A 144,179-nucleotide genomic window follows, 5' to 3' on the forward strand; every position below is an offset into this window, starting at 1 on the left:
AAGCTACTGTGACCTCCACCACTTTTCCAAGGGGCATTAAAACCGTCTTGTTAAGCTACTGGGTCCTCCACGTCTCTTCCGAGGAGCATTAAAAACGTCTTGTTAAGCTACTATGACCTCCACCACTTTTCCAAGGGGCATTAAAACCGCCTTGTTATGCTACTGGGACCTCCACCACTTTTTCAAGGGGCATTAAAACCGTCTTGTTAAGCCACTGCGACCTCCGCCACTTTTCCAAGGGCATTAAAACCGTCTTGTTAAGCTGCTGGGATCTCGACGTCTCTTGCGAGGGGCATTAAAACCGTCTTGTTAAGCTGCTTTGACCTCTACGTATCTTCCAAGAGGCATTGAAACTATCTTGTTAAGCAACTGCGACCTACACGTCTCTTCCGAGGGGCATTAAAACCGTCTTGTTAAGCTACTACGACTTCCACGTCTCTTCCGAGGGGCATTAAAACCATCTTGTTACGCTACTGTGACCTCCATGTCTCTTAGGAGGTGCATGAAAACCGTCTTGTTAAGCTACTGGGACCGCCACGTCTCTTCCGAGGGGCATTAATACCGTCTTGTTAAGCTACTGTGACCTCCACCACGTTTCCAAGGGGTATTTAAACCGTCTTGTTAAGCTACTGTGACCTCCACGTCTCTTCCGAGGGGCATTAAAACCGTCTTGTTAAGCTACTGCGACTTCCACGTATCTTCCGAGGGGCATTAAAACTGTCTTGTTAAGCTACTGTGACCTCCACGTCTGTTCCGAGGGGCATTAAAACCGTATTGTTAAGCTACTTGGACCTCGACGTCTCTTCCGAGGGGACATTAAAACCGTCTTGTTAAGCTACTGTGACCTCCACCACTTTTCCAAGGGGCATTAAACTGTCTTGTTAAGCTACTGTGACCTCCACCACTTTTCCAAGGGGCATTAAAACCGTCTTGTTAAGCTACTGAGTCCTCCACGTCTCTTCCGAGGAGCATTAAAAACGTCTTGTTAAGCTACTATGACCTCCACCACTTTTCCAAGGGGCATTAAAACCGCCTTGTTATGCTACTGGGACCTCCACCACTTTTCCAAGGGGCATTAAAACCGTCTTGTTAAGCTGCTGGGATCTCGACGTCTCTTCCGAGGGGCATTAAAACCGTCTTGTTAAGCTGCTTTGACCTCTACGTCTCTTCCAAGGGGCATTGAAACCATCTTGTTAAGCTACTGCGACCTACACGTCTCTTCCGAGGGGCATTAAAACCGTCTTGTTAAGCTACTACGACTTCCACGTCTCTTCCGAGGGGCATTAAAACCATCTTGTTACGCTACTGTGACCTCCATGTCTCTTGGGAGGTGCATTAAAACCGTCTTCTTAAGCTACTGGGACCTCCACGTCTCTTCCGATGGGCATTAAAACCATCTTGTCAAGCTACTGCAACCTCCACGTCTCTTCCGAGGGGCATTAAAACCGTCTTGTGAAGCTACTGTGACATCCACGTCTCTTCCGAGGGGCATTAAAACTGTCTTGCTAAGCTACAGGGACCTCCACGTCTCTTCTGAGGGGCATTAAAACCGTCTTGTTAAGCAACTGGGAACTGCACGTCTCTTCCGAGGTTCATTAAAACCGTCTTGTTCAGCTACTGGGACCTCCATCACTTTTTCAAGGGGCATTAAAACCGTCTTGTTAAGCTACTGGGACCGCTACCACTTTTCCAAAGGGCATTAAAACCGTCTTGTTAAGCTACTGTGACCTCCACGTCTCTTCCGAGGAGCATTAAAACCGTCTTGTTAAGCTACTGGGACATCCACGTCTCATCCAAGGCGCATTATAACCGTCTTGTTAAGCTCCTGGGACCTCCACGTCTCTACCGAGGGGCATTAGATCCGTCTTATTAAGCTACTGTGACTTCCACCACTTTTCCAAGGGACATTAAAGTCGTCTTGTTAAGCTACTGTGACCTCCACGTCTTTTCCGAGGGGCATTAAAACCGTCTTGTTAAGCTACTGTGACCTCCATCACTTTTCCAAGGGGTATTAAAACCGTCTTGTTAAGCTACTGTGACCTCCATCACTTTTTCAAGGGGCATTAAAAACGTCTTGTTAAGCTGCTGCGACTTCCACGTCTCTTCCGAGGGGCATTAAAACCATCTTGTTAAGCTACTGTGACCTCCAAGTCTCTTCCGAGGTGCATTAAAACCGTCTTGTTAAGCTACTGTGACCTCCACCACTTTTCCAAGGGGCATTAAACCGTCTTGTTAAGCTACTGTGACCTCCACCACTTTTCCAAGGGGCATTAAAACCGTCTTGTTAAGCTACTGGGTCCTCCACGTCTCTTCCGAGGAGCATTAAAAACGTCTTGTTAAGCTACTATGACCTCCACCACTTTTCCAAGGGGCATTAAAACCGCCTTGTTATGCTACTGGGACCTCCACCACTTTTCCAAGGGGCATTAAAACCGTCTTGTTAAGCCACTGCGACCTCCGCCACTTTTCCAAGGGCATTAAAACCGTCTTGTTAAGCTGCTGGGATCTCGACGTCTTTTGCGAGGGGCATTAAAACCGTCTTGTTAAGCTGCTTTGACCTCTACGTATCTTCCAAGGGGCATTGAAACTATCTTGTTAAGCAACTGCGACCTACACGTCTCTTCCGAGGGGCATTAAAACCGTCTTGTTAAGCTACTACGACTTCCACGTCTATTCCGAGGGGCATTAAAACCATCTTGTTACGCTACTGTGACCTCCATGTCTCTTAGGAGGTGCATTAAAACCGTCTTGTTAAGCTACTGGGACCGCCACGTCTCTTCCGAGGGGCATTAATACCGTCTTGTTAAGCTACTGTGACCTCCACCACGTTTCCAAGGGGTATTTAAACCGTCTTGTTAAGCTACTGTGACCTCCACGTCTCTTCCGAGGGGCATTAAAACCGTCTTGTTAAGCTACTGCGACTTCCACGTATCTTCCGAGGGGCATTAAAACTGTCTTATTAAGCTACTGTGACCTCCACGTCTCTTCCGAGGGGCATTAAAACCGTCTTGTTAAGCTACTGCGACTTCCACGTATCTTCCGAGGGGCATTAAAACTGTCTTGTTAAGCTACTGTGACCTCCACATCTGTTCCGAGGGGCATTAAAACCGTATTGTTAAGCTACTTGGACCTCGACGTCTCTTCCGAGGGGACATTAAAACCGTCTTGTTAAGCTACTGTGACCTCCACCACTTTTCCAAGGGGCATTAAAACCGTCTTGTTAAGCTACTGTGAACTCCACCACTTTTCCAAGGGGCATTAAAACAGTCTTGTTAACCTACTGTGACCTCCACCACTTCTTTAAGGGGTATTAAAACCATCTTATTAAGCTACTGTGACCTCCACGTCTTTTCCGAGGGGCATTAAAACCGTCTTGTTAAGCTACTGCGACCTCCACGTCTCTTTCGAGGGGCATTAAAACCATCTTGTTAAGCTACTGCGACCTCCACGTCTCTTACGAGGTGCATTAAAACCATCTTGTTAAGCTACTGTGACCTCCAAGTCTCTTCCGAGGGGCATTAAAACCGTCTTGTTAAGCATCTGTGACCTCCACCACTTTACCAAGGGGCATTAAAACCATCTTGTTAAGCTACTGTGACCTCCACCACTTTTCCAAGGGGCATTAAAACCGTCTTGTTAAGCTCCTGCGACCTCCACGTCTCTTCCGAGGGGCATTGAAACCGTATTGCTAAGCTACTGTGACCTCCACGTCTCTTCCGAGGAGCATTAAAACCGTCTTGTTAAGCTACTGGAACCCCCACGTCTCTTCCCAGGGGCATTAAAACTGTCTTATTAAGCTCCTGCGGCCTCCACGTCTCTTCCGAGGGGCATTAAAACCGTCTTCTTAAGCTACTGTGACCTCCACCACTTTTCCATGGGACATTAAAGCTGTCTTGTTAAGCTGCTGTGACCTCCACGTCTCTTTCGAGGGGCATTAAAACCGTCTTGTTAAGCTACTGTGACCTCAACCACTTTTCCAAGGGGCACTAAAACCGTCTTGTTAAGCTACTGTGACCTCCACCACTTTTTCAAGGGGCAATAAAACCGTCTTGTTCAGCTACTGCGACTTCCACGTCTCTTCCGAGGGGCATTAAAACTGTCTTATTAAGCAACTGTGACCTCCAAGTCTCTTCCGAGGGGCATTAAAACCGTCATGTTAAGCCACTTGGACCTCCACGTCTCTTCCGAGGGGCAATAAAACCGTCTTGTTAAGCTACTGTGACCTCCACCACTTTTCCAAGGGGCATTAAACCGTCTTGTTAAGCTACTGTGACCTCCACCACTTTTCCAAGGGGCATTAAAACCATCTTGGTAAGCTACTGGGTCTTCCACGTCTCTTCCGAGGAGCATTAAAACCGTCTTGTTATGCTACTATGACCTCCACCACTTTTCCAAGGGGCATTAAAACCGCCTTGTAATGCTACTGAGACCTCCACCACTTTTCCAAGGGGCAATAAAACCGTCTTGTTAAGCCACTGCGACCTCCACCACTTTTCCAAGGTGCATTAAAACCGTCTTGTTAAGCAGCTGGGATCTCGACGTCTCTTCCGAGGGGCATTAAAACCGTCTTGTTAAGCTGCTTTGACCTCTACGTCTCTTCCGAGGGCAATTGAAACCACCTTGTTAAGCTACTGTGACCTCCACGTCTCTTCCGAGGGGCATTCAAACCGTCTTGTTAAGCTACTGTGACCTCCACCACTTTTCCAAGGGGCATTAAAACCGTCTTGTTCAGCTACTGTGGCCTCCACCACTTTTCCAAGGTGCATTAAAACTGTCTTCTTAAGCTACTGCGACCTCCACGTCTCTTCCGATGGGCATTAAAACCATCTTCTCAAGCTACTGCGACCTCCACGTCTCTATCGAGGGGCATTGAAACCGTCTTGTTATGCTATTTTGACCTCCACGTCTCTTCCGAGGGGCATTAAAACCGTCTTGTTAAGCTACTTTGACCTCCATGTCTCTTCCGAGGGGCATTGAAACCGTCTTGGTAAGCTACTGTGACCTCCACGTCTCTTCCAAGGGGCATTAAAACCGTCTTGTTAAGCTACTGCGACCTCCACGTCTCTTCCGAGGTCTCTTCCGAGGGGCATTAAAACTGTCTTGTTAAGCTACTGTGACCTCCACGTCTCTTCCGAGGGGCATTAAAACCGTCTTGTTAAGCTACTTGGACCTCCAAGTCTCTTCCGAGGGGCACTAAAACCGTCTTGTTAAGCTACAGTGACCTCCACCACTTTTCCAAGGGGCATTAAAACCATCTTGTTAAGCTACTGGGTCCTCCACATCTCTTCCGAGGAGCATTAAAACCATCTTGTTAAGCTACTATGCTCTCCACCACTTTTCCAAGGGGCATTAAAACCATCTTGTTAAGCTACTGCGACCTCCACCACTTTTCCAAGGGGCATTAAAACCGTCTTGTTAAGCTGCTGGGATCTCCACGTCTCTTCCGAGGGGCATTAAAACCGTGTTATTAAGCTACTTTGACCTCCACGTCTCTTCTAAGGGGAATTGAAACCGTCTTGTTAAGCTACTGCGACCTCCATGTCTCTTCCGAGGGGCATTAAAACCGTCCTGTTAAGCTACTGCGACCTCCACGTCTCTTCCGAGGGGCATTAAAACCGTCTTGTTAAGCTACTGTGACCTCAATGTCTCTTCCTAGGGGCATTAAAACCGTCTTGTTAAGCTACTGAGACCTCCACGTCTCATCCGAGGGGCATTAAAACCGTCTTGTTTAGCTACTGTGACCTCCACCACTTTTCCAAGGGGCATTAAAACTGTCTTGTTAAGCTACTGCGACCTCCCCGTCTCTTCCGAGGGGCATTAAAACCATCTTGTTAAGCTACTGTGACCTCCACCACTTTTCCAAGGGGCATTAAAATCGTCTTGTTAAGCTACTGTGACTTCCAAGTCTCTTCCGAGGGGCATTAAAACTGTCTTGTTAAGCTACTGTGACCTCCACTACTTTTCCAAGGGGCATTAAAACCGTCTTCTTAAGCTACTTTGACCTCCATGTCTCTTCCAAGGGGCATTAAAACCGTCTTGTTAAGCTACTTGGACCTTCAAGTCTCTTCCGAGGGGCATTAAAACCGTCTTGTTAAGCTACTGTGACCTCCACCACTTTTCCAAGGGGCATTAAACCGTCTTGTTAAGATACTGTGACCTCCACCACATTTCCAAGGGGCATTAAAACCGTCTTGTTAAGCTACTGGGTCCTCCACATCTCTTCCGAGGAGCATTAAAACCGTCTTGTTAAGCTACTATGCTCTCCACCACTTTTCCAAGGGGCATTAAAACCATCTTGTTAAGCTACTGCGACCTCCACCACTTTTCCAAGGGGCATTAAAACCATCTTGTTAAGCTGCTGGGATCTCCACGTATCTTCCGAGGGGCATTGAAACCGTGCTCTTAAGCTACTTTGACCTCCTAGTCTCTTCTAAGTGGCATTAAAACCGTCTTGTTAAGCTAATGCGACCTCCACGTCTCTTCCGAGGGGCATTAAAACCGTTTTGTTAAGCTACTGTGACCTCAATGTCTCTTCCGAGGGGCATTAAAACCGTCTTGTTAAGCTACTGAGACCTCCACGTCTCTTCCGAGGGGCAATAAAACCATCTTGTTAAGCTACTGCGACCTCCCCGTCTCTTCCGAGGGGCATTAAAACCGTGTTCTTAAGCTACTTTGACCTCCACGTCTCTTCTAAGTGGCACTGAAACCGTCTTGTTAAGCAACTGCGACCTCCCCGTCTCTTCCGAGGGGCATTAAAACCGTCTTGTTATGCAACTGGGACCTCCACCACTTTTTCAAGGGGCATTAAAACCGTCTTGTTAAGCTACTGTGACCTCCCCGTCTCTTCCGAGGGGCATTAAAACCGTGTTGTTAAGCTACTGCGACTTCCACGTCTCTTCCGAGGGGCATTAAAACCATCTTGTTAAGCTACTGTGACCTCCACCACTTTTCCAAGGGGCATTAAAACCGTCTTGTTAAGCTACTGGTTCCTCCACGTCTCTTCCGAGGGGCATTAAAACCGTCTTGTTAAGCTACTGTGACCTCCACCACTTTTCCAAGGGGCATTAAAACTGTCTTGTTAAGCTACTGGGACCTCCACCACTTTTCCAAGAGGCATTAAAACCGTCTTGTTAAGCTACTGCGACCTCCACCACTTTTCCAAGGGGCATTAAAACCATTTTCTTAAGCTGCTGGGATCTCCACGTCTCTTCCGAGGGGCATTAAAACCGTCTTGTTAAGCTACTTTGACCTCCACGTCTCTTCCGAGGGGCATTAAAACCGTCTTGTTAAGCTACTGATACCTCCATGTCTCTTCCGAGGGGCATTAAACCGTCTTGTTAAGCTACTGTGACCTCCATGTCTCTTCCGAGGGGCATTAAAACCATTTTGTTAAGCTACTGGGACCTCCACGTCTCTTCCGAGGGGCATTAAAACCGTCTTGTTAAGCTACAGTGACCTCCACCACTTTTCCAAGGGGCATTAAAACCGTCTTGTTAAGCTACTGTGACCTCCACGTCTCTTCCGAGGGGCATTAAAACCGTCTTGGTAAGCTACTGTGACCTCCACCACTTTTCCAAGGGGCATTAAAACCATCTTGTTAAGCTACTGGGACCTCCACCACTTTTTCAAGGTGCATTAAAACCGTCTTGTTAAGCTACTGTGACCTCCATGTCTCTTCTGAGGGGCATTAAAACCGTCTTGCTAAGCTACTTGGACCTCCACGTCTCTTCCGAGGGGCATTTAAACCGTCTTGTAAAGCTACTGTGACCTCCATCACTTTTCCAAGGGGCATTAAAACCGTCTTGTTAAGCTATTGGGTCCTCCACGTCTCTTCCGAGGGGCATTAAAACTGTTTATTAAGCTACTGTGACCTCCACCACTTTTCCAAGGGGCATTAAAACCGTCTTGTTAAGCTACTGGGACCTCCACCACTTTTCCAAGGGGCTTTAAAACCGTCTTGTTAAGCTACTGCGACCTCCACCACTTTTCGAAGTAGCATTAAAACCGTCTTCTTAAGCTGCTGGGATCTCCATGTCTGTTCCGAGGGGCATTAAAACCGTCTTGTTAAGCTACTGATATCTCCATGTCTCTTCCGTGGGCCATTAAAACCGTCTTGTTAAGCTACTGTGACCTCCATGTCTCTTCCGAGGGGCATTAAAACCATCTTGTTAAGCTACTGGGACCTCCACCACTTTTCCAAGGGGCATTAAAACCGTCTTGTTAAGCTACTGTGACCTCCACCACTTTTCCAAGGGGCATTAAAACCGTCTTGTTAAGCTACTGGGACCTCCACGTCTCTTCCGAGGGGCATTAAAACCATCTTGTTAAGCTACTGGGTCCTCCACGTCTCTTCCAAGGGGCATTAAAACCGTCTTGTTAAGCTACTGCGACCTCCACGACTCTTTCAACGGGCATTGCATTTCCTCCTAATTTTAGTCAGCTTTTGCTTTTCAATGTATAGGCGAACACTAAGGGAGACCCAGTCCCCAATAATGGGTAGAAGGTTTTTTGTACGCTGTGATCCACCTCTGTTTCAAGGGGCATTACAGTTCCTCATAATTTTTGGAAAGCCTTCCATTCACTGCTTAGGCCAACAGTGCACAGGAGACCCAGTTGCTATAAATGGAAAAAATGGTTTAGTTATGGCCCTCTGACCTCCATGTCACTTCCAAGGGGCATTGGAGTGCCTCTAAATTTTTGGTAGGCATTGCACTCACTGTATGCCCTATAACTGTGTAGCCGAACCGCTCCTTTTGGTACAGAAACATATCCTACAAGACATGTGTGGTTGACTGGCCTGATATTGATGTGAATGGTCCTCCACCACTTTTCCAAGTGACTTTAAAACCGTCTTGTTAAGCTACTGGGATCTCCACGTCTCTTCTGAGGGGCATTAAAACCGTCTTGTTAAGCTACTTTGACCTCCACGTCTCTTCAGAGGGGCATTAAAACCATCTTGTTAAGGTACTGCGACCTCCACGTCTCTTCTGAGCGGCATTAAAACCATCTTGTTATGCTACTGTGACCTCCATGTCTCTTCTGATGTGCATTAAAACCATCTTGTTAAGCTACTGTGACTTCCACGTATCTTCCGAGGGGCAGTAAAACTGTCTTGTTAAGCTACTGTGACCTCCACGTCTGTTCCGAGGGGCATTAAAACCGTATTGTTAAGCTACTTGGACCTCGACGTCTCTTCCGAGGGGACATTAAAACCGTCTTGTTAAGCTACTGTGACCTCCACCACATTTCCAAGGGGCATTAAAACCGTCTTGTTAAGCTACTGTGACCTCCACCACTTTTCCAAGGGGCATTAAAACCATCTTGTTAAGCTACTGCGACCTCCACGTCTCTTCCGAGGGGCATTAAAACAGTCTTGTTAACCTACTGTGACATCCACCACTTCTTTAAGGGGTATTAAAACCATCTTATTAAGCTGCTGTGACCTCCACGTCTTTTCCGAGGGGCATTAAAACCGTCTTGTTAAGCTACTGCGACCTCCACGTCTCTTCCGAGGGACATTAAAACCATCTTTTTAAGCTACTGCGACCTCCACGTCTCTTACGAGGTGCATTAAAACCATCTTGTTAAGCTACTGTGACCTACAATTCTCTTCCGAGGGGCATTAAAACCGTCTTGTTAAGCATCTGTGACCTCCACCACTTTACCAAGGGGCATTAAAACCATCTTGTTAAGCTACTGTGACCTCCACCACTTTTCCAAGGGGCATTAAAACCGTCTTGTTAAGCTCCTGCGACCTCCACGTCTCTTCCGAGGGGCATTGAAACCGTATTGCTAAGCTACTGTGACCTCCACGTCTCTTCCGAGGAGCATTAAAACCGTCTTGTTAAGCTACTGGAACCCCCACGTCTCTTCCCAGGGGCATTAAAACTGTCTTATTAAGCTCCTGCGACCTCCACGTCTCTTCCGAGGGGCATTAAAACTGTCTTGTTAAGCTACTGTGACCTCCACCACTTTTCCATGGGACATTAAAGCTGTCTTGTTAAGCTGCTGTGACCTCCACGTCTCTTCCGAGGGGCATTAAAACCGTCTTGTTAAGCTACTGTGACCTCAACCACTTTTCCAAGGGGCACTAAAACAGTCTTGTTAAGCTACTGTGACCTCCACCACTTTTTCAAGGGGCAATAAAACCGTCTTGTTCAGCTACTGCGACTTCCACGTCTCTTCCGAGGGGCATTAAAACTGTCTTGTTAAGCTACTGTGACCTCCAAGTCTCTTCCGAGGGGCATTAAAACCGTCATGTTAAGCTACTTGGACCTCCACGTCTCTTCCGAAGGGCAATAAAACCGTCTTGTTAAGCTACTGTGACCTCCACCACTTTTCCAAGGGGCATTAAACCGTCTTGTTAAGCTACTGTGACCTCCACCACTTTTCCAAGGGGCATTAAAACCGTCTTGGTAAGCTACTGGGTCTTCCACGTCTCTTCCGAGGAGCATTAAAACCGTCTTGTTATGCTACTATGACCTCCACCACTTTTCCAAGGGGCATTAAAACCGCCTTGTTATGCTATTGAGACCTCCACCACTTTTCCAAGGGGCAATAAAACCGTCTTGTTAAGCCACTGCGACCTCCACCACTTTTCCAAGGTGCATTACAACCGTCTTGTTAAGCAGCTGGGATCTCGACGTCTCTTCCGAGGGGCATTAAAACCGTCTTGTTAAGCTGCTTTGACCTCTACGTCTCTTCCGAGGGCAATTGAAACCACCTTGTTAAGCTACTGTGACCTCCACGTCTCTTCCGAGGGGCATTCAAACCGTCTTGTTAAGCTACTGTGACCTCCACCACTTTTCCAAGGGGCATTAAAACCGTCTTGTTCAACTACTGTGGCCTCCACCACTTTTCCAAGGTGCATTAAAACTGTCTTCTTAAGCTACTGCGACCTCCACGTCTCTTCCGATGGGCATTAAAACCATCTTGTCAAGCTACTGCGACCTCCACGTCTCTATCGAGGGGCATTGAAACCGTCTTGTTATGCTATTTTGACCTCTACGTCTCTTCCGAGGGGCATTAAAACCGTCTTGTTAAGCTACTTTGACCTCCATGTCTCTTCCGAGGGGCATTGAAACCGTCTTGGTAAGCTACTGTGACCTCCACGTCTCTTCCAAGGGGCATTAAAACCGTCTTGTTAAGCTACTGCGACCTCCACGTCTCTTCCGAGGTCTCTTCCGAGGGGCATTAAAACTGTCTTGTTAAGCTACTGTGACCTCCACGTCTCTTCCGAGGGGCATTAAAACCGTCTTGTTAAGCTACTTGGACCTCCAAGTCTCTTCCGAGGGGCACTAAAACCGTCTTGTTAAGCTACTGTGACCTCCACCAGTTTTCCAAGGGGCATTAAACCGTCTTGTTAAGCTCCTGTGACCTCCACCACTTTTCCAAGGGGCATTAAAACCATCTTGTTAAGCTACTGGGTCCTCCACATCTCTTCCGAGGAGCATTAAAACCATCTTGTTAAGCTACTATGCTCTCCACCACTTTTCCAAGGGGCATTAAAACCATCTTGTTAAGCTACTGCGACCTCCACCACTTTTCCAAGGGGCATTAAAACCGTCTTGTTAAGCTGCTGGGATCTCCACGTCTCTTCCGAGGGGCATTAAAACCGTGTTCTTAAGCTACTTTGACCTCCACGTCTCTTCTAAGGGGCATTGAAACCGTCTTGTTAAGCTACTGCGACCTCCATGTCTCTTCCGAGGGGCATTAAAACCGTCCTGTTAAGCTACTGCGACCTCCACGTCTCTTCCGAGGGGCATTAAAACCGTCTTGTTAAGCTACTGTGACCTCAATGTCTCTTCCTAGGGGCATTAAAACCGTCTTGTTAAGCTACTGAGACCTCCACGTCTCATCCGAGGGGCATTAGAACCGTCTTGTTTAGCTACTGTGACCTCCACCACTTTTCCAAGGGGCATTAAAACCGTCTTGTTAAGCTACTGCGACCTCCCCGTCTCTTCCGAGGGGCATTAAAACCATCTTGTTAAGCTACTGTGACCAACACCACTTTTCCAAGGGGCATTAAAATCATCTTGTTAAGCTACTGTGACTTCCAAGTCTCTTCCGAGGGGCATTAAAACTGTCTTGTTAAGCTACTGTGACCTCCACTACTTTTCCAAGGGGCATTAAAACCGTCTTGTTAAGCTACTTTGACCTCCATGTCTCTTCCAAGGGGCATTAAAACCGTCTTGTTAAGCTACTTGGACCTTCAAGTCTCTTCCGAGGGGCATTAAAACCGTATTGTTAAGCTACTGTGACCTCCACCACTTTTCCAAGGGGCATTAAACCGTCTTGTTAAGATACTGTGACCTCCACCACTTTTCCAAGGGGCATTAAAACCGTCTTGTTAAGCTACTGGGTCCTCCACATCTCTTCCGAGGAGCATTAAAACAGTCTTGTTAAGCTACTATGCTCTCCACCACTTTTCCAAGGGGCATTAAAACCATCTTGTTAAGCTACTGCGACCTCCACCACTTTTCCAAGGGGCATTAAAACCGTCTTGTTAAGCTGCTGGAACCCCCACGTCTCTTCCCAGGGGCATTAAAACTGTCTTATTAAGCTCCTGCGACCTCCACGTCTCTTCCGAGGGGCATTAAAACTGTCTTGTTAAGCTACTGTGACCTCCACCACTTTTCCATGGGACATTAAAGCTGTCTTGTTAAGCTGCTGTGACCTCCACGTCTCTTCCGAGGGGCATTAAAACCGTCTTGTTAAGCTACTGTGACCTCAACCACTTTTCCCAGGGGCACTAAAACAGTCTTGTTAAGCTACTGTGACCTCCACCACTTTTTCAAGGGGCAATAAAACCGTCTTGTTCAGCTACTGCGACTTCCACGTCTCTTCCGAAGGGCATTAAAACTGTCTTGTTAAGCTACTGTGACCTCCAAGTCTCTTCCGAGGGGCATTAAAACCGTCATGTTAAGCTACTTGGACCTCCACGTCTCTTCCGAAGGGCAATAAAACCGTCTTGTTAAGCTACTGTGACCTCCACCACTTTTCCAAGGGGCATTAAACCGTCTTGTTAAGCTACTGTGACCTCCACCACTTTTCCAAGGGGCATTAAAACCGTCTTGTTAAGCTACTGGGTCTTCCACGTCTCTTCCGAGGAGCATTAAAACCGTCTTGTTATGCTACTATGACCTCCACCACTTTTCCAAGGGGCATTAAAACCGCCTTGTTATACTATTGAGACCTCCACCACTTTTCCAAGGGGCAATAAAACCGTCTTGTTAAGCCACTGCGACCTCCACCACTTTTCCAAGGTGCATTACAACCGTCTTGTTAAGCAGCTGGGATCTCGACGTCTCTTCCGAGGGGCATTAAAACCGTCTTGTTAAGCTGCTTTGACCTCTACGTCTCTTCCGAGGGCAATTGAAACCACCTTGTTAAGCTACTGTGACCTCCACGTCTCTTCCGAGGGGCATTCAAACCGTCTTGTTAAGCTACTGTGACCTCCACCACTTTTCCAAGGGGCATTAAAACCGTCTTGTTCAACTACTGTGGCCTCCACCACTTTTCCAAGGTGCATTAAAACTGTCTTCTTATGCTACTGCGACCTCCACGTCTCTTCCGATGGGCATTAAAACCATCTTGTCAAGCTACTGCGACCTTCACGTCTCTATCGAGGGGCATTGAAACCGTCTTGTTATGCTATTTTGACCTCTACGTCTCTTCCGAGGGGCATTAAAACCGTCTTGTTAAGCTACTTTGACCTCCATGTCTCTTCCGAGGGGCATTGAAACCGTCTTGGTAAGCTACTGTGACCTCCACGTCTCTTCCAAGGGGCATTAAAACCGTCTTGTTAAGCTACTGCGACCTCCACGTCTCTTCCGAGGTCTCTTCCGAGGGGCATTAAAACTGTCTTGTTAAGCTACTGTGACCTCCACGTCTCTTCCGAGGGGCATTAAAACCGTCTTGTTAAGCTACTTGGACCTCCAAGTCTCTTCCGAGGGGCACTAAAACCGTCTTGTTAAGCTACTGTGACCTCCACCAGTTTTCCAAGGGGCATTAAACCGTCTTGTTAAGCTCCTGTGACCTCCACCACTTTTCCAAGGGGCATTAAAACCATCTTGTTAAGCTACTGGGTCCTCCACATCTCTTCCGAGGAGCATTAAAACCATCTTGTTAAGCTACTATGCTCTCCACCACTTTTCCAAGGGGCATTAAAACCATCTTGTTAAGCTACTGCGACCTCCACCACTTTTCCAAGGGGCATTAAAACCGTCTTGTTAAGCTGCTGGGATCTCCACGTCTCTTCCGAGGGGCATTAAAACCGTGTTCTTAAGCTACTTTGACCTCCACGTCTCTTCTAAGGGGCATTGAAACCGTCTTGTTAAGCTACTGCGACCTCCATGTCTCTTCCGAGGGGCATTAAAACCGTCCTGTTAAGCTACTGCGACCTCCACGTCTCTTCCGAGGGGCATTAAAACCGTCTTGTTAAGCTACTGTGACCTCAATGTCTCTTCCTAGGGGCATTAAAACCGTCTTGTTAAGCTACTGAGACCTCCACGTCTCATCCGAGGGGCATTAGAACCGTCTTGTTTAGCTACTGTGACCTCCACCACTTTTCCAAGGGGCATTAAAACCGTCTTGTTAAGCTACTGCGACCTCCCAGTCTCTTCCGAGGGGCATTAAAACCATCTTGTTAAGCTACTGTGACCAACACCACTTTTCCAAGGGGCATTAAAATCATCTTGTTAAGCTACTGTGACTTCCAAGTCTCTTCCGAGGGGCATTAAAACTGTCTTGTTAAGCTACTGTGACCTCCACTACTTTTCCAAGGGGCATTAAAACCGTCTTGTTAAGCTACTTTGACCTCCATGTCTCTTCCAAGGGGCATTAAAACCGTCTTGTTAAGCTACTTGGACCTTCAAGTCTCTTCCGAGGGGCATTAAAACCGTATTGTTAAGCTACTGTGACCTCCACCACTTTTCCAAGGGGCATTAAACCGTCTTGTTAAGATACTGTGACCTCCACCACTTTTCCAAGGGGCATTAAAACCGTCTTGTTAAGCTACTGGGTCCTCCACATCTCTTCCGAGGAGCATTAAAACAGTCTTGTTAAGCTACTATGCTCTCCACCACTTTTCCAAGGGGCATTAAAACCATCTTGTTAAGCTACTGCGACCTCCACCACTTTTCCAAGGGGCATTAAAACCGTCTTGTTAAGCTGCTGGGATCTCCACGTATCTTCCGAGGGGCATTAAAACCGTGCTCTTAAGCTACTTTGACCTCCACGTCTCTTCTAAGTGGCATTAAAACCGTCTTGTTAAACTAGTGCGACCTCCATGTCTCTTCTGAGGGGCATTAAAACCGTCTTGTTAAGCTAATGCGACCTCCACGTCTCTTCCGAGGGGCATTAAAACCGTCTTGTTAAGCTACTGTGACCTCAATGTCTCTTCCGAGGGGCATTAAAACCGTCTTGTTAAGCTACTGAGACCTCCACGTCTCTTCCGAGGGGCAATAAAACCATCTTGTTAAGCTACTGCGACCTCCCCGTCTCTTCCGAGGGGCATTAAAACCGTGTTCTTAAGCTACTTTGACCTCCACGTCTCTTCTAAGTGGCACTGAAACCGTCTTGTTAAGCAACTGCGACCTCCCCGTCTCTTCCGAGGGGCATTAAAACCGTCTTGTTATGCAACTGGGACCTCCACCACTTTTTCAAGGGGCATTAAAACCGTCTTGTTAAGCTACTGCGACCTCCCCATCTCTTCCGAGGGGCATTAAAACCGTGTTGTTAAGCTACTGCGACTTCCACCTCTCTTCCGAGGGGCATTAAAACCATCTTGTTAAGCTACTGTGACCTCCACCACTTTTCCAAGGGGTATTAAAACCGTCTTGTTAAGCTACTGGTTCCTCCACGTCTCTTCCGAGGGGCATTAAAACCGTCTTGTTAAGCTACTGTGACCTCCACCACTTTTCCAAGGGGCATTAAAACTGTCTTGTTAAGCTACTGGGACCTCCACCACTTTTCCAAGGGGCATTAAAACCGTCTTGTTAAGCTACTGCGACCTCCACCACTTTTCCAAGGGGCATTAAAACTATTTTCTTAAGCTGCTGGGATCTCCACGTCTCTTCCGAGGGGCATTAAAACCGTCTTGTTAAGCTACTTTGACCTCCACGTCTCTTCCGAGGGGCATTAAAACCGTCTTGTTAAGCTACTGATACCTCCATGTCTCTTCCGAGGGGCATTAAACCGTCTTGTTAAGCTACTGTGACCTCCATGTCTCTTCCGAGGGGCATTAAAACCATTTTGTTAAGCTACTGGGACCTCCACGTCTCTTCCGAGGGGCATTAAAACCGTCTTGTTAAGCTACAGTGACCTCCACCACTTTTCCAAGGGGCATTAAAACCGTCTTGTTAAGCTACTGTGACCTCCACGTCTCTTCCGAGGGGCATTAAAACCGTCTTGGTAAGCTACTGTGACCTCCACCACTTTTCCAAGGGGCATTAAAACCATCTTGTTAAGCTACTGGGACCTCCACCACTTTTTCAAGGTGCATTAAAACCGTCTTGTTAAGCTACTGCGACCTCCACGTCTCTTCCGAGGGGCATTAAAACCGCCTTGTTAAGCTACTGCGACTTCCACGTCTCTTCCGAGGGGCATTAAAACTGTCTTGTTAAGCTACTGTGACCTCCATGTCTCTTCCGAGGGGCATTAAAACCGTCTTGCTAAGCTACTTGGACCTCCACGTCTCTTCCGAGGGGCATTAAAACCGCCTTGTAAAGCTACTGTGACCTCCATCACTTTTCCAAGGGGCATTAAAACCGTCTTGTTAAGCTATTGGGTCCTCCACGTCTCTTCCGAGGGGCATTAAAACCGTTTATTAAGCTACTGTGACCTCCACCACTTTTCCAAGGGGCATTAAAACCGTCTTGTTAAGCTACTGGGACCTCCACCACTTTTCCAAGGGGCTTTAAAACCGTCTTGTTAAGCTACTGCGACCTCCACCACTTTTCGAAGGAGCATTAAAACCGTCTTCTTAAGCTGCTGGGATCTCCATGTCTGTTCCGAGGGGCATTATAACCGTCTTGTTAAGCTACTGATATCTCCATGTCTCTTCCGAGGGCCATTAAAACCGTCTTGTTAAGCTACTGTGACCTCCATGTCTCTTCCGAGGGGCATTAAAACCATCTTGTTAAGCTACTGGGACCTCCACCACTTTTCCAAGGGGCATTAAAACCGTCTTGTTAAGCTACTGTGACCTCCACCACTTTTCCAAGGGGCATTAAAACCGTCTTGTTAAGCTACTGGGACCTCCACGTCTCTTCCGAGGGGCATTAAAACCATCTTGTTAAGCTACTGGGTCCTCCACGTCTCTTCCAAGGGGCATTAAAACCGTCTTGTTAAGCTACTGCGACCTCCACGACTCTTTCAACGGGCATTGCATTTCCTCCTAATTTTAGTCAGCTTTTGCTTTTCAATGTATAGGCGAACACTAAGGGAGACCCAGTCCCCAATAATGGGTAGAAAGTTTTTTGTACGCTGTGATCCACCTCTGTTTCAAGGGACATTACAGTTCCTCATAATTTTTGGAAAGCCTTCCATTCACTGCTTAGGCCAACAGTGCACAGGAGACCCAGTTGCTATAAATTGAAAAAATGGTTTAGTTATGGCCCTCTGACCTCCATGTCACTTCCAAGGGGCATTGGAGTGCCTCTAAATTTTTGGTAGGCATTGCAGTCACTGTATGCCCTATAACTGTGTAGCCGAACCGCTCCTTTTGGTACAGAAACATATCCTACAATACATGTGTGGTTGACTGGCCTGATATTGATGTGAATGGTCCTCCACCACTTTTCCAAGTGGCTTTAAAACCGTCTTGTTAAGCTACTGGGATCTCCACGTCTCTTCTGAGGGGCATTAAAACCGTCTTGTTAAGCTACTTTGACCTCCACGTCTCTTCCGAGGGGCATTAAAACCATCTTGTTAAGGTACTGCGACCTCCACGTCTCTTCTGAGCGGCATTAAAACCATCTTGTTATGCTACTGTGACCTCCATGTCTCTTCTGATGTGCATTAAAACCATCTTGTTAAGCTACTGTGACCTCCACCACTATTCCAAGGGGCACTAAAACCATCTTGTTAAGCTACTGTGACCTCCACAACTTTTCCAAGGGGCATTAAAATCATCTTGTTAAGCTACTGGGACCTTCACGTCTCTTCCGAGGGGCAGTAAAACTGTCTTGTTAAGCTACTGTGACCTCCACCACTTTTCCAAGGGGCATTAAAATCGTCTTGTTAAGCTACTGGGACCTCCACCACTTTTCAAAGGGGCATTAAAACCGTCTTGTTAAGCTACTGCGACCTCCACCACTTTTCCAAGGGGCATTAAAACCGTCTTGTTAAGCTACTGCGACCTCCACGTCTCTTCCGAGGGGCATTAAAACCGTCTTGTTAAGCTACTGGGACCTCCATGTCTCTTCCGAGGGGCATTAAAACCATCTTGTTAAGCTACTGCTACCTCCACGATTCTTTAAATGGGCATTGCATTACCTCCTAATTTTAGTCAGCTTTTGCTTTTCAATGCATAGGCGAACACTAAGGGAGACCCACTCCCCAATAATGGGTAGAAAGTTTTCCGTACGCTGTAATCCACGTCTGTTTCAAGGGGCATTACAGTTCCTCATAATTTTTGGAAAGCCTTCAATTCACTGCTTAGGCCAACAGTGCACAGGAGACCCAGTTGCTATAAATGGAAAAAATGGTTTAGTTAAGGCCCTCTGACCTCCATGTCACTTCCAAGGGGCATTGGAGTGCCTTTAAATTTTTGGTAGGCATTGCACTCACTGTATGCCCTATAACTGTGTAGCCGAACCGCTCCTTTTGGTGCAGAAACATGTCCTATAAGACATGTGTGGTTGACTGGCCTGATATTGATGTGAATGGTCCCTGTTCCTCCTGCTCTTTCTCCTTTGCCACCAGCTCATCCATCATTTATCACCTGAAGCTTTGTTTTAACGGGATTCATAGAACTGGGATAGTAGCAGGAAAACATCCAGCAATCCTCGGAGGAGGCAGGATATGGGCCAAAATGCTGACCACCTCAGGCCTAGCCACTATTACATACATGCGCTTGCATTCCAAGAAAAAAAAGCAGATGCTAACTTCTATCATCATCATGCTCCTCACCTTGGCACTCTCAACTCCCCTGATGGAGAAGCCAGGGCCCTCCGGAGGAGTCTGCTTCTCTGGTTCTCTGGTGGGCTCGTCCAATGCTGCCCTAAAGCAGGCCAGGCTAAGAAAAGTGTGGGGAAGGTTACCTGGACAAATAGTGGCGGCTGGGGACTGAGTATGGAGACCTCGCTGCCGAAGCAGCCATGAGGTAGTGGGCAGCTTCAGCCTACTCTTAACTAAAAGGCCCCATTTCAAGTGCAAGCTATCAGTATGGTATTGCAGCCTGGGGGTGGGTGGGTGGCAGGCTGCATACTTGCGCTTGCATTGCAAGGAATGGGGGAGGTACAATTGAACACTGCCCTGGGACAAGGACTTGCAGGGGGATAGTTGCAAGTCTGCATCTTCTGATGCGGAAAGGATCACTTCTGATGGGCATACTTTTAGGCAGTGGCCTGGGTGTCAGAGATACTTCCAGGGGTCTTCCCTATGCTGTTCCCATGTCTTTTCAGCACTGTATGCATGTGTCACACAGCACATGGCCAGATAAGATTGTAAAATGTTAAAATGATATTTCCCGGTGAATGCATTTGTCACGGTTGAAAGCAATACGAAAGTGCAAAAACGCATAAAAAATGCTACTTGTGAACATAGCCCAAGGTGTGGAGGAGTATTTTTTTGGGGGGTTATTTATTTTACCTTATACACAAGTCTTTACTCTGGAAAGGAACTTCCTTAACATATTTCACAGGAAAGCAGTTTCAGTTTCGTTTTTGAACGTTTTATTGTGAGCCCTTAAAAGTGGCTTAATACCTCTGACCACGTTGTTGACAGCAGTGACCTGGGGGTCAGAAATGCTTTCTGCGGTGATCCCCATGCTGTCCCCATGTCATTTGAGCACTGTCACTATCATTTTGGGCACTTGTTAGACTTTTAAAAGACTGCCGGGGGTGCCGCTGCAAAAATGCTCGAGTCTTCCATAGACTAACCCATGGGCTCGTTGCTCAGGTCGAGCACCCGAGTATCACGGCGAGCTCGGCCCGAGCTTCGAGCACCCGAGCATTTTAGTGCTCGCTCAACACTACATGCCACCAATGGCGTCAGGCCACATGACCGCTATACATCTTGTGGGATTGGCGGCTCAGTTCCGATTGCCCCTACCACCTGACTGGCATTTACCCACTTCTTTTGGCATCCACTGTTTATATATGGCATTATTTGAGAGGTTCTGTATGGAGTGGGCTGAAGCGCCGAGTGCTTTACACAGCAGACACTCATCGGTAACTTCTGCGCTTGGACCTAGAAGTAGTTTAACCCCTTAGCTGCTTTGGAGAATAGCGATAATAGTGTCTTAGTGGCAAATGTGGGCTCTCTATCACCCCCATCAGTCCCCACGACACAATCACTAGAACCCAATGGGCTGTTTAATGTCAGCCATGGGTACTATTTATGCCCGTGACGCCCACTTTATATATTTTATCTTATCTCCATGGACATAGACCCCTTGCCAAAAAAACAGTTAACACTGTAAAGTTTTTTTTTCATTTTTTTCACCCTCATAATTTCTAGTTTTTAACTTTTAAGGCAACTTTTGCAACCTCCCAGATGTTGCCCTTCTCTCATTAGCAGTAAAATAATTAGAACATAAAGTCATAAAAAGGCAGAATCGATGTTGCACAGCTCCCCTCCAGCACACAGATTCATATTTCACACTTTCTAAGTACGCTATTTTCCCATTAACAGCATTTTTTAATTAAAACTGCAAAAAGCATTATGTGTCTGCAGTCGTAATACCCAAAACCAGTCTGTGTGTAAAATTGTCATTCAACAAAAGCTACGTTGTGAATTAGAAGCAGAAGCAGCCTCCACATAGACGCGCGTAGGTCCAAGGCAGTTACAAGGAAGACAGATGGAAGATAATCCAGTCCCAAGTCTACAGGAGAATCCCATAGAGGAGATCTTGGCAGGGCGCAATATATCAGCATTTCTCATTCAACACAAAACAAATCACCGCATTACTCTAAGATACTTGCTGCAATAATGGACAGAAAGTATCGCAATGAAGCCCTACTTATAGCACAGCAGGTATAATTGGTCATCATTATGTACCAGTGTAGATTGCATAAGCTGGAACAACACTCTTTACTCGTCCTACAGTCAATATATAAGAGGACGGCAAGGGAATCAGTTTAGGAATGAAAGATAACCTTTGTTCATCTTAATGCAAAATTATACCAATTCAGGTATTTTCATTTATTTTAGGCTATTTGTTGTATAAGAAAAACTTACAAAGTTAAAACAATAAATGGAGGCACTACCTTTACCATTTCATGAATTTTATTAATTACAATTTAGTACTAATTACTTATTAATACTAATTTAGTATAATATTGCATCATTTTGGAACACCTCAAAGTGTCAATTCACATCTCAAGCACGAGGTGGTCATGTAGACACATATAGCATTAGGGTATAATAAAATCAGTTTGTTTTTTAATGTATAGCTGACCATTCCTTTGTCACACATTTTTGGGTATGTAAAGCCAATATTATACTGACTCCTTAACTAGGCTGCAATTGTTGGGCGCTTGAGTCACCATTTCTATGGCTGTCTTTTTGTACCTTTACTCACACAAAGAGATTTAATCAGATAGCTTGAACTCGACTGCAGGAGGCATGTATGAAGATTTAAGAAAAAGGTTTATTTTCCAGCTGAATTCTTGAATTACGCACAAATATAATAGGTAAAAATACTTTTCTGAACCACAGATGCAACACATGAACTTTTAAGATGGCTGACAACAGTGAATGTGGAAGAAGAATAAGGAGGAAGGGAGGGGTTGCTGACATCAGAACTACATCAGAGCTAGAGGGAGAGACAGGGAGAGAGGAGGGACAAACGTCTAGAGAGGGGCAAATCTTATTTCATAGCAATGAAAAAGCACAATATACCAACAATAAAATATGGTCTGTATTATGTATTTCCAAGTCGGGGTACATGACAAATAGAAAAGGTAAGGGAGGTATGGTAAAATATATCAACAATTGAGGATTAAGAGCTGGGACCCCTACTAGTTGCTAGCTACGGCTCCTTTTCTTTCAGTCTTTATCACAGATTTTAGAAGGTTATGTGCAGCAATTTGCATAAACACATTTTTTTACATTTTTATTCATTTTCTGATATTTCTCAATGGCTTGTCTGTAAGATAGATAACACTGGAGAATTAAAGTGGTTATCTCAAGAAAGACACTCATGACATATTACTAGGATATAACATCAATGCCCAGTCGGTAATGGTTTGACTAATTTAACTTACCCTGATCGCTAGAATAGAGGCAAATGATTCTTGGCACATGAACTTCTTCTGCCTCCGCCTGGCCTTCTCCAAAGCCAACATAGTAGTTTCAATAATCTGTAATGGTTACAGTACTAATCCCCCAAATCTGAAATTGATTAAATATCCTAGTGATACTTCATCAATATCTCTAAGGAGACAGCCTCTTAAAGGGGACCTGACAGCTGATACATGCTATCCGATCAACGGACAGCATGTATCAGACATTGACTATATGATGTCAGCCAGGTATGCTGTGGCGTTTCAGAGAAAAAGATACTTTAAAAGCCACATGAGCCGCATAAGGTACTAGTCGGACAGGTGGGTCCTTTTCCCTTCCAAATTCCCTGGATTGACAGGTCTCTCCCTGTATGCACATATAGGAAGAGACCTGTCGGTCATTGCAGTCCTAGTGCAAAATTTGAACCTGGGCCCCCCCACCTGCATGTTGGTCAAATGTATGGGCCATAGCTTTATAAATCCTATAAAGATATAAGTGTTTCCCCATAATGTAGTGATATCTCCTCTCCTGTACTGATGTCACTCATCTTGGCCCCCTTCCTACTATAATGTCTGGGGCCCCTTCTGGTAATAATGTCTCCCATATTGGGTCTCTTCCAGTAATAATGTACAACATCTTGTGCCCTTCCAGTATTAATGTCCAACATCCTAGGCCCCTTCCAATAATAATGTCCCCATTCTGGCCCCTTACATTAGACCATGGGCAGTGCACGTGCCTCTTATAAAACACACACCCTGATTTAATAATTTAGCTACGGTATTTAAATGTAAGACTATAGTGTCTCAACGTGTTTTCAGAGATGATTGAATCGGTTTGAATGAGCTGAATTCTCCTCGAGTTTCACAAAAATTCATATATGCCAGAATCTGAACTTTCGGGAAACCAATTACAAATCAAGAAAAATGGTATCTGGCTACCATTTTTTGGATTCAAAAAGGCTGAGATGAGAAAAAAATAATAATCACCCTCACCTGTCCTTCTTCAATCTGGTCACTGGTGCGGTCTTAACTGTACCATCTTTCAGTGCATTTTTGGTGTCTTCTCGGGCTAGTTGGCATTTGCTGCATGACGTCATTATGTGTATCACACAACTTCATAATGTTGCAGCATTGCAAGCACAGGAGACATCAAAGTTGCCAGGTGCCCAATAAAGACCGCATCAGGGACTCGACTGCAAGACAGCACAGGTGAGGGCCAGGTGAGAATTATTTTTGTTTTTTTAAGTATATTTATTATACTTGGGGTCTGGGCATAATAGTGTATGTTCAATTTGAATCAAATATGTTCAATGCAAATTTAATTTCCTGGACAAAGTTGAGCAAATCTGCGAATATAATTTGGTCCGATTCGTTCATCATTGGTTCTTCTTTCTTTTATTAAATGTCTATGCTGTTGCCTTTACTCTGGCACAAATGACTCTTATCTTGTAGTCCCTGCCATCATTATGAGCTGTGCCTTTAAGAAACGCTGTCTCTTCCAGGCCATGGCGGGTAGAGCTATCACCGAAGAACAGGCGTATTAATCTTGACACAGTGCGGTGTTAGGCTGTAATGGAGCATTCCTCGCCTGCTCTCTGATTTACATGAGACTCTCAAACACCTGTCACTTTGGATGACCCTATTAACACCAAGATACTGTTCTTCAATGAAAAACACACCTTCACTCCAGCTGCCATGAATAAAACACTCGGTGCCAGACAAAGGGATCCAAAGGCATGTTGTATTAGCTGATGTCAGATAACCAGACCGTGTTCTATACTCCGTACATGCTAATGGATTAGCTCCGTTCCTGTCCTCTTTTGCAAATGGGGTTATGTAAAAATGTTTCAGAAGATGACATAAGATTTACAAATTGCTCAGTAACTGAGCCACCGAAACTGCGCAGGAAAAAAAGCAGAAAACTCCATGTTTTTATGAAACGACCCACAGTATGAAATGGAAGATAAAATCCACAGCTGCTCTTTGAATACTTTGAGCTTCAGAGGATCTGTCGAGCTCTATGGCAGCTTCAATGCACTGAAATGCCTGGTGTATAGCATACAGTGCCTTGTACATAATAGTGCAACATTGCTAAGGGCTCCCTTTATATCGTGTGTGTGATTAATCCGAAACTAGATATCGTGTAAAGACGAATGCAAAGAAAAATTACCAAGTTGCTAAAAAGACCTAGTTTTATTCAGTAGACTTTACGGCTATGTTCACACAGGTCGTATTAGCAGAAAATTTTTCTAGGTGGAAAATTTGAGTGATGTCGCGCCCAGGGGATGGGGACGACTCGGTACCCGGGCCTTTGCCTTGTTTTGGGGATGTCGCGGTGGTCGGCTCCCGGGCCCGTACCCTGGGGTCACTCTTGAAAAAGGGAATTGGAACTTGGATAAAATAAATAAACAGTTCGTGACGCCACCTGTGGTACCTGGTAATGATTACCAGCGCTGCTTCAGACCTCCGGGGGTGTTGGGATGGCAGCTGAGGTGTTTCTGCTCCCCACAGGTGGAGCGGGCCCCCGGGGCAGTGTGGAGTTTGATGGTGGGTGGTGATGCTGGGCCTTGTAGTGCAGGCGGGATGGCGGAGCAGGAGTAACTGAAAGAGACAAGGGATTCACTTCAATACCTTTACTGGTGCGGATGTCAGGTACGGTCCAGGGTACTCAGTAGGATGGGTGCACTTCAGGACTTCTCCCCAGTGAGCGGGTATAAGACCTTCTGGTCCCTGTCTGCCTCTCTGTATGCTCCTGGCCAGCCTGCAACTGGGCCTAGCTTATGTGTCGTGCTGTTCCTTCACCTGTTGCTTGGTAGTAGGACCTTCTGCTGGCAACCACTATCCCTGGGCACCGCGGCCTTCGTGGTTCCTGGTCCTGTGTAGGTCTAGCTTCAGGTCGTCCAGGGACTTGTAGTCCTTCTGGTATGCCGGTGATCCCTACTGGGTATAAAGGGACCCTGTAGGCGTGGACCCGGTGTCTGGTTTGTATATCGGGGTGAGCCTATAATGCTCCTCTGCCCCCTCAACTCCTCTCTCCTTTCTCCTCTTGCCTTCGGCCACACTTGGGGCCCTCAGAACTCAGCAGCAGACGTGCTGCGTCTTCGCTGCTCTCAGCGTCAGCACGCTCTCAGACTCTCTGACTAAACTGAGCTGCCTGGCTCCACACTCCATATATATATATCCCTAACAGGCTCCCTCTGGTCTGGTGGTATGAGGTGGAAGGGTGGAGGTGTTTGTATGTAATGAGGGCCTCTTGTGGAGAAGTTCGTCCATGCACCCTTGGTCCTGTGGTACCTGTGCACAGCAGGGTGCCACATTTGCTGAGTGTTATAATAGCAGTATTGTGAATGAGATGAAGGGCTCATGCAGAAGAGCGTATAAATAGGAGGTGTGCTGTCCGATTTTTAATCAGACAGCACACTTACCCATGTTATTCAATAGGGCTGTTCCGATGAACAATTTTTCTCAGTCCGACTGTCCATTAAAAAATTCACTGCGTGCACTATTTTCTTCTGAGTCTTGGATGAGGCTCATCCATTCAAGTCTATGGGTGCGTAAAAAAAAAAATTGTATGAGGCTCATCCATTCAAGTCTATGGGTGCGTAAAAAAAAAAATTGGAAACGATACGGAACATCCATGTGGCATCCGATTCTTACAGACACATTTTTATTATAAATCTAGGAAACTGAGATCATGTAATTTTTTTTATGTAGATGTATTAAAACAAATCACAGACGGAAGTCACACAGACATAAAAAATGAACACATGGATGGAACACCAAAGAAAACAGGATGAAAATTATCCGAATTTTCTGGATGAAATTCTGACGATTTTTTATACGCTCGTCAGCAGAGACTCTTAATGAAACTCTTATTTGCAGCCCATTTAAGAGTCTCTGCCAACGAGCGTATAAAAATATAAATATATAGTTAATCTGCAGGTAATCAGTGTTAGAATCCTGCTTGGCTGTCTTACTGGAAGGGCGACCACAGGGAAAAAATTAACTTACTACTTCCCTTGCTAGCCGCTTGCTTCTTGTTATCGAGAAAGTGAAAAGAGCAGTTTCAGTCACCCCTCACTATACAGTGAGCACCGCTGTAATCATTCTCCTGCACAGTGATTGACAGCCTGCTCTGCAGTGTATGTGTGCAGCGTATGTGTGCAGGACAGGCTGTCGAACAAAGTGCTGGGCAGCGATTGCACCCGTGCTTACTGTATAGTGAGAACTGACTGTAACCGCTCCTTGCAACCAACCCAATAACTAAAAGCAAGTGGCTACAGGTAGGATATAAGTTCATTTTTGCCCAGTTGCTGCTCTTCCAGTAAGACAGCCAGGCAGGACTTTACTGCTATTTACCAGCAGATTCACCCCATATCTGTAAGTAAATAGTGTTTTTGGACATGACAGGTAAGTAGCCCCCCTTATCAGGTCAATTTAATATTGTATGCATATCTACTGTAATGCGGATCTGTTACCAGGTCAAAAGGGCCAGTTTTTGCTTTTATTTTATTACTTCTGTTCCCCTGAACATCCTGTATTTTGTGAGGGGTTTTAACTCCGCGTACGGTTCCAGAGATATGTGCCTTTTTGTTTGATGCTAATTTTTATGTTTTTTACCAAATGGACGTGGCTCACAGGGTAATAATGCAGAGTAGCCTAAAGACACCGCCACCAAAGAATCCTGTGAGGCACACCCCTTTAGTAAAGACCCTAATAATTAGCACTTAATGAAAATGTCCATATCTCTGGAACCATAGGGTGGTTTTGTAATAAAAAAAAGGGAAAAAAAAACGCATTACTTTGAGGAGCAGTGGGAGTAAAATAAGAGCAAAGGCTGGCTTTTTTGACTTGGTGACAGGTCCTCTTTAAGGACCCAACTGGGGCTCCATGGAATCTCTATCAGGCGGTTCTTTTCTAGACTCTTTATAAGGTTTTTTTTGCACATTTCCTTTGCAGGTTCTCCAGTGCATACTTCCCAGCGACATTTGACAACCTCCAGATGCAGCTTAGACAGAGAGAGCTGTAAACCATGCATCCTAATAAATAGCAACAGTAAATGTCTCACCGGTTGTGATATCCGCACCTGTTAGGAAGGACACATTTTGCAACTCATCCTTATATCACTGATAACCTCTTATGTTTCATCTCTGGTTTGTCCTTGTCCCACTCATATAAATATAGTGGCTTAGTTGTCTCTGGAGTTAATAATGCCTGTGATATCCCACCTGACCTGACATGTACACTGCACCCCTTCCCTCTTCTGCACCGGGCTAATTAGTCATATCACAAGCCGTATAATTTCAGACACATGAACTAGGAATAAAAAGAGTCAGATTTATAATTCATTGGGTTGTCTGATATATAAAAAATCTTTTTATGGATTTAATTAGTATTAATATTCATGGAACTGAAGTAAAAAAATGAAATGTTATTTCTAATCAGCAGAGACAATGTTTTATAATGCAAATTAACATTTTGAAAGTAATCAACATCAGGTAACGCTTTAAAATGAGTTGTATATTTACATTAGTAAAGAAGAGAGGTAGATGAAGAACTCTCTAGCACATGAATTCTAAAATCTCCCCACCCGCTCGCTCCCAGTCAGGCGCCATCGAAGTCCTACATGACCTTCTGCCATGTTTTCTTCATTTCATAATGAAATACAGAGAAATGAGCGGTTCTGACGAGATTCAAATTTGCCAAATCCACCAGATTTTACCAAATAATTAGATTCTTAGTGAATTTATTCTCTTCGAATTGAATGTCCCTTATTATAATCTGGGGACCTGGAGTGACCCCATAGCATAATTATTGTAAGATGTAAAAAAAAAACACAACCAATACTCACCTCACTGTACATCTCCGCTGCTTTCTGTCCCAAATACGTCTCTTCTTATTGCTGCCGCATACTGAAACGTGGGCCTCTTCACACTAGGCCAGTACTTTCAGCTGCTATTAGGTCTGGTGGGACCCTGCACATATCAGCACTTCTCCCTGGATCGGTCCTCCTCCTCCTCCTCTTCCTCCGGTATGATAATCCCATGCAGCCAGGCTCCACACACACCACCATACCCTTCCCTCAATGCTGTTCCCTGCCTCCGTTCTCCACTGAAACCAACCTCGACACACCCCATCTTCTCCCACCCATCAAGCTGCTCCCTGGCTCTGTTCTCCTCTGCAGCCAGCCTCCACACCCATGTTGCCTCCCTCCCCTCAACATTACACCATTAATTTTCCTTCTGCAGCTTGCATCCCTCCAGAACAACAATTTTTGAATCAGCCACATGCCATGAGACACATGCCACAGCAGAGTATAAGAAAGGCTTCATTGACAGTATTATTTACTACAATGGCTCTTTTCTTACACTTGGACAGACTGTAACACCACGCGGGGTGGTCTCCCTTTACGCCCCGGTGTGCTACATGAAAGTGTGGGTACTGGCTGGGTGTGTGGACTTGTGCTGTGAGGTTGCCACGCCCGTGCAGACTGCGGGCAGAGCAATAATTTGATAACAGTCATGGGATAGCGGGTACAATGTCTTCTGGTCATTTCCTTTATGGTCGGACCCTTTTCTGGAAGGCCACTATGACTAGTCAATCACTTTTCCTCAGGATCTCGCTATCCATGTCCTCAGGTCTCCTCCTACTGTAGATCACCCGATGGCAGCACTGCTCCCTTCACTTTCCAAACTCTATCTGACTAACTACAGGAATCAGTCACTTACCCTAACACTAACCCATTCCACTATGGGCTAGTCCCAAACATTAACTCTATCCTATCTTACCCTATAGCATCCTATACTATAAATTATGCATTAAGGTACACTACAACACAATTCAAATGAGACAGTATATACAAAGACCCATGGCACTATACACATTACACAACATACATGATGAGATTAGTGTCTTCAGGGGTAGGAACGCTGCTGCACAGTGCACCATCCTTACAAGTCCATAATAAATATGCCTTGGAGAGGACACCTTTACTGTACTACCTGCAACAGTATCCACAGAGGCTGTATCTGATGAGCTGATTCATGTTGCTGCTGCTCTCTCCCTAACTCCTTACCTGTGCGCACAAAGATCTAAGATCACGCCCCTATAACATCATGGTTCACAGCTCATTGCTTCTGTGAGCTCCTGGCTGAGCCTCGCCCCCTGCATGCTGGGCTCAGCCAGAGTGACAAGCTATGTTCTAAGCAGAGACAGGAAGTCTCTGTACTCTGATCTTTTGTAGCAGGAAGTGAGGAGCTACCACATGTGACAGCTTAGGAACAAGTAAGAATTTTAATGGCAAGTAAATTATAAAGTTTCTTTCTTTTTCTGGGGCTTTGTAATGGGTTAATAATTAGTATGCCCAGGCAACCCCTTTAAGGCCCGTCCTGGGAAGGAACACTGTACTGAACGCCATTATTCCAGAATCCCAGGTGCTGTGTCAATTGGTGTATTAAGTATGGGCCTCTGTATACCTCAGATGTGAATCTGTTAAGTTTTTCCACTGTCATCTGTATCAGAAGTAAATTAAGTTCTTGTTTAACTATTACTTCTCAAGTTCTCTTCTCTCTGTTAGTCATAACGGGGTATGCTACTTCACCAACTGCCATGAGACGAACAGTGCAGCCGATGCCACCTCCGCACCTTACCATGTGCCCACCACTGCATCAGAACCTCAAGACACCAGACATATCCACCACCAGTAACACATCTCCAGACTGTAGGTGCGTAGAGCTGCTGAGAGATATTGAGAAATTGGTGTAAGATATTTTTTGGATCATGGCTTTGTGGTGAACTGTGAAGTGTTAAACCGCCAAATTGGGTACCATTGACTGTAACGCCGAACTGTGCAAAATCAACTGTAATCCCCAAGCTTCTTTCTAGTGATTATAAATGCCCAGATTCACACTCATTTTGGTGTAAAGTTTGGTGTAATGTTGTGTTTGGTTGAGTCATAAATGAGTCTTCATGAGTTTCTGTGCCATCATCTTGTGGGAAACTAGATAAGGCTGCAAAGACAAATATTGACAACTATGTCTTCTAACGATTAGAAGGTCCAACACATGACCCCAAATCAATTTTTTTCTGTCTCCAGCTATTCTTGTATCCGTTATTCCCGGGAGGGATCCAGAATTGAAGAAAACACTCAGAACTGTTTCAAGCCAAAAGATTGAAAGCCTGAAGATACAGTACCTTCTCTCCGCCTGGTAGCTCGCACCATGAGTCTCTGCTTCACTACTGTTGCTGTCCATTTTTGGCAGAAAAAGACCCATTTAGTGAGTAAAATAAATAAAAGATCTTTGTTATACCCAGACTGGCTGTTTTCCAGCCTGTGAGAAATTCATACTTCATTCTCCGCAACAGGCTTGATTTCTAAACGGCTGTTTAAAAAATGAGTACTGCCAGTGGATTATTCCCTTAACTGTAAGGGCACTAATTGGAGAAAAGATATTTTAATTACCAAATCAGGGAAGGGAATTGTGCCTGATTTAATGCCAGGTTTATAACAATGCCTAATGCCGTATGTATGGATGGGCTGCCGCCGCCTCTGATGTCGGCCATGTTACACTCTTCTATATTTCTTCCTGCCTGGCTCCCAGTGTGACGCACTTATTTGACTGTCAGTGTGATTGGTGACGTGCACAGTCAATATGAGCTGTTCTCAGTGTGTCGGTACACAAATGACTCCTGCGCAGCTTCAGATTGCGACTGCACATTTTTGTCAATTGTCACAGAGCTGAACCTCAAACTCACACTGTTCACTCCGAGTCGGGTACATGAGTCTCAGATGTCACATTGCATTTCTTACAATGTGCTACAATTTGTTAATGTGAACAATATATCCTGAAGTATCATTAGACTAGCTCCACAATAAAAAGAGGAGATTAAAACGGCAGTGCTGCTGGTTTTATCTGAAGCAATATGGTCTATATTATTGCTAATATACCGTAGTATCACATATGACATAATTCTATATTTTATATTTATAGAAGGAAAAATTGCAGTAATAGCAGGTCCCAATTTGCCACTTGGCCCATAGAGCGCAACACTGCTATTGTTAGTGACTCGCCCCCTGGGCCGTGGGGCACTCAGAACCGGGCAATAGGGAGACGATGGGGGTAGTAGTGGTGACCCGGTCCCGTGGCTCAGGGTGGTCAGACCAGTGGCAGTCTTTTTATAAGTTTTAAGTGATGTTCGACTACGCCACCCGTGGATTGCGGTTATTAGGAACCGCCGCTGCAAGGCAGACCGCTGGGGCTGATGATGTATGCAGCTGTGATGGTGTGACTCCCCACGGGAAGAGTGCGGCCCCAGGGCAGTGTAGTGGATGGTGGGAGTGATGGTGGTGAGAGTCTCGGTACCAATAGTGCTGGAGGCGCAAAGGAGCACACAGACAACAAGTTACAGTCCAGGGTCTTTACTCACAGTTCATTTGTTCCGGGTCACTTCTGTCAGCAGTGACCGCCCGAGCCGTGCTGCGTCCACCAGGTGTGGGGCTCGGTCAACTCCCAGACAGTTCAAGCATGGCCCAGGACCCCCTTCAAGCCTTTCTCTGGCCTGCCTCACCAGTGACCCACTTTTGTCCAGCTGACGCGAACTTATGCAGGTAAACGTGGATCCCGTTCCCCACTGTTCTATATGGTGCCTTCCTAGCAGGTTTGATGAGGTGTCGCACCAATAAATGATCACGACCTCCGGTCTTTGGCTGAGGGTAGTTTCTCCTCCACCAACTTGGGATCCAGTACCCTTAATCTGCCTGACCCTTCACCCTGTATTCTCGTGGGTTCTTAGGGTCCCTTCTGCCTTCTTGTTCCTGAGCCCTTCTGTTTCTCTCTCTCTCTTCTCCTTCTTTCCTGTTCCTTCTTCTTCTCCTTTCTCGTGGAGCTGGGCTGAGAAGGAACCACAGCTCCCCTTCACCTCCTCTCTCTCTCCACTTCACTCTCTTCCTCGGCCTCTCCCTAGGCCCACTCTGGAGTAGAGCTCCTACAGAGCCTCTACTCCCTGTCTTCTCCTCTCTCTGCACAGACTCTCTGACCTCTGTCCTAAGATGGTACCCACCTTTTATACCTCCCTCTAGCCATGAGCCCAGGTGACCAGCAACCAATGGGCTCCTACCTACGCTCAGGAACCGTCCCCTATCTGCTCCTACATCACTGGGTATTCCTCCCCCCTCCCCACTCCAGCCAGGGACATGGTCTGTCGTACCTGCATTTCTGTCTAATGGGAGCACCGTTGAGCTGTCCCTCGGAAATGGGGTGAGTGTGCTGAATGCAGCTAACTGAGCCCTGGTTCATACTCCATCCTCACCCAGGAGTGGAATATCACACCTCTGGCAGAGGTGCAATACCCCTGTAGCGACCGAACCCTCGGGGCGCTACATTAGGAAGGTAGCAGAAACATTATTAGATTTTTATGGAAAAGTATAGAAACATTATGATGAGCCATCTCCAGCCCCAAATGATAGAGATGAGTGGATCGGCCTGTGGATAATCGAGTTTGAGTCCAAGTTTCTGAAATTTGTGGTTTCACATGAACTCATACAGTCTGAGATTTGATTCGCGTAGGCTAAAATCTTTTTGCGTCGCCATCTGGGCTTCCCTATAATGCCCTGCAGCTCTGACATCTTATGGATTATCACACCTTGTACAGTGGTGGTCAGTACCTGGGCCATCACAGATCAGCAGGACCCAGTCTAGAACAGATTTCACGGACAGTCATTTTCCATCTCTATAGTCACTGGGTAAGTCTCTCTCCTGCAGAGTGTAAGCTCTTATGGTCATCAGGCTCCTCTTTCTCTCTGCTATAGAGTGTAAGTTCTTATGGTGAGCGAGTTCCCCTGTCTCTGCTATAGAATCTAAGCTCTTTTGATTAGTGGACACTTCTCTCTCTCTCCTGTAGAGTATAATCACTAATCGTGAGGAGGTTCCTATCTCTCTCTGTTATAGAGTGCAAGCTCTTATGGTGAGCAGGATCCCCTCTCTCTCTCCTGTAGAGTGTAAGCTCTTATGGTGAGCAGGGTCCTCTCTCTAGTATAGAGTGTAAGCTCTTATGGTGAGAAGGGTCCTCTGTCTTTCCTGTACAGTGTAAGTTCTAAGGCTATGTTCACACATCATTGTTTTTTCAGCGTTTTTTGATGCAGTCTTTTATGCAAGTTTTCAGCTGCCTTTTGCAGTACCAGCAAAGTCTATGAGAAACTAGAATTCTCTGTTCACACATCATGTTTTTTTTTGTTTAGGATTTTGTGCTTTGCATGTTTTTTTGGAAAATAGAGCATGTCACTTCTTTCAGCGTTTTTTCAGCGTTTCTTCAGCCATAGGAAGTAATGGGTGTGAAAAACAACACTGAAAAAAATGCAAAAAAGCACCAAAATTTGTTTCAGCCTTTTTTCAGCATTTTTGAAAGCAATTGCAAGCTTTCCAGTATTGTGCAAATTTATTTGCCACAAAGTGAATTTTCCATGAAAAATCAATGAGTGGCGAATTTGAATTTCAAAAGATCTGCTTATCTACACCCAATAAAGCATTTCTAGGGCACCATAGAAATGTTCTGGTAATGCTAGCATAAAACCCAAATAATGTTTATAGCTCACCTTACATTGCATCCATTGACACGCAGGTACAACATGATGCTAATCCTATAAAGTAGAAGATATTTGAATAAAAATATCCTAAAAAAGTAATATGTAGTTTTGCAAGCATCTTATTGTTAAAAGTGTCATCCCAACATCTCTAATATTGGTCAAACTTGAATTCCCAAGTGGCCGTGCTTCTAGTACTAGTCCTACATTTAGAAATTGGCACCTTTATGGCTCCCTTAGATTCTCTCCATTCCAATATAAAAATGGGTTTTCCATCTCGGCAGACCCAACATCAGCTTTATATTGCAGATTGCATTATCCATAAAGAGGGAATTAATGAGCAGAATAAAAATTGCAGCTAAGGGGAAAAGCGCTGCTTGGTAACTACTAGTGATGAGCGAATGTGCCCGCCACTGCTCAGGACTCATCTGAGCATCACTGTGCTCGACAAGCTCGATGCTCGGCGAGTATTTCCCGGTTGCTCGGTCGGGAATTCAGGTCCCCGCCTTGCATGTTTGGCGCTCTTTAGAGAGCCAATGAACATGCAGGGATTGTCTGCCACTCACTGTAATGCCGTAGCCATGGTGGTTGTGGCATTACAGTGATTGGCTGGCCGCACAGCATCATCAGGTCTATATCAGACCTGGCGCCACCATGCTTGTCACAGTCTACTCCGGAACCAGGCAGAGTAGGGAGAGGTGCTGCTGAGCTAGGGAGAGATTTGCTTGTTTATAGTTAGTATAGGTATACCACAACATATATATATATATCCATCTGAACTAACAGTCCTTCTGAGGACTAATCCAGATGCATATATTCAGTGGTGATAGCAGGAGTTAGGCAGGCAGGGTATGTGGCAGACTGAAGTGCATATACTGCAAGAGGGTCCATTGAACATCCTGTTAGTATAGGTATTCCACAACATATATATATATATATATATCCATCTGAACTAACAGTCCTTCTGAGGACTAATCCAGCTGCATATAATCAGTGCTAGGCAGGCAGGCAGTGTATGTGGCAGATTTCAGTGTATGATACAGCACAACGTCCTGCTGCTGCTGTAATAATTACAGATATTTGTAGACATAGCCCCAGATATCAGGTGTAACGGGTCTGGGAGGCGGAACCTCTGAGCTACTATACAAGGGGGCGGTCCTTGTAAGGGAGCGGGCGGCGACCAGGGAAGACGGGCAGGAAGTCACAGCAGGTGACCGGGACAGTCTCTGAGTGAACGGGCTGGAGGTCACGGCAAGTGACCGGGGCAGTCTCTGGATGAACGGGCAGATGGTCACGGCAAGTGACCGGGGCAGTCTCTGAATGAACGGGCAGATGGTCACGGCAAGTGACCGGGGCAGTCTCTGAATGAACGGGCAGATGGTCACGGCAAGTGACCGGGGCAGTCTCTGGATGAACGGGCAGATGGTCACGGCAAGTGACCGGGGCAGTCTCTGGGTAAAGGGTTGGTACGACCTGTGGCGGCTGATGATAGACGTGAGCTCCCAGGTGAGCAGGCGAGAGTCTCTGGATGAACGGGTGGTCACAGCATGTGACGGCGGAGCCTCCAGGAAGACCAACAGACAGACGGCAGATGAGCGCTCCCAGGTGAGCGGGCAGAAGTCTCTGGACAGGCGGGTGGTCACAGCACGTGACGGCAGAGCCTCCAGGTAGGCTAGCAGACAGGCAGCAGATGAGCGCTCCCAGGTGAGCGGGCAGGAGTCACTGGACAGGCAGGTGGTCACAGCACGTGACGGCGGAGCCTCCAGGTAGGCTAGCAGGCAGGTAGCAGATGTGTGCTCCCAGGTGAGCAGGCAAGCTGGTCCATAGACAGACTGACAGGAGTTGGAAGGCAGACCGTCGGACCTCAGGCAAGCAGGCAGGTGGCTGAAGTGCGCTCCCAGGTGAGCGGACAGGCTGGTCCTTAGACAGACTGACAGGAGTAGTAAGGCAGACCGTCGGACCTCAGACTAGCAGGCAGGTAGCAGATAATCAGGCAGGAAATAAGACAGCAAGCTGGCAGGAATCTGGCAGGTATCTGGCAGGTAACTGGCAACGGGACCTGAGGGCTGAAGCAGAGTAGTGAACAGTGCAACAACATTGCTCGGGCACCTCCATTTTGGAGGAGGTGCCTTATATATGGTGAAGTCCTCCGGCCATTGGCCAGGGACTCCTTAGGACGGCGCGCGCGGCCCCTTTAAGAGGGAGGGAGAGCGCGCGCCCTAAGCACAGTGGCCGGGAAGGAGCGCGCGCTGCCAGCAGAGCGGGAGGAGGACGCCGGGCACGGAGCAGAGAGGTGAGGGGAACAGCGTCCCTGCCTAGCAGAGGGCAGGGATGCCGGCGCTACATCAGGGGCCAGGGCAATTTTTTTTTATCTTAATCCTGGTTATTTGCTTAAAGAGCAATCCAGAGTAGACCATTTTTCTGCTCCATTTGCTTGTTCTCACTGCAGAATACAGCCAGATCTGTTCCATATTTCAGTGATAAAAATCCAGAAATTTAAACTGAATGTGGAAAATATTGGCCTCCTTTTCCGTTCTGTTGCAGTGTGAATAAAGCTATTCACACTAGGTCTCTGTGAAGAATAGTATTAGTAAATTACAGGCCTGCTATTTAAAACCGTGGTCCCCTGTCAGACATAACACGTATAAGACTGTTCCAAAATCAGACATTTCTTCCATTTTCATTCCGTTGCAGTGTGTCGGTCAAGCTATTCACACTAGGTCTCTGTGTGGAATAATATTAGTAAATTACAGGCCTGCTATTTAAAATTGTGGTTCTCTGTCAGACGTATCACATATAACTGCGTTCAAAAATCAGCCATTTCTCGTGAATGTGGAAAATATTGTTCTCCATGGGCAAGGTGCCTAGCAAGGGACGGAGAAGTGGACATGATGGTGGTGGTGCATGCAGAGGCTGAGGATGTGGCTGTGGGCAAGCTGAAATTGTGCCACAACAAACACCCACATCTTGTCGCTCGACCTTCCTGTCACAATTACTTGGGGACCGGAGAACACCACTATTGAACACAGAGCAGTGTCAAAAGGTTGTTGGTTGAATAGCAGATAATGCTTACAGTCACTTTGCCACCACCACCCTGTCTTCCACACAGTCAAGTCTCCGTAGCCGTGAGTCTGGACCGCATATCCCTCACCCTGATCCTCCTTCCTCCCACCATGCTGAGTACCCGGAGACAATTGATCCCATACTTGGACACTCAGAATAGCTGTTCACTTTTCCATTTGTAGATTCGGGCCTCTCGCCTGGCCAGCTTCAAGCGAGTCAAGAGGAGAACGCGTGTAGCGATACCCAAATATTGGAGCAGCCACGGTCAGATGAAGGCGATGGTGGGAAAGTGCAATTACTGTCGCAAGAGGTGGATGATGATGATGATGAGACACAATTGCTAGAAAGTCAGGAGGAGGACCAGGGTGCGGAAGTGGAAGACGAGGTGTTGGATGATTAAGTAACTGTCCCAACCTGGCAGGGGGACATACAGAGTGAGAACAGCAGCACACAGGGGGAGGGAGGCATAGCACCACAACAGTCAGGAAGAAGCAGTGTGGTGGCCGCAGACTCAAGGTGGGAAAGCGTTCCTCGTAACGCCAACACGACGGAAGTTGCCAGTACAACTGTTAGGTCTTCCCGAGTCTGGTTATACTTTAAAGACTCTGCATATAACCCCAAAAAGGCCATTTGCACCACCTGCCAGACCAGCATTAGCAGGGGTAGAAAAACTAGCAGTCTGCACCACCAGCATGATCAGGCACATGGCAGCAAAGCACCCGACTAAATGGGCCGGACCCCAGGGTCCAGGAACAGTGTCTGAGGGTGACACCACTGCTTTGCCAATACCCTGTCCATGGCGCATGCCAACATGTCTCCCGCCCTGTTCCTGTCGTTGAACACTCTCAACTTGCACCATCAACAAGCACGTCCACGTCCTTGTCCCAGCGCAGCGTTCATTTGTCCCTACCCCAATCCTTGTAACACAAGCGCAAATACGCAGCCAACGCCCCACAGGCACACTACTAAAATCACACATTTCGCAAATGCTTGCGCTCAAAATGTTGCCTTTTAGGCTCGTGGAGATGGAAGCTTTCCACAGCCTGATGGCGGCGGCCGTCCCTCGGTACTCGGTCCCCAGCTTCCACTATTTCTTCCGCTATGCCATCCCCGCATTACACAAGCACGTGTTCCACAACATTAGACATGCCCTCAACAACGCAGTTACTGGGAATGTCCACCTAACCACGGACACGTGAACAAGTGCTTGTGGGCAGGAACAGTACATCTCGCTGACGGCACACTGAGTTAATATAGTGGAAGCCGGGACCCAGTCGGACCTTGGGACTGAACATGTCCTCCCGACGCCGAGGATTGCGGGCCCTGGGTCAATTCGGGTTGCTCCCACATTCTACAGCTCCTGCACCTCCTCCTCTTCAGCCTCCATCTTCGAAATGACCATGATGTGTGACTTATCCCTGATCCCTGGCATTTCGTTTTGTGCTTATTGTTATGGTGATTATTGAGTCCATTTTAGTATATTTATATAAAAGTTATATTTTAGGGGTCTAATCTCCTGTTGGTTGTTTAGCTTCATAATTGAGCACCTCTTATATATTTTTTGTTCAGGTGTTGAATGGGCCCTCACTCTGTCTGGACCCTACTCCTCAACGGTCCTCACTCACTGGGCACCTCTGACTGTGCCCTCACTCTATCTGGACCCTACTCCTCAACGGTCCTCACTCACTGGGCACTTCAAGAAGTTTCTACCTATCTTTTTACACTGTCTGTCATGTGACCCACATCACTAACTGTCACTCTACATGGTCCCCTCTACCTTCAGTCCTTCCTTGTGTGGTCCCCTAAACTACTTTCTTCACCCACCTCCTCTACCTAGTTCCCTCCTCCAGAGAGGGACAGGGACTGTGCTCTCCCTCAGGAGCAATCTCGTCCTTCCCTACTGGAGTGATGTGGTGTTGGATGTGGGTGTGTTGTCCCGGATAGTGCTCCCTCCTTACCCGAGAGTGGGGTACCACACCTCTGGCTGAGATGCACCCCTGTGGCGACTGGACCCGCAGAGGCGCCACAACCACATCAGTCGCAAGCTGGAAGCACTGCAGCACTGCCTCGGCCAAGCGGCAACAGGCTGTGCTGAGGCTATTATACTTAGATGACAAACCGCACAATGCTGAAGAGTTGTGGACAGCTCTGAAAGAGCAGGCAGATATGTGGTGGACACCGCTGACACTTCAGCCAGGCATGGACATGTGTGACAATGGCCAGAACCTGGTGGCGGCTCTGAGGCGAGGTAAGCACACACACGTACCATGCCTGGCCCATGTGCTTAACCTTGTGGTTCAACGTTTTCTCAAAACTTACTCAGATCAGAGAGATCTGCTTGTCAAAGTACGCCGCCTGTGTACCCATTTTAGAAAGTTAGCTACAGCTTTGCCACCCTTGCCGTGCTTCAGCACCGTTTGCAGCTTCCAGCTCACAGACTGGTGTGGTGTGTGATGTCCCCATGCATTGGAACTCTACACTGAAGATGTTGGGAAGGATTTTTGAGCAGAAGAGGACAGTTGTTGAGTACCAGCATCAGCAAGGCCGTCGGTATTCAGGTCAGACTCCACACATAAGACCTCAGGAGTGGACATGGATGTCAGACGTATGTACCATCCTCCAAAACTTTGAGGACTCCACCAAGATGGTAAGCGGCGATGACGCCATAATTAGCGTCACCATCCTGTTTCTCTGTTTTCTAAAACGCCCTCTGCTCACAATTAAAGAGGATGCATTGCAGGTGGATCACAATGAGATGGAGCAAGGAACCATACTACCTTACACACAGCCCAGCCTCAACTCATCCTAACGTGTATTGGGTAACAATGAGGAAGAGGAGGAGGAGGAAGAATAGGAGCTAGTTTCCTGCGCTATAGAATGTACTACCTGCACAACTGTCATACCATCTGTTCAGCATGGATGGCCTGAGGACAGGGAGGAGAAGGAAGATGAGGAGGAGAGCATGGTCAGTTGTCCTCTTGGTGTGGACACGGAAGTCTTGCCTCTTTGCAGTCTGGCAAACATGGGTGAGTTTATGTTACGCTCCCTTTCCCGTGACCCTCGCGTTGTCCAAATTTTGGGTGACAGTCATTATTGGTTGGTGACACTTGTAGACCCTTGCTGCAAGGAAAACTTTCTGTCTCTTATTCCCGCAAAGAACAGGCCTAATAAAAAGGGGCAGTACGAGAAGGCCCTTTTTGCGGAATTATTAAAATAATTCCCATCTGAAAACGCTGGCGGCAGAGGTCACAGTTTGTTGGACAACCAGGAGTACAGAGGCGAGAGAGACACAAATGCAATCCAGCAAAGGCAGGAGAACACTGTCAAAGTTCTGGGACAGTTTTCTCAGACCCTCCCATCGCACAAGCCCTGATGCGCGGGGTACTCTCCCAAGGAGGGAAAAGTTGCGGAAGAACCTGAGGGAGTACCTTGCCGACCGTACCAACGTCCTCCGTGATTCCTCTGTGCCTTATAATTATTAGGTTTCCAAGCTGGACATGTGGCATGACCTGGCTCTCTGTGCCTTGGAGGTCCTGACCTCCCTGCCGCTAGCGTTTTGTCAGAGCGTGTTTTTAGTGACGCTGGTGTAATTTAACCGATAGGCGCATCCGCCTGTCAACTGAAAATGCTGACATGCTGAGTCTTATAACAATGAACAAGGTCTGGATTGGACCAGACTTCTCAACACCACCGAATGATAGCAGCGAAACATAAACTCAAATACAGGGTCTTTTTTTTGGGAGGTCTAACTCTATTCCCATGCACCTCTATCTTCACACCCAGACATGGGTAGAGGCTTAATGATTTTGTCTATTTGCTCTAGTCCTCCTCCTTCTCCGCATCGTCATCCTTCACCACCATATTACCACTATATGTACCATATCAACATATCTACGTCACTTGCAAGGGACATTGAAGTTCCTCCAAATTTTTGGCAGCCGTTGCTTCACTGCATAGTCAAACAGTATGGGAGACCCACTTCCCAATAATGGGAACATTGTTTTCAGGAGGCCCTCCGACCTCTACGTCTCTTGCAAGGAGCATTGGAGTTCCTCCAAATTTTTGGCAGCCGTTCCTTCACTGCATAGGCAAACCGTATTGGAGACCCACTTCCTAATAATGGGAACATTGTTTTCAGGAGGCCCTCTGACCTCTACGTCTCTTGCAAGGGGCATTGGCGTTCCTTCAAATTTTTGACAGCTATTGCAGTCACTGCATAGGCAAACAGTATGGGAGACCCTCTCCTTCTAATGGGAATATGTCGTTACTGAGGCTGACCTCTATGTGTCTTTAAATTGTTAGTGGGGTTTTTCCTAAATTTTGGCAGCCTTTGGATTCACTGCATACCCTATAACTGTATAGCAGTCCCCCTCCTTTCTAATGGGAACATGTCGTTACTGTGGCCCAGCTGTATGTGTCTTTAAATTGTTAGTGTGGTTTTTGTTAAATTTTGGCAGCTGTTGCACTCACTGCATACCCTATAACTGAATAGCAGACCCTCTCCTTTTCAATGGGAACATATCGTCCTCGTTACTGTGACCCAGCTCTTGGTGTCTTTAAATTGTAAGAGGGGTTTTTCCCAAATTTTGGCATCCCTTGAAGTCACGGCATGGGCATTACCATTATAGGAGACCCGCTCCTTTATAATGGGAAAAATTATTTTACTGAGACCCTCCTCTATGTCTCTTCAAAGGGGTATTGGGTTGCGTCCAAATTTTTGGCAGCCCTTGCAGTCACTGCATGCGCAATAACAGTATAGGAGACCCACTCGTTAATAATGGCAACAACAAAGCATAGCCGGCTTATGGCTCTCTAACAATTAGGAAGGCCAACTGCTGGCCATTTAAGAATAGTAAGGGCCGCATGATGGCCCTATAAAAATAGGCTTTGTGACTTTGAGTCCCTCCATCATAAATGAAACAGGATGTGTCTGATTATGTGTTACACACCACATGGCCAGATAAGGTTGTAAAATGTTAAAATTACATTTCCTGGTGAATGCATTTGTCTTGGTTGAAAGCAATACAAAAGTGCATAAACGCATCAAAAACGCATTGTGTGAACATAGCCCAAGGTGTGGAGGAGCATTTTTGTTTTTGTATATTTATTTTGCCTCATATACAAGTCATTTACCTGGAAAGGATGTTCCTTAACATATTTCCCAGGAAAATCCATTTTGGTTTCGTTTTCGTATGTTTTATTGTGAGTCTGTAAAAGTGGTGCAATACCTCTGATAACATTGTTGACAGCATTGACCTTGGCATCAGAAATGCTTCCAGGGGTCTTCCCCATGCTGTTCCCATGTCATTTGAGCACTGTTCCCATCTATTTTGGCAATTTTTAGGCCCTCTGCGGACCGCAGGGGGAGCCACCGGAAAAATGCTCGAGTTTCCCATAGACTTACATTGGGCTCGTTACTCGGACCGAGCACTTGAGTATTCCAATTTGCTGGACTCAAACAATGAGTTCCCGAGCATTTTATTGCTTGCTCATCACTAGTAACATCACTAGTGGCTTGTTATATAAAGTATTATTGGGGGACTTAACTTGGGGCTGCAAAGCTGCAACAAAACACTTGGATGTGGCATTTTGGAGTACTTAGAGTCATTTTAAGGAAACTCTAGCAATGAGTCCTTGAAGTTTCAAGTTATGCAGTTTAAAGATCAAAAATGCAATTCATTCTTTAAAGCGGCTTATATATTAAAGTACATCAAAATATACCATTTTTATATATTTACATGTGAGCTGATAGACAATTGAAAATGGCTCTGCTCTTCTGCTTATATTGTAGATCAAGCGTCATACATCTGACACATGATCAGTCAGGTTTGTTATCTTCGCCCAGTTGATAATGTTGTCATGAAGTTCATGAGTCAGCTTTAGTATGCCGGAAAAACAGACTTATAATGCACAGATGAAGATATAAGGTGAGAAAGCCCATTATATACTGTGCCCACATCATTTCATGCATGTGACTAGTGCAGTGGGATTGATCCATATAAGAAGTGTACTGGGTGGTGATGTGGCACCCCTGAGGGTTCGACCGCCACAGGGATGCTGCACTTCTCTAATGGAGTGTAGTGTTCCTCCTCTGAGGTAAGAGCAGTGCGATGGTCAGGACCCTACCTCCATATCCAGCACCACACTTCTCCCACCAGAGGGGGCTAGAAGGCACTAGGTGCTGCCCCTACTGGAAGTTGGGAGACTGGGGAACCAAGAGTTAGGGGGAACCAATTAGTGGGTGAGGGTGGAAGACTCACATTTTAGTGACACTTTAAATGTCATATTTAATCCACAGCCATTTTGGTGGCTTGTTCTTTGACTGTTCTTTGAACGTGACCTTCCTCCCTGAGCGTGGATCCTGTGTGGACCTGCAGAGGATGGAGGCACGGCCCTCGTACCCTGGCCAGGGGTCGAGGGGCAGGCTGCAGACGATGTATGTCTCGGCCCGGTCAAGGACCATGACCAAGAAGGCCCGGAGCTTAGGAGTGTAGCTCCACCGCAAATGGATCCCGGGGGGGGATGCAGACGGAGGGGTATACGCCACCTGTCCTCGCCTACCTGATCTATTCAGAGGGATTCCGGCAGCAAGAGGGGTACCGGCCCCCGACACCTGACCTTGCTACTCTACGTGCTGATCAGGGAAGCCCGGTAGGCCCAGAGGATCCCACCGGGTAACGGATGGAGCGGAGCTGCCACCCGTACCCTTTTTCTGAGTGAAGTTCAGAGGGAGACCCGGCCTATCTACACACACACAGACAGGAAAGGACCTGGTCTGAAGTCTAGGAACACTCTGGTGCGGGGTCCTGATTGAACACTTGACTTACTCGGAGGTTGATGGACCCTCGTCCCTGGTGACCGCAGAACTCCGCGAGGAGCAGGGAGAAACCTTGCAGCTGTACTCTACACCGTGAGTAAAAACCCTGGAAGTCAACCCCTATGGCCTCCGGACTCTTTATTCTGCACTTCACCGCACCACGTAGCACCAGATCTCCTATACTACGACTCCCTCCATCCTTGTCTCTGCCCTGAGGCCCTGCTCCGCCTGTGGGGAGTAGTAACAATGACGGCTGCCATAACATCCCACCTCAGAGGACTGCAGCAGCGCTGGTGGCCTTCACCAGGTACCACAGGTGGCGTAGTCGATAGCAACCACTCAACCCTGATAGCCCATTACATCCTTTTTTTAATGTGACATCCCTGGGCACGGAACGGGTCCAAGCCACGACTGCTTCCCCTCAACATCTGACCCGGCTCCGAGTACCCCCCATCTTCCCAGGGTAGGGCTTCCAGTGTACGTCACACAGTGATTGGAGATGTACTGTGCAGGGATGGATCGGGCTGTTGGATGGTAGTAAAGAGCTACATTTCGGACTCCTTACTACCATCGTAGGATGTAAGGAAGTGGACAAGAGAGAATACAGTTTAAGTTGATGCCTAGCTGAGTAATTGCAAGCGAACACCGCCATCTGCTGGTCAAAGGCGAAAGTAAAGAAAGAATTACAGTAGTAGGAACCTATTAGTGGGAACCTATGTTCCCAGAGGAGTAGGTTAAAGATTTGACTCGGTCAGGTAATACCTGTGTTGCAGGGATTAATTATAAAAGGCGTGGCCGGGCTGAGAAGAGACAGTTGGTGCCAGAACCTGTATCAGGATAGGTCGTGTGGCTGCTAGGTGGGACACCATTGACACAAAAGGGTTTCAGAGCGGTCAGATGCCGGAGAAGGCCTGAGCTGAGAGGAAGATCCATGCCCCACGCCAGTAGAAGATCCGTAAGCAGTGCGAGTAGAAGTCCGTAAGCAGCGCCAGGAGAAGACCACAACCAAATCAGAACCAGGCTCAGGAGACGATCTGGCAGTACCAGAGCATCGTTCCTGTTGGTCGTTATTTCCAGCGCAGACGTATGGTACAGTGTGTGGTCTGGGGCCATGCTTCAGGAAACGGAGATGGCTGGTACGACGAGCACACTGTATACCCAGTGACTCGCATATCTAGGACTTGTGGCCTAGCGAGAAATACCTATGACCCCTGCTAGGGCCAGTGTAACGATCAGAGGTGTTTATAGAGACTACGACGGGGACGGGACTAGTACTGAGAGTGATGCTCATGAAGTTGAGATATAAAGGCATTAACAGTTATTTAACTGCTATATAACAAGAACAGTGTATATAATAGAACGTTGTAAAGATATTGTATTTAGTCGTATTGCTGTGTCATAATATACTGTATTAACCCAGTTACTGTAACCCACTATATAGTGCTTACTTGTATATATATATAATGATAGATAGATTTTCTTTCTGTGTTAATTAAATAAATAGTGTTGGTAAAATACCACTGTCTCCTCATTGTCTGCGCTGTTGCGTTCAAGTAACCTGCTTACACTGATATGCCCCAAAGCTGTGTGCACCAAGGTAGAACTAATAATGTTGTAGAGAGGCGGTTCTGTTCAAAGAATGGGAATGTCCACAAAATACAGTGCTGGCCAAAAGTATTGGCACCCCTGCAATTCTGTCAGATAATACTCAGTTTCTTCCTGAAAATGATTGCAATCACAAATTCTTTGGTATTATTCTCTTCGTTTAATTTGCTTGCAAGGAAAAAACACAAAAGAGAATGAAGCAAAAATCAAATCATTGATCATTTCACACAAAACTCCAAAAAAGGGCCGAACAAAAGTATTGGCACCCTCAGCCTAATACTTGGTTGCACAACCTTTAGCCAAAATAACTGCGAACAACCGCTTCCGGTAACCATCAATGAGTTTCTTACAATGCTCTGCTGGAATTGTAGACCATTCTTCTTTGGCAAACTGCTCCAGGTCCCTGATATTTGAAGGGTGCCTTCTCCAAACTGCCATTTTGAGATCTCTCCACAGGTGTTCTATGGGATTCAGGTCTGGACTCATTGCTGGCCACCTTAGAAGTCTCCAGTGCTTTCTCTAAAACCATTTTATAGTGCTTTTGGAAGTGTATTTTTGGTCATTGTCCTGCTGGAAGTCCCATGACCTCTGAGGGAGACCCAGCTTTCTCACACTGGGCCCACAATTATGCTGCAAAATTTGTTGGTAGTCTTCAGACTTCATAATGCCATGCACACGGTCAAGCAGTCCAGTGCCACAGGCAGCAAAGCAACCCCAAAACATCAGGGAACCTCCGCCATGTTTGACTGTAGGGACCGTGTTCTTTTCTTTGAATGCCTCTTTTTTTTCCTGTACACTCTATGTTGATGCTTTTTCCCAAAAAGCTCTACTTTTGTATCATCTGACCAGAGAACATTCTTCCAAAACAATTTAGGCTTTCTCAGGTAAGTTTTGGCAAACTCCAGCCTGGCTTTTTTATGTCTCGGGGTAAGAAGTGGGGTCTTCCTGGGTATCCTACCATACAGTCCCTTTTCATTCAGACGCCGGCTGATAGTACGGGTTGACACTGTTCTACCCTTGGAATGCAGGGCAGCTTGAACTTGTTTGGATGTTAGTCGAGGTTCTTTATCCACCATCCGCACAATCTTGCGTTGAAATCTCTCGTCAATTTTTCTTTTCCGTCCACATCTAGGGAGGTTAGCCACAGTGCTATGGGCTTTAACTTCTTGATGACACTGCGCACGGAAGACACAGGAACATTCAGGTCTTTGGAGATGGACTTGTAGCCTTGAGATTGCTCATGCTTCCTCACAATTTGGTTTCTCAAGTCCTCAGACAGTTCTTTCGTCTTCTTTCTTTTCTCCATGCTCAATGTGGTACACACAAGGACACAGGACAGAGGTTGAGTCAACTTTAATCCATGTTAACTGGCTGCAAGTGTGATCTAGTTATTGCCAACACCTGTTAGGTGCCACATAGTTACATAGTTACATACATAGTTACATAGTTTATAAGGCCGAAAAAAAAAAGCGTCCACAGGTAAGTTACAGGTGCTGTTAATTACACGAATTAGAGAAGCATCACATGATTTTTCAAACAGTGCCAATACTTTTGTCCACCCCCTTTTTTAGGTTTGGTGTGGAATTGTATCCAATTTGGCTTTAGGACAATTCTTTTTGTGTTTTTTCATTGAAGACAAATTAAATGAAGAGAATAATACCAAAGAATTTGTGATTGCAATCATTTTCAGGAAGAAACTGAGTATTATCTCACAGAATTGCAGGGGTGCCAATACTTTTAGCCAGCACTGTAAATTAGAATAAGTATTGTGGTTTGATCTCTACGTATTTATAAAGTCCAACTGACTCCTTCATCAGGAGAACCACAAGACTTGTGGTTTCCCTGATGGAGTCAGTTGGTCTTCGAAACCCGTAGAGATTAAACCGCAATACTTATTCTAATTCCTTTTCTGGACATAACCAGTCAACAATAAAGCCTGTTGATTGGTTACTGCCCTATCTTGGGCTCTTTTGTTCTTTTAACCTGTAATAAAGATAGAACTAATGGCACTGACCAGAAGTATTGGAGAGCTGCATAAAGTTAATCAATAATCTTTATATCAAGTTTATGCAGCACTTTCATCATTTTGCACCTCGGCAAACCCTCCCTTTAAGGCCTCGGGAAGCTATAGTAAGCAGACAGATATGCAGCATATGTTGAACATAACTAGATTTTGCATAAATCATGCCCTAGCTTAGCCTTCAAATTATACTAGATAATAAGGATAGTTTATGCCAGGACACAATTCCTACTCCTCAAAAGAGAATAGTTAGATTTAGCAAGCGTGAAGTAGAGAATTATGATATAATTAACAGAGATGAGCGAATTTTTTGAAATTCAAAGTCGCCATCTTCACGAAATTTTTCCCAAAAATTTGATTCACAGTAAATTGATTCATCACAAATCGCAAGGACTACTGCGCCTGGGCGCATGTGAGCCTTCTCTGGCTGAGGCAATCTTCTGTTTTGTGTAAAATGTTGGCGAATATAATGCAAATCAAATCGTAAATTGTTGGACTCTACAGGGTCCAGCAAATTTCCTGAAATTTGACACAAATTTGATTTGCGTTAATTTGATTCACTTATCTCTTATAACTCCCATTGAAGTATGCTGTGCACTAACACTTTGTTTTCGTTTTGGCTGTGTGGCACAGCACCTATTAATTAGTGAGCTGCCGGTCTCATTTGCAGATTGTGCTTGAGGCTACATTTGCTTTGAATTGCTTGAAAAGGGTTCAATACAATTCTAGGAGACCCCACGCATCTCTTCAGGGCACTTGGAAGCTTTGCAGTACTTGCAATTCATGAAAAATTGATTCGCTGCAGATCACATTTTTGGGAAAAAAATTGGTAAAGTTGGCTAATGCATGACACTGTTTTGACCCAGAATATGAGGCCTTCTCCTTGTGGCCATTCATATCAATAGAGTACCTATCCTCGTCTTGATGGTCCAAGCACTTAAAGGGAATTAATCATCAGGTTTTGGATATTTAATCTCAGAGCAGTATAGTGTAGTGGCAGAGACCCTGGATTCAGTGATATGTCACTTATTGGGCTGCTTGTTTTCAATAAAATTAGTGTTTTATCAGCAGGAGATTATCATTAAGGACTAGTTGTCTCCTGCCATGTAGTTCTCCATATTCAGGAGAATATAATTCTGCCCCCATCACTGATTGGCAGCTTTTGCCAATGCACAGTGTACACAAAAAGCTGCCAATCAGTGGTGTGGACGGGTTATCCAGGGCTCAGAATTCTCATTTTATCACAGCTGCACCCACTAACCCAATGAGTGAAGTATTGTTGGATTCAGGGTCTCAGCCCCTTTATCCTGCTATTCTCAGATAACATAGCAAAAACCTGGTGAGAGATTCTCTTTAATTGCCTTACCTACAAATTCCTTTCTCTTGTAGGAGGGACAGGCAACATATTAATGTATTTTTGCTTATGTCATGATGGGCATAGTGTCACTTATTATTGATGCTCCTGTTCTCCTTGGGCCTCAAAGTGGTCATAAAGACAATGGGCTCAACTCATCAAGATCGTTGTTGTTCAAGCCAGTTTTGATGAGGGGCTGTGCTGGAGTCAAATAATCCTGATTCATTAATCTGAAGAATTTGATGAGTGGCATGAACCTCTGTGCGTTACGTTAGAAATGTCACTCCAGTCAGGTACTGGAGTAGGATTTCTGGTGTAGGAAATGCCACAGCTAGTTGTGAATTAGACGATCTGTGGCGTCCCACGTCAGCTTTGCCCATTTCAGTAGAGCTTGGAGAAACTGGCGTGAAGATGCCAATAGTTGGAAAATTTAGTCGTGCCTAAATTTTGTGACTTTTCAAACCTTACACACCAGAATTCTGGTGTGAAAGATTTGATGAATCAGGCCCCATTCCTTCAGTACATGGGACCTTGGGTCCAGAATAAAAATATCCCTATTATCTTCTAAGGAACCCTAATTTCTCAGTAAGTCGATTTTGTTTGAGTTAAAATAATTTAGCATTAAAATAAGTATTTTCCGGGATCTCTATAGATTAAGAATTGCAATAAGAGCAAGAAAATTAACACTGTCAGCTAGGCTTGGAAAGGCTTATCGTCTTATCGTGTTATAGATAACATTCTCCAACTGTGTTTGGAAAAACAGCAGACTTTGCAATGCATTCCTTTATAAATCTGAAAAAAATACTCTCCAAAACAGCAGCTTACATGGCAGGAAAGCATAGAGACGGCATTAAATATATATCCTCTCCCACGCACATACAGTCCAGGGTCTGTTCTGCTAAACTGAACAAGGAGATTGTAATGAAAGGTAGAAATGGAAATATGATGGAACAAGAGGGTATGCTAAAACCCCGGGAGGAGACAAAAGCACGCCAAGTAGAGGTGAGCTTCTCAGGAGATGGTGTCACCATGCAACGTCACCCAGCAGAAGTAGTAAGTTCATTACTTGGCAAAGGAAAACTCTTTTTTAATTTCCAAGTCTATGGATATTTAAAATAATAAAATCATCTACAGTCAAGAATATCAATTTGGTGGGATAAGAGCCTACAGAACCCCCTTTATTAAGCACGAACAAGTGCCCATGCAACAATATTTCTTACAACTGTGACTGTTCTTGGAACCACAGTTCATTCCATCCCAAGTAACTTGGACAAACTGCAGAACCAGCAAATGAGAGTGAATGGTGATGACTATATGGAATGGATCATGGCAAGGTGGACAAGAGTATATAAAAGTAATAGAAAAATATTAAGATTTGAGAGTCCTTAGTGGTCAACCCCTTTATAATGTGGTATGTAGTGTTGAGCGAGCACTAAAATGCTCGGGTGCTCGAAGCTCGGGCCGAGCTCACTGTGATACTCGCGTGCTCGACCCGAGCAACGAGCCCAATGTTAGTCTATGGGAGACCCGAACATTTTTGCGGCGGCTCCCCCGGCAGTCTGTAGAAAGCCTAAAAAGTGCCCAAAACGATAGTGACAGTGCTCAAATGACATGTGGACAGCATGGGGATCGCCCCTGGAAGCATTTCTGACCCCCAGGTCACTGCTGTCAACAACGTGGTCAGAGGTATTAAGCCACTTTTACGGGCTCACAATAAAACGTTCAAAAACTAAAGTGAAAGTGCTTTCCTGTGAAATATGTTAACCCCTTAACGACCATGGGTCTTTCTGTTTTTGTGTTTTCCTTTTTTGCTCCCCTTCTTCCCAGAGCCAGAACTTTTTTAATTTTCGTTCAATATAGCCATGTGAGGGCTTATTTTTTTGCGGGACGAGTTGTACTTTTAAAAACCATCACTGGTTTTACCATATCGTGTTCTGGAAAATGGGAAAAAAATTCCAAGTGCAGTGAAACTGCAAAAAAAATGCAATTCCACAGTTGTTTTTTGGGTCCTTTTTTTACCACGTTCACAGATTGCTAAAACTGACCTGCCATCATTATTTTCCAGGTCGTTACGAGTTCATAGACACCAAACATGTATAGGTTCTTTTTTATTTAAGTGGTGAAAAAAAAATCCAAAGCTTGCTAAAAAAAACAAAAAAAATGACGCCATTTTCCGAGACCCTTAGCTTCTCCATTTTTCGGGATCTGGGGCCAGGTGAGGGCTTATTTTTTGCGTGCCGGGCTGACGTTTTTATTGATACCATTTTGGGGTAGATCCGATGTTTTGATCGCCCGTTATTGCATTTTATTGCAAAGTTGTAGCGACCAAAAAAACGTAATTCTGGCGTTTAAAATTTTTTTCTCGTTACGCCGTTTACTGATTCTATTAATTCTTCTTTTATATTGATAGATCGGGCGATTCAGAACGCGGCGATACCAAATATGTGTATGTGGTTTTTTTTTTATATATATATATATATTTTATTTTGAATGGGGCGAAAGGGGGGTGACTTAAACTTTTATATATTTTTTATTTTTTTTATTTTTTTAAAAACTTTTTTTTTACACTTTCTGCTTGCTTCTATAGTCTCCAGAGGAGACTAGAAGCAGCAATTGTCTGATTGCTTCTACTGCATACAAGCGATGAGCAGATCGCTTGTATGCAGGAGAAATGCTCACTTGCTATGAGCGCTGACCACTAGGTGGCGCTCATAGCAATTGAGACATGACAACCACAGGCGTCTGCTGCAGACCCTGAGTTGTCATGCCCTCCCATTGGTGACCCGCGATCACGTGACGGGGTCACTGATGGGCGGGGCTTAGGACTCCCGGAAGCGCGAGTTAAATGCCACTGTCAGAGATTTAACATGTTAACAGCCGTGGGTGGATTGCGATTCCAATAATCAGCTGACATGTGCTCGCTTCAGTGCGGGCTCACCGCCGGAGCCCCCGCTGAACCGGCCTTCCCGACCTGGTGGGTACTATTACTGACCAGGTCGGAAAGGGGTTAAGGAACATCCTTTCCAGGGTAAAGACTTGTGTATAAGGTAAAATAAATAACCAAAAACAAAAATACTCCTCCACACCTTGGGCTATGTTCACAAGTAGCATTTTTTATGCGTTTTTGCACGTTTGTATTGCTTTCAACCGTGACAAATGCATTCACAGGGGAAATGTAATTTTAACATTTTACAACCTTATCTGGCCATGTGCTGTGTGACACATGCATACAGTGCTAAAAAGACATGGGAACAGCATGGGGAAGACTCCTGGAAGCATCTCTGACACCCAGGTCACTGCCTAAAAGTGTGCCCATCAGAAGTGATCGTTGCCGCATCAGAAGATGCAGACTTGCAACTATCCCCGTGCAAGTCCTTGTCCCAGGGCAGTGTTCAATTGTACCACCCCCATAACTTGCAATACAAGCGCAAGTATGCAGCCTGCCACCCACCCACCCCCAGGCTGCAATACCATACTGCTAGCTTGCTTGCACTTGAAATTGGGCCTTTTAGGCATGTGGAGGTGGAATCTGGCCACCACGTCATGGCTGCGTCAGTAGCCTGGTATTCATACTCAGTCCCCAGCCGCCCGGCGGCCGGGTGTCCACGCTTGGTCCCCAGCCGCCAGGGGGCGGCCGGGTGTCCATACTCAGTCCCCAGCCGCCCTGCGGCCGGGTGCCCACACACAGTCCCCAGCCGCGTGGGGGTGGCCGGGTGTCCATAAACGGTCCCCAGTCGCCCCTATTTGTCCCGGTGCGCCTTATACACAAGAGCGCATACCAAAACATTACCTGTGCCCTCCCCAGTGCATTTAGTGGGAAGGACAGCCTAACCACAAACACGTGGACAAGTGAATGTGGCCAGGAATGGTCCATCTCACTGACGCCTTCACACTGGGTTAATATTGTGGAAGCCGGGACACAGTTGGAAACTGGGATGCAACACGTCCTCCAGACATAGAGGATAGCGGGTCCTGGGTCAATCAGGCTTCAACACAAAGTTTAGAAGGTAGACAGCAGCAGTGGTCGGCCTCCTACACAACGAGTAAATTATTCATGATCATGAGGCCATCCACCTCCTTAGCTTTCTGTTCCTTGGAATGCAAGCGCATGTATGTAGTAGCAGCTAGGCCTGAGGTGGTCAGCGTTTTGGCGCATATTCTACCTCCTTCGAGGATTGCTGGATGTTTTCCTGCTACTATCCCAGTTCTATGACTCCCGATAAAACAAAGCTTCAGGTGATGAATGATGGATGAGGTGGTGGCAAAGGAGAAAGAGCAGGAGGAACAGGGACCATTCACATCAATATCAGGCCAGCCAACCACACATGTCTTGTAGGATATGTTTCTGTACCAAAAGGAGCGGTTCAGCTACACAGTTATAAGGCATACAGGGAATGCAATGCCTACCAAAAATTTCGAGGCACTCCAATGCCCCTTGGAAGTGACATGGAGGTCAGAGGGCCTTAACTAAACCATTTTTTCCATTTATAGCAACTGGGTCTCCTGTACACTGTTGGCCTAAGCAGGGAATGAAAGGCTTTCCAAAAATTATTAGGCACTGCAATGCCCCTTGAAACAGATGTGGATTACAGCGTATTAAAAACCTTCTACCCATTATTGGGGAGTGGGTCTCCCTTAGTGTTCGCCTATGCATTGAAAAGCAAAAGCTGACAAAAATTAGGAGGAAATGCAATGCCCGTTGCAAGAGTCGTGGAGGTTAGAGGTAATTAAAAACAACATGTCAATGCCCCTTGGAAGAGCTGTGGAGTTCAGAGTGGTTTAACAAGACAGTTTTAATGCCCCTTGGAAGAGATGTGGAGGTCGCAGTAGCTTAACAAGATGGTTTTAATGCCCCTTGGAAGAGTGGTGGAGGTCGCAGTGGAATAAAAAGACAATATCAATGCCCCTTGGAAGAGTGGTGGAGGTTACAGTGGAATGAAAGGACAATATCAACGCCCTGTGGAAGAGACGTGGAGGTCACAGTAGCTTAAAAAGATGCTTTTAATGCCCCTTGGAAGAGTGGTGGAGGTCGCAGTGGAATAAAAAGACAATATTAACGACCCTTGGAAGAGACGTGGAGGTCACAGTAGCTTAACAAGACGATTTTAATGCCTCTTACAAGAGCCATGCAGTACAGCATATTAAAAATATTATTCCCATTATTGGGGAGTGGGTCTCCCATAGTCTTTGCCTATGCCTTCCATGCAAAAGCTGCCAAAAATTAGGAAGGGGGAACTTGCAATGTCCCTTACAAGAGCCATGCAGTACAGCATATTAAAAACATTATTCCCATTATTGGGGAGTGGGTCTCCCATAGTCTTTGCCTATGCCTTCCAAGCAAAAGCTGCCAAAAATTAGGATAGAGGAACTTGCAATGCTGGCAACATGGACCACGGTCACCCTGGTGGTATAGTGGTCGTGGAGGCTGAGGATAAGGAGAAGTGCAAAAAACAGCCGAAATGAGGAAGCGTATACCCATGTGTGGTTGTGAAGCGATGCATGGGAATACACCTCCCGAAATAACACAGTGGATTTGACTTTATATTACTCTGCTGTCATTTGGTGGTGATGAGAAGTCTGGCCCAATCCAGCCCTTGTTCATTTTGATAAGGGTCAGCTTGTCAGCATTGTCAGTTGACAGGCGAGTGCGCTTATCAGTTATAATTCCCCCAGCGGCACTAAAAACACGCTCCGATAACACGCTAGCGGCAGGGCAGGCCAGGACCTCCAAGGCATACAGAGTGAGTTCATTCCAAGTGTCCAGCTTGGATACCCAATAATTAAAAGGCACAGAGGAATCACGGAGGACGCTGGTACTCCCTCACCATCTTTTGAAACTTTCCACTCCTTGTGAGAGTAGCCTGCGCCTCAGGGCCTGTAAGCTGGGCAGGTCTCAGAAAACTGTCCTAGAACATTGAGAGTGTTCCCCTGCCTCTGCTGGATTGGAGTTGCGTCTCTCTCGCCTGTATGCCTTAGTTGGGCAGCGAACTGTGTCCTCTGCCGCTACCGTGTTCAGATGGGAATTTTTTTAATAGTTCTGCAGCAAGGGCCTTCTGGTACTGCCCCATTTTTGTAGACCTCTCCAACTCAGGAATAATAGAGTGAAAGTTCTCCTTGTAGAGGTGGTCTAAAAGTGTCATCAACCAGTAATGACTGTCACCCAACATTTTGACAACGCGAGGGTCACGGTTAAGGCAGCGTAACATAAAGTCAGCCATGGGTGCCAGACTGGTAACGGGCAAGACTTCCGTGTCCTCACCAAGATGACGACTGATAGTGCTTAGCGATCACTAAAATGCTCGGGTGCTCGAAGCTCGGGCCGAGCTTACCGTGATACTTGGGTGCTCGACCCGAGCAACAAGCCCAATGTTAGTCTATGAGAGACCCGAGCATTTTTGCGGCAGCACCCCCGGCAGTCTGTAGAAAGCCTAAAAAGTGCCCAAAACGATAGTGACAGTGCTCAAAAGACATGGGGGCAGCATGGGGATCGCCCCTGGAAGCATTTCTGACCCCCAGGTCACTGCTGTCAACAACGTGGTCAGAGGTATTAAGCCACTTTTGAGGGCTCACAATAAAACGTTCAAAAACGAAAATGAAACGGTTTTCCTGTGAAATATGTTAAGGAATTTCCTTTCCAGGGTAAAAACTTGTGTATAAGGTAAAATAAATAACCAAAAACAAAAATACTCCTCCACACCTTGGGCTATGTTCACAAGTAGCATTTTTCATGCGTTTTTTGCACGTTTGTATTGCTTTCAACCGTGACAAATGCATTCACCGGGAAATGTCATTTTAACATTTTACAACCTTATCTGGCCATGTGCAGTGTGACACATGCATACAGTGCTGAAAAGACAAGGGATCAGCATGGGGAAGACCCCTGGAAGCATCTCTGACCCCCAGGTCACTGTCTAAAAGTGTGCCCATCAGAAGTGATCCTTGCCACATCAGAAGATGCAGACTTGCAACTATCCCCGTGCAAGTCCTTGTCCCAGGGCAGTGTTCAATTGTACCTCCCCCATTCCTTGCAATGCAAGCGAAAATATGCAGCCAACCACCCACCCACCCGCAGGCTGCAATACCATGCTGCTAGCTTTCACTTGAAATGGGGCCTTTTAGTTTGGAGGAGGCCGAAGCTGGCCACTACCTCATGGCCGCTTCGGCAGCGAGGTATCCATACTCTGTCCCCAGCCGCCCGGCGGCCGGGTGTCCACGCTCAGTCCCCAGCCGCCAGGTGGCGGCCAGGTGTCCATACTCGGTCCCCAGCCGCCCTGATTTCTCCTGTCACCTTCCCCCACACTTTTCTTAGCCTGGCCTGCTTTAGGGCAGCATTGGACGAGCCCACCAGAGAACCAGACTCCTCCGGTGGGCCCTGGCTTCTCCATCAGGGGAGTTGAGAGTGCCTAGGTGAGGAGCATGATGATGATGATAGAAGTTAGTATCTGCTTTGTTTTCTTGGAATGCAAGCGCATGTATGTAGTAGCGGCTAGGCCTGAGGTGGTCCGCGTTTTGGCGCATATCCTACCTCCTCCGAGGATTGCTTGATGTTTTCCTGCTACTATCCCAGTTCTATGACTCCCGTTAAAACAAAGCTTCAGGTGATAAATTATGGATGAGGTGGTGGCAAAGGAGAAAGAGCAGGAGGAACAGGGACCATTCACTTCAATATCAGGCCAGTCAACCAGATATGTCTTGTAGGATATGTTTCTGTAACAAAAGGAGCGGTTCGGCTACACAGTTATAGGGCATACAGTGAGTGCAATGCCTACCAAAAATTTCGAGCCACTCCAATGCCCTTTGGAAATGACATGGAGGTCAGAGGGCGTTAACTAAACCTTTTTTTCGATTTATAGCAACTGGGTCTCCCGTGCACTGTTGGCCTAAGCAGTGAATGGAAGGCTTTTCAAAAATTATGAGGAACTGCAATGCCCCTTACAAGAGCCATGTGTGGCACCCCAGGGGTCTGGTCACCACAGTAATAGAGATATTACGTCGGAGAGCAAGTGGGAGGTTTCCTGGTCAGGATCCCTTAAACATGCAACATCCTCCTGCCCCAGTCCTGGGAGGGGAGAATTCTGCCCTTATAAACTGGATCTGGGGCGGGGTTGAGTGAGTCAGAGAACAGTCAGAGTCAGAGTGAGAGCAAGGGAAAGTAACAGCAAGGAGCTCTGTAGGAGCTAGGAGCTAAAGACCAGGGGCTGGAAGCTGAGCAGAGCTCGCCCTGGCAGAAGACAATAGGAACCGGACACAGGAGTCCGAAGCTGTGAGGACTTATATATCCAGCAGCAGAAACCAGCCGGCAGGGGATTTCAGGTCCTCTGGCCATAGAAGCCCGGAGGCTCAGTCACAAGCAAGGGTCCAGCACCGCCGTCGTGGAGCGGAGGCTAACAGAAGGCCCCAAGTCACCAGCCATACAGGTGAGCACTACACGGTACACTCAGGGACGTGGGCTACTTCTACCCGCTTACAGCAAGGTAGCCAGGAAGAGTGCAGACAGACGGGGAGGCCTACAACTCCACCTGGCCAGGGGAACTCCTGCTTGCTCACAGACTGACCAGGCCTCTTATGCTAGCCAGTACTCCCGGGAGGGTCTACCTTATAATCATCAGTAAAGACCCTGAACTGCACTGCAAAGACTCTGAGTCGTTCCTGCTGCGCTCGTGCACCATCGCCCCCATCATCCACACTCACTGCCCTGAGGCTATACTCCTTCCGAGGGGAGTTATCCCATTCTATGCTGCGCACACAACACCAGCCTCAGCGGTCTGCCTCGCAGCGGTGGTACTCGCTGACCGCAATCCACGTGTGGCGCAGTCGGACAATTAACCTCAAAACCTAAGAAAGACTGCCACTGGTTTGACCAGCCTGAGCCACGGGACCGGGTCACCGCCACGGAGACTACAGACCCCAGAGACCCGGCACCGGGTATCCCACACACGTGTACACACGGCCCAGGGGGCGCGTCACATGCAGTACAGCATATTACAAACATAAGTCCCATTATTAGGGAGTGGGTGTCCCATAGTATTTGCTTATGCCTTGCAAGCAAAAGCTGCCAAAAATTAGGACGGAGCAACTTGCTATGCCCCTTACAAGAGCCATACAGTACAGCATATTACAAACATAAGTCCCATTATTGGGGAGTGGGTCTCCCATAGTATTTGCTTATGCTTTCCCAGCAAAAGCTGCCAAAAATTAGGACGGAGCAACTTGCAATGCCCCTTACAAGAGCCATGCAGTACAGCATATTACAAACATAAGTCCCATTATTGGGGAGTGGGTCTCCCATAGTATTTGCTTATGCTTTCCCAGCAAAAGCTGCCAAAAATTAGGACGGAGCAACTTGCAATGCCCCTTACAAGAGCCATGCAGTACAGCATATTACAAACATAAGTCCCATTATTGGGGAGTGGGTGTCCCATGGTATTTGCTTATGCTTTCCCAGCAAAAGCTGCCAAAAATTAGGACAGAGGAACTTGCAATGCTGGCACCCTAGTGGTATAGTGGTGGTGGAGGCTGAGGATAAGGAGAAGAAGATTAAACAGCCGAAACGAGGAAGCGTATACCCATGTGTGGGTGTGAAGCGGTGCATGTGAATAAACCTCCCGAAATAACACAGTGGATTTGACTTTATGTTACTCTGCTGTCATTTGGTGGTGATGAGAAGTCTGGCCCAATCCAGCCCTTGTTCATTTTGATAAGGGTCAGCTTGTCAGCATTGTCAGTTGACAGGCGAGTGCGCTAATCAGTTATAATTCCCCCAGCGGCACTAAAAACACGCTCCGATAACACGCTAGCGGCAGGGCAGGCCAGGACCTCCAAGGCGTACAGAGTGAGTTCATTCCAAGTGTCAAGCTTGGATACCCAATAATTAAAAGGCTCAGAGGAATCACGGAGGACGCTTTTACGATCGGCAAGGTACTCCCTCACCATCTTTTGAAACTTTCCACTCCTTGTGAGAGTACCCCGCGCCTCAGGGCCTGTAAGCTGGGCGGGTGTCAGAAAACTGTCCCAGAATGTTGACAGTGTTCCCCTGCCTCTGCTGGATTGGAGTTGTATCTCTCTCGCCTGTACGCCTTGGTTGGGCAACGAACTGTGACCTCTGCCGCTAGCGTGTTCAGATGGGAATTTTTTTAAGAGTTCTGCAGCAAGGGCCTTCTGGTATTGCCCCATTTTTGTAGACCTCTCCACCTCAGGAATAAGAGAGTGAAAGTTCTCCTTGTAGCGGGGGTCTACAAGTGTCACCAACCAGTAATGACTGTCACCCAATATTTTGACAACGCGAGGGTCACGGTTAAGGCAGCGTAACATAAAGTCAGCCATGCGTGCCAGACTGGTAACGGGCAAGATTTCCGTGTCCTCACCAAGATGACGACTGACCATGCTCTCCTCCTCCTCCTCTTCCTCCTCCCCCCTGTCCTCAGGCCACCCACGCTGAACCGACGGTATGACACTTGTACAGGTACTACCGTCTACAACGCATGATAGCAGCTCCTGTTCTTCCTCCCCCTCCTCCTCCTCCTCCTCTCCCTCATTGTCCCCCAATGCACGTTGGGATGAGATGAGGCTGGGCTGTGTGTAATCGCCCGCTACGGCTTCTTGATCAATCTCATCATACTCTGGCTGCAATGCCTCCTCTTTAATTCTCTGCAGAGAGCGTTGCAAAAGACAGACAAGTGGGATGCTGACACTAATGATGGCGTCATCGCCACTCACCATCTTGGTGGCCTCCTCAAAGTTTGTCAGGATGGTACATATGTCAGACATCCAGGTCCACTCCTGAGGTCTTATGTGTGGAGTATGACCTGAATATCGACGGCCTTGTTGCAGCTGGTACTCCACAACTGCTCTCTTCTGCTCACAAATCCTTTGCAACATGTGGAGGGTAGAGTTCCAACGTGTGGGGACATCACACACCAGTCGGTGTGCCAGAAGCTGCAAACGCTGCTGCAACACAGCAAGGGCGGCGGAAGCTGTAGCCGACTTGCGAAAATGAGCAGACAGGCGGCGTACTTTCACGAGAAGATCAGGCAACTCGGGGTACGATTTAAGAAACCGCTGAACCACGAGGTTAAGCACATGAGCCAGGCATGGTACGTGTGTGATCTCACCTCGCCTCAGAGCCGCCACCAGGTTACGGCCATTGTCACACACGACCATGCCGGGATGTAGGTTCAGCGGTCTCAGCCACAGATCTGCCTGCTCTTTCACAGCTGTCCACAACTCACAAGCAGTGTGAGGTTTATCACCTAAGCTTATGAGTTTCAGCACAGCCTGTTGCCGCTTGGCGGAGGCAGTACTGCAATGCTTCCAGCTTGTAACTGATGTGGTGATATCTGAGATGGAGGCTGAACATGAGGAGGAGGAGGAGGAGGAGGATGCGCAGGAGCTGTACACTGTGGGGGCAACTCTGACTGACATAGGGCCTGCAATCCTCGGTGTGGGGAGGATGTGTTCCGTCCCAAGGTCCGACTGGGTCCCGGCTTCCACTATGTTTACCCAGTGTGCCGTCAGAGAGATGTACCGTCCCTGGCCACAAGCACTTGTCCACGTGTCCGTTGTCAGGTGGACTCTCCCAGTAACTGCGTTGTTGAGGGCACGGCAGATGCTTTGGGACACGTGCTTGTGTAGTGCGGGGATGGCACACCGGGCAAAATAGTGTCGGCTGGGAACCGAGTACCGAGGGACGGCCACCGCCCTAAGATTGTGGAAGGATTCCGTCTCCACCAGCCTTCCAATGCAAGCAGTCGTGAAATGTGCGAATTTAGGACTGTGGCCTGTGGGGCGTTAGCTGCGAATTTCCGCTTTCGTTCAAAGGTCTGGGATATGGACAATTGAACGCTGCGGTGGGACGTGGACGTGGACGTTGATGCTGTTTCTTGAGAAACTGCCATAACAAGTGAAGACTGAGAGGAGGGGGCATCTTTACATGCAGTATGGAGAGGGGATTGCCTTGCACACACAACAGGGGGTTCTATTGCACGCACAACAGTGGAAGAAGCAGTGGTGACACCCGCTGACACTGGTCGAGGACCCTGGGTTTCACCCCACAAAGTCGGGTGCTTTGCTGCCATGTGCCTGATCATGCTGGTGGTGGTCAGGCTGGTAGTTTTGTCACCCCTGCTGATGCTGGCATGGCAGGTGGAACATATGGCCTTTTTGGGGTTATCAGCAGAGTCTTTAAAAAAATTCCAGACTCTGGAAGACCTACCGCTTGTACTGGCAACGTCCCTCGTGTTGGTGTTACGGGGAACGGTTGCCTGCCTTCTGTCTGCGGCCACCACACTGCTTCTTCCTGCCTGTTGGGGTACTCTGCCTCCCTCCCCCTGTGTGCTGCTGGCCTCACTCTGCATGTCCTCCTTCCACGTTGGGTCAGTTACTAGATCATCCACCACCTCCTCCTCTTCCACTTGCGCACCACGATCCTCCTCCTCACTTCCTGGCAATTGTGTCTCGTCATCGTCCACGTCTTGTGACAGATTGCCAACGTCGACTTCCTGTGGCCGTGGCTGTTCAAATATTTGGGCATCGCAACATGGGATCTCCTCTTCCACCACTTCAAGCGTATCAGGCGAGAGGCCCAAATATGAAAATGGACCAGTGAACAGCTCTTCAGAGTGTCCAAGTGTGGGATCACTTGCTGTCTGATGACACTCGGCATGGTGGGAGGAAGGAGCATCAGGGTGAGGAGGAGTATGCGGTCGAGACTCACGGCTACTAAGAGTTGACCGTGTGGAAGACAGACCGGAGGTGGTGGTGCCCAGGTAACTGGAAGTATTGTCTGCTATCCAATTAATAACCTGCTCACACTGATCAGTTCTCAATACTGGTGTTGTTCTGTGCTTCCCTAGTAATTCGGTCAAGAAGTGGGAGCGAGAAGATGTGGCTGTTGGTTGTGGCACATTTTCACCTTGGCCACGGCCCCGTCCTCTGCACGAACCATCACCAGAACGTCCACTTCCACATCCCTTGCCACGCGCCTTGCCCATTGTAAATGAAGTAAAATAGCTTACACTTGCACTATCAATGGAAAAAGGGTAATAAAGAGTAGATTAGAACCGTGGAAGAGGAAAACCACAGTTATTGTTTACAGGGGTATACTACACTTTTTAAAATAGAGATATTTGCGGCTGAACAGTGAGCGACACACTCAAACTGCTTTTTTTTTAGATACCAAAGGCCCAAAACTGGATAGTACAGCAATTTGACCCATGGAACTGCGAAACCACACTGGGATGTCGGGCCTACACAAGACTATTTTCAACAGATATATTTTTGTGTCACAACAGTCAGGAGACACTACTGTTTTTCTTTACGGAAAAAACTACCAAAACCTGAATAATAGAGATTTTTTACCGTGGGATGGCAAAACCACAGTTATTGTTTACTGCGGTATACCACACTTTTTTAAATAGAGATATTTGCGGCTGAACAGTGAGCGACACACTCAAACTGCTTTTTCTTTTTATGCCAAAGGCCCAAAGCTGGATAGTATAGCGATTTGACCCGTGGAACTGCGAAACCACACTGGGATGTTGGGCCTACACAAGACTATTTTCAACAGATATATTTTTGTGTCACAACAGTCAGGAGACACTACTGTTTTTCTTTACAGAAAAAACTACCAAAACCTGAATAATAGAGATTTTTTACCGTGGGATGGCAAAACCACAGTTATTGTTTACTGGTGTATACCAGACTTTTTTGAATATATATATATTTGCGGCTGAACAGTGAGCGACACACTCAAACTGTTTTTTTTAGATACAAATGGCCCAAAAGTGGATAATACAGAGGTTTGAACCGTGGAACTGCAAAACCACACTTGTGTTTCTCGGGCCTACACCAGACTATTTTCAACAGATATATTTGTGTCTGAACAATCAGGAGACACTATTTATTTTTTACGGCAAAAAATGCCAAAAGCAGGATAATAGAGATTTTTTACTGTGGAACAGCAAAACCACAGTTATAATTTACTGGTGTATACCAGGCATTTTAAAATATATATATATTTGCGGCTGAACAGTGAGCGACACACTCAAACTGTTTTTTTTAGATACAAATGGCCCAAAAGTGGATAATACAGAGGTTTGAACCGTGAAACTGCAAAGCCACACTTGTATTTCTCGGGCCTACACCAGACTATTTTCAACAGATATATTTGTGTCTGAACAATCAGGAGACACTATTTATTTTTTACGGCAAAAAATGCCAAAAGCAGGATAATAGAGATTTTTTACCGTGGAACAGCAAAACCACAGTTATAACTTACTGGTGTATACCAGGCTTTTTAAAATATATATATATTTGCGGCTGAACAGTGAGCGACACACTCAAACTGTTTTTTTTAGATACAAATGGCCCAAATGTGGATAATACAAAGGTTTGAACCGTGAAACTGCAAAGCCACACTTGTATTTCTCGGGCCTACACGAGACTATTTTCAACAGATATATTTGTGTCTGAACAATCAGGAGACACTATTTATTTTTTACGGCAAAAAATGCCACAAGCAGGATAATAGAGATGTTTTACTGTAGAACAGCAAAACCACAGTTATAATTTACTGGTGTATACCAGACTTTTTTGAATATATATATATTTGCGGCTGAACAGTGAGCGACACACTCAAACTGTTTTTTTTAGATACAAATGGCTCAAAAGTGGATAATACAGAGGTTTGAATCGTGAAACTGCAAAGCCACACATGTATTTCTCGGGCCTACACCAGACTATTTTCAACAGATATATTTGTGTCTGAACAATCAGGAGACACTATTTATTTTTTACGGCAAAAAATGCCAAAAGCAGGATAATAGAGATGTTTTACCGTGGAACAGCAAAACCACAGTTATAATTTACTGGTGTATACCAGACTTTTTTGAATATATATATATTTACGGCTGAACAGTGAGCGACACACTCAAACTGTTTTTTTTAGATACAAATGGCCCAAAAGTGGATAATACAGAGGTTTGAACCGTGAAACTGCAAAGCCACACTTGTATTTCTCGGGCCTTCACCAGACTATTTTCAAGAGATACATTTGTGTCTGAACAATCAGGAGACACTATTTATTTTTTACGGCAAAAAATGCCAAAAGCAGGATAATAGAGATGTTTTACCGTGGAACAGCAAAACCACAGTTATAATTTACTGGTGTATACCAGACTTTTTTGAATATATATATATATTTACGGCTGAACAGTGAGCGACACACTCAAACTGTTTTTTCTAGATACAAATGGCCCAAAAGTGGATAATACAGAGGTTTGAACCGTGGAACTGCAAAACCACACTTGTATTTCTCGGGCCTACACCAGACTATTTTCAACAGATATATTTGTGTCTGTACAATCAGGAGACACTATTTATTTTTTATGGCAAAAAATGGCAAAAGCAGGATAATAGAGATGTTTTACCGTGGAACAGCAAAACCACAGTTAGAATTTACTGGTGTATACCAGACTTTTTTGAATATATATATATTTACGGCTGAACAGTGAGCGACACACTCAAACTGTTTTTTTTAGATACAAATGGCCCAAAAGTGGATAATACAGAGGTTTGAACCGTGAAACTGCAAAGCCACACTTGTATTTCTCGGGCCTTCACCAGACTATTTTCAACAGATACATTTGTGTCTGAACAATCAGGAGACACTATTTATTTTTTACGGCAAAAAATGCCAAAAGCAGGATAATAGAGATGTTTTACCGTGGAACAGCAAAACCACAGTTATAATTTACTGGTGTATACCAGACTTTTTTGAATATATATATATATTTACGGCTGAACAGTGAGCGACACACTCAAACTGTTTTTTTTAGATACAAATGGCCCAAAAGTGGATAATACAGAGGTTTGAACCGTGGAACTGCAAAACCACACTTGTATTTCTCGGGCCTACACCAGACTATTTTCAACAGATATATTTGTGTCTGAACAATCAGGAGACACTATTTATTTTTTATGGCAAAAAATGGCAAAAGCAGGATAATAGAGATGTTTTACCGTGGAACAGCAAAACCACAGTTATAATTTACTGGTGTATACCAGACTTTTTTGAATATATATATATTTGCGGCTGAACAGTGAGCGACACACTCAAACTGTTTTTTTTAGATACAAATGGCCCAAAAGTGGATAATACAGAGGTTTGAACCGTGAAACTGCAAAGCCACACTTGTATTTCTCGGGCCTACACCAGACTATTTTCAACAGATATATTTGTGTCTGAACAATCAGGAGACACTATTTATTTTTTACGGCAAAAAAATGCCAAAAGCAGGATAATAGAGATTTTTTACTGTGGAACAGCAAAACCACAGTTATAATTTACTGGTGTATACCAGGCTTTTTAAAATATATATATATTTGCGGCTGAACAGTGAGCGACACACTCAAACTGTTTTTTTTAGATACAAATGGCCCAAAAGTGGATAATACAAAGGTTTGAACCGTGAAACTGCAAAGCCACACTTGTATTTCTCGGGCCTACACGAGACTATTTTCAACAGATATATTTGTGTCTGAACAATCAGGAGACACTATTTATTTTTTACGGCAAAAAATACCAAAAGCAGGATAATAGAGATGTTTTACTGTGGAACAGCAAAACCACAGTTACAATTTACTGGTGTATACCAGACTTTTTCGAATATATATATATTTGCGGCTGAACAGTGAGCGACACACTTAAACTGTTTTTTTTAGATACAAATGGCCCAAAAGTGGATAATACAGAGGTTTGAACCGTGGAACTGCAAAACCACACTTGTATTTCTCGGGCCTACACCAGACTATTTTCAACAGATATATTTGTGTCTGAACATCAGGAGACACTATTTATTTTTTACGGCAAAAAATGCCAAAAGCAGGATAATACAGATTTTTTACTGTGGAACAGCAAAACCACAGTTATAATTTACTGGTGTATACCAGGCTTTTTAAAATATATATATATTTGCGGCTGAACAGTGAGCGACACACTCAAACTGTTTTTTTTAGATACAAATGGCCCAAAAGTGGATAATACAGAGGTTTGAACCGTGAAACTGCAAAGCCACACTTGTATTTCTCGGGCCTACACCAGACTATTTTCAACAGATATATTTGTGTCTGAACAATCAGGAGACACTATTTATTTTTTACGGCAAAAAATGCCAAAAGCAGGATAATAGAGATGTTTTACTGTAGAACAGCAAAACCACAGTTATAATTTACTGGTGTATACCAGACTTTTTTGAATATATATATATTTGCGGCTGAACAGTGAGCGACACACTCAAACTGTTTTTTTTAGATACAAATGGCTCAAAAGTGGATAATACAGAGGTTTGAACCGTGAAACTGCAAAGCCACACTTGTATTTCTCGGGCCTACACCAGACTATTTTCAACAGATATATTTGTGTCTGAACAATCAGGAGACACTATTTATTTTTTACGGCAAAAAATGCCAAAAGCAGGATAATAGAGATGTTTTACCGTGGAACAGCAAAACCACAGTTATAATTTACTGGTGTATACCAGACTTTTTTGAATATATATTTACGGCTGAACAGTGAGCGACACACTCAAACTGTTTTTTTTAGATACAAATGGCCCAAAAGTGGATAATACAGAGGTTTGAACCGTGGAACTGCAAAACCACAGTTGTATTTCTCGGGCCTACACCAGACTATTTTCAACAGATATATTTGTGTCTGAACAATCAGGAGACACTATTTATTTTTTATGGCAAAAAATGGCAAAAGCAGGATAATAGAGATGTTTTACCGTGGAACAGCAAAACCACAGTTATAATTTACTGGTGTATACCAGACTTTTTTGAATATATATATATTTGCGGCTGAACAGTGAGCGACACACTCAAACTGTTTTTTTAGATACAAATGGCCCAAAAGTGGATAATACACAGGTTTGAACAGTGAAACTGCAAAGCCACACTTGTATTTATCGGGCCTACACCAGACTATTTTCAACAGATATATTTGTGTCTGAACAATCAGGAGACACTATTTATTTTTTACGGCAAAAAATGCCAAAAGCAGGATAATAGAGATGTTTTACCGTGGAACAGCAAAACCACAGTTATAATTTACTGGTGTATACCAGACTTTTTTGAATATATATGTATTTGCGGCTGAACAGTGAGTGACACACTCAAACTGTTTTTTTAGATACAAATGGCCCAAAAGTGGATAATACAGAGGTTTGAACCGTGGAACTGCAAAAGCACACTTGTATTTCTCGGGCCTACACCAGACTATTTTCAACAGATATATTTGTGTCTGAACAATCAGGAGACACTATTTATTTTTTACGGCAAAAAATGCCAAAAGCAGGATAATAGAGATGTTTTACCGTGGAACAGCAAAACCACAGTTAGAATTTAGTGGTGTATACCAGACTTTTTTGAATATATATATATTTACGGCTGAACAGTGAGCGACACACTCAAACTGTTTTTTTTAGATACAAATGGCCCAAAAGTGGATAATACAGAGGTTTGAACCGTGAAACTGCAAAGCCACACTTGTATTTCTTGGGCCTTCACCAGACTATTTTCAACAGATACATTTGTGTCTGAACAATCAGGAGACACTATTTATTTTTTACGGCAAAAAATGCCAAAAGCAGGATAATAGAGATGTTTTACCGTGGAACAGCAAAACCACAGTTATAATTTACTGGTGTATACCAGACTTTTTTGAATATATATATATATTTACGGCTGAACAGTGAGCGACACACTCAAACTGTTTTTTTTAGATACAAATGGCCCAAAAGTGGATAATACAGAGGTTTGAACCGTGGAACTGCAAAACCACACTTGTATTTCTCGGGCCTACACCAGACTATTTTCAACAGATATATTTGTGTCTGAACAATCAGGAGACACTATTTATTTTTTATGGCAAAAAATGGCAAAAGCAGGATAATAGAGATGTTTTACCGTGGAACAGCAAAACCACAGTTATAATTTACTGGTGTATACCAGACTTTTTTGAATATATATATATTTGCGGCTGAACAGTGAGCGACACACTCAAACTGTTTTTTTAGATACAAATGGCCCAAAAGTGGATAATACAGAGGTTTGAACAGTGAAACTGCAAAGCCACACTTGTATTTATCGGGCCTACACCAGACTATTTTCAACAGATATATTTGTGTCTGTACAATCAGGAGACACTATTTATTTTTTACGGCAAAAAATGCCAAAAGCAGGATAATAGAGATGTTTTACCGTGGAACAGCAAAACCACAGTTATAATTTACTGGTGTATACCAGACTTTTTTGAATATATATATATTTGCGGCTGAACAGTGAGTGACACACTCAAACTGTTTTTTTAGATACAAATGGCCCAAAAGTGGATAATACAGAGGTTTGAACCGTGGAACTGCAAAACCACACTTGTATTTCTCGGGCCTACACCAGACTATTTTCAACAGATATATTTGTGTCTGAACAATCAGGAGACACTATTTATTTTTTACGGCAAAAAATGCCAAAAGCAGGATAATAGAGATTTTTTACTGTGGAACAGCAAAACCACAGTTATAATTTACTGGTGTATACCAGGGTTTTTAAAATATATATATATTTGCGGCTGAACAGTGAGCGACACACTCAAACTGTTTTTTTTAGATACAAATGGCCCAAAAGTGGATAATACAGAGGTTTGAACCGTGAAACTGCAAAGCCACACTTGTATTTCTCGGTCCTGCAACAGACTATTTTCAACAGATATATTTGTGTCTGAACAATCAGGAGACACCATTTATTTTTTACGGCAAAAAATGCCAAAAGCAGGATAATAGAGATGTTTTACCGTGGAACAGCAAAACCACAGTTATAATTTACTGGTGTATACCAGACTTTTTTGAATATATATATATTTGCGGCTGAACAGTGAGCGACACACTCAAACTGTTTTTTTTTTTAGATACAAATGGCCCAAAAGTGGATAATACAGAGGTTTGAACCGTGGAACTGCAAAACCACACTTGTATTTCTCGGGCCTACACACTGTTTTCAACAGATATATTTGTGTCTGAACAATCAGGAGACACTATTTATTTTTTATGGCAAAAAATGCCAAAAGCAGAATAATAGAGATGTTTTACCGTGGAACAGCAAAACCACAGTTATAATTTACTGGTGTATACCAGACTTTTTTGAATATATATATATTTGCGGCTGAACAGTGAGCGACACACTCAAACTGTTTTTTTTAGATACAAATGGCCCAAAAGTGGATAATACAGAGGTTTGTACCGTGGAACTGCAAAACCACACTTGTATTTCTCAGGCCTACACCAGACTATTTTCAACAGATATATTTGTGTCTGAAAAATCAGGAAAACACTATTATTTTTTTTTTACAGCAAAAAATGCAAAAAGCAGGATAATAGAGATTTTTTACCGTGGAACAGCAAAAGCACACTTCTGTCTCTCTGGCCTACACCAGACTATTTTCAACAGATATATTTGTGTCTGAAAAATCAGGGAGACACTATTATTATTTTTATACAGCAAAAAATGCCAAAAACAGGATAATAGAGATGTTTTACCGTGGAACATCAAAACCACAGTAATAATTTACTGGTGTATACCAGACTTTTTTAAATATATATATTTGCGGCTGAACAGTGAGCGACACACTCAAACTGTTTTTTTTAGATACAAATGGCCCATAGAACTGCAAAACCACACTTCTATTTCTCTGGCCTACACCAGACTATTTTCAACAGATATATTTGTGTCTGAAAAATCAGAGGCACACTTTTTTTTTTTGCCGGGGGGGGACACACCAAAAGGTTAATAAGATGGGTATTTGTACATTGTGAAGGAGGTAAAAAAAAAGAGGATTTAGATAAAAAAAAAGGATTTTTCCTGGCCCCCGGGACCTGGAGCTAAGTCCAGCAATTTCAGCAACAGGAGCAGCACACAGGACTGTAATGCAGCGTTTGCTGGTATAACCACTGCGTCTCCTATACAGCCTGCCTGCCTGCCTGCCTGATATACCTGGGATGGATATTAGTCCTGAGAAGGACTGTTTGTTTGATCTGGCAGCCTTTACAGACCCTACACTAACTATTTTGCAGGATATATCTCTCCCTAAATCAGCAGCGCTGTCCCTACACTGTCTGATCCGGAGCGACTGTGTCCAAGATGGCGGCGCCCGGTTTTAAATACTCGAGGTGACGCTGTGCGGCCAGCCAATCACTGTAATGCCCACAAACAACATGGCTGCGGCATTACAGTGACTGGCTGGCAATCCCTGCATGTTCATTGGCTCTGTAAAGAGCGCCAAACATGCAGGGCGGAGACCCGAGCTCCCGCCCGAGTAACCCGGAAATGCTCGGTGCTCGCCGAACATCCCGAGTAGCGTGATGCTCGGGCGAGTACCGAGCATTGTCGAGCATCTTGGCTCAACACTAGTGGTATGTAATAGTACCATGTCATAACCCCCTCTTAACAGCAGACTCCGGCGCTGAACCCGGGCTAAACCGGGCGCATGTCAGCTGATTTATACAGCTGACATCTGCCCACAACAGCCACGGGTGGAATCGTAATCCACCTGCGGCTGTTAACTAATTAAATGCCGCTGTCAATCTCCGACAGCGGCATTTAACATCACCGTGCCGGAAGCGGGTCACTTACACCGCCCATCGGTGACCCGGTTACATGATCGCGGCTCACCAATGGGTTGGCATGACAACCCGGCGTCTGCAGCAGACCCCTGTGGTTATCATGGACAGATTGCTATGAGTGCCACCTAGTGGTCAGCGCTCATAGCAAGTGAGCATTTCTGCTACATAGAGGTGATCTGCTAATCGCCTATATGCAGCAGAGACGATCAGGCAAGTGCTGCTTCTAGTCTCCCATGGAGACTATTGAAGCAAGCAAAAAGTAAAAAAAAATGTTTTTAAAAATATTTAAAAAAAAGTTTAAATCACCCCCCTTTTGCCCCTTTCAAAATAAAACAATAAAAAAACACAAATACACATATTTGGTATCGCCGCATTCAGAATTGCCCGATCTATCAATATAAAAAAAGAATTAATCCGATCGGTAAACGGCGTAACGAGAAAAAAATTCTAAACGCCAGAATTACATTTTTTTGGTCGCCGCAACATTGCAATAACGGGCGATCAAAACATCGTATCTACCCCAAAATGATAACTATAAAAATATCAGCTTGGTGCACAAAAAATAAGCTCTCACTCGGCCCCAGAACACGAGAAATGGAGACGCTACGGAAAATTGCGCCATTTTTTTTTTAGCAAACTTTGGATCTTTTTTCACCACTTAAATAAAAAATAACCTATACATGTTTGGTGTCTACAAACTCATAGTGACCTGGAAAATAAGAATGGCAGGTCAGTTTTAGCAATCAGTGAACGTGGTAAAAAAAATAAAAAAAAAACTGTGGAATTGCACTTTTTTTGCAATTACATCGCAGTTGGATTTTTTTTCCCATTTTCCAGTACACGATATGGTAAAACCAGTGATGTTGTTCAAAAGTACAACTTGTCTCGTAAACAATAAGCCCTCACACGGCCATATTGATTGAAAAATAAAAAAGTTATGGCTCTGGGAACAAGGGGAGCAAAAAATGAAAATGCAAAAACGGAAAATGCTCCGGTCATGAGGGGTTAATACCTTTTATTGGCTAACTGAAAAGATGGTAGTGTGGCACCCCAGGGGTCTGGTTTTCCACAGTAATGTAATGTTATGTCTGAGAGCAGGTGGGAGGTCCTTTGGTCAGGGATCCTGTGCATGCCACACCTCCTGCCCAGTCTTGGGAGGGGAAGAACTTCCCCTGTATAAACCCTGGGCTGAGGCAGGGTTAGTGAGTCAAGGAGAGTAGAGACAAGAAACAGTCACAGGAAGAAACAGCAGAAGCTCAGTGGGAGCAATACTACTACAAGTCAGGGGCTGGCAGCTGCAGAGCTCGCCCTGACTGAGAAGCTTTCTTACCGGACCCGGCGTCCGAGGCTGTGGGGACTAACTCTTACTCAGCAGCAGAAGCCGACCGGCAGGGGATTTCAGGTCCTCAGGCCCAGAAACCCGAAGGCCTCGAGTCACCGGCCATACGGGTGAGCACCACACGGTACACTCAGGGACGTGGGCTACTTATATCCGCTTCCAGCAAGGTAGCCAGAAGAGTACAGTCAGTTTGGGAGGCCTACAACTCCGCCTGGCCAGGGGAGATCCCATCTGCTCAAGGACTGACCAGGCCCTGTTCACTAGCAAGTACTCCAGGAGGGTCTATCGTTGTTACCAGTAAAGACCCTGAATTACACCGCACCGTCTCTGAGTGGTTCCTGCTACCCTCATCATCCACATCTGCTGCCCTGAGGCCATACCCCTCCCGTTGGGGGTTATACCATCTACGCTGCACCATCCATCCACCGGCCTCAGCGGACTGTCCTGTGGCGGCAGCTCCATAGCTGCATTCAACGGGTGGCGTAGTCGTACAACATCTACCGCTGATACGTCGCCGCTCAGTTTGACTCCCTGGGCACGGACCGGGTCACCGCCACGAGACTACAACCCTCAAGAGATCCGGCTCCGGGTAAGCTCCCGCGTGCGCAACGCAGCGCGACACAGGCCCAGGGGCGCGTCAACTTTGGCGTAGTTGGCAGGATTTTGTGCCCGCAACCACCGGGTACTGCGTGCCTGAAAAAGAGACTTTTCAAACTTACCTGTGGTGAAGATTCCCGCCATCCGGCGCCATCTTCAGCCTTCTTCCCGCCATCGGTGAAGTTTCCCGCCATCCGGCGCCATCTTCTGCCTTCTTCCCGCCATCCGTGGATTTTTCCCGCCATTGGACGCCATCTTGAGGACGCCGCGCGGGAAGAAGAGGGGCGTGGACTCCGAAAGCGCGCGAGAACTGAAGCCCCGCCTCACGTCCGGACGTTGCGTAAGGTCCTGGAAGGAGCCCAGCAGACGCCGACGTCACAGGAGCGCGACGGAAGGTCCTCAACCCTGACGATCCACTGCGGAGCCGCGGCCTACGGAACAGGATCATCGCAAGGTAGGCCACGGTCCACTAGGGGGGAGGAAGATGTCGGATACGGAGGAGAGCTTCACTGCCTCAACCCCCGCCAGCGCTACCGCTGCTGCAGTTATGCCCTTCACCATGCCCTATATCCCGGGAGCAGCTTGGCTACCCCAGTACTCAGGGGAGTCACATACCCTGCATGACTTTAGAGAAAAGCTGGATAGCCTCTTCCAGGTGTACCCCCTCACAGAAGAGCAAAAAGTGAGCATCCTGGTGGCCCAACTAACCGGGGCAGCCAAAAGGGAAGTAAAATCCTGGCCACCTGGGAGGAAGACTGTCGCAGGGATACTAACCCGGCTGAAGGACACCTTTGATACCCGCACCTCAGCCGAGATTAAGCTTAGATTCTACGGGTGCAAGCAGCAAGCGCATGAGAGTATAAGGGACTATGCACTAAACCTACAAGAGGCCCTGAGGGCCATTAAGCAGACCGACCCTGATGGAGTGGGAAACGAGGACAGGCTGTTGACCGAACAGTTTATAGAGGGACTGTATTGTAATACCCACCGAACCCAGTTGCGGGCAATGGCCTTACAGGATCCCCATCTGGGCTTTGCACAGTTCAAGGACAGAGCCATCCGGGTGCTCCGAGAACCGGCACCGGGTGGCGTTGTGACCCACAAGCGCCCTGCTATCACTTACCACCAGGAGGCGGCGCCCTTGTCGGCAGGGCCTGTGGGAGCTGATGCGCAGGCTTTGGACAATGACCCGGCTCCAGACCTACACCATCAGGTCCAAGAGCTAGCTAAGAGCGTTGCTGCGCTAACCCGAACTGTGCAGTCTTTACAGGCTTCCACCCCAGGGAAGATCCAGCTGGCATCCGGACCGGAGGACATCCCGTGGCGTTGACCAAGGAGGACCCCACCGGCCAGAGGAAGACCCAGTGACCGATACAGCGAGGACGGACGACCCATCTGCCGCCGCTGCAATCAACCTGGACATATGGCAAGGTACTGTTCTTTAAACGGGCACAACCTGGGGTAGAGGGCCAACCCCCAGGAAAAAGATCACCAGGCCCATCGAACTGGCGCGACAGATATGTGGGAGGACGTCCAGTCTTGCCTGTGGTACTGGATGGCATTCCCATGAGTGCCCTACTGGACACCGGGTCACAGGTCACCACCATCCCGTACGTGCTCTTTAAGCAGTACTGGAATGACTCGGATATTACCCGCTACCCTGACGACGACTTGAGTATCATCGCCAGCAATGGCCAGCCCGTGCCACAGATCGGATTTAAAGAGGTGACCATCAAAATCGGTAGAGTCGAACTGGCAGCACAGGGACTGATCATTGTAGATATTGACAAACATGAGAGTCACCCAAAAATAACTCTAGGAACTAATGTAATTGAAAATTGTCTTGCAGAGGTGATTTTCCTTTTACAGCAGGTTGCCAAGAACGCCAGCTCCGGCGAGCAGCGGGTGCTCCAGAAAGAGATCCGGGCACTGATGCGACGGCAACAGGTGGAACTCTCCGGCGGTGAGATTCGTAGCGTAAGAATGTGTGACCCTTTTCCTATTGCCATGCCCCCAAAAAGTGAAATGATGATTTGGTGCCGGGCAGCTATTGGTCTGAGAGGTAGAGATTACCAGGCAATGGTAGAACCAGTTTACTCAGACAGTAGGCCCACCATTTTGACAGCACGGGGGGTGGTCAATGTACGCCATGGGAGGGTGCCCGTTCGCATAATCAATATCGGGGAGAGGGAAGTGTACCTGCCCCGGTATGCCACGCTAGCCAAATTATATACCATTAACCAAAATGCTATACAATCTGTGGAACCCTTGCCTCCATCTCACCCGGAGGAAGGTAACGGCTCTAAGAAAACAAAGGAGGACTGGTGTCAGCAACTACATTTGGGTACTGACTCCACTCCCTCACATCAGAAACAGGGAGTCTATCGGGTGGTTCAAGAGTACGAGAGAGTGTTTAGTAAACACCCGTTAGACTTCGGGTGAGTCAAGGGGGTAGAACACCACATCCCCACGGGAGACCATCCTCCCATAAAAGAGAGGTATCGACCCGTACCCCCTGCACACTACCAACACGCCAAGGGGATGCTTAGAGACATGAAGGAGGCTGGGGTGATCAGGGATAGCTGTAGCCCCTGGGCAGCTCCACTAGTCTTAGTCCGAAAGAAAGACAACACCATGAGGATGTGTGTAGATTACCGGAAAATCAATCGTATCACACACAAGGATGCGTACCCCTTACCAAGGATAGAGGAGTCATTGGCTGCTTTAAGATCTGCTAACTTCTTCTCTACCTTGGATCTCACTAGCGGGTACTGGCAGGTTCCTGTAGCAGAGGCGGACCGGGAGAAGACCGCATTCACCACCCCGATGGGACTTAGCGAGTTCACCTGCATGCCGTTCGGACTCTGCAACGCACCGGGAACCTTCCAACGACTAATGGAGTGTTGTCTGGGCCACAGAAACTTCGAGACGGTCCTGTTGTACCTGGACGATGTCATCGTATATTCCAAGACGTATGAGGACCACCTGAAACACCTGGCGGAAGTGTTCGAAGCTCTGGCGAGTTACGGCCTAAAGGTGAAACCCTCCAAGTGTCACCTCCTGAAACCAAAGGTGCAGTACCTGGGACACGTGGTGAGCGCTGACGGAGTGGCTCCCGACCCTGATAAGATCACCGCAATTAAGGAATGGCCAAGCCCCTCCAGCGTAAAAGAAGTGCGGCAGTTCCTCGGGTTGGTAGGCTACTACCGAAGGTTTATTCCCGGTTTCACCAAAAAGGCAGCACCTATGCAGGACCTCCTGATAGGCCAGTCCCGGAAGGCCAAGAACCAGAAGCCGCCCTTTAAATGGGAGGAGCTGGAAGAAGAGTCCTTCCGCCAGCTGAAGATGGCCCTCACGGGGGACGAAATCCTGGCATACCCGGATTATAGCCAGCCCTTTATCCTCTACACCGACGCCAGTAACATCGGGCTAGGAGCCGTACTGTCCCAGATCCAGCAGGGGAAGGAACGAGTAATCGCCTACGCCAGCCGAAAACTGCGACCCACCGAAAGGAACCCCGAGAATTACAGCTCATTTAAGCTAGAGTTCCTGGCCGTAGTATGGGCAGTCACCGAGCGCTTTAAGCATTACCTCGCTTCTTCCCGGTTCACCGTGTACACGGATAACAACCCGTTGACACACCTGGACACGGCAAGACTCGGTGCCCTGGAGCAGAGGTGGATGGCCCGTCTGTCCAACTACGAGTTCACAATCAAATACCGGGCAGGACGCTCCAATACCAACGCGGACGCTCTGTCCAGGATGCCCAACCTGCCGGACGGAGGAGAAGATCCGGAGGGACTGGAAGAAGTTGAACTCCCTGCGTTCCACCGTCATGGGACTATCCAGTATTCCCACCGGGTAAGGAGTAAGCAGGCTGCTACGTTGAACCCCTTACCCCACTACAACTGGGCGGAAACGCAAGACAGCGACCCTGCCGTCCGACTGGTGAAGGAGATGCTGACTCGGCCGGAGGCTTGCCTTGAACCAGACGCTCCGGAGGAAGCCAAACAACTATGGGCAGAGAAGAGTCGACTGTTCCTTTACAAAGGGAAGTTGTGCCGCAGAATGGTTAACTCCCGGACGCATGAATTACTCTGGCAAGTAGTGGTGCCACGAAGAGACGCAGCCATGGTGATGGAGGCATACCACGACGGAGCTGGACACTTCGGGTGGAAGAAGCTGGAGTTCCTGCTGCGCGAGCGGTTCCACTGGGTAGGCATGAGGGGAACCATCGAGAAGTGGTGCAGAGACTGTGGCCCGTGCAACCTGAGAAGGAAGGACCGTGCCAGCCAGAAGACTCCCCTGCAGTCCATCGTCACCCGGCAACCGTTGGAACTGGTAGCCTTGGATCATGTAAAACTGACCCCAAGAAGAAGTGGCTACGTCTACGCGTTAACCATCGTGGATCATTACTCCCGGTTTCTGGTTGTCGTCCCTGTCAAGGACTTAACGGCTCAAACAGCAGCTAGAGCCTTCCAGCAGCACTTTTGCCGTCCACACGGGTACCCGGACCAAGTGCTGACGGACCAGGGACCTGCCTTTGAAGCGGAGGTCTTCCAGGAATTCTGCAATCTGTATGGCTGCCGGAAGATAAGGACGACACCCTACCATCCGCAAACTAATGGACTTTGTAAGAAAATGAACCAGGTGGTAATGGATCTTCTAAAAACGTTGCCCCTGGAAGAACGCAGTCTGTGGCCTGAGAAGTTGCCCGATCTGGTGGACCTATACAACCACATCCCGGTAAGTTCCACCAACTGTACCCCGGCTTACCTAATGAGGGCAAGACCTGGTAAGTTACCTGTTGACCTGGAAATGGGAGTCCTGACACCCGAGGACACTTCACCAGAAACAGACTGGGACACAGAGAGGCAGCAGCAGTACCGGAGAGTACAGGAGAGCGTGGAGCGAAGTCTCTGTCAGGCTAGGGAAAGACAAGAGAAAACTTACAACCAGTATGCTCCCGCTGTTCCCCTGGTACCCGGAGAGCAGGTCTTGAAGAGGAAGAGACGGCTCCACAAGTTGGATGACCAGTGGGAGAAGGACCCGTACACCGTACTGCCCTCAAGCCACGAGAACCCGAAGGTTTGTACCATCAGTAAAGACGGAGGGGAAACCACAGCCATTGTATCCCGGGACCACCTGAAGAAGTGTCCCGAACAACTGAGGAACCCTGAAGAGGAACAAGAAGACCATCGACCCGTAGAGGAAAGGGAAGATATGGTTAGTACTGTGCTCGGGGACTTCCCTCGGTCTTGGACTCAAGTCAATGGTGCAGTTGTGGTACCCGTACTCACCTTCCTCCAACCAGCATCCCAAGCACCTACGGAGCAACAGGTAGAGCTGGAAGAACAGCCGGTCCAGTAGGCAGAAGACTCCACACAAGCAGAACAGGGGGATCAACCCTCTGCTTATAGTGAGCCTGCCGTACCCCTAGTGAGACAAAGAGCCGGTAGACAGCTGCCCAGTTTACCCTTGACAGCTCCTACACCCTGTAGTTCAGGGCTAGACAGTCAGCTCCGTAGGTCCACTAGGGCCACTAGAGGCCAGTTACCCGCACGCTGGAGGATTTGAAGTGTGTAAATTGTTTTATTTATGTTTATCTGTGTATTGTTGCTTGTGTATAATTTTGTGTTTCCAGTTATTTTTAGGAATCCTTGGTGGATTTACCGGGAATCCTTGTACATAGTTGGAGCGTAACCCAGGATGGACTAGAGACTGTTAAGGACTCGGGGTAGGACAGACCCCTACCTGGTTACGTCTCCCTGTTTTGGTGAAATGGACACCTTGCTTTCTTCAAAGACTGCACCCGGTTACGGACACGCCGTGACCAGCTTTATGTGTTTCCTTATTGTAATGTTATTGTTTATACTTTGTTATGTTACAAAAATATGTTTAGTCCCGGAGTACTAAATTTCACTAGGGGGGAATGTGGCACCCCAGGGGTCTGGTTTTCCACAGTAATGTAATGTTATGTCTGAGAGCAGGTGGGAGGTCCTTTGGTCAGGGATCCTGTGCATGCCACACCTCCTGCCCAGTCTTGGGAGGGGAAGAACTTCCCCTGTATAAACCCTGGGCTGAGGCAGGGTTAGTGAGTCAAGGAGAGTAGAGACAAGAAACAGTCACAGGAAGAAACAGCAGAAGCTCAGTGGGAGCAATACTACTACAAGTCAGGGGCTGGCAGCTGCAGAGCTCGCCCTGACTGAGAAGCTTTCTTACCGGACCCGGCGTCCGAGGCTGTGGGGACTAACTCTTACTCAGCAGCAGAAGCCGACCGGCAGGGGATTTCAGGTCCTCAGGCCCAGAAACCCGAAGGCCTCGAGTCACCGGCCATACGGGTGAGCACCACACGGTACACTCAGGGACGTGGGCTACTTATATCCGCTTCCAGCAAGGTAGCCAGAAGAGTACAGTCAGTTTGGGAGGCCTACAACTCCGCCTGGTCAGGGGAGATCCCATCTGCTCAAGGACTGACCAGGCCCCGTTCACTAGCAAGTACTCCGGGAGAGTCTATCGTTGTTACCAGTAAAGACCCTGAATTACACCGCACCGTCTCTGAGTGGTTCCTGCTACCCCCATCATCCACATCTGCTGCCCTGAGGCCATACCCCTCCCGTTGGGGGTTATACCATCTACGCTGCACCATCCATCCACCGGCCTCAGCGGACTGTCCTGTAGCGGCAGCTCCATAGCTGCATTCAACGGGTGGCGTAGTCGTACAACATCTACCGCTGATACGTCGCCGCTCAGTTTGACTCCCTGGGCACGGACCGGGTCACCGCCACGAGACTACAACCCTCAAGAGATCCGGCTCCGGGTAAGCTCCCGCGTGCGCAACGCAGCGCGACACAGGCCCAGGGGCGCGTCAGTAGCAAATAGAAAGCTTTTGAGACTACTCAGACCTCTTCATCAGGTATAGAATGAAGAGGCCTGAGTAGTCTCGAAAGCTTGCAATTTGTTACCATTTTTTAATAAAAGGTATCAACCACTGAGGACTCTCAAATCTTGATATTTTTCTATCTACTGGCTAACACAGTACAAAGACATATCTTTTTTCCTGTATGAAAGTAGTATGCACTCACCTTTGTTAGTAGACTGCTGTGACTTTTTCCTTCCTGATCAAACCGCTGGAAGAGAATATCCAAGTGCCTGGCACATTTTGATGTAATCCTTTCTTGAAGATAAAAATGTAGATAAAACAAAATGTTTTTTTTTGGCTCCGGATATTCATCTGACAAAGGCTCCAATTTAGAGACTAAATCTGATTTTTCTGATCTACATTCTTATCTTCAATAAAGGATCACATCGAAACTTACCAGGCACTTGGATTTACTATTCCACCAATGTAGACACCGCACTGAATTTTCCCTTTTAAAGGCTCATTCAGACGAAAAGTGGAAAAAATAGACAGCACTCAGACCAATGTTATTCAGTGGGGCAGTGCAGATGAGCGATTTTTGCCACTGGCTGATCCTGTGCGTGACAAAGATCACAGTGTGCAATTTGGATGCCATTCGGAGCCACAGTATAGCATACGATTTTTATGGATATATTACAATTCTGTAACATAGGAAACTGTAAATGGTCTTGTATATTATTAAAAGCTGCTGCTGTAAAAAATGATTTGCACACAGAAGTCAAGTTTGAAAGAAATGGTCCCACTTTTCTGGTTGAAACTCAATTTTCTTTAATTAACATAATTTTTTTTATATGTTCATGTGCACATGCCCTTACTACAATTCATCCAAACTGCAGTAGCAGGCACAGTCAGTGATAATGATGAGCTGTTGTACCTACAATGCCTCAAAAAAGTATTCATACCCAGTGAGCTTTTCCACATTTTCTCAGGTGCACCCACAAACTTAAAAGTATTTTATTGGGATTTTATGGGCTATATCAACACAAAGTAGCAAGTATTTGTGAAGTGTAAAGAGTGTAAAGGAAATAATACACGATTTTCTAATTATTTTAAAAATATAAATATGAAAATGGTGACATACATTTTGTAGTGCCGGCGTCCCTGCCCTCTGCTAGGCAGGGACGCTGTTCCCCTCACCGCTCTGCTCCGTGCCCGACGTCCCTCTCCCGCTCTGCTGGCAGCGCGCGCTCCTTCCCGGCCACTGTGCTTAGGGCGCGCGCGCGCGCCCTCCCTCTTAAAGGGGCCGCGCGCGCCGTCCTAAGGAGTCCCCGGCCAATGGCCGGAGGACTTTATCATATATAAGGCACCTCCTCCAAAATGGAGGTGCCCGAGCAATGTTGTTTGCACCTGTGTCTCACCTGTGCTTCAGCCCTCAGGTCCCGTTGCCAGTTACCTGCCAGTTACCTGCCAGATTCCTGCCTGATTACTTGCTACCTGCCTGCTAGTCTGAGGTCCGACGGTCTGCCTTACTAATCCTGTCAGTCTGTCTAAGGACCAGCCTGCCCGCTCACCTGGGAGCGCACATCAGCTACCTGCCTGCTTGCCTGTGGTCCGACGGTCTGCCTTCCAACTCCTGTCAGTCTGTCTATGGACCAGCTTGCCCGCTCACCTGGGAGCGCACATCTGCTACCTGCCTGCTAGCCTACCTGGAGGCTCCGCTGTCACGTGCTGTGACCACCTGCCTGTCCAGTGACTCCTGCCCGCTCACCTGGGAGCGCTCATCTGCTACCAGTCTGCTTGCCTACCCGGAGGCTCTGCCGTCACGTGCTGTGACCACCCGCCTGTCCAGAGACTTCTGCCCGCTCACCTGGGAGCGCTCATCTGTCGCCTGTCCGCTGGTCTTCCTGGAGGCTCCGCCGTCACATGCTGTGACCACCCGTTCATCCAGAGACTCTCGCCTGCTCACCTGGGAGCTCACGTCTATCTTCAGCCGCCACAGGTCGTACCAACCCTATACCTAGAGACTGCCCCGGTCACTTGCCGTGACCTCCAGCCCGTTCACTCAGAGACTGTCCCGTTCACTCAGAGACTGTCCCGTTCACCTGCTGAGACTTCCAGCCCGTCTTCCCTGGTCGCCACCCGCTCCTTTACAAGGACCGCCCCCTTGTATAGTAGCTCAGAGGTTCCGCCTCCCAGACCCGTTACAGTTTGCTCGGGCCATGGAACCCGGTGGCACCCAAGCTCTCTCGCTTTCGGACCTACGTCATGAACTGTCCCGTCAGAGGTCCCAACAGGAGTCCATCCTGAGTCATCTGCGGAATGTCAACTCTTTCCTGGACACTCTGACTGCTCCACCAGCAACCACCGCTAGTGTCATGACTCGCAGCCCGGCAGCGCCGCTGCCCACCAATACCATGGCATCCTGCCCCGGACCCCGGCTTTCTACACCTCCACGCTTCGGAGGCGACCCCGCTCAAGCTAGGGGCTTCATAAACCAGTGCACCCTGCACTTTGAACTGTTGTCCCTCCAGTTTAACTCCGACCGGGCCAAAATTGCCTTCATCATGTCCCATCTCACCGGGGAGGCCCTGGCCTGGCTAAATCCTCTATGGGAGAGAGGAGACCCCCTGGTGTCCGACTTGCCTGCCTTTCTCTCGGCTTTCCGGAAAGTCTTCGACGAACCCGGACGGAAGACCTCATCCGCATCATCGTTGCTACGCCTCCGTCAGGAGAGTCTCACCGTGGGCCAATATGCCATACGGTTCCGTACCCTTGCCTCGGAGCTGGCCTGGGATAACGACGCTCTGGTTTCCGTCTTCTGGGAGGGTCTGTCCGGCCGTATTAAAGATGAACTTGCCGGTCGGGACATTCCTACCACTCTCGATGACTTAATAACTCTTGCCACCCGGATTGACCTACGGTTCCAGGAGCGTGCCAGAGAGGTCACCCGTGAGAGGAGGTTACCACGTCTAGCTCCTACTTTTCAGAAACCCGTCACTCCTTATGTCTCTAACCAGGTACACCCTCCTGAGCCTATGCAGGTCGACCAGACCAAGATGGTCAAGACCCGTCAGGACTTACGCCGTGCCGAGGGGACCTGCTTCTACTGTGGCAGTAAGGAGAACCGGATCCGTGCCTGCCCGGAGAGGTCGGGAAACGCCTGTGTCTAGGTTCGCTCAGAGAGGTCCACCTAGACAAGAATAAATCCTCTCCATCCCTGCTGTTGTCAGTTTCAATCGTCTACGGGGAGAACCGTTATTTCGAACTAGCCCAACTGGACTCTGGAGCAGCCGGGAATCTTATTTCACAGTCCCTGGTAGAGAAATACCGCATCCCCACCAAACCTCTGGCTGTACCCTTGTCTGTTGCTGCCGTGGATGGGGGGCTCTTACCACACCCCATCCAACTCATCACCGAATCCATTACTCTGCAGGTGGGAATGCTGCATTCTGAAAGTATCTCCTTCCATGTTCTGCCTGGACTCTCTCACACCCTCTTGCTAGGCCTACCTTGGCTCCAGAAACATGCACCCGTTCTTGACTGGCAGACCGGAGAAGTCCTTCGCTGGGGACAGGGCTGCCATAAGACCTGTCTGGTTCCCGTTCATCCCGTCCGTCCTTCTCCTACCCCAGCTAATCTACCTGGACTTCCGATTCCTTATTGGTCTTATGCTGATGTCTTTAATAAAAAGGAGGCAGAGACACTACCCCCTCATAGACCATACGACTGCCCTATCGACCTGTTACCTGGTACTTCTCCTCCCCGTGGGCGTATTTATCCATTATCCGCTGCTGAGACCCGGTCGATGTCCGAATATATTGAGGAGAATCTGGCCAGGGGATTCATCCGGAAATCTACCTCCCCGGCGGGAGCAGGCTTCTTTTTCGTCAAAAAGAAGGACGGCTCTCTCCGTCCCTGTATAGACTATAGAGGCCTTAACCAGATCACGGTGAAGAATAAGTACCCCCTTCCGCTCATTCCGGAGTTATTTGATCGTCTGAGGGGGGCTAGAATCTTCACCAAACTGGACCTCCGTGGGGCGTACAACCTGGTTCGTATCCGTCAGGGGGATGAATGGAAGATGGCATTCAACACCCGGGACGGCCACTATGAATATCTGGTAATGCCCTTTGGCCTCTGTAACGCTCCTGCCGTCTTTCAAGAGTTGGTCAATGACATCTTCCGGGACCTTCTCTACTCCTGCGTAGTGGTGTACCTGGACGACATCTTGGTCTTCTCTCCGGATCTCCAAACTCACCGGAGGGATGTTCGTCAGGTCCTGCTCAGGCTCAGGCAGAACCATCTCTACGCTAAATATGAGAAGTGCCTCTTTGAGCAGACCTCGCTTCCGTTTCTGGGCTACATTATCTCTCAGACCGGCCTACGAATGGATCCTGAGAAACTGTCTGCCATCGAGAAATGGCCCCGACCAGAGGGGTTGAAGGCTATTCAACGGTTCCTGGGCTTCGCCAACTATTACCGCCTCTTCATCCCACACTTCTCTTCCCGGACTGCCCCAATTTCCGCGCTCACCTGTAAGGGTACTAATCCCAAAGAGTGGCCGCCCGAAGCAGAGGAGGCCTTTCTTTCCCTAAAACAGGCCTTCTCTTCCGCCCCGGTGCTGCATCGCCCGGACGGCAACAAGCAGTTCTTCCTGGAAGTTGACGCCTCCTCCTCTGGAGCCGGAGCGGTACTTACTCAAAAATCATCTTCCGGGAGAATGGTAACTTGTGGCTTCTTCTCCAAACTCTTCTCCTCTTCTGAGCGCAACTATTCCATAGGAGACCGAGAGTTATTGGCCATCAAGCTGGCGTTGGAGGAGTGGCGTTACCTACTCGAGGGGGCTCTTCATCCGGTAATAATTTACACTGACCACAAGAACTTGGCTTACCTCCAGCATGCCCAAAGACTTAACCCGCGCCAAGCCCGGTGGTCCTTGTTTTTTGCTCGCTTTGATTTTGTTCTTCATTTTCGCCCGGCTGACAAAAACGTCAAAGCAGACGCCTTGTCCCGATCCTTTCTGGTGTCCGATCTCGAGGAAGAACCTAAACATATCATCGATCCCGCCAGAGTAATGCAGGTGGCTCCCGTGAGTCTAAATCGTCTCCCTCCCGGTAAGACGTTTGTTTCAGTACCTGATCGGGAGAAGATCCTACACTGGGGCCATTCATCTAAACTAGCTGGCCACGCCGGTCAGAAAAAGACCCTCCAGCTTATTGCCCGGCACTAGGACATAATAGACTTTGTTTCTGCCTATGTGTCCTGCGCCCGCAACAAAGTCCTGAGACATCTGCCAGCCGGACGCTTCCTTCCGCTTCCTGTACCTGCTGCCCCCTGGCAGCATATAGCAATGGACTTTATAACAGATCTTCCCGTCTCTGCCGGTTGTACGGTCATTTGGGTGGTCGCTGACCGCTTTTCCAAGATGGCTCACTTTATTCCCCTGCCAGGCCTTCCGTCTGCACCCGAGCTGGCTAAAGACTTTATCCGCCACATCTTCCGTCTTCATGGCCTGCCCCTCCACATCGTGTCGGATCGTGGGGTACAGTTCACCTCACGTTTCTGGAGAGCCACTTGTAAACTACTAGACGTCACCCTGGACTTCTCTTCCGCTTACCACCCACAGTCCAATGGTCAAGTGGAGCGGATCAATCAGAACCTGACCAGTTACCTCCGGCACTTCGTTAATGCCCACCATTCTGACTGGGTGGATCTCCTACCATGGGCCGAGTTCTCTTATAATAATCACGAGAGCGAATCCTCCTCCAAATCCCCGTTTTTTGTAGTCTTTGGTCAGCATCCTCGGATTCCTTTTCCTGTCTCCACCTCTGTGGACAACCCGGCTGCGGAATCTCTCGTTAGCAAATTTTCCTCCATATGGGAGAGTACCCGGTCCGCACTCCTTCTGTCATCCGAGCGTATGAAAAGACACGCTGACAAAAAACGCCTGGATCCTCCACAATTTCGTCCAGGAGATAAAGTCTGGTTCTCATCTAAATATGTTCGACTCAAGATACCTTCTTACAAGTTAGGGCCTCGGTTCATCGGTCCTCTGGAGGTCATCAGTCAGATCAACCCGGTGGCCTATAAATTGAAACTCCCGGCCAACTTACAGATCCCTAACTCCTTCCATTTATCTCTCCTCAAACCCGTGGTGCTTAACTCTTTTTCCAAGTCTACAGGTACGCCTCCTGCTCCGGTTTCTGCTGAGGACGAGTTTGAGGTAGAGAACATTCTTGCCACCAAAAGGGTAAGAGGAAAGACCTTTTTTCTGGTAGATTGGAAGGGGTTTGGTCCTGAGGAGAGAACGTGGGAGCCCCGGGAGAACATCCATGCCCCTCTCATCCTAGCTAAATTTCTATCTGGCCTAAAAAAGGGGGGACCTAAAGGGGGGGTACTGTAGTGCCGGCGTCCCTGCCCTCTGCTAGGCAGGGACGCTGTTCCCCTCACCGCTCTGCTCCATGCCCGGCGTCCCTCTCCCGCTCTGCTGGCAGCGCGCGCTCCTTCCCGGCCACTGTGCTTAGGGCGCGCGCGCGCGCCCTCCCTCCCTCTTAAAGGGGCCGCGCGCGCCGTCCTAAGGAGTCCCCGGCCAATGGCCGGAGGACTTTACCATATATAAGGCACCTCCTCCAAAATGGAGGTGCCCGAGCAATGTTGTTTGCACCTGTGTCTCACCTGTGCTTCAGCCCTCAGGTCCCGTTGCCAGTTACCTGCCAGTTACCTGCCAGATTCCTGCCTGATTACTTGCTACCTGCCTGCTAGTCTGAGGTCCGACGGTCTGCCTTACTAATCCTGTCAGTCTGTCTAAGGACCAGCCTGCCCGCTCACCTGGGAGCGCACATCAGCTACCTGCCTGCTTGCCTGTGGTCCGACGGTCTGCCTTCCAACTCCTGTCAGTCTGTCTATGGACCAGCTTGCCCGCTCACCTGGTAGCGCACATCTGCTACCTGCCTGCTAGCCTACCTGGAGGCTCCGCCGTCACGTGCTGTGACCACCTGCCTGTCCAGTGACTCCTGCCCGCTCACCTGGGAGCGCTCATCTGCTACCAGTCTGCTTGCCTACCCGGAGGCTCTGCCGTCACGTGCTGTGACCACCCGCCTGTCCAGAGACTTCTGCCCGCTCACCTGGGAGCGCTCATCTGTCGCCTGTCCGCTGGTCTTCCTGGAGGCTCCGCCGTCACATGCTGTGACCACCCGTTCATCCAGAGACTCTCGCCTGCTCACCTGGGAGCTCACGTCTATCTTCAGCCGCCACAGGTCGTACCAACCCTATACCTAGAGACTGCCCCGGTCACTTGCCGTGACCTCCAGCCCGTTCACTCAGAGACTGTCCCGTTCACTCAGAGACTGTCCCGTTCACCTGCTGAGACTTCCAGCCCGTCTTCCCTGGTCGCCACCCGCTCCTTTACAAGGACCGCCCCCTTGTATAGTAGCTCAGAGGTTCCGCCTCCCAGACCCGTTACACATTTCCATTCAGCCCCCTGTAGTCTGATACCCCTAAATAAAATCTTGACTGAAAAATTGCCTCCAGAAGTCGCATAATTAGTAAATTCAGTCCACCTGTGTGTAATTTATTCAGTATACCTACAGCTGTTCTGTGAAGGTCTCAGAGGTTGTTAGAGAATATTATGGCTCAAACAGCATCATTGAAACCAAGGAACACATCAGACATGTCAAGAATAAAGTTGTGGTGAAGAGTAAAGCAGAGTTAGGTTATGAAAAATATTTTTCCACAAGCACCACCTTGACATACGGATCCATTTTATAAATAGCCCAATCTCTAACCATCTCATGGAGCACTGTTCAATTCATCATCCAAAAATAGAAGGTGTTTGACAAATCTGCAAGTCTACCAAGATATGGACGTCCATCTAAACTGACGGACCAAGCAAGCAGAGCGCTAATTGGAGAAGCAGCCAAGAGGCCAATGGTCACTGTGGAAGAGCTGCAGAGATCCAGAGCTCAAGTGGGAAAATCACTCCACAAATCTGACATTTATTTTGGAAGAGTGGTAAGAAGAAAGCCATTTTTAAAAGCAAATTAAGTCTAATTTGCAGTTTGCAAAAAGCCATGTAGTGAACACAGTCAGCATGTGGAGGAAAGTGTTCTGGTTAGATGAGACTAAAGTAGCTTTTTTTTGGCTAAATACAAAACACTATGGATGGCAGAAAACTAGTACTGCATATCACCCTGAAAACACCATCCCCACCATCAAACATGGTGGTGGCAGCATCATGCTGTGCAGATGCCTTCCTTCAGCAGGGACAGGGAAGCTGGTCAGAGTTGTGAGAAAATGGATGAAGCTAAACATAGGACAATCCTGGAGGAAAACCTGTAAAAGGCAGTAAAAGACTTAAGACTGGTGTGTAGGTTCACCTTCAAGCAGGACAACAACCCTAAACTTGCTGCCTGGGCTACAATGGAATGGTTTAGATCAAAGCATATTCTTCTGTTTGCATGGTCCAGTCACAGTCCAGTCATAAATCCCATTGAGAATCTTTGGCAAGACTTGAAAATTGCTGTTCACAGATGCTCTCTATCCAATCTCACTGAGCTAGAGAAAATGTACAAAGAAGAATGGGTACAAATTTCAGCCTTTAGATGTGTAAAGCTGGTAGAGATATACCCAAAAGACTTGCAACGGTTACTGCAACGAAAGGTTGTCCTACAAAGTATTGACTGAATACAAATGCACATCACAATTTTCGAATTTATATTTTTTAAATATTTAGAAAGCCACGTATCATTTCCTTTAGACTTCAAATTGTCTCTTCAGAGAGGAAGAGGACTAGAACTTTAGTGCTTAATTCAGCTAAAGCTGACAATGAATTAAGGCTTGCAAGAGATGTCAAAAGCAATAAAAAAGAATTTTGGGGGTATGTCAAAAGTAAAAGAAAAGTCAAAGATGCTATAGGATTTTTACAGGATGAAAATGGAGAAATGGTAAGAGAGGATGTTGAGAAGGCCGAACTTTTTAATTCCTATTTTGCATCTGTTTTCTCTCAGAAAGAAAATGTAACATCAACTGATCTTCACTGTCCTTTTAAAGGAATAGAGGAATCCAAGTTATCAGTAAACAGAAAGATTGTGAGGGAATATTTAGCTAACATAAATGAGTTCAAGTCTCCAGGTCCAGATGAATTACACCCCAGAGTACTGAAGGAGATTGTAGAAGAAATTTTAGAACCACTCTCCATAATCTTTGAAAATTCTTGGAGAACAGGAGAAGTCCCAGAAGACTGGAGAAGAGCAAATGTTGTTCCTATCTTCAAAAAGGGGAAGAAGGTGGACCCAGGGAACTATAGGCCGGTGAGTCTGACTTCTATACCAGGAAAGATCTTTGAACAAATTATTAAACAACATGTATGTAAGTACATGGATAAGAATGAAGTGATTAACCAGAGTCAGCATGGGTTTGTAACTAACAAGTCATGTCAGACTAACTTAATTTCCTTCTATGACAGAATCACTGACTGGGTGGATCAGGGAAATGCTGTAGATATAGTATATCTTGACTTCAGCAAAGCATTTGACAAAGTATCTCACATCATCCTTATTGAAAAAATGACCAAGTATGCAATGGACCAGGCAACTGTTAGGTGGATTCATAACTGGCTTAGTGATCGGACTCAAAGGGTGGTTGTAAATGGCTTCACATCCAGCTGGATGAATGTCTCAAGTGGGGTACCACAGGGCTCCGTCCTGGGACCTGTATTGTTCAACATCTTTATCAATGATTTAGATGAAGGAATTGAGGGTAAACTGATTAAATTTGCTGATGACACAAAGCTAGGAGGGATAGCTAATACTAGAGAAGAGAGAGAGAGGATTCAAAAAGACCTAAATAAACTGGAGCAGTGGGCAGCAACCAACAGAATGGTTTTTAACAGGGAAAAATGCAAAGTACTACATCTGGGCAATAAAAATGAAAAAAGCGTATACAGAATGGGAGGAATAGAGCTAAGCAACAGTACATGTGAAAAAGACTTAGGTATACTAATAGATCATAGACTGAACATGAGTCAACAGTGTGATGCAGCAGCAAAAAAGGCAAATACAATTCTGGGATGTATTAACAGAAGCATACAGTCTAGATCACGTGAAGTCATTATCGGTCTTTACTCCTCTTTGGTCAGACCTCATCTGGAATACTGTGTACAGTTTTGGGCACCACATTTTAAAAAAGACATAGACAAACTGGAGCAAGTTCAGAGAAGAGCGACCAGAATGGTGACTGGTCTGCAAACCATGTCCTATGAGGAACGGTTGCAGGATTTGGGAATGTTTAGCTTGCAAAAAAGAAGACTGAGAGGAGACTTAATAGCTGTCTACAAATATGTCAAGGGCTGTCACATTGTAGAAGGATCATCTTTATTCACATTTGCACAAGGAAAGACTAGAAGCAATGGGATGAAACTAAATGGGAGGAGACACAGATTAGATATTAGAAAAAACTTTTTGACAGTTAGGGTGATTAATGAGTGGAACAGGCTGCCACGAGAGGTGGTGAGTTCCCCTTCAATGGACGTCTTCAAACAGAGGCTGGACAGACATCTGTCTGAGATGATCTAGTGAATCCTGCTTTGAGCAGGGGGTTGGACCAGATGACCCAGGAGGTCCCTTCCAACGCTACCATTCTATGATTCTATGAGTGCCACCTACAGGAAGTAGCTATCCTAAAAGTCAATAGTGATCCTTTAGCGAGACTTATCACATGACTTAGGATAAAAGCCAATATCAGAAACTCAATTTGCAGACACTGTGTTTTGCGGTACTGCCTCTCGTCAGTGACCTACAGGAAGTAGCAATCCTAAAAAGTCAATAGTGACCCTTTAATGAGCCTTATCACATGACTTAGGATAAAAGCCAATACCAGAAACTCAATTTGCAGACACTGTGTTTCGGGGTACTGCCCCCTCGTCAGTGCAAAGTGTGAGTTCTGGTTTGGCTGGAGGAGAGGCGTCAGACTGGTATCTATCTAGGGGTAATATTTCTCCTTGCAGAGAGTGATGTGTTAAGCATGTTAGGTGAGGAGACTTTTAAAGGTTCGTTAAAGGGTTGCTATTGACTTTTAGGATAGCTACTTCCTGTAGGTGGCACTAGAGTTCTAGTCCTCTTCCTCTCTGAAGAGACAATTTGCATATTTCCCAGAGAAGCATTGCGGCTTTAAAAGTCTCCTCACCTGACGTGCTTAACAAGTCACTCTCCGTAAGGAGAAATATTACCCCTAGATACTTTTACACTTCACAAACATTTCTAATCTGTTGATATATCACATAAAATCCTAAGTAAAAAGATTTAAGTTTGTGAGTGTAACGTGAAAAAATGTGGAAATGTTCACACACTTTGAATACCTTTTCAAGACACTATACTGTATGTCCTAAAATGAACATCAATGTAAAAATCCTAGAGAAGCCTGTAATGAATAGTAAGCTAGACAGAAAGTTTTTGAAAATATGTGTCCCCAATTAACTAGAAGGAGCCGATGTATTGATCACATTTTTGTTAACAATTTATTTATTATGCATTGCTTATATAGCACCATTAATTTCACAGTGCTTTACAGACATTATCAGCACTGTCCCCATTGCAGCTCACAGTCTATATTCCCTATCAGTATGTCTTCGGAGTGTGGGAGGAAACCGGGGTACCCGGCGGAAACCCACACAAACATGGAAAAAACATACAAACTCTTTGCAGATGTTGTCCTTTGTGGGATTTGAACAGTGCTAACTACTGAGCCACCATAAAAGATTTCAATTTGCACCAAAAAGTGACCAAAAATTATCATCTTCTATTAGAAATAATTTACTTTGTCTGGCAGAGATATCTTACATTCAGCATGGCTTTGGCCATAATGTGTTGTCCAGCCTTCCCCTCTGATCAGGCTTCTTTTAATGGGTAAATTACCTATTGCCCCTGACAAAAAGAGAACTATCCTCCCCAGTCCCACAAGCTTGTTGCCTTGGGGTAACCCTGGACTCTGACCTCTCCTTCAAATCACATATCCAAGCCCTTTCCAGTTCCTGCCGACTCCATCTCAAAAATTTCTCCCAGATCCGCACATTCCTCAGCAGACTCTGCAAAAACTCTAGTCCATTCCCTCATCTCCCGCCTCGACTACTGCAACCTCCTGCTCTGTGGCCTCCCTTCTAACACTCTCACACCCCTTCAATCTATCCTAAACTCTGCTGCCCGACTAATCCACATGTCCGCCTGCTACTCCCCGGCTTCTTCCCTTTGTCAATCCCTTTACTGGCTCCACATTACCCAGAGACTCAAGTTCAAGACCCTAACCCTGGCATACAAAGCCATCCATAACCTGTCTCCCCCATACATCGGTGACCTAGTCTCCTGGTACTTACCTACATGCAACCTCTGATCTTCACAAGATCTCCTTCTCTACTCCCCTCTTATCTCCTCTTCCCACTATCGCGTACAAGATTTCTCCCGTGCATCCCCCCTACTCTGGAACTCTCTAACCCAATATATCAGACTCTCGCCTACCGTGGAAACCTTCAAAATGAACCTGAAGACCCACCTCTTCCGACAAGCCTACAGCCTGCAGTAACCCTCGCTCATAGGCGGATTATAATGAGGACAATCTGGGCTACCGCCCGGGGCCCGAGGCTCCGCGGGGGGCGCATGGTCAGATCACCCTCATTATAATGTTTTTGCCGAGGCAGGGGGAGGTGTACTGCACTGTACCATTAGACACCTGCCGCATCAGGAAGACAGACACGCCCCCTGCACGTTGTGTGCTGCGTCTCCAGGACTGACATCACACAGCGGCGCCTGGAGCTGCTTCACTTCAGCCTGCTGGAGCTCCTGCATCAGTGGATGGCGGTAAATAGTAAATACGAGATCGGGCCCAGGGCAGGATGTCTGGAGTGAGGAAGGGGCTGCAGGACGCTGCCCCCCTCCTGATGAGTTGACACGTATCCTTTAGTGTCAGGTCGGCGGCCGCTCTTCTGGGGCTCTGTGTGACTTATTGCCGGAGTCTGACCTTTGTTGCAGATCAGGTTACGCTGTCAGTGCCAGGTCATTGGCTCCATCGTCGCCAGATCTGCAGGAAGATTCACAGTCTTGCAATAAATCACTCTGAGCCCCAACAGAGACCACAGACATCACATACAGGATCCTGCACTGACTGATCAACCCAAAACCTACAGGACGTCACATACTATACTGTTCCATATGTAATATGTGAGGTCCTGTAGGCAGGTGTGATCAGTACAGTGTATAGCCCTGTACAATAAATGTCATCCAGTATACAGATTAGTGTATGGTATACTGTGGTACAGACATCAGATGGGATATAACAATGTGTATAGTATATAACATCTGATGTCTGTATCACAGTATATCATACTAGCTATTGAACTCATTCTATGCCTGGGTGGAGAGCTTTTTTATTGGTATATGTTCTCCCATCCTGGCCCTATATACTGGTATATGCTTCCCCATCCTAGTATGTGCTCCCCTATCCTGGTATATGCGCCCCCAACCTGGTATATGCTCCTCCATCCTGGTGTATGCTTCCCCATCCTGGTCCCCCATTCTGGTATATGCTCCCCCATCCCGATACCCCATTCTGGTATATGCTCCCCCATCCTGGTCCATGCTTTCCCCCATCCTGGTATATGTTCCCCCACCCTGGTATATGCTCCCCCATCCTGGTGTATGATCCCCCTTCCTGGTTCCCCATCCTGGTATATGCTCCCCCATCCTGGTATATGCTTCCCCATCCTGGTATATTTTCCCCCATCCTGGTATATGCTCCCCCATCCTGGTATATGCTTCCCCAACCGGGTGCATGCTTCCCCATCCTGGTATATGCTCTCCCATCCTTGTCCATGCTCCGCCATCCTGGTATATGCTCCCCCATCCTGGTTCCCCATCCTGGTATATGCTCCTCCATCCTGGTCCATGCTCCCCCATCCTGGTATATGCTCCCCCATCCTGGTTCCCTATCCTGGTCCATGCTCCCCCATCCTGATTCCCCATCCTGGTATAAGCTCCCCTATCCTGTTCCCCTATCCTGATATATGCTCCCCCCTCACCCTGGTCCATGCTCCCCATGTCCGCATAGCTCGATATCCGGTTTCATTTGAATGAATACAAATGAGCAGAGTGTATTCAACAAAATGGTGCCAGAGTACATGCATGCGCATACCATGCTGTCCATTTTGTCGAAGACACTGTTCATATTTGTCTTCACTAAAATAGCACCGGAAATCACAGTATGCACAGGCGCCACACTCCTCCCCCGGCCTCTCCAGAGATGACAGGTCCGAACAGGTATGTGTTTATGGTGCCTTTGCATACCGCGATCTCCGGCGTCACACTCCTCATCCCTGTCTGGGATGTGGATGTGTCTTTCTGTCTGCGGCCACACTGCGCAGGTATTGCACTTGCGCAGTCTATAGAGGCTTCTGACAGAAGGACACATCCTTGATTATACTATAGATACCAGTCATGTATTGTCATATAAACTGTACAGGGCCATACCTAGGGGAATCGGGGGGCATGTGACCTGGGTATAGCCGTCAGGGGGGTGCCTTTGTAACATGTTGACATGTCTTTTTAGTAATGAGTTCATATTACTGACAGTATAAATTTCTTCTGCAATGACTTAGTCCGGCCATTAGAGGTCAGCAAGAAACAAGTAAAGAAAAAGCCCGGGGATCTGTAAAAAAGCCCGGGAAACAGAGAACCAGGAAGTCCTCTGAGGAGACGAGTCATGTCTGATGCCCAGGGGGATGTTAGGGAATTTGTACAGACTGCAGCCACACGGGGTGTCCAAGAAGAAGCTGTGCCTTGTGTGTAACTTAGATATGTGACCAGTCACCAATTGTTTAGGCAGTTAGGGAAAGCTAGTTAGTGATTCCAGTAGTGCTGAGAACTGCCTGGTGTATATCACTGCTGATGAACTGATCAGGATTGATCCAGAGATTGTGAAGGATCTGACATACTAAGATTCTGTGTATGTGGATACTACAAAGGAGCCCTGTTGTGAACTACATTTTGAGACTGAGATTGATTCTAATTCCTGCTTACACCTGAATGTGCTGAAGAGCTTGGTGAGAAGGAGAAGCTGATCAAACCCTGTGGCCAGAGATCAGGGTCTAATAAAAGGTTTGGTTTGTTAACTGTTTGTATATGTATTAAGTCTGAGAGATTTCTCTTTGCTCTTGTAGGAAGAGAAACTGTACACTGTTTAGGTAACGTGTTGGCTAAATATATATATGAGTGTTCTCTAAGGGGAAAACAAGGGTACCCAGATCCCATTGTATTAGTGTGGGAGGGGGGTGTAAGGTTATATTCCTGGGAGGACCATGGGCCACGTCCACGGTAACATCCTGGGTAGGCCCTGTACTGAATAAGGGTGGGAGCGGCATAGCCCAGGGGTAGTTTGGCTCATTCCCGCGAGATTAGCAATTGGGCTCTCTCGGACTCCATAACTTGTATTTTGTGTTAGTGGCTGTTGTGGCCCAAATTTTGTAGAATCGTTTAAACCTATCATTTGTGTGACCAGTATAAAGAAAGTTATTTGCCACTATACGAGGTCGGAGTTATTCATCGCAGCACCGTAACCCTTATACACATTCGACCGGCGTTCCGGTTGTTACACCTTCGGGCCACCTCATGCGGTGGTCAGAGGTGTCTCCCAGGTAGCTGCATTTTGCATTCAACCATTCTCTGAGCTGGCTGTGGAACCGACAGTCGATCAGAGAAGGGAGCTATGTACGGGCCCATACTGTATATAGGGAGCTATGTGGGGCTCCTACTGTATATAGGGGGCTATGTGAGGGCTCATACTGTATATAGGGAGCTATGTGGATGCTCATACTGTATCCAGGGAGCTATGTGCGGGCTCATACTATATCTAGGGAGCTATGTGAGGGCTCATACTGTATCTAGGGAGCTATGTGCAGGCTCATACTGTATCTAGGGAGCTATGTGAGGGCTCATACTGTATCTAGGGAGCTATGTGTGGGCTCATACTGTATCTAGGCAGTTATGTGGGGGCTCATACTGTATCTAGGGGGATGTCAGCATACTTAATTCTGCTCAATATTAAGTCATACAATTAATATATATATTTTTTATTATTTTGTTAATATTATTAATATTGAGCAGAATTAATTTCAGCCTATTGGTTCGGCCTCCACAACAGTCATGGTCTCTCATGTGACCCCTCAAGGAAATTAATCTCCCACCGCTGCTCTACTATATATAGCGCTATGTTATTTATAGGGCTGTACATAATGGAAAAAATTTTCAAGCATTTTCCGTCTACAGATGTGACCAAAGCATCTGTGTGTTAGTCACATGACCTATCAAAGGGGATCATGTGACATGTCATGTGATACATCGGGTACCTGTGGGGGGGCCCACACTTTCTAAACTGCCCGGGGCCCTGGCTACTCTTAATCCACCCCTGCCCTCGCTTCACCATACCACTGCACGACCAGCTCTATCCTCACCTACTGTATCCTCACCCATCCCTTGTAGATTGTAAGTCCGCAAAGGCAGGGTCCTCTTCCATCTGTACCAGTCTATCATTGTAAGTTTGTTTACTGTAAGTGATATCTGGATTTGGTATGTAACCCCTTCTCACATACAGCACCATGGAAACAAAGGTGCTATATAAATAAATATATAATAATAATAATAATAATAATAATAATAATTCTCTATAGTCACTAATCTACTGTGTTAACAAGAAAATCTCAACAACTCAACTTTTTGTATTATTACCGGATTATGAAGAAATAGTTTTCCAGCATCCCCATCACACCAAAGAAAATATTCTCCCTAGCAAGCATCATTTTAGAAAAAAAATTGCAACTGAGCTATGATTTAATAAAACTTCCTCAGAAACTGTAACTATTGAATCTAAACTTTTCTATATTGAACCTGTCATGAGAGTGAAAAAATGATCTCAAAACTTTTTCAAAAATGCTTCTACTAAAATTGCCATTGAAATACTGCTGTCTCAAAAGACTGAATTGCCACATGTGAGGATCTGAGACATAAGAAATCTACAGTGAGAAATAAAATCTCCAGATCCAAATGCTGACTAGACGATAATGAATGTACAGTGGGAATTCTAGTAATGGAGAGTTTGTAACTAGAGATGTGCGAACCCGAATATCTCTCTCTGTCTCTCTGTCTCTCTAACTCACATATAGTAGACTAGTGGCCATCAAGTTCGTTTCAACACACAGAAGTTTACTTGAAAGTTCAAGAGCATCAGATTGGGCACAACACATCTCATTTATTTTTATAAACAGCAGTCAACATGTCAAATAACCCAAAAAAACGGGTTAGAATCCCGGATAACCGGGCCTTACCCAGACAGCCTACTCACAGCATATATAAAACCAAACAGAGACTAAGAGTATAAATGGCTTACAAAAGAAGATTGTTTATTAATAGATAAATATACAGTACAAAAATTCATTTTAAATATCATAAATGTAGGAAAGGGGGAAAAAGAGTGCAAAGTGCCTAAACCAAGGTCCCCAAAAGTTCACTGCATCCCATCCCAAATGCTGAGGAAGTTGCAGCCATCAGAATTTCAAGCCACACTCACCACTGCAGTAGTGGCCCGGATGGATGTGGGAAAACCCCACTTGCCAAGTAGGAAACAGTATGTACTCACCGCAAAGTAGATGGGAACGCAGGGAAGGGGGGAACCTCAGGGTAGCAGGCGCACCTCGACGCACGTTTCGCTGTCACAGGACAGCTTTCTCAAGAGACAGCGAAACGTGTGTCTGCTACCCTGAGGTTCCCCCCCTTCCCTGCGTTCCCATCTACTTTGCGGTGAGTACATACTGTTTCCTACTTGGCAAGTGGGGTTTTCCCACATCCATCCGGGCCACTACTGCAGTGGTGAGTGTGGCTTGAAATTCTGATGGCTGCAACTTCCTCAGCATTTGGGATGGGATGCAGTGAACTTTTGGGGACCTTGGTTTAGGCACTTTGCACTCTTTTTCCCCCTTTCCTACATTTATGATATTTAAAATGAATTTTTGTACTGTATATTTATCTATTAATAAACAATCTTCTTTTGTAAGCCATTTATACTCTTAGTCTCTGCTTGGTTTTACATCTCATTTCTTGTTTCCATAGTACAGTACATTTCCCGCTTTTCTTTCTATCCTACCTGGACTATCCGTACATTCACTGATCCAGTTAACCCCAGTCCAGTTCTGCAGTACACCCGAGATCCGTTACCACGTGCAGTTCCACATCCATCTTCTTCTGTATGGAAGGGATTGAGGTGCTCGCAATGGCACCTGAATCAAGCCTTGAGCTCTGGATGTTGCAGGAATGTCCACAGGGAATCTTTGTAGGGCCTCGTATCACCCACAACAATATGTGCTCAATATTGCTTTCAGCCCTAAGTGCTTTTGAACTTGATCTTATCTCACTCACGAATGAACTCCCTTCAAACAGAACAACAGAGTCCTTTTACTGGCACTCGTCCCTCCCACTATGGACCGGTCCCGAACACTAACACTTTTTTACCCTATTGTCATCATCTAACTACAGTCACTATTTTATGTCCTAAGTCATAATATATGTCTTACCCTGTGCTGTCCTATACCGTACACTAGGTATTACATTTACAATGCTTCTACACTTTATTCACATGACACAATATATAAAAGATGCATGACACTTTTCATATGATGTGATTGGTGTCTTCATGGGCAGGAATGTGTCAGTACAGTCCACACCCTTACGTTGACATCATAGAGTATTTGTAGAAAGTAGTTTACTGGTGTAACGACCCACTACGCCATCATTATTACTTCTTGACTCTTGTTTGTTGGCATTGCTAAAAGTAGCCTGTGACATAATGTTGGTTATCATGTATATCAATATATACAGTGGGTACGGAAAGTATTCGGATCGCTTTCAATTTTTCACTCTTCGTTTCATTGCAGCCATTCTGTAAATTCTGAAAAGTTATTTTTTTTCTCATTAAAGTACACTTTGCACCCCATCTTGACTGAAAAAAAAGAAATGTAGAAATTTTTGCAAATTTATTAAAAAAGAAAAACTGAAATATCACATGGTCATAAGTATTCAGACCCTTTGCTCAGTATTGAGTAGAAGCACCATTTTGAGCTAGTACAGCATGAGTCTTCTTGGGAATGATGCAACAAGTTTTTCACGTCTGGATTTGGGGATCCTCTGCCATACTTCCTTGCAGATCCTCTCCAGTTCCGTCAGGTTGGATGGTGAATATTGGAGGACAGCCATTTTCAGGTCTCTCCAGAGATGCTCAATTGGGTTTAGGTCAGGGCTCTGGCTGGACCAGTCAAGAATGGTCACAGAGTTGATCTGAAGCCACTCTGTTGTTATTTTAGCTGTGTGCTTAGGGTCATTGTCTTGTTGGAAGGTGAACCTTCGGCCAAGTCTGAGGTCCAGAGCACTCTGGAAGAGGTTTTTATCCAGGATATCTCTGTACTTGGCCGCATTCATGTTTCCTTCAATTGCAACCAGTCGTCCTGTCCCTGCAGCTGAAAAACACCCCCATAGCATGATGCTGCCACCACCATGTTTCACTGTTGGGATTGTATTGGTCAGATGATGAGCAGTGCCTGGTTTTCTCCACACATACCGCTTAGAATTATCACCAAAAAGTTCTATCTTTGTCTCATCAGACCAGAGAATCTTATTTCTCATCGTCTGGGAGTCCTTCATGTGTTTTTGAGCAAACTCTATGTGGGCTTTCATATGTCTTGCACTGAGGAGAGGCTTCCGTCGGGCCACTCTGCCATAAAGGCCCGACTGGTGGAGGGCTGCAGTGATAGTTGACTTTGTGGAACTTTCTCCCGTCTCCCTACAGCATCTCTGGAGCTCAGCCACAGTGATCTTGGTTCTTCTTTACCTCTCTCACCAAGGCTCTTCTCCCACGATTGCTCAGTTTGGCTGGACGGCCAGGTCTAGGAAGACTTCTGGTGGTCCCAAAATTCTTCCATTTAAGGATTATGGAGGCCACTGTGCTCTTAAGAACCTTGAGTAATGCAGAAATTATTTTGTAACCTTGGCCAAATCTGTGCCTTGCCATAATTCTGTCGCTGAGCTCCTTGGGCAGTTCCTTTGAGCTCATGATTCTCATTTGGTCTGACATGCACTGTGAACTGTGAGGTCTTATATAGACAGGTGTGTGCCTTTCCAAATCAAGTCCTATCAGTCTAATTAAACACAGCTGGACTGCAATGAAGGAGTAGAACCATCTCAAGGAGGATCACAAGGAAATGGACAGCATGTGACTTAAATATGAGTGTCTGAGCAAAGGGTCTGAATACTTATTACCATTTGATATTTAAGTTGTTTTTTTTTAATAAATTTGAAAAAATTTCTACATTTCTTGCTTTTTTCAGTCAAGATGGGGTGCAGAGTGTACTTTAATGAGAAAAAAAAATTAACTTTTTAGAATTTACCAAATGGCTGCAATGAAACAAAGGGTGAAAAATTTAAAGGGGTCTGAATATTTTCCGTACCCACTGTATCTTACTCTCAGCAATTTACTGCACAATCTCATCTCGGTTATATTCTATTTAAGTAAAATAAGTCAGAGAGATATTAACATTTAAGAGGATAGCCACATACAAGCACAAGTGGTCAAGAAGCATGTAACATATCTACGTCCTTCTCTATTCATATATAGACAGTAAGGGCCCAATTAATCATCGCATTTTTGCCAGTTTTTTTGGCATGAACAACACTCAATTAGTTTATTTTTGATTTGCGGCAAATTCATCAAATTATTAGGTTTCCTTTCATTTTTCATTTGTGGTTTAGTTACCGTATCTTTCGGACTATAAGATGCACCGGACCATAAGACGCACCCCAAATTTTGGGGTGGAAGATAGGAAAAAAATATTTTTTTATAAAATGAGGGTCTATCTTCTAGTTTGAATAGGTATATAGGTATCTTACCTGGGGGGCGGTGGAGCGGGGGGTCACAGGAGGCAAGGTCCCTCAGGAAGCCGGCGGCAGTGGAGGAATGATGGGAACCCGGGGTGCTCCAGCAGCGGGGAGTTGCGGTGGAGCAGGATCGTAGGAAGCAGGGCCCTCCGCTCCCTCCCTCAGGAACCCAGTGGCGGCAGCAGAAGAGGTGAGATGCTGCCGGGCCAGTGTATGGCTGTCAGTGGTGAGGCAGAGCGGCATGCGCTGCTTTTCTGGTGCCATGAGCCTCAGGGAAGAGGCTGCCGAGCTCCCAGTCTGTGAATGTGACGCGCCCCTGGGCCTGTGTCGCGCTGCGTTGCGCACGCGGGAGCTTACCCGGAGCCGGATCTGTTTAGGGTTGTAGTCTCGTGGCGGTGACCCGGTCCGTGCCCAGGGAGTCAAACTGGACGGCAGTCTGTTAGCGGTAGAAAATGGTTGATGACTACGCCACCCGTTGAATGCAGCCAGGGGGCTGCTGCTGCAGGGCAGACCGCTGAGGCCGGTGGAAGGATGGTGCAGCGTGATAGTATAACCCCCAACGGGAGGGGTATGGCCTCAGGGCAGCCGACGTGGATGATGGGGGTAGCAGGAACCACTCAGAGACGGTATGGTAGCGTTCAGGGTCTTTACTGGTAACAACGATAGACCCTCCCGGAGTACTTGCTAGCGAACGGGGCCTGGTCAGTCCTTGAGCAGATGGGATCTCCCCTGGCCAGGCGTAGTTGTAGGCCTCCCAAGCTGACTGTACTCTTCTGGCTACCTTGCTAGAAGCTGATGTAAGTAGCCCACGTCCCTGAGTGTACCGTGTGGTGCTCACCCGTATGGCCGGTGACTCGGGGCCTTCTAATGGCTTCCGCTCCACGATGGCGGTGCTGGTCCCATGCGTGTGACCGGGCCTTCGGGCTTCTGGGCCAGGGGACCTGAAATCCCCTGCCTGACGGATTCTGCTGCTGGGTAGAAGTTAGTCCCCACAGCCTCGGACTCCGGGTCCGGTAAAGAATCTTCTTAGTCAGGGCGAGCTCTTTAGTTGCCAGCCCCTGACTCCTTGTGACTCTGCTGCTTCCTATGCTGCTCTTGTCTCTACTCTTCCTGGACTCACTAACCCTGCCTCAGCCCCGGGTTTATACAGGGGAAGTTCTTCCCCTCCCAAGGCTGGGCAGGAGGTGTGGCATGCACAGGATCCCTGACCAAAGGACCTCCCACCTGCTCTCAGACGTAATATCTCTATCACTGTGACAACCAGACCCCTGGGGTGTCACACTCCCCCCTAGTGAAATTTAGTACTCCGGGACTAAACACTTTTTAGAAAAATATAACAAGGTATATCAAAGAACAATAAAATACAATAAGGAAACACAATAAGATGGTCACGGATGTCCGCAACCGGGTGCAGTCTTTGAAGAAAAGCAAAGGTGTCCATTTCACCAACACAGGGAGACGTAACCAGGTAGGGGTCTGTCCTACCCCGAGTCCTTAACAGTCTCTAGTCCATCCTGGGTTACGCTCCAACTATATACAAAGGATTCCCGGTAAATCCACCGAAGACTCCTAAAAACAACTAGAAACACAAAATTACACACAAGCAACAATAAACAGGTAAACATTGTAAAACAACTTAAACATTTAGATCCTCCAACGTGCGGGTAACTGGCCTCTAGTGGCCCTAGTGGACCTACGGAGCTGACTGTCTGGCCCTGAACTACAGGGTGTAGGAGCTGTCAAGGGTAAACTGGGCAGCTGTCTACCGGCTCTTTGTCTCACTAGGGGTACGGCAGGCTCACTATAAGCAGAGGGTGGATTCTCCTGTTCCGCTTGGGTGGAGTCTTCTGCCTCCTGGACCGGCTGCTCTTCCAGCTCTACCCGTTGCTCCGTAGGTTCTTGGGATGATGGTTGGAGGAAGGTGAGTACGGGTACCACAACTGCACCATTGACTTGAGTCCAAGACCGAGGGAAGTCCCCGAGCACGGTACTAACCATATCTTCCCTTTCTTCCACGGGTCGATGGTCTTCCTGTTCCTCCTCAGGGTTCCTCAGTTGTTCGGGGCACTTCTTCAGGTGGTCCCGGGATACAATGGCTGTGGTTTCCCCTCCGTCTTTACTGATGGTACAGACCTTCGGGTTCTCGTGGCTTGAGGGCAGTACGGTGTACGGGTCCTTCTCCCACTGGTCGTCCAACTTGTGGAGCCGTCTCTTCCTCTTCAAGACCTGCTCTCCGGGTACCAGGGGAACAGCGGGAGCATACTGGTTGTAAGTCTTCTCTTGTCTTTCCCTAGCCTGACAGAGACTTCGCTCCACACTCTCCTGTACTTTCCGGTACTGCTGCTGCCTCTCTGTGTCCCAGTCTGTTTCTGGTGAAGTGTCCTCGGGCGTCAGGACTCCCATTTCCAGGTCAACAGGTAACTTACCAGGTCTTGCCCTCATTAGGTAAGCCGGGGTACAGTTGGTGGAACCTACCGGGATGTGGTTGTATAGGTCCACCAGATCGGGCAACTTCTCAGGCCACAGACTGCGTTCTTCCAGGGGCAACGTTTTTAGAAGATCCATTACCACCTGGTTCATTTTCTCACAAAGTCCATTAGTTTGCGGATGGTAGGGTGTCGTCCTTATCTTCCGGCAGCCATACAGATTGCAGAATTCCTGGAAGACCTCCGCTTCAAAGGCAGGTCCCTGGTCCGTCAGCACTTGGTCCGGGTACCCGTGTGGACGGCAAAAGTGCTGCTGGAAGGCTCTAGCTGCTGTTCGAGCCGTTAAGTCCTTGACGGGGACGACAACCAGAAACCGGGAGTAATGATCCACGATGGTTAACGCGTAGACGTAGCCACTTCTGCTGGGGGTCAGTTTTACATGATCCAAGGCTACCAGTTCCAACGGTTGCCGGGTGACGATGGACTGCAGGGGAGTCTTCTGGCTGGCCCGGTCCTTCCTTCTCAGATTGCACGGGCCACAGTCTCTGCACCACTTCTCGATGGTTCCCCTCATGCCTACCCAGTGGAACCGCTCGCGCAGCAGGAACTCCAGCTTTTTCCACCCGAAGTGTCCAGCTCCGTCGTGGTATGCCTCCATCACCATGGCTGCGTCTCTTCGTGGCACCACTACTTGCCAGAGTAGTTCATGCGTCCTGGAGTTAACCATTCTGCGGCACAACTTCCCCTTGTAAAGGAACAGTCGACTCTTCTCTGCCCATAGTTGTTTGGCTTCCTCTGGAGCGTCTGATTCCAGGCTAGCCTCCGGGCGAGTCAGCATCTCCTTCACCAGTCGGACGGCAGGGTCGCTGTCTTGCGTTTCCGCCCAGTTGTAGTGAGGTAAGGGGTTCAACGTAGCAGCCTGCTTACTCCTTACCCGGTGGGAATACTGGATAGTCCCATGACGGTGGAACGCAGGGAGTTCAACTTCTTCCAGTCCCTCCGGATCTTCTCCTCCGTCCGGCAGGTTGGGCATCCTGGACAGGGCGTCCGCGTTGGTATTGGAGCGCCCTGCCCGGTATTTAATTGTGAACTCGTAGTTGGACAGACGGGCCATCCACCTCTGCTCCAGGGCACCGAGTCTTGCCGTGTCCAGGTGTGTCAGCGGGTTGTTATCCGTGTATACGGTGAACCGGGAAGAAGCGAGGTAATGCTTAAAGCGCTCGGTGACTGCCCATACCACGGCCAGGAACTCTAGCTTAAATGAGCTATAATTCTCGGGATTCCTTTCGGTGGGTCGCAGTTTTCGGCTGGCATAGGCGATTACTCGCTCTTTCCCCTGCTGAATCTGGGACAATACGGCTCCTAGCCCGACGTTACTGGCGTCGGTGTAGAGGATGAAGGGCTGGCTATAGTCTGGATACGCCAAGATTTCATCCCCCGTGAGGGCCATCTTCAGCTGGCGGAAGGACTCTTCCTCTAGCTCTTCCCATTTGAAGGGCGGCTTCTGGTTCTTGGCCTTCCGGGACTGGCCTATCAGGAGGTCCTGCATAGGCGCCGCCTTTTTGGTGAAACCGGGAATAAACCTTCGGTAGTAGCCTACCAACCCTAGGAACTGCCGCACTTCTTTTACGCTGGAAGGGCTTGGCCATCCTTTGATTGCGGTGATCTTATCGGGGTCGGGAGCCACTCCGTCAGCGCTCACCACGTGTCCCAGGTATTGCACCTTTGGTTTCAGGAGGTGACACTTGGAGGGTTTCACCTTTAGGCCGTAACTCGCCAGAGCTTCGAACACCTCCGCCAGGTGTTTCAGGTGGTCCTCATAAGTTTTTGAGTATACGATGACATCGTCCAGGTACAACAGGACCGTCTCGAAGTTTCTGTGGCCCAGACAGCACTCCATTAATCGTTGGAAGGTTCCTGGGGCGTTGCAGAGTCCGAACGGCATGCAGGTGAACTCGCTAAGTCCCATCGGGGTGGTGAATGCGGTCTTCTCCCGGTCCGCCTCTGCTACAGGAACCTGCCAGTACCCGCTAGTGAGATCCAAGGTAGAGAAGAAGTTAGCAGATCTTAAAGCAGCCAATGACTCCTCTATCCTTGGTAAGGGGTACGCATCCTTGTGTGTGATACGGTTGATTTTCCGGTAATCTACACACATCCTCATGGTGTTGTCTTTCTTTTTGACTAAAACTAGTGGGGCTGCCCAGGGGCTACAGCTATCCCGGATTACCCCAGCCTCCTTCATGTCTCTAAGCATCCCCTTGGCGTGTTGGTAATGTGCAGGGGGTACGGGTCGATACCTCTCTTTTATGGGAGGATGATCTCCCGTGGGGATGCGGTGTTCTACCCCCTTGACTCGCCCGAAGTCTAACGGGTGTTTACTAAACACTCTCTCATACTCTTGAACCACCTGATAGACTCCTTGTTTCTGGTGTGAGGGAGTGGAGTCAGTACCCAGATGTAGTTGCTGACACCAGTCCTCCATGTCTTTCTTAGAGCCGTTACCTTCCTCCGGGTGAGATGGAGGCAAGGGTTCCACAGATTGTATAGAATTTTGATTAGTGGTATATAATTTGGCTAGCGTGGCATACCGGGGCAGGTACACTTCCCTCTCCCCGATATTTATTATGCGAACGGGCACCCTCCCATGGTGTACATTGACCACCCCCCGTGCTGTCAAAATGGTGGGCCTACTGTCTGAGTAAACTGGTTCTACCATTGCCTGGTAATCTCTACCTCTCAGACCAATAGCTGCCCGGCACCAAATCATCATTTCACTTTTTGGGGGCATGGCAATAGGAAAAGGGTCACACATTCTTACGCTACCAATCTCACCGCCGGAGAGTTCCACTTGTTGCCGTTGCATCAGTGCCCGGATCTCTTTCTGGAGCACCCGCTGCTCGCCGGAGCTGGCATTCTTGGCAACCTGCTGTAAAAGGAAAATCACCTCTGCAAGACAATTTTCAATTACATTAGTTCCTAGAGTTATTTTTGGGTGACTCTCATGTTTGTCAATATCTACAATGATCAGTCCCTGTGCGGCCAGTTCGACTCTACCAATTTTGATGGTCACCTCTTTAAATCCGATCTGTGGCACGGGCTGACCATTGCTGGCGATGATACTCAAGTCGTCGTCAGGGTAGCGGGTAATATCCGAGTCATTCCAGTACTGCTTGAAGAGCACGTACGGGATGGTGGTGACCTGTGACCCGGTGTCCAGTAGGGCACTCATGGGAATGCCATCCAGTACCACAGGCAAGACTGGACGTCCTCCCACATATCTGTCGCGCCAGTTCGATGGGCCTGGTGATCTTTTTCCTGGGGGTTGGCCCTCTACCCCAGGTTGTGCCCGTTTAAAGAACAGTACCTTTCCATATGTCCGGGTTGATTGCAGCGGCGGCAGATGGGTCGTCCGTCCTCGCTGTATCGGTCACTGGGTCTTCCTCTGGCCGGTGGGGTCCTCCTTGGTCGACGCCACGGGATGTCCTCCGGTCCGGATGCCAGCTGGATCTTCCCTGGAGTGGAAACCTGTAAAGACTGCACAGTTCGGGTTAGCGCAGCAACGCTTTTAGCTAGCTCTTGGACCTGATGGTGTAGGTCTGGAGCCGGGTCATTGTCCAAAGCCTGCGCATCAGCTCCCACAGGCCCTGCTGACAAGGGCGCCGCCTCCTGGTAGTAAGTGGTATTGGGGCGTCTGTGGGTTACAACGCCACCTGGTGCCGGTTCTCGGAGCACGCGGATGGCTCTGTCCTTGAACTGTGCAAATTCTAGATGAGGGTCCTGTAAGGCCATTGCCCGCAACTGGGTGCGGTGGGCATTGCAATATAAACCCTCTATAAATTGTTCGGTCAACAGCCTGTCCTCGTTTCCCACTCCATTAGGGTCGGTCTGCTTAATGGCCCTCAGGGCCTCTTGTAGGTTGAGTGCATAGTCCCTTATACTCTCATGCGCTCGCTGCTTGCACCCGTAGAATCTAAGTTTAATCTCGGCTGAGGTGCGGGTATCAAAGGTGTCCTTCAGCCGGGTTAGTATCCCTGCGACAGTCTTCCTCCCAGGTGGCCAGGATTTTACTTCCCTTTTGGCTGCCCCAGTTAGTTGGGCCACCAGGATGCTCACTTTTTGCTCTTCTGTGAGGGGGTACACCTGGAAGAGGCTATCCAGCTTTTCTCTAAAGTCATGCAGGGTATGTGACTCCCCTGAGTACTGGGGTAGCCAAGCTGCTCCCGGGATATAGGGCATGGTGAAGGGCATAACTGCAACAGCGGTAGCGCTGGCGGGGGTTGAGGCAGTGGAGCTCTCCTCCGTATCCGACATCTTCCTCCCCCCTAGTGGACCGTGGCCTACCTTGCGATGATCCTGTTCCGTAGGCCGCGGCTCCGCAGTGGATCGTCAGGGTTGAGGACCTTCCGTCGCGCTCCTGTGACGTCGGCGTCTGCTGGGCTCCTTCCAGGACCTTACGCAACGTCCGGACGTGAGGCGGGGCTTCAGTTCTCGCGCGCTTTCGGAGTCCACGCCCCTCTTCTTCCCGCGCGGCGTCCTCAAGATGGCGTCCAATGGCGGGAAAACTCCACGGATGGCGGGAAGAAGGCTGAAGATGGCGCCGGATGGCGGGAAACTTCACCGATGGCGGGAAGAAGGCTGAAGATGGCGCCGGATGGCGGGAATCTTCACCACTGGTAAGTTTGAACAGTCTTTGCTTTTCAGGCACGCAGTACCCGGTGGTTGCGGGCACGTGATCCTGCCGACTACGCCAAAGTTGACGCGCCCCTGGGCCTGTGTCGCGCTGCGTTGCGCACGCGGGAGCTTACCCGGAGCCGGATCTGTTTAGGGTTGTAGTCTCGTGGCGGTGACCCGGTCCGTGCCCAGGGAGTCAAACTGGACGGCAGTCTGTTAGCGGTAGAAAATGGTTGATGACTACGCCACCCGTTGAATGCAGCCAGGGGGCTGCTGCTGCAGGGCAGACCGCTGAGGCCGGTGGAAGGATGGTGCAGCGTGATAGTATAACCCCCAACGGGAGGGGTATGGCCTCAGGGCAGCCGACGTGGATGATGGGGGTAGCAGGAACCACTCAGAGACGGTATGGTAGCGTTCAGGGTCTTTACTGGTAACAACGATAGACCCTCCCGGAGTACTTGCTAGCGAACGGGGCCTGGTCAGTCCTTGAGCAGATGGGATCTCCCCTGGCCAGGCGTAGTTGTAGGCCTCCCAAGCTGACTGTACTCTTCTGGCTACCTTGCTAGAAGCTGATGTAAGTAGCCCACGTCCCTGAGTGTACCGTGTGGTGCTCACCCGTATGGCCGGTGACTCGGGGCCTTCTAATGGCTTCCGCTCCACGATGGCGGTGCTGGTCCCATGCGTGTGACCGGGCCTTCGGGCTTCTGGGCCAGGGGACCTGAAATCCCCTGCCTGACGGATTCTGCTGCTGGGTAGAAGTTAGTCCCCACAGCCTCGGACTCCGGGTCCGGTAAAGAATCTTCTTAGTCAGGGCGAGCTCTTTAGTTGCCAGCCCCTGACTCCTTGTGACTCTGCTGCTTCCTATGCTGCTCTTGTCTCTACTCTTCCTGGACTCACTAACCCTGCCTCAGCCCCGGGTTTATACAGGGGAAGTTCTTCCCCTCCCAAGGCTGGGCAGGAGGTGTGGCATGCACAGGATCCCTGACCAAAGGACCTCCCACCTGCTCTCAGACGTAATATCTCTATCACTGTGACAACCAGACCCCTGGGGTGTCACAAATGCGCCTGCTTGGGCAGCCATTTTCCCATAGATGGCAGCTTCAGGAAGATGGCCGCGGCCGCCGGAAAAGCTGCGCACGCCCCTTGCTCTGCCTCACCCCCTACAACCAGACACCGGCCCTGCAGTGTCTCACCTTTTTTGCCGCCAACGGGTTCCTGAGGGAAGGAACTGAGGGCCCTGCTTCCTACGATCCTGCTCCACCACGACTCAATATGCAGTAACAATAGAGTTTGTATTTGGGATGGTCCTAACCTCTAGTATTAAAACATTACCATATGTCAAATGACATGAATGTGAATAAGGGCCAAGCAGGACCGAGATCCTGACTAATGAACACCCAGCCATGGGGAGCTATATAAACATAATGTCCAGCTCAAAGAAAAGGGAGGCAAAAAATTGAAACAAAAACCTAAAGAGATGAACTGGAATATAAGTTGGTATACATGCAGCTTTGCTACATTGACTAGAACACAATAAGAAGAGTCATTTCATTAAATGATGTAATGACATCTCTGTTGCACTACTAGAGGCCTAGATAACGCAGTAAAGCAAAGCTATCTTAATATATACTTACCTTGCAATGTCTTCACATCCGGTTCTGTCCAGATGTGTCCAGATCCCAGAATTTCAAGAGGCGAAAGTTCGTGGACTGCAATATTGGGACACCCAAGTGATGGGTGTTTCAATATGGAACCGCTGGTGGTACTAGCCTCTTGCACGGTACCACCAGCGGAACACCGTCGCGAACACGCCGCCGCCGGGATCACCCAAATGATTCACTGACCGCCCCCATCTTTGTACAGGAGGAGCGCATGCACACTTTTAATGTGACCGCCGCTATGTGCCTGCACAAAGATGGCAGCGGTCTGGGGTGAGTGCACATAGGAAAGAGAGGACACACAGGGGGGAGACAGCTCAAACGAGAGAACACATGAGGGAAGAAGACAGCACAGGTGTGGAGAGAGCAAACAAGGGGAAGAGCACATGGGGTACACAGGTCAAAGAAGAGATCACATGAGAGGTGAAGACAGCAGATGGGGAGAGAGAAAGCGCGCAGGAGGAGAGAGACAGAGCACAGGGGGGAGAGAGACAAAGCACAGGGGGGAGACAGATCAAACGAGACAGCACATGAGGGAGAACACAGCACAGGAAGGAGAGAGACCACAGACAAGGGGGATAGCACATGGGGTAGACAGGTCAAAGAAGAGAGCACAGAAGGGAGAAGTCAGCACATGGGGGAAAGAGAGAGTGGATAGGTGGGTGAGCACATGGGGGGGGGATTCTCAACACTGCAAAGCCTGCCCCCATCGTGACATTACTGCCCTATCGATGCAATAGCATCGGGTCTCCATCTAGTACTACATAAGCACAGATAAGTCTCTGTATACATCTATGCTGTCACTTCTTATTCTCTGGTGGGAAATGGCTGTACTTTATCACCTCTCAAAGATTTTAACAATCTAAAACATTTTTGTCTCAATTGACTTCCATTTGTTTCAGCTGCCTTATGGCTACACAGGAAAGAAGGTTTTCATAGATCAAAAATGCATGTCTGGCAATATGCAACATGGCCTCGTTTTTGAGACAGATGTGGCGCCCCTGAGGGTTCGACCGCCACAGGGATGCTGCACTTCTCTAATGGAGTGTAGTGTTCCTCCTCTGAGGTAAGAACAGTGTGATAGTCGTGACCCAACCTTTGCATCCAACACCACATTTCTCCACCAGAGGGAGCTAGTATGCACTAGGTGCTGCTCCCCTGGTTACAGGGAGACTGGGGAACCAAGAGTTAGGGGAACCAGTTAGTGGGTGAGGGTGGAGGACCTACAAGTTAGTTACACTTTAAATTTGATATTTAATAAAAAGCCATCTTGGTTCTTGGTTCTTTTGTGCTGTTAAATACTGTGTGTTACTGTGATCTCCCACCCTCAGCGTGGATCCTGTGTGGGCCCGCATCGGATGGAGACACAGTCCCCGTACCCTGGCCTTGGGTCGAGGGGCAGGTTGTAGACCAGGAATGTCTCAACCCGGCCAAGGACCAGGACCAAGAAGGCCCGGAGCTTAAGAGTGTGGCTGCACAGCAAATGGATCCCAGGCAGGATGCAGACGGAGCGGTGTACGCCACCTGTCCTCGCCATGCTGATATATTCAGAGGGAGTCCGGCTGCAAGAGGAGTACCGGCCCCCGACACCCAACCTTGCTATGTCCTGGTCCTGGTCGGGAAATCCCGGTAGGCCCTGAGGATCCCACCGGGTATCGGACGGAGCGGAGCTGCAACCCGTGCCCTTGTTCTGAGAGGAGTTCAGAGGGAGTCCCGGCCTATTTGCACACACTCGGACAGGAAAGGATTCGGTCTGTAGTTCAGGAACGCTCTGGTGTAGGGTCCCGACTGAACGCTGGACTTACTTGGAGGTTGTCGGACCCCCGTCCCTGGTGACGGCAGGACTCCGCGGGGAGCAGGGAGTCGCCTTCCTTCTGCCATCTATGTGAGTAAAGCCTTGGAAGTTGACCCCTATGGCCTCCGGACTGTTTATTCTGCGCTACACCGCACGACGCGGCGCCCGTCATCCTCTACTACTACCCCCTCCATCCTGTCCCTCTGCACTGAGGCCCTGCTCTGCCTGTGGGGAGTAGTAATAACTTTGGCCGCCATAACACCATGCCTCAGCGGACTGCAGCGACGCTGGTGGCCTTCAACAGGTGCCACAGGTGGCGTGGTCGTAAATTAGCCACTCAACCCGGATAAGCCCACACCATCCTTTTTAATGTGACGGCCCTGAGCACGGGTCGGGTCCGGGCCACGGCTGCACCCCATCTCTACATCATAGGACCCGACTCCGAGTCCCCCATCTCCCAGGGTAAAATAAAAGGGCTTCCGAGAAGAGGCGTCACACAGATAAAGTCCCATTTTATTAGAGGGAGCCACATCTTTCTGCCATATGGATTTGCCATAAATGCACAGGATGGGAAAACCCCTTTGACACTTAAAAAATAGGAGCAAACACATTTGCCCCTATTCATCAAATCTTTTATGCCCAAAAAGTGGCGTAAAAGCCTTGAAAAGTAAGAAAATTTTGGAGTTGTGCCCAAATTTTTGCAACTTTTGGCATTTTGACATCAATTTCTCCCGGCTCTGCCAAAATAGACAATGCTGGGGAGTGATGGGAGGAGTAGCAGGATCGTGATGCCACAGGTTGTCCAATTCATGTGTTCTCTATGCCAGAAATCTAACTCCAGACCCTAAGTGGAGTAAGATTTGTGGCATTGTGCACATAGATGCATGCCACTCATCCAGATTAGTGAAAAAGCGTGCACCTCATTATGAATTAGGAGCATCTCACTCCACCACGCTCCCTCATCAGGAACAGTGAGAAAATCACCAGTCTTGATGAAGCGGGGACATAATGTTTCTTCTACAGTCTTACATCTAATGAACAAAAATTTTATACATGAGACATTTCCTCTAAATAAGGTCAGTAAAGATGAGACTTAGGGTACAAGGATCAACGTCTGTTCAGAGCTGCAAACATGCAATATTTGGGGACATCTGGATGGGGCAGTTACTTTCTGATATCAGTGTAGCTGTTCAGCTGAGAGAACCATACAGAATATGAATTACTTATGACACAGTCTAGACGTCTCCATATTTCTTTCCCTTTCTTGCTGTATTGATAACAGCTAAGTGCCACCTAGTCATCATTTCCTCGTCTCACTTCCAAACAGATGCTTATGGGAATAACTTACATAGACAAACAGACTTGTTTTCATTTAGATAACCACCCAGGGACTCGAAATAATCTCTTTTTTGGAAACTTGTATAAATAGATATAAATTCTTTCGAGGCAGTAGTGCAGTTGTGTGCAGTGGGAATCTTTCTCTCACCGCAGCATGAGCTAATATAGATACACTCTCTGTCTGAGGCTCCGTATGTTTCTATACTCTTGCATAGTGATAATGTAGTAAACGCCAGTGGAGATATCTTTCCAGTTTTTGCATCCAATGACGCCACAGCAGGATGGCAGCTGTTAAGAGGACAATGGAATTCTACTTAGAGCTTTTGTGTCTATCCCAGCTCTTACGACTCATCAAGGATGTCACCGGCATGCAATTCTATCGGACCATCTATGGAAGACCTTCAAGTCAACTTGTAGATTTCACACCATAAATGTTTCTGAAAAGCAGTGACAGACTGAGTGGTTAGACTACTGACCAGAGTGGCCAACATCTTAGTGTACATTCAGGCCCCTCAATCCATCCCATATAGTCAAAAGAGTCTCGTAGTAGAATCATCCTGAAGACAATGAACCAAACCACGGACAGCAGGAATCAGACATGGGCTGCACAGTTATAGCCATACATGTATTACTTAGCAACACTTCTGTGTTTTAGAACTTCAAAAAACTGTCCAGGGACTATGGCCCGGATTCATCAAAGTGTTTTCACCAGAAATCTAGTGTAAAACACTTTAATAAGTCTCGAAATGTTGGCGCAACCTGAGGTTATGCGACTTTTGCCATTTTCACACCAGTATTGCCAAAATGTGTGGATTTGGGGTGCGACAGGGCTTCTACATGGGGCGTGACACCACACCTTGTCTGATTCGTGACGAGGCTCGACGTACCTTAAGATAGAAATCTTACTCCGGTCTGGAATTGATGATGAGGCATATCACTTTCAGAAGCCCCAGATTCATTAAGAGGCATGCGGCCTCTTAATGATTCAGGCGCCTCTGACTCCAACACGGAAAAAACTGACCGGCACTTCCAAAACAAGAAATAGGTGGGAACAGGTGCTTACTAGGAGCAGCTACCTCCATATACAACTAACAAACAAAGTACCACACTGCAAAGCTAAGTATGTGAACACGAAATATCTGAAATTTGAATAGCATTACTGCTCTAGAAAATAGAAATAAATGAGAAATCTTAGCGCATAAATTGGCCAATTCATGTGTACATGGTAGCCACGTTAAGGTGTTTCTCGTCATACCAGGAACCTGCCTGTGTGAACTCCTCTCTAAGAGACATAAGTCTGCTTGTGTGTAGGAAGGCAAGAACCTGATCCAATTAAAACCGCCTGTGGCCTAGAGGCAGAGTGGTCAGTCAAAGCTTATAACTAGAAACAGAAAAAACTGACCAGCACTTCCAAAACAAGAAAGAGGTGTGAACAGGTGCTTACTAGGAGCAGCTACCTCCATATATAACTAACAAACAAAGCAGCACACTGCAACGCTAAGTATGCAAACATGAAATATATGAAATTTGAATAGCATTACTGCTGTAGAAAATAGATTCCAACACGTCCACTCATAAAACAGGCCATTAAACAGACAAAACCCAAGATAGAAGAAAAATTAACATATACCCTGCAATAAGCAAGTAAAAAGCAACAGGTCATGTAAATAACATAGGGTACTTAGTAAAACTGTTTTTGATAAAAAAAAAAGCATAAAAGCCATCCCACTAGTGCCAAGGTGTACCGAGTCGGGACAGTCCTATCCTCTAGTCTTAGAACCTTAGCATGTGTTGAAAGGCATATTCAAGGCAGCAGCGGTAACAAAATAACAGCAAAAACTGGTCACTTCTGATCTGGTGACAGGTCCTATTTAACACTGCATGAACTGGACAGGAGCTAGCATCTGTATATGTCCAGGTACAAAGTGCTATTGAATACATGGAGTGTGTCGGAACAGATGATAGAAAAAGGACTAGGTTTTGAGGAAAATGTTAAATGGGTTGACTGAGTTTTAGGACACACTGAAACCTGTGCACCTGTGGAAATTGGGAATTAGCCAGACACATGACATCAAACAGCCCTAAAGATGTAAGATATTTTGCAGACTATGAATGTAACAAATGTTCCCATTCACTAACACAAGCTGAGATCTTGCAAATGGTTCATAATTGAAATGAAAGGATATCGAGCACTGCGTACTCAACGTGCAACCAGTTTTTTTCATTGCCATCATACATCTAAAATGAAAAATAAAGCTACTTTACGCATTGTCCTACCTTTTTCTTTTATACAGCTTCCATCAACCTACAAAAGTAGGCTACAGCACATGCAGTCCATACTGTGCTTATACCCACAGAGCAACAGAATATGGTCATTGATCTCTTTCTTTTGTGTGAAAATTTTCTAAGCAGATTTACCAGCAGTCCTATGAAAAAAACGGATACAACATGACACTAGAATGATTTCCTGTTTTTTATTGTGGACAATGCAAAGCTGGCTAAAGAATTGTTATAGGCCTGGCAATGCTCCATAGAAAAAAGTACACAAATTAGCTGTCTTCCAAAAGAAAGAAAGTTGTCTCTCTAGTGCCACACATTGAAAATAGCCATCCTGGCGATAAGAGGTTGATAAGAACCTTAAGTAGATTCAGCGCCTTATATCATATCTGTAGGAAAAGAGAAGGACCGCACATGCAAAACTGTTGCGGCTAAGCAAAAATTTACTAAACTAAATATGAGGTTCTTAGTTTAACATTCTGATCAGACTATATGAAGTCCACTGCCACGTCATGGCAAATCTGACCTTATAGATGTCGCGCCACAGCCACAGCGATAGGGCACAAGCAGGGTGAGCGACCTCGTGTTCTACAGCACCCATACTGCAAGGCTGAGCCCCCAAAACTCCAGGTTACAACACCCCGCAGGCATAATCTGACCTTATAGATGTCGCGCCATAGCCACAGCGATAGGGCACAAGCAGGGTGAGCGACCTCGTGTTCTACAGCACCCATACTGCAAGGCTGAGCCCCCAAAACTCCAGGCTACAACACCCCGCAGGCATAATCTGACCTTATAGATGACGCGCCACAGCCACAGCGATAGGGCACAAGCAGGGTGAGCGACCTCATGCTCTACAGCACCCATACTGCAAGGCTGAGCCCCCAAAACTCCAGGTTACAACACCCCGCAGGCATAATCTGACCTTATAGATGACGCGCCACAGCCACAGCGATAGGGCACAAGCAGGGTGAGCGACCTCGTGTTCTACAGCACCCATACTGCAAGGCTGAGCCCCCAAAACTCCAGGTTACAACACCCCACAGGCATAATCTGACCTTATAGATGTCGCGCCATAGCCACAGCGATAGGGCACAAGCAGGGTGAGCGACCTCGTGTTCTACAGCACCCATACTGCAAGGCTGAGCCCCCAAAACTCCAGGTTACAACACCCCGCAGGCATAATCTGACCTTATAGATGTCGCGCCATAGCCACAGCGATAGGGCACAAGCAGGGTGAGCGACCTCGTGTTCTACAGCACCCATACTGCAAGGCTGAGCCCCCAAAACTCCAGGTTACAACACCCCGCAGGCATAATCTGACCTTATAGATGACGCGCCACAGCCACAGCGATAGGGCACAAGCAGGGTGAGCGACCTCATGCTCTACAGCACCCATACTGCAAGGCTGAGCCCCCAAAACTCCAGGTTACAACACCCCGCAGGCATAATCTGACCTTATAGATGACGCGCCACAGCCACAGCGATAGGGCACAAGCAGGGTGAGCGACCTCATGCTCTACAGAACCCATACTGCAAGGCTGAGCCCTCAAAACTCCAGGTTACAACATCCCGCCGGCATCACAGCACCAATGCCCATCACACAGCACCAACATCAATTCAGCTCTTTATTGGCCCAATCTGTTGACGTTAATATCCGTGCCGGACCTGGGAGCTGAGACCCGGTTTCCAGAAGTGGGAGGATGTCGAGCAGGGGGCAGGGCAAGTCAGCATGCTCGGGTCGCTTCAATTGTAGGTACACCAATGTCTAGGAGAAGAGTAATCCAGTTTGGCATATGGCAAAAGGACTGGTAAATAGGACTTTAATGTGTTCAGAAAAAGATATGAGCAGAGCCTAAAATTAATGGACACTTTTTCCTGCTACATCTGTGTTCTACACACACAGCTCTGCTACAGATATAGTAAACACACTCACACAGCCTCAGCTCTGCTACAGCCATAGTACACACACACAGGTACACGCAGCTGTGCTACAGCTTTAGTACAAACATGCAGCTCTGCTACAGCCATAGTACACACAGATGCAGATAGCTATATTAGAGCCATAGATAACAAACTAACACACACACACAGCTCTGCTACAGCCATAGTACACACAGCTGCTCTACAGCCATAGTACAGACATGCAGCTCTGCTACAGCCATAGTACACACTGACGCAAATAGCTATATTAGAGCTTAGTTAACAAACGAACACAAATACGCAGCTGTGCTACAGCCATATTACAAGCATGTAGCTTTGCTACAGCCATAATACACACAGCTGCGTTATAGGCATAGTACAAACACACAACTCTGCTACAGCCATGGCACACACAGATGCAGATCGATATATGAGAGTCATAGATAACAAACTAAAACACACCCTCAGTTCCACTTCAGTCACAGTACACACAGCTGCACTACAGCCATAATACAAACACCCAACTCTGCTACAGCCATAGTACACAGATGCAGACTTGTCAGTTACAGCCATAGTAAGCACACACATGACAGATCTGCTACAGCTATAGTACACACACACTGCTCTGCTACAGTCATAGTACACACCCACAGCTCTGCTAACGCCATAGTACACACACAGCTACGCTGCAGCCATAGTACATATACACAGTTCCTATACAGCAATTCTACATACAGATGCACCTGGACGGGCTGCACCTCAGGGACGGGCTGCACCTCAATGGGGAGGGTGCAGCGGTGCTGGGGAAGAAGATGGCTAATAGGTTGGAGGAGTTTTTAAACTAGAGACGGGGGGGGGGAAACCAAGGAAATAGGTGGGATGTGAGGCAAGCAAGGGGGAAGGGGAGAAGTGAATATAATGAGGGTGGAGAGGGGGGTGGGGATAGTACAGTTAGATTGTTAGAGAAGAATAGGATGCTAAATAACCCCAAAGTTTTATCTTGCATGCTGACCAACGCAAGAAGCCTGACCAATAAGGCGGATGAGCTGCGGGCGCTTATATCGGAGGAGAGGTATGACATCGTAGATATAACAGAGACTTGGCTAGACGATAGCTACGACTGGGCGGTAAATTTAACAGATTATAGTTTATTTAGAAGGGACCGGAAACAGGGGAAGGGCGGAGGAGTGTGCTTATATGTAAAGTCACGTCTAAAGCCCAGACTAAGGGAAGATATAGGAGAGGGAGAAGAGGGGGTCGAGTCCATGTGGGTAGAGATAGAGGGGGCAAAAAATAATAATAAAATATTACTGGGGGTCTGCTATAAGCCACCCAATATAACAGAGGAGAATGAGAAACTGCTATTAGGACAAATAGACAAAGTAGCAAAACATAATGAGGTGATTGTAATGGGGGACTTCAACTACCCGGATATTGACTGGGAAACAGAAACCTGTAGATCGCAGAAAGGAAAAAGGTTCTTGACAAATATCAAGGATAATTATCTCTCCCAACTAGTGCAGGAACCAACGAGAGGGAAGGCAGTGTTGGACTTAATATTGACTAATAGGCCTGATAGAATAACTGAGGTACAGATAGGGGGGCACCTAGGTAATAGCGATCATAATATTATCAATTTCAAAATGCCCTTCAGTAGGGTTATCAATAAGGGAACAACTAAAACATTAAACTTTAGGAGGGCGAAGTTTGATCAGCTGAAAGAAAACCTTCAACTTATAGACTGGGACAAAGTTCTTAATCAAGGAAATACGAATAGTAAATGGGAAACCTTCAAAAGAATTCTGAATACTCAGTGCGAGAGGTATATACCGTATGGGAATAAAAGGGCCAGAAATAAGAGGAAACCAATATGGTTGAATAAGAACGTAAAAGGGGCGTTAAATAGCAAAAAAGAGGCATTCAAGAGATTAAAACAGGAAAACAGCAAGGAGGCACTAATGTGTTACAAGGAAAAAACGAGAACCTGCAAAAAACAAATAAAAATAGCAAAGGAGGAAACAGAGAGACGTATTGCTAGGGAAAGTAGATCAAATCCCAAACTGTTCTTTACGTATATAAATAGTAAAAGGATTAAATCGAATAATATTGGACCGATAAAAAGTGATGAAGGCAAAATCATAGAGAAAGATGAGGATAAAGCTAATCTATTAAATAAATTTTTTTCGTCAACTTTCACAAAGGAAAAAGAACTAACAGGCGAAATGAGAAGTGACAAGCTTAATCCTCCACTAAGTATGACAAATCTAACCCAAGCTGGGGTACAGAAACGCCTCAGTAACATTAAAATAAACAAATCACCAGGACCTGATGGCATACACCCACGGGTACTAAGGGAACTAAGTAATGTGATAGACAGACCGTTATATCTTATATTTAAGGACTCTGTTGAGACTGGGTCTGTACCACTTGATTGGCGACAGGCGAATGTAGTGCCAATATTCAAAAAGGGAGCAAAAAGTGACGCCGGAAACTATCGGCCGGTGAGTCTGACGTCCGTTGTGGGCAAAATTTTTGAAGGCTTTATTAATGAGGCAATCATGGAGCATCTTGACGCTAATAATCTATTAACCCCGAACCAACATGGATTCATGAGGAATCGCTCCTGCCAAACAAACCTGATTGACTTCTACGAGGAGGTTAGCTCTCGAGTAGATCAGGGGGAACCAGTGGATGTCGTGTATCTCGACTTCTCAAAAGCGTTCGATAGCGTGCCACATAATAGGTTGGTATACAAAATGAGAATGATGGGGCTGGGGGAAAATGTCTGCAAGTGGGTTGCTAACTGGCTAAAGGATAGAAGGCAGAGGGTGGTTATAAATGGAATATACTCAGATTGGGTAAGCGTCACTAGTGGGGTACCACAGGGGTCTGTACTAGGCCCAATGTTATTTAATATCTTTATTAACGACATAGTCAACGGGATAAATAGTAAAATATCAATATTTGCAGATGACACAAAGTTATGTAAAACAATTAATACAAAAGAGGACAGTGAAGACCTTCAGAGGGATTTGGATAAGCTGGGTAGGTGGAGCATTAAATGGCAAATGAGGTTTAACGAGGAGAAATGTAAGGTCATACATATGGGAAGGAAAAATGGAAGTCACCAGTACTCACTGAATGGGAAATCATTGGGGAATTCAGAGATGGAGAAGGACTTGGGCATCTTGATTGATAGCAAACTAAATTGGAGTGCCCAAAGTCAGGCCGCTGCTGTAAGGGCAAACAGGGTAATGGGATGTATCAGAAGAGGTATAGCTGCAAAGGATGAGAACATTGTTCTTCCACTGTACAAAGCACTGGTCAGACCACACTTGGAATACTGTGCTCAGTTATGGGCCCCAATATATAGAAAGGATATAAATGAGCTTGAAAAGGTACAAAGGAGGGCAACAAAATTAATAAAGGGAATGGAGGGACTGCAATACCCAGAGAGGTTGGCAAAACTAGGACTATTCAGCCTGGAAAAGAGAAGGTTGAGGGGGGACATAATAAATGTGTACAAATATGTTAGGGGACAGTATGGAGACCTTGCCCGGGATTTGTTCAAAAGGAGGGATATTACGGTAACAAGAGGGCACTCACTAAGACTGGAAGAGAAAAGGTTTCAGCACCAGCATAGGAAGGGGTTCTTTACGGTAAGAGCAGTGAGAATATGGAATTCACTGAGTGAGGAGACGGTAATGTCGGATTCACTACACCAGTTCAAGCGGGGACTGGATGCTTTTCTAGATACCAGGCAGATTTCTGCATATACTTAAAAATAGAATAAAATAGTAGGTTGATACAGGGATTTATTCTGACTGCTGGTTTCAGAGTCGGGAGGGAATTTTTCCTCAGGTGAAGATTGGCTAAATCATTTGGGGTTTTTGCCCTCCTCTGGATCAACTTTAGCAACTACAGAACTTACAGGTCGAACTTGATGGACGCAAGTCTTTATTCGTCTTTACAAACTACTATGTATGTATGCAGACAGCTCTGCTACAACCATAGTAAACATACTAACACTCACTTATAGCTCTGCTACAACAAAAGTACTGTACATACACACTGCTCTGCTACAATCATAGTACACACACTGCTCTGCTACAATCATAGTACATACACATCTCTACTATAGCTATAGTACACACAAGGCTCTAATAAAGCTACAGTAAACATACAGCTCTGCTACACCCATAGTACATGCGCACAGTGCTTTTACAGCCTTCATATATATAGACACTAAGCTTTTTTTAAATGATAGTACAAACACACAGTTTTTCTACAGGCAAATTACACATACTACAGCCATAGTACACACACAGCTCTGCTTCATCCGTAGTACATATGACGCGCCCCCTGGGCCTTGTTCAGGGGACACCCGGAGCTGGATCTGGATAGGGGTAGTAGTCCTTGTGGCGGTGACCCGGTCCGTGCCCAGGGTGGTCAAACTAAGTGTGTGGCAGTCTTTGTAGATGTTGCTTAAGTGTCGACTACGCCACCCGTTGATTGCGGTTAGGAGGCCGCCGCTGCAGAGCAGACCGCTGAGGCCGGTGGTAGGTTTGTGCAGCAAGGATGGTATAACCCCCAACGGGAGGGGTATGGCCTCAGGGCAGCAGATGTGGAAGTTGGTGGTTGTGATGGTGCAGCAAGGAAGCTCAGAGACAGGTGATGCAGTTTCAGGGTTTTTACTCACAGGTGTTGCTCCGGTCACTCCGGCCTTGAGTGACCACCCGAGCCGTGCTGCGTCCACCAGGTGTGGGACTCGGCCAACTCCCAGGCAGTCCAGAGCGTGGTCCTGAGCTCCCTTCTCTCTCTCTCTCTGCTGGCCGTTCCCACCAGGGATCCACCTTTGTCCGGCTCCCTCGGGCCTCTTGGTGGTAAAACCTTCTCTGGCTTTCCTGACCCTATTCGTGGTGTGCCTTCCTGGTGGATGTGGTGAGGGTCGTGGCAAAACTTAACCACGACCTCCGGTTCCTGGCTAAGGATCATTAGCCTCTGCCAGTTAGGGTTCCGGTACCTGTTTCTGCCAACCTTCACCCTTTTGGTTTACTTCTGGGATCTCAGGGTTCCCTCTTGTCTTGTGTCTCTGGGCCTTTCTTCCTCCTTCTCTCCACTACAGGCCTGGCCCTGGAGCTGGGCCCAGCCGGAGCCACAGCTCCCTGTCAGCCCTCCTGGCTGAGCTCCTCTGCTCTGCTCCTCCTCAGACTGACTGACTCTGTCCTAAGATGGTGCCCACCATATATACTCCCTCTATGTGTGAGCCCAGGTGACTAGCACCCAATGGGCTCCTACCTCTATGCCCAGAGTCCCTCCCCTATCTGCCCCTACACTACTGGGATGTTCCTCCCCCCCTCCCACTCCAGCCAGGGACAGACGCTGTCGTACCTGCACATCTAACTGGTGGGAGTACCGTAGTTCTGTCCCCCGGAAATGGGATGAGTGTAGTGCATGCAGCTGTCTGAGCTCAGTCCCACACTCCATCCTTACCCGGGAGTGGAATACCACACCTCTGGAGTGAGGTGCAATACCCCTGTAGCAGCCGAGTCCTCAGGGTGCTACATTCCCCCCTGGTAAACCACAGCACGTCCTCGGACTGTAAAAGAATAAAACATACCAAAACATACAAACTTTTTAAAACATACACTAACATATAAAACATTATAAACACATATAATATGACAGGTAACTTCTCATATATTATTTTAGCAATATAACTTTTGATATAAAACTTTTCATATAAAATGTTCTTAAGCTTCTGGCCACTGTGCAAATTGTGACCAGGTAAAGGGCCACAGTCACTAGAAGAAAACAGCAGTTTTCCTATAAAACCGGTAGGGGGCGCCTTGGGAAGCGCAACTATGTACAGGTTATGGCCGCTCTCAGTCCTCGGCCAGGTAGAGGGAAAGAACGACCGCTCTCAGTCCTCGGTCAGTGGGGATAAGGGATGGCTGCTCACAGTCCTCAGTCTGTGGGGAAAAGGGATGGCTGCTCACAGTCCTCAGCCTGTGGGGAAAAGGGGCACACAGGTAACAGTTCACACTAGTCCCAACAGGGACCACACTTCACTTAGCAGCAATGCACATAACAATTCTTGTAACAGTTCTCATACCCCGACGGGTAACTTTATACAGTTTTCTTTACCGTTCAGTGGTAACGATGCCCTCCTGCTCCTTCCTGAAGGTAATTTTCAGACCCGTCCGGGTCCTCTTGTTCTCCTCCATACTGCAGCTCTTCTTCCGTCAATCGGTGCACATGAAGGGCGTACGGTCCTTTGGCACACTGATGCCGGGTGAAGGTGACCTCGTCACCCAGGTAAAGGTCACGACCATGGTGTCCCTCCGGCAGATGAGACTCGACATCCCTGCGGGTGACAAAGACGTCGCCAGGGGTTTTGTGATCCCTGATAAAGCCCCAACCGTGCTCCAGTTGGAACTTGATGACAGTCCCGGTGGCGCGGGGACCGTGGGCCGCACGGCGGTCTCGCCGGGTCCGGCTTTTCTGCTCCGCGCTCTGGACCTGAAGCCGCTCCTCGCGGATCCGCCTCTCTCACCGTTCCCTCTGAAAGACCTCCAGCTGCTGACGGCAGCACTCCGCACGCTGGGCTGCGGCCGCCCGGGTCTCTTGGGTGAACCCCATGAGGTTTTCGCCGGTGGGGTCCCATTCGAACTGCGCCTCCTCCAACGGGAGTGGGGTGATCTTGGCGGGCGCCAGAGCCGGGATCAGGGGCTCACATAGGGGTCTTTCCTTCCGGAGTCGGGGATTGCGGTACTCCGGTGGCCACTCAAAGGGCTGCCCATCCGGGCAAGTATGTTGCGTGAACAGGTCTTCACCCAAGGGTAGCACAGTGGAGGTTGAGGGCGCGGTGGTGGTAGCGGCGCCCGGATGCACCAGGCCTTGCGACCAGGCCGGTGGCACCCTAAAGGTGAAGGGCACTGTGGAGACGGCAGCGCCCGGGGGTACTCGGCCTTGCGACCAGGCCGGTGGCGTTTCCTGCTTAGCCGCGCTCTGGATTGAGGTGCGTGACGTCACAGGAGGCGTGGCCGCGGCTCCTGCCGCTTGAGGCCTAGTTTGGAGCGGTGGCGGTGCAGCAACAGGAACGATCAGTGGGACTTCGGGCTCTGCGACGGGGAGCTGGGGCAGGCTTACGGCTTCTGTGCTCGGGGTGATGACGTCCCCATTACCTGCTTCCATCTCTGCGGCTCCCTCCGCGGCGGCGTCTCCGGCCTTCGTCCCTCCTGCACCATCCTCAGAGGCAGGCGTGCTCCTCGTTGCGGGTGGTGTCCTGTGCTGGCGGGTTCCAGCCTGCAGGGCCATTTCTCTGCTCCACTCGGCCAGTACTTCTTGCTGCACTCGGGCCATCTTCCGAGCCAAGCCCTCCAGCGCGGTCTGTGCATGCTCCCGATCTTTGGGGAGCTGTGCCAGGATCTCCACCAGGCCTTCTGGGGTGGCGGCCTGCAGCAGGCTCCTGACCATCGGGTCGGTGCTGCCTGACTCTCCCTCCATCTCCGGGTGCGATCTCTCCAGACTCCTCCAGGCTGCACCCATCCTCTCACTTTTGTTCTTGCTCCGCCCATATTGAGGGCGGTCCTGGGGCAACTTGGTGATTGTCAGTTCCAGGGGCAGCCCTCTCACGCTGATGGACATTTCTACCATTGCAGTCTCTGCTGGTGGGGGCGGTTTCCGCTTTTGGCGCCATTCCTGGACCTGGCCCACGATGGGAGGTGGCCTCTTGCCACCCTCTGGCACGCCCATAATGGCGTCCGCTCTGCCAGGGCAGGAAATCGTCTCAGATGGCGGGAATTGTCTCTTTATGGCGGGAAACTCCGTTTATGGCGGGAAAAGGCTGCAGATGGCGGGCAAACGGCGGGAAACGACCCGAGATGGCGTCCGACGGCGGGGACCCTCCGGAACCGGCGGGAGACTTCTTCTTACGGTAAATATGAACTTTTCTTCAGGCACGCAGTACCCGGTGATTGCGGGCACGTAATCCTGCCGACTACGCCAAAGTTGACGCGCCCCCTGGGCCATGTTCAAGGGACACCCGGAGCCGGATCTGGATAGGGGTAGTAGTCCTTGTGGCGGTGACCCGGTCCGTGCCCAGGGTGGTCAAACTAAGTGTGTGGCAGTCTTTGTAGATGTTGTTTAAGTGTCGACTACGCCACCCGTTGATTGCGGCTAGGAGGCCGCCGCTGCAGAGCAGACCGCTGAGGCCGGTGGTAGGTTTGTGCAGCAAGGATGGTATAACCCCCAACGGGAGGGGTATGGCCTCAGGGCAGCAGATGTGGAAGTTGGTGGTTGTGATGGTGCAGCAAGGAAGCTCAGAGACAGGTGATGCAGTTTCAGGGTTTTTACTCACAGGTGTTGCTCCGGTCACTCCGGCCTTGAGTGACCACCCGAGCCGTGCTGCGTCCACCAGGTGTGGGACTCGGCCAACTCCCAGGCAGTCCAGAGCGTGGTCCTGAGCTCCCTTCTCTCTCTCTCTCTGCTGGCCGTTCCCACCAGGGATCCACCTTTGTCCGGCTCCCTCGGGCCTCTTGGTGGTAAAACCTTCTCTGGCTTTCCTGACCCTATTCGTGGTGTGCCTTCCTGGTGGATGTGGTGAGGGTCGTGGCAAAACTTAACCACGACCTCCGGTTCCTGGCTAAGGATCATTAGCCTCTGCCAGTTAGGGTTCCGGTACCCGTTTCTGCCAACCCTTCACCCTTTTGGTTTACTTCTGGGATCTCAGGGTTCCCTCTTGTCTTGTGTCTCTGGGCCTTTCTTCCTCCTTCTCTCCACTACAGGCCTGGCCCTGGAGCTGGGCCCAGCCGGAGCCACAGCTCCCTGTCAGCCCTCTTGGCTGAGCTCCTCTGCTCTGCTCCTCCTCAGACTGACTGACTCTGTCCTAAGATGGTGCCCACCATATATATTCCCTCTATGTGTGAGCCCAGGTGACTAGCACCCAATGGGCTCCTACCTCTATGCCCAGAGTCCCTCCCCTATCTGCCCCTACACTACTGGGATGTTCCTCCCCCCCTCCCACTCCAGCCAGGGACAGACGCTGTCGTACCTGCACATCTAACTGGTGGGAGTACCGTAGTTCTGTCCCCCGGAAATGGGATGAGTGTAGTGCATGCAGCTGTCTGAGCTCAGTCCCACACTCCATCCTTACCCGGGAGTGGAATACCACACCTCTGGAGTGAGGTGCAATACCCCTGTAGCAGCCGAGTCCTCAGGGTGCTACACATACACACTACAACTATAGTACAGTTAGGATATACTTTAAAATAGGGCAATCCTCACAGACTGTGAAGTCATCGTTACTATCACACTGCTTCCAGTAAGGTCAATGAGTGACACTGTGATGACATTGCAGGGGCAGGTAGCACATTTACCAAGGTCTCATTCACACATCAGTTCCACTCCTGCTTTTGGCATACAAATAGTGATGAAATACTGATCAAAAATACTGACATGTGAATAAGGCCTAGGTTAGGATGTATTTGGCTGTGAAAATCAGCTCACTACGCACGCTCAGCCAGACATACAGGAAGGCAAGTGATGCACTGGCTGCCTATGGAGTAGAGAAGAATGGAGGAGCAATTGCTCGATCATTGCCGTTGGAATTACAAGCCAGTTCCAATGGCATCAGGAGGGTAAACAGAACTGGAGTGAGGAGGCCTAAAGAAATCTGTAAATCAGTCCATATTTAAAGATGTCTTCTATTAGCAAATTTGTTTAAATAAGCATGAAGGAAATTTTTATACTGTAAGGAGGGAATCTGGCCGATATCTATTTCTGTGCCCCTGAACACCTTACATAGGAATCCCTGGGCGTGTGCATGCGGCTGCGATACTGTTACTGGCACCTTCAAGATACGCTCTGGCGCAATTGATGCGGCGACAGATGGATTTGAAAAAAATAAAGTCTTGTTTACTGGGTTTAGAACATAAAGTGGCTTGCAACACTATTCACCCCCTTGGCCTTTTACTTATTTTGTTACATTACAACCTGTGTTTAAATAGTTTTGTAATACGATTTGTGTGTGATGCATCAGCACTAAATTGTCTAAGTTGGTGAAGTGAAGTGAGAAAAATATATGCATGAATTAAATTTATGGGATCAAATAACTTAAAATAGGCATGTGCATATGTATTCACCCCCTTTTTTTATGAAGCCCCTAAATGTACAGTATCTGGTGCAAGCAAGCAAGCAATTGCCTTCATAAGTCACATGCTTAGTGAAAGGAAGTCCACCTGTTTGTAATCTAAGTGTCGCATAATCTGTCAGTATATACACACCTTTTCTGAAAGGCCGCAGAGGATGCAACACCATTAAGTAAGAGGCACCACTAACCAAACAAACACCATGAAGGCCAAGGAGATCTCCAAACAAGTCAGGGACAAAGTTGTTGAGAAGAACAAGTCAGGTTTGGGTTATAAAAAAATATCCCAATCTCTGATGATCCCCAGGAGCAACATCGAATCAATTATCATCAAATTGAAAGAACATGGTACCACTACAAACTTGCCAAGAGAGGGCCACCTACCAAAACTCCCAGCCCAGGCAAGGAGCGCATTAATCAAAGAGGAAGAACAGAGACCAAAGTTAACCCTGAAGTAGCTGCAGAGTTCCCAAGCAGAGATTGGAGTATCTGTCAACACGAGCACAATAAGCCATACACTCTATAGAGGTGGCCTTTATGGAAGAATGGGCAGAAAACAGCCTTTGCTTACATACAAAAATTGTTAGGATCGTTTCCAGATTGCCAAAAGATACATGGGAGACTCACCAAATGTATCAAGGAAGATGTTGTGTGGTCAGATGAGACCAAAATTGAACTTTTTGGCCACCAAGGTAAACGCTATGTCTGGCGCCAAACAAACACAGCTCATTAACCTAAGAACACCATCCCCACAGTGAAACATGATGGTGGCAGCATCATGCGGTGGGGAGGTTTTTTGGCAGCATAGACAGTGAAAATGTCAGAGTCGAGGGGAAGATAAATGGTGCTAAATACAGGGATTTTCTTGAGCAAAACCTGTTTCAGACTGTCAGTGATTTTAGATGGGGATGGAGGTTCACCTTTCAACAAGAAAATGACACAAAGTGTACTGCTGAAGCAACATTCAAGTATGTAAATGTGGCGCCCCTGCGGGTCCAGTTGCCACAGAGGTACTGCATCTCAGCCAGAGGTGTGGTACCCCACTCTCAGGTAAGGAGGAAGCACTACCCGGAACCCACACACCTGCATCCAACACTACACCATTCCAGACCAGCAGGCGGGGCAAGATGCACTTGGTCACTGCTGAGCCCTGTCCCTGGATGGAAGGGGGGAACCAAAAGAGAGGGAACCATGTAGTGGGTGTGGGTGGAGGAAGTAGACTAGAAGAGCATAGAGAGAAAGAGTATAAAAAGAGAGGTAGAAAGTTCCAGAAGGAATTCTGCTCAGGGGATCAAGGGGAGCAGTTCAGTTAGTCTCCTGTTCCAGTGCTTGGAGCAGGAGGGGAGTTCAGTCAGGGCCCAGTCAGAGAGGCCCAGGAGGAGAGAGAGAGAGAGAGAGAGAGAGAGAGAGGAAAGAAGACAGGAGCAGTGGGAAAGGCTCCAGAGAGACAGAAGGGATCCCAGCGGCACAGCGAGTGCAGGAAGCCACCCGTGCGCCCGAATTCACGCTGACGTGGAGGGATCAGGCCGCAGTAGGGGACCGGCCCCAGGAGGGTGAGAGCCAGCGCAGTGAGACGACCTGGAGAGGTACACAGAACGGGGTCCCGTACATGTGCTCCTGAGATACCTGAGAGTTTGCTGGATCACTACCCCAGAGGATACTGAACGACGTGGGCGGGTATAACCGGCTGCAGCAGTAACCTGGAACTGCCTAGAACTGTGAGTAAAGCCTGAAGACTGCACCCCACCGTGTCCTTGACTAATTACTGCATCACCAGTCCTGCAGCTACACTGCACCAACAACATCTACCTCTTAAAATCATCTACACTGCCCTGCAGCTTAGTTCTGCCTGTGGAGAGCTGAACCAACTCTGCTGCGTCACCAGTGGATCAGCACCGCAGCAGCGGCCCCATACAGTCGCATACCACGGGTGGCGTCACGAACATTACCCCCTAAAAATTTATTCCCCTTATTCTTTATTTGACCGCCTAGGGCCACGGACTAAGTCACTGCCACCGTGACTATCCTGAAAATGACCGGCCCTGCTACCGAATACCCCACGGCTCCAGGGGCCGCGTCAACTTGGCGTCACGAACAGGATCTACCGACCCGTTAATCGGGTCCTGTGTGCCACAAAGACTGTATATAACTATAAACTGCAGCCATTACTGTAGCACATGCAGAGTTAATGATATGTTTGGTGTCCAATCGTGGACAGAGCCTCGGAAATGGCACCAAAATAGGCCCCTCCCACTTGCATAGACTGTACCAGAGTTTTCTGTCACTCAGGCTGAAAGGTGCCAACCTTCCCTTTAGCATCAGACTGAGGGGGCAGATTGTCGCCTCCCCCTGCAGAGGGCTGTGTGATCCTATCCATCCAGTTGCTGGAGCCCTGTGCTGTGTGATCCCATCTATCCATCTGCTGCAGCCCTGTGCTGTGTGATCCATCCACCCATCCAACGATCCCAGCTGCTGCAGCTGTGTGAATACAACACAAGTGTGAGAAGCTGTGCAGCAAGAGTGCAGCTGTACAGTGACCTTCAGAGCAGTCTCGGTGACCGGCTGTGTAAGAAGCGATGACATAAACATCCGGAGCGGTGAGTCCTACCCCGGCAAGGGTGAACTAGGAGGGGATAAAGATGCCCAACTTAGGTGAAGCTCCAACAGCGAGTGCTGCCGCAGCTCCAATAATGCCACTGTCTATGCCATACATCCCAGGAGCTGCCTGGTTACTACAATACTCAGGAGAAAGGGAGCAGTATGCGCTTGATGTGCGGAAGGCGAGCGTGGAGGACCTGCCCCTGACTTCTGGTGTCGCTGACCCTGGCCGTCCACAAGCAGCTTTCTGCTCTGGCTGCAGCTATGTACTCTGGTGACAGAGTCACTTATACCCGTCATCGCGGAGAACGGGGGTGGTACGCCCTACATGTTCACAGGGTGGTGGAGGAGGATAGCGTACCCCTGCCATCTAAGGCTGATGACCCGGCTGGGCCATCTAGTGGTGAATCACTCCCCCTGGAGGGGGCGCCACTGTTACAACTGAACTGCATCACTTAAAAGTTAAAGACTGTAAATAGTTACCCACAAAGGTATTGATAATCATTTAAAGAGTTTAAAAAGTTTTGGTTTGTTTATAGTTACCTGGTTAAGAGAAAGGACTTGTAGGTTGTGGACGTTGAACAGCCAAAAATTTTGTTTGTAAATAGTTAGCACTTCTTAAGGTGCTCCTTGTTGGTTTTATTAGACCACTGAACAAAAACCCGTCTGGCGTGGCCGAAGACATGGTCCAACGAGTGGATCAGCTATCCCTTGCAGCCACGCCCAGGGCCTACATTGGTGGTTTTCGGACGGGTCCCTCAAATTGCACTTACAACAGTGAGATGGACACCCTGTTAAGAATCTCACTACAGTTTGCTGAACTTACTTGAGAAATGATAAAAATGTTTTATGTGTGAAAAAAAAAAGTTATTTAAAGTAGTTTTATCTTGTTTTATATACTGATAGCAATATGAAACATTCAAGAAAAATGCCTCCCATAGAGGGAAGAAAAGTTATTTATTTGTTTATTGTTCTTCTATGTGATGCATCCTAAAAATATTGCATGTCTTAACATTCTTGTTTTTACTCAGTTACAGCCCGCGGACGTGCTGTGTTTAACGGGGGGGGGGGGGGGGTAGGTGGCGCCCCTGCGGGTCCAGCTGCCAGGTACTGCATCTCAGCCAGAGGTGTGGTACCCCACTCTCAGGTAAGGAGGAAGCACTACCCGGGACCCACACACTTGCATCCAACACTACACCATTCCAGACCAGCAGGCAGGGCAAGATGCACTTGGTCACTGCTGAGCCCTGTTCCTGGCTGGAAGAAGGGAGCCAAAAAAGAAGGAACCATGTAGTGGGTGTGGGTGGAGGAAGTAGACTAGGGAAGCACAGAGAGAAAGAGTATAAAAAGAGAGGTAGGAAGTTCCAGAAGGAGTTCTGCTCAGGGGAGCAAGGGGAGCAGTTCAGTCAGTCTCCTGTTATAGTGCTTGGAGCAGGAGGGGAGTTTCGTCAGGGCTTAGTCAGAGTGGCCCAGAAGGAGAGAGAGAGGAAAGAAGACAGGGGCAGTGGGAAAGGCTCCAGAGAGACAGAAGGGATCCCAGGGGCACGGCGAGTGCAGGAAGCCACCCATGCGCCTGAATTCACGCTGACATGGAGGGATCAGGCCGCAGTAGGGGACTGGCCCCTGCCTAGTGGAGTACTTTAGGTCTCAGCTAGCAAACCGGAGGCTGCAGCATTTCAGGTGCTGCAGCCACACTCCACACCTAGTCGCCAAAAAGGTGGCCATAAGAGGACCAAGGGGATAGAGAGGACGTCGCCCGACAAGGCCCGCTGTTAGAACCCTCCTGTTAAGTTTTTTCAAGTTTGCTGGTCACATGACCTTTTTTGCCTATTTAAACCTGCTCCGCCCTTCTGGCCTTGCTGGACTTCATTGTAATTTCAACTCTTAATCTAGCTAGGTGCTTTGTTACCTTACTCCGTCAGTTTAGCTAGGTCTCTTGACCTCTATTTTCTATGTTGTTTTGTTTGTCCTTTTCTGCTACAATTTCTGCTAGGAGGTGTCCATCTTACTCCCAGTCCCTAGTTCTTGTAGGGATCCCTCCCTCACATCTATAGGTCTTCGTACAGACTAGCTGAGGACTTTAGCGGGTCTGATCGCAGGATCAGGTTCCCCGTTACATCGTAGAGATTAAGCTTAGTTCTACTTTAGGGACAGATCTCCTTTCTTTCCTTAGTGCTTGTAGCAGATCATAACAGTAAGTCCAGCCCAAAAATTTCTCTAAGGAAAGACCTCCAGTTTCCATCATGGTGTCGGTTCAAGATTTGGCTCAACGCTTGCAGGGACTCTCTCTGGAGGTGGCCGAGCTCCAACAACACATGAGTAGCTGCTCTGGAGCGCATTTTGTAGAGCCAAAGGTACGTTTGCCTGATTTATTTTTTGGTGAACAACAAGATTTTTTTTTCCTTTAAAAATGCTTGTTTATTGTATTTTCGTTTAAGACCCAGATCCTCTGGTGATGAATCACAGCGCATAGGGTTCATAATGTCACTTTTGCGCAAGGAACCTCAGGGATGGGCCTTTTCTCTCCAACCTAGTGATCCGTGCTTTAGATCAGTGGATAGTTTTTTTTCTGCTTTGGGGTTGTTGTATGATGATCCTGATCGTGTCTCATCAGCTGAGACGGAATTGAGACATTTGAGGCAGGGATCAGGTAATGTGGAAAATTATTGTACTCACTTCCGTCGGTGGTCTGCTCAGGTAGGGTGGAACGATTCTGCTCTGAAAAGTTTGTTTCTTGCAGGGCTAGGTGAAAGGGTTAAAGATCTGCTGATTGCTTATCCTACACCTGGAAACTTGCAGGAGGCAATGCAATTAGCTATACGGGTGGACAGGAGACTGCGTGCAAGGGTTAATGAGAGTAAATCCTCTGCCATGTCAGCTCCGAGTTCTGAGAGGGTCTGTACTGACATTGGAGAGCCGATGGAGATTGGGGCGATGTCACCCCGCTCTCAGGAAAAAGACCGCAGATTTTCTGAAGGTTTGTGCTTTTATTGCGGAAAATCTGACCATTTCATTAAGAACTGTGTGCTTCGTATGAACAAAGAAAAAAAAAAGGTTAGTTACGCCCGTATAGCCTGTTTAAATACTAAGGGGGTATTTCTTTCTGCTACTACCGCTGCTCAGGAAGAATTAATTGAATTTCGGGTATTTGTGGATTGTGGTTCTACTCTGAATGTGATTGATGGGGGATTCTTGGAAAAACTTAAATTAAAACCCAAACCTTTGTCATCCCCAATTGCCGTGGTTTCTGTCGATTGTTCTCCCTTGAAATGTGTTACTCACAAGGTTTATGAATTTCCCCTCACTATTAATGGTATTCACCAAGAAAATTTGGATTTGCTGGTATTAAATAATTTGCCTTCTCCAGTAGTTTTGGGTTTGCCCTGGTTAAAATTGCACAATCCTGTACTGGATTGGTCTACCAATGAAATTAAGTCCTGGAGCCCTAAGTGTTATGACAAGTGTTGTAACGGGCGCATTGCTGCTGTGGATAAAGGGGAATTGCCTGTACCTATTCAGGATTTTTGGAAAGTTTTTTCTGAGGAGGAGTCGCAAATTTTGCCTCCTCATAGAGACTATGATTGTACCATTGAATTTGTCCCTGGAGAGACTCTCCCTAAAAGTCGTTTATTTAATCTTACTATTCCTGAGAGAAAGGCTTTGGAGGAATACATACAGACGAGCTTGGCCGCCGGTCATATCAGACCCTCTAAGTCACCTGTGGCTGTTGGATTTTTTTTTGTTAAAAAAAAGTACGGCGGTTTACGTCCTTGTCTGGACTTTCGCGAGATTAATAAAATTACTGTACGCAATCCCTACCCACTGCCATTGATTCCTGATTTGTTTAACCGGTTAGTGGGGGCCAAATGGTTCTCTAAAATTGATCTCCGGGGGGCATACAATTTGTTGCGCATGAAGGAGGGTGATGAATGGAAAACTGCTTTTAACACTCCTGTGGGTCATTTTGAGAATCTGGTGATGCCTTTTGGTCTTACCAATGCACCAGCATTTTTTTCAGAATCTAATGACATCCTTAGACCTTTGATCGGCAAAAATGTGGTTGTGTATTTGGATGACATTTTGATTTATTCGCCTGATCTTGAGTCTCATTGGCCGAGCGTACGTGAGGTATTGCAGTTATTGATTGACAATTCACTTTTTGCTAAGCTGGAGAAATGTGAGTTCGCTGTACAGAGAATTCGTTTTTTGGGCTACATTATCTCCAGTGAGGGTTTTGAGATGGACCCGGTGAAAGTTCAAGCTGTGCAGGAATGGCCTAGGCCTATTGGTTTGAAATCGATACAAAGGTTTTTGGGTTTCGCCAATTACTACAGAAAATTCATTAAAAATTTTTCTATTATTGTTAAACCACTGACCGATCTCACCAGGAAAGGTGCTAATACGGTTCAGTGGACTTCTGAGGCCATTGAAGCTTTTTTGTTTCTAAAGGAGAGGTTCAGCTATGTCCCCATCCTTATGCAGCTTGATGTGACTAAGCCGTTTTTGGTTGAGGTTGATGCTTCTTCTGTGGGGGTCGGTGCGGTGTTGTCTCAGGAAATCAAGGATTTTCTGAGACGGAACTTAATTACGATATTGGTAATCGTGAATTGCTGGCTATTAAACTCACATTTGAACACTGGCGTCATCTCTTGGAGGGTGCTGAATTTCCCATTCAGGTTTTCACTGATCATAAAAATCTGATCTATCTTGATGCTGCCAAGCGCCTGAAATGCCCGTCAGGCTAGGTGGGCACTTTTTTTTTCGCGGTTTAATTTTTCCGTTACTTACATCCCGGGTACCAAGAATGTTAAAGTTGATGCTTTGTCTCGCAGCTTTTCTCCCATGGTCGATGCTGAGGAGGAGGAGAGCATTTTACAAGAAGGTGTTGTGATTGCTGCATTGGACTCCGTTTTGGAAGATGAGATTCTTAAAGCACAGGAGAATGCCCCATCTAACACACTCCCCATGGGAGGTTGTTTGTGCCTAGGACCTTTAGGAGAGATTTGTTTGTTGAGTGTCATGAGTCTCGGTTGGCAGGTCATCCAGGAATTTCTGAGACGAAGAGACTTGTGGGTCGCAGTTTTTGGTGGCCTGGATGGCAGAGGGAGGTCATTAAGTGGGTGCGTCAATGTACTGTGTGTGCTAGATCTAAGTCTTCGCATACTCCTGCTGCGGGGTTGCTTTGCCCTCTGGAGGTTCCTAGTGCACCTTGGACACATCTGGCTATGGACTTTATTACTGACCTTCCCCCCTCTGAGGGTTTCACGGTCATCTGGGTGGTCGTGGAACGTTTTAGCAAGATGTGTCACTTGGTTCCCTTCATCAAACTGCCCTGCGCTAAGACACTCGCTAAGGCCTTTGTAAAGGAGATTGTCAGACTCCATGGTCTTCCTACTGACATTGTTTCTGATAGGGGACCTCAGTTCGTGGCTCTTTTTTGGCGTGCCTTTTGTGACAGGTTGGGAGTTCATTTGTCATTTTCATCTGGATATCATCCTGAGTCTAATGGCCAGACAGAAAGGAAGAACCAGGATGTTGAGCAGTTCTTGCGTTGTTTTGTGGCAGACAATCAAGAAGGGTGGTCTGAGTTTCTGCCGCTTGCTGAATTTGCTCTAAACAACCATACATCCTCTTCTGCTGGGTGTTCGCCTTTTTTTTGTTGCTCTGGGAGACATCCGTCTTTTGGGTCATTCTCCAAATTGGTATCGGCTGTGCCTGAGGAGGAGAGTTTTTCCGGTGATTTGGAAAGAGTTTGGACGGATGTGCGTGGTAATCTACAGGAGGCTAACAAAAAATCTAAGAGGTACTTTGACAGGAAACATCAAGAGGTTTTGTTTACGGCTGGTGACATGGTTTGGTTGTCCTCTAAGAATCTGCGGTTGAGGATTCCTTCTAAAAAATTGGGTCCCAAGTTTGTAGAGCCCTTTAAGGTGCTTCAGGTAGTTAACCAATCTGCTGTTAGGTTGGAGATTCCCACCTCCTGGAAGATTAATCCGGTGTTCCATGTTTCTCTATTGAAAAAAGCTGATGTTTCTGACAGAGACGCCACTGCCACTGTTCCTCCGGTGGTGGAGGACGGGGAATATGAAATTTCCCGCATTCTTAATTCTAGACGGTATAGGGGGAGTTTGCAGTATCTCGTCGCTTGGAAGGGTTTCGGTCCCGAGGATAACTCATGGGTGAGGGCGGATGATGTTTCTGCTTCCAGACTTGTCAGAGCATTTCACAGGAGGTTTCCTGATAAGCCTGGACCTAGGGGATCTGGAGGATCCTCATAGAAGAGGGGGTACTGTTAGAACCCTCCTGTTAGGTTTTTTCTAGTTTGCTGGTCACATGACCTTTTTTGCCTATTTAAACCTGCTCCGCCCTTCTGGCCTTGCTGGACTTCATTGTAATTTCAACTCTTAATCTAGCTAGGTGCTTTGTTACCTTACTCCGTCAGTTTAGCTAGGTCTCTTGACCTCTATTTTCTATGTTGTTTTGTTTGTCCTTTTCTGCTACAATTTCTGCTAGGAGGTGTCCATCTTACTGCCAGTCCCTAGTTCTTGTAGGGATCCCTCCCTCACATCTATAGGTCTTCGTACAGACTAGCTGAGGACTTTTACAGGTCTGATCGCAGGATCAGGTTCCCCGTTACATCGTAGAGATTAAGCTTAGTTCTATTTTAGGGACAGATCTCCTTTCTTTCCTTAGTGCTTGTAGCAGATCATAACACCCGCGGATACTGGCTTGGGACACTGAGTGTGAGGCACAGGGCAGGAGGGTGAGAGCCAGCGCAATGAGACGACCTGGAGAGGTACACAGAATGGGGTCCCGTCCAAGCGCTCCTGAGATACCGGAGAGTTTGCTGGATAACTACCCCGGAGGACACAGAACGACGTGGGTGGTTATAACTGGCTGCAGCAATAACCTGCAACTGCCGAGAACTGTGAGTAAAGCCCTCTGTGTCCTTGACTAATTACTGCGTCACCTGCCCTGCACTACACTGCACCAACAACATCTACCTCTTAAAATCATCTACACTGCCCTGGAGCTTAGCTCTGCCCGTGGAGAGCTGAACCAGCTCTGCTGCGTCACCATCAGCTCCAGTGGATCTGCACCGCAGCGGTGGTCCCATATAGCCACATACCACGGGTGGCGTCACTAACATTATCCCCAAATCTTTATTTCCCAAAATTGACTTTTACATTTCCTTTAATTGACCGTCCAGGGCCACGGACCAGGTCACTGCTACCGTGACTACCCTGAAAAGGACCAGCCCGGCTACTGTGTACCCCACGGCCCCAGGGGGTGTGTCATAAATGTTTTGGAGTGTCCTAATCAAAGTCCAGACCTTAATCCAATTGAGAATCTGTGGTCAGACTTGAAGATTGCTGTTCACCAGAGCAAACCATCTAACTTGAAGGAGCTGGAGCAGTTTTTCTTTGAGGAATGGGCAAAAATCCCAATGGCAAGATGTGGAAAGCTCATAGAGATTTATCCAAAGTGACTTGCAGCTATAATTGCCACAAAAGGAGGCTCTACAAAGTACTGACTTTAGGGGGGGTGAATAGTTATGTACACTGAAGTTTTCAGTTATTTTGTCCTATTTATTGTTTGCTTCACAATAAAAAGAAAACCAATGATTCACAGTTGTAGGCATGTTACTTATATGAACTGATGCAAACCCTCAAAAAAAACCTGTGAAATTCCAGGTTGTGAGGTAGCAAGACACAAAAAATGCCAAGGGGGTGAACGCGTTTGCATGCCACTGGAAATACAAGGCATAGCAGGAACACTTCTTAACATTTTCTTCTGCGCTGTATGACAGAAGTTCACTTTTGACGGTTACAGACGGCGGCACATTACTTGTTGGGAACATTGCATATACATAGCAAGCTGCACTGGCAGCCTCAATCTTCGTATTCTTTCACAAAGACCTCCAGGTCCTGGCTAACACCGAGACTTGCTTTAAATCTTTTTTAAATCTTCCTGCATAAGTGCACCAACTTGCCTGATATGAGGAAAACTGCTACAAGTGTAGATTGTTTACTGAATAACATTCTCCCTTGCAGGTCTGCTTCTTCACACACATGCATTGATGACAGAATTCTCTGAAGGTGTCCTCTCTTCTCTCTCCTCTAGACTAACCATATAAAACCAGGAACTAAAACACTAGTGTCCATTACTCCTCCGCAACTCTGGGCTTGCCTACAGTTCACCCTGTCACACCTGACTAACAGGAAACTTCAGCCTACTTGTGTCACGCAAGGTGTGGGAAAGACTTAGTGCAGCACAAAGGGAAGAGGGAAAGGGAACCCAGACTCTAGGGAAAGGGGGGAGTGGAGACCTCCTAGGCTGATCTAATATCACCCTGTCTCCACTAACGTCCCTATATTGGTTCTTCACCAATCGCTGCATGCGTACCTCACCCTGTCTTTCCCTGGCGTTTGGCCCTGGCTAGGGAAGGGAGGGGATGAGCGCTAGTCAATCCCCACTGAACACTAAAGACAACAATGGGGAACAAACAGGGGAAAATCGCTTAGCTTTAGTCAACTCCAGACAAATGCGCACACGTCCTCTAGCACCAGAGAGGAAGAAGTACTGCTCTTGCTCAAGTCTTCACAAGGAGTAATTAATATCTCCGGCACATCCCTCTGGCACACAGTAGGTATTTATACACCCAGGCCAGGGTGTTAATTAACCAGAGGAAGGTAGCCGCTGGGTCCTAGAGAGACAGCTTCAAGTTGTCTGTAATGACTAATGAAGAGTTCTCCTGCAACCAACTGCAGGGTGACTGTCCATCACTTCTGACACGCCTGTGACAACTTGAGGTTAAAACGCATAATAAAATACAATATAACAGGGGTCTTTAGAGAGGCTGCTGTGTCATCTTCTCAACCTTTCCAATACTGAGAATAATCCTGTAAATGGTCAATGCTATGTCAAAAAAATTAGCATAAATTAATAGCACAAGCTGTCATATAACAAACTTTCTAGTGCATCTTTTCAGAGAAATATGCTTATTTCTCCACTTCTAGACCAATTCCTCGGCACCTTTCCCCACCTTCTGTGATTATCATTCACTTTGAGAAACAGATAACATCAGTCATGGTCAAAACAAATCAGAGTGACAATTCTGCAGTCTATTGAAATCTGTGAAGAGTAAATGGGAAAGGAAGAGTAGAATGAGAAAGACACAAACAGAGATTAATTATGCTGTTTAATTCCAGTACAGGACTCACAGCTTCACTTCTCAGTACTGATGTTTAAAGAGGTTGTCCGGCTTCAGGCTACAAAAACTGCAGTCACTGTACTTGACTGCAGACTTGTGAATCCTCACTGAGCGTGTACTGCACGCTGTGAAGATTCTATGGTGCCGGCGCCGGGAGTGGGTGGCCATGTGACCGCAAGTATGCAATTTACATACTTCCAGCCACATTCCGACTAGAAGTGTCCCACCTTGCTCAATATACTTGCATTGAGTAAGTCCGCAAACGTCTAGTTGGCACGTGACCACATGAATGCAAATTGTACACTTTCTGTCACATGCCCGCTGCTCCCAGTGAAGCACCGGAGAATTCTCACATCACGTAGGGCATGCGATGTGAATATTCACAAGTTTTCAGTCACATCAAGAGACTGCAGACTTGTAATCAAAGGTGGGACAACCCCTTTAATGTCGGAAGCCTGCATCAGCCAGCTTCTGCATGTAACAGTAGCAATTGGAGCTGAACTCTGATCGCTTCTGTTAACTACTTATATTCCCTTTGTAAATCTCTGACAGTGGCATTTAAGGGGGACTTGCATTTCCAAGCACCAAGTGACTCCCTAGAATGCGATTATGGGGTGCTGATGGGTTGCCAAGGCAACCAAAAACCTGCTGAAGGCCATCATGACTCATGTTGGTATACCTGTGAGTCACAGGCTGGACTTTATAAGGGACATGATATTAATTATGATACTGTGGTATGACATTATATATAGCAAGTCATCTAATGGGAAGAAAAAATAAATAAAAATAATATTTAAAAAAAAATATTAAAAAAATAAAATCATACAATTTTGAATCATCCCTCTTTTCTCCATTTTAAAATAAAGAAAAAAAAAATATATATTTGGTATCATTGCAACTGTGTAAACGTCTGATCTATCAGAATATAAAATTAATTAACAATTACCCTTTAGAAAAAAATTCTAAATGCCAGAATTATGGGTTTCTTTTGCCACAACTCCACAAAAAAAAGCAATCAAAATGTTATATGTACCCCCAAATTTACAAATTTATCAGTTCTTTTCACCATTTTAATAAAAAAAAACCTTTTCAAGTTTGGTATTCCTTTCAACATAATAACATGGAGAATGGTATCAGACTTTTTTTTATCACAAAATGAATATAAACCATATAACCATATAAAGAAAACCCAAAATGCAAAGAGAAAAATTGCTTCTTACCATTTTTCATTCTACTTGGATTTTTTACCTTTTTCCTGTCCATTGTATGGCAGAATGAATGGTGTCATTCAAAACTTCAACTCGTCCCACAAAAAACTAGGCCTCGTACAACTATGTCAGTGGAAAAATAAAAAAAAGTTATGACTTTTGGAAGAAGAGGAGGAAAAAATGAAGATGCGAAAAAAAAAATTAAAAATTGCTCATTTCCATGAACGATGAAAAAAGACACTCAAAATACTCTGCTGCACTGGACATTTTTGGTCTGCAACATTTTAACTAAAGCTTTGAGAATTCAGGTAAACTGATACTATTAGATGAGTTTTCTTGAACAATAGTATTAAAAGTTTATGAATGATCATTCCCTGACACATCACCCTCCGGCTCTGACACTCTATTCCGTAGATCATATCTCCTCCTTGCCTTCCGCACTGTGTAATGTGAACATGTATGAGGAGAAATGGTCACTCTGTATCTATTCTCCTACAATAAATATTAAGCGCAACTGAAGAAACACATTAACAAGCCGCCTCTTGCCAAGGAAGCTAAAAGCCAAGCAGATTCTAAAATTTGCTGAGAGAGCAGACAGGTAAGTAAGTGGGGTCAGATAAAGGGGAAACAAAAGCAGTGCGGAAGTGAAAGCTCCCCGGGACAAATCACCGTTCTCCTACTGCATCCAAATCAGTACGATGTAGACTTCATTACCCAAATCCATCATGGAGAAGAAAAGCTAATGAAAAACTTCTACAAAGTATCATTTACACTATATTGTCCAGATATATAGTAGGGCCAAGGAGAAGACGCACGATACCTCTGTTATCGTAATGGAGATGTAGTTGAGATGAATCTCTCCACCAATTGGGGAACTATTGGCCCAACCAAGACTTCTACGTCTTCGTTTCAGAAAGAAGTATAGAAGTAAGAATGATAATGATACCTTTCTTAAAGGGAATCTGTCACCTCAGCTATGATGCCCTTTCTGTATATTAGCTGCGGAAATCACATCGCGTTTTGAGCCAGGACTCATTCATATTCATGAGCTGCAAAATAACTCCATCTGCCCTCAAGGGATTGATAGCGTTCTCTGAAATACTTATCAAAGGAAGAAAGGGCAGAGATAAGAATAATCACTTTAAGATATTCTGTTTAAAGGGGTGGTCCAGGATTATTCAGAAACAGCGTCACTCTTATGCATAGGCAGTGCCTGGTATTGCAGGTTGGCTCTATGAACTTGAGTGAGACTTGGATTTGCAATAATCAGATTTTTTTGTGAATCAATTTGCTTAAATCCAACAAAATGGTAGTCAGGCAGCTGCCATTTTCCTGAATAAAAAAAAATATATTTATATATCATTATTATTAACAGTTACCTCTACCCAACCCTCACCTGTACCACCATGCCGCTCCCTCCAACTCCAGTCACTCTTCCAGGCTCTCTGGCACTGACTCTGCTTCATGTGGCATCATGATGTCTTGAGCTGTAGTCAGCACCAAAGAGCCCAGAAGAGTGACCAGAACCAGAGGAGCTGTGCACCAGGACAGGTGAGGACCAGGGAAAGCTGAATATTATTTACTTTTTTAATCCTATGTTTAATACGATCTGGTCAATAGAGAGACTTCAGAACACGATAAAAGTCTTTAAATGGCAAATATGATGTGAATAGAATTTCATCGCTGAATACGAGCGAATCTGGCAAATTCGAATTTTGGCAGATTCGCTCATCTTTAGTGCTGCATCTAAACAAACTAAAACAAAAACATGCCCTTCTTGTATAATTCTCTGCACCCCTTTAAAGTAGGGAATACATCCCTTCAATGATTATATTGAGGAACTGAAAAATATGCAATCAAGGCTCCAGATTTGTGGCGTGCCTCTTAGTCCAACCATGCACCCACCAATGATTAGCACATTTCTCTCAAAGCACAGTGTCGACAGAAGTCAGCCAATCAGTGGTGTGGGCGGGGTTATACACAGCTCAGCATTCCGAGCACTGCTAGATCTGCAACAGAGAAAACTGTGCTAATTTCTGTCAAAATAATGATAAATCTGGTTAATCCCACATTTTTAGAATAGTGGCAAGTGAGTTGTAAAGGAAAAAAAATAAATCTGGTGTGTGCCATAATTTTTTCCCCAGAAAACTGTCACAAATAGCTTAACCCCTTCATCGCTATAAATATACATCATATGGTTGCATGGGCTGTTTGGTAAATATTAGGGAGCTGAGCCCACACCATACACAGTGGGCAAAGGACGTGTTACACAGCCAGAACCTGCCTGCAACTTCAGCAATCAGAGCTAGCTCAAATTGCTGTAGTTTAACCCTTTAGATGCTGCTGTCAGTAGCGACTGCAGCATCTACTGTAAGTGGATAGATAAAGGGGTGAGCCAATCAGTGACCTCCATCGCCTTGACCCCAATAGGAGATAACAAGATTTACATTATACCGCAATACAGAAGTATTACAGTGTATTGTACCTGCTCTATGTCCCTTGGACTAAAAAAAATGATAAAAATATTTCTACACTACTTTTAAAAAAAAAAAAAAAACACAAATATACGAGTTTTAATCATCTCCCTTTCCCCACTTTTGAAATAAAAAAATAAACAAAATTCATGTTAGTAAAAGTCCAAAATATTACATTATTTATCAAAGTGAATGTTAAGAAAAAAAATCACCTTCCATAAAAAATGATAAACCTTGTCCTCAAAACACTAGCCTTACCTCAGCTCCACTGTCAGAAAAGTAAAAAAGTTATAGGTCCCCAAATCTCCATAATTTTACTGACTCTCAGAGTAAATTTAAAGGGAATCTGTCAGTAAGATCAACCCAACACCCCCCAACCCACATCCCTTTCAAACTGTATATATAAGCATGATGGTCTATGAAATACAAATGCATCGACACCTTTATAGCTTCTATTTATTGCTGCATTCCCGGGATTTAGAGTTTTACGTTAATACTTGTAATCTCGAACGCTGGGCCCGGAGTGGGTAGTCATGCCATGTGACTGAAAGTATGCAATTTGCAGACTCCTGGCCACATTCCAACTAGACGTGTCTAGACTTGAACATTGAGCGAGGTCATGAGCATCTAGTGGGCATGGGACCGCATATTTGTGGTCACGCGACCACCGCTCCTAGCGCGCGAGAGTCCTCACGGTGTGCTCAATGTGAAGATTAACAAGTCTTTCGGTATATAGAGTGACTGCAGACTTGTACGTTAAGAACAGACAACCCCTATAACCTAGATATAGATGCAGGTGCTGGGGTGGGGAAACAACCTTTATAGGCAAAGTTTCCGGAAGTGCTCTGTCACACATAGAGCTCTTGACTAGTGATGAGCGAGCCCATTGCTCGGTACGCTACTGCTCGGTGCTCGCACAAGCATTTCACTGCTCGAGATGCTCGGCGCTCGCTGAGTATTTCCGGGTTGCTCGGGCGGGAACTTGGGTCCCCTCCTTGCATGATTGGCGCTCTTTAGAGAGCCAATGAACATGCAGGGATTGGCTGCCATAGACTGTAATGCCGTAGCCATGTTGGTTGTGGGCATTACAGTGATTGGCTGGCCACACAGCATCATCAGTTCTATATCAGACCTGGCGCCACCATGCTCGTCACAGTCACTCCGGATCAGACAGTGTAGGGAGAGGTGCTGCTGCGTCAGGGAGAGATTTGCTTGTGTATTTGGTAGTGTAGGGAGAAAAACTGTACATTACACATATCCATCTTAACACACAGTCCTTCTGAGGACTAATCCATCTGCAGAGATATCAGGCAGGCAGGGTGTATAGGCAGGCAGGGTATATAGCAGACTGCAGTGCATATAGCACAAGAGGCTCCATTCCAATTCTGCCTTTTGCTGCTGTTAGATATTTCTATACAAAGGCCCAGGTCTCAGGGGCCAGGAATACTTTTCTTTGGATCTTAATCCTCATTATTTGCTTAAAAAGCAATCCAGAGAACACCATTTTTCTGCGCCATTTGCTTGTGTAGGGAGAGGTGCTGCTGTGTCAGGGAGAGATTTGCTTGTGTATTAGGTAATGTAGGGAGAAAAACCGTACATTACACATATCCATTTTAACAAACAGTCCTTTTGAGGACTAACTAATCCATCTGAAGAGATATCAGGCAGGCAGGGTATATAGGCAGGCAGGCAGGTATATAGCAGACTGCAGTGCATATTGCACAAGAGGCTCCATTCCAATTCTGCCTTCTGCTGCTGTTAGATATTTCTATTCAAAGGCCCAGGTCTCAGGGGCCAGGAATACTTTTCTTTGGCTCTTAATCCTCATTATTTCCTTGAAAAGCAATCCAGAGAACAACGTTTTTCTGCGCCATTTGCTTGTTGGCACTGCAGAATACAGCCAGGTCCTTTCCATATTACAGCGCTAGAAATCCAGCTATTTAAAACTGTGTTTTCTCCGTCAAAAGGATCACATACAGTATAGACCAAAAGTTTGGACACACCTTCTCATTTATAGATTTTTCTGTATTTTCATGACTATGAAAATTGTACATTCACACTGAAGGCATCAAAACTATGAATTAACACATGTGGAATTATATACTTAACAAAAAAGTGTGAAACAACTGAAAATAT

This window comes from Phyllobates terribilis, unplaced genomic scaffold (genome assembly GCF_046119375.1).
Source record: "Phyllobates terribilis strain yellow unplaced genomic scaffold, ASM4611937v1 Scaffold_11__3_contigs__length_659146591, whole genome shotgun sequence".
Lineage (NCBI taxonomy): Eukaryota > Metazoa > Chordata > Amphibia > Anura > Dendrobatidae > Phyllobates > Phyllobates terribilis.